Source organism: Rhinoderma darwinii, chromosome 3, assembly GCF_050947455.1.
Source record: "Rhinoderma darwinii isolate aRhiDar2 chromosome 3, aRhiDar2.hap1, whole genome shotgun sequence".
Lineage (NCBI taxonomy): Eukaryota > Metazoa > Chordata > Amphibia > Anura > Rhinodermatidae > Rhinoderma > Rhinoderma darwinii.
Window position 1 is genome coordinate 338,205,342 of NC_134689.1, and position 121,896 is coordinate 338,327,237.

The 121,896-nt window shown below is 43.5% G+C and overlaps 3 protein-coding genes across 10 annotated transcripts; 1 reads left to right on the plus strand and 2 right to left on the minus strand.

Moving 5' to 3' along the window:
• Window positions 1-26,319: 26,319 nt before the first annotated feature.
• Window positions 26,320-83,172, minus strand: LOC142749873 (uncharacterized). 8 transcript variants are annotated; one of them, XM_075858406.1, is made up of 9 exons: window positions 73,749-74,152; window positions 61,574-61,662; window positions 60,747-60,849; window positions 58,818-58,903; window positions 38,230-40,852; window positions 35,600-35,728; window positions 32,571-32,776; window positions 27,337-27,490; window positions 26,320-27,221 (listed from the first exon to the last, which is right to left on the minus strand). In XM_075858406.1, exons 7-9 carry the CDS (start codon window positions 32,626-32,628, stop codon window positions 26,450-26,452), a joined length of 984 nt encoding a protein of 327 aa, XP_075714521.1. In that variant the 5' UTR covers window positions 32,629-32,776; window positions 35,600-35,728; window positions 38,230-40,852; window positions 58,818-58,903; window positions 60,747-60,849; window positions 61,574-61,662; window positions 73,749-74,152; the 3' UTR covers window positions 26,320-26,449. The 8 variants fall into 8 exon arrangements, 6 of the variants coding, with proteins under 6 accessions (XP_075714521.1, XP_075714520.1, XP_075714524.1 ...); XM_075858405.1 differs by lacking the exon at window positions 38,230-40,852 and adding an exon at window positions 71,079-71,203; XM_075858409.1 differs by lacking the exons at window positions 38,230-40,852; window positions 73,749-74,152 and adding an exon at window positions 83,058-83,172.
• LOC142749874 (AN1-type zinc finger protein 6-like) lies at window positions 56,982-61,718 on the plus strand. Its single transcript, XM_075858410.1, has 6 exons — window positions 56,982-57,071; window positions 58,268-58,438; window positions 58,535-58,637; window positions 58,856-59,013; window positions 59,104-59,220; window positions 60,529-61,718. Exons 2-6 carry the CDS (start codon window positions 58,285-58,287, stop codon window positions 60,675-60,677), a joined length of 681 nt encoding a protein of 226 aa, XP_075714525.1. The 5' UTR covers window positions 56,982-57,071; window positions 58,268-58,284; the 3' UTR covers window positions 60,678-61,718.
• Window positions 83,173-85,122: 1,950 nt separating the features above from the next.
• On the minus strand, window positions 85,123-101,533 carry LOC142748196 (protein kinase C delta type-like). Its single transcript, XM_075855318.1, has 6 exons — window positions 101,482-101,533; window positions 100,448-100,539; window positions 96,780-96,842; window positions 94,935-95,217; window positions 87,109-87,237; window positions 85,123-86,151 (listed from the first exon to the last, which is right to left on the minus strand). Exons 2-6 carry the CDS (start codon window positions 100,519-100,521, stop codon window positions 85,990-85,992), a joined length of 711 nt encoding a protein of 236 aa, XP_075711433.1. The 5' UTR covers window positions 100,522-100,539; window positions 101,482-101,533; the 3' UTR covers window positions 85,123-85,989.
• Between the last annotated feature and the right edge of the window lie 20,363 nt (window positions 101,534-121,896).

The window sequence follows — 121,896 nt, forward strand, 5'->3', positions numbered from 1 at the left end:
ATAATGCCCCCATATCTTCCCCCACACAGTAGAATGCCCCAATAGCTGACCCTTACAGTATATTGCCCCATTGCTGCCATCACACAGTAGTATGCCCCTATAGCTGCCCCATACAGTATATTGCCCCTTAGCTCCCCCACACAGTGCAATACTTCTACAGCTGCCACATTCAGTATATTGCCCCATTGCTGCCCCCACACAATATAATGCCCCGATTCAGTATATTTCCTCATAGCAGTCCCCCCATACCCGGTATAATGCCCCCATATTGCCTAGTAAAAAAAAAGAAAATAATAATTACTTACATATCCCCGTTTCCACAACGAGTGGAGAAGATCCCTCAGTCCGCCGGTCTGTGCAGTGTGTGGCTTGGCACAGACAGGTACTGTGACGTCACTACAATGAGTCTGTCTGTGCTGAGCCACTCACGGCATTGTGAATTCTGGTGCAAGGAGCCGTCAGCTCCTTGCTCCAGCATTGGATTCAACTGTATCTGTGTCCTGAGGACACAGATACAGTAGAAACCGGGACATTGGTGCGTATCTCACGACCCACAGTTTGGGAAACACTGGTATAGGGTATATTCACACATGCCGGTATCTACCAGTAGTGTGCCATGCAGACAAGTTGCAGTCTATAGGAATATACTGATCTGAGTCATGCCATGTAAAAGGAGTAGAGAGGGTAGGAAACAAAGGGGTTAAAAAATCTATAACAAAACAGACTATGCGCACAGTCTAGGCAATCCAATCCTCTGTGAGCTTAATACATCAACAGCAGCAAAAATATAGTTTACTACAATGTATCAGTTTGGAGACCAGGCTGTTTAGCTCACGATGCATTGCCTAGATTGGATACAATTGTATACAGTTCTTATTTCAAAGCAGGATTAGGTAAATACAACCTGTGAATGTTAACAAGAGTGTTCTCATTCACTGACAGCAAACAAATATCTTAAATATTTTGAATAATTCAAGAATAAAGTATATTAGAAAGCTGTAGAACTTTTTATTTACGTAGTGATTAAGCTTTATTTATATAAACCACAAGGGTCCCTTCTTAGAGCAGTGCTGGTTGTACTGCCCTGATGAGGCCCCTGAGCATATTTACCATACAAGTAGACCACACCACTGCTGTGGGGCCTGTGATACTCAACTTCCCTTCACTTCTCTTCTGTTAAATGATAAAATGTTGCTTACCTGCTGGCACCACTAGAGGGAGCTCAATGCATACAGTTGGGGTTAAAATAAATAAATAAATAATTTTTGTGTGGGGTGAGCTGTAGTTTCTATTGGTACCACCATTTTGGAGTACTTGAGGCTTTTTATTCTATTTTTTGTGGGAGATGAAGTGGCCAAAAAACAGCCATTCTGGCATCTTATGATGTATTTACTTTTTACGGCATACACTGTACTGGTTAAATAATATTATATTGTAATAGTTTGGACGTTTACAGACACGGCTATTCCAGTTATAATTTTTTTTTACATTGCGCTTGCGGAAAATGAGAAATGATGTGTTTTTAAAATGTAACATTTTTTATTTATATATTAAAAAAAACTTTATTTAACTTTTTTAGTAGAAACCCTAGGGGACTGGAACCAGTAATCCAAGGAGTACAAAGATGGCATATTTGGGGCCTTCATTAGGCCCCCAAGCTGACATGCCAACCATGCCACCCCGTGATCGCGTCACATGGGGGCTGATGCAGTGTTACAGGGGGCCGTCCTTCTTTTTTATAACCGCTTAGATTCCACGGTCGCTTTTGACCATGGCATCAAAGGGGTTAATCGAGCAGGATTCTGCTTGTTACATTGAAATGTCGGCTGTTACAGCCAACACGCTCACTCTATGGAGCGGGCTCAGACCGTGAGCTTGCTCTATACTCCCCCACCCGACCTCTGCCAAGCTTGGTGGTTGTCAGGAAGGGGATATATAAATATATATAAATTTATGTTTATATATATATATATATGAAGTGAGCTCCCTCTAGTGGTGCCTGCAGGTAAAAATTTTATCGTTTATGTATATTATGTTGTACACATTATTTTTTAACTGGTTCCCGACCACCGGCTGTATATAAACATCTGGCAGTTGGGGTCCTTATAATCCGCGCCATAGTGTATTTACGGCGCGGGTTTTAGCTGGATGCCCGAGTGATCGGCAAAAACCGTCTCGCGGTAAAAAGAAGCATCATGCCCTATCTTTGGGCGTTTACGCCTCTGACCTCCCATTGACATCGTAATTTGCAGCATTTTTTAGCACTCAATGCCGCGAAAAACGCCTTGAAAATCGTGGCAAACGGCGTGCAGGCAGGTCAAAATCTGCTCAAAATCCCAAAAGGGATTTTGAAGCAGAATTTTTCTCCTGCGTAAAACTCTGTGTGAACAGGGCCCAAGAGGACTGGTTTCCCCTGTAACTGGGGCTGTACAGCAGCCCCAGTTACAGTGGAAAAACATGGTGTAAAGAGAAAAAAAAGTCCCCCAAAGGTCTTTTTTGATCTTTGAGGGACAGACCATGATAATAAAAAATAAAGGTAAAATATAGTGCAAAACAAATTAATAATAAATACATATAAAATACCCACCCAAACCCCCCCTGCAAATCATTTTCGTAACACCAGCCCTTACCCAATTACCCTAAAATAGACATGTAAAATATCAAAATTTACAGTAGACAATGATGATCATAAATAAAAGTTATATTTTTAGTGTAAAACTATATTATTACTAATAAAAATTTGCTGAAATGTAAAAAAGCATATTTTTTTTCACTATAATTTTCAAACTTTAAGCCTAGAAATTCTAAAATAGCAAAAAGGACATGTATATAAATGATAACAAAAACAGTCCGCATTGTCTACGAAAGAAAACATCGCAAAAATCACGTCGCTAGCACAACAAATAAAAAAGTTATAGCCGTTTAACTAACGCATGCCAAAAATTGCTAAACGATGCCTGGTCCTGAAGGCTCAAAATAGCCCGGTCCTGAACCGGTTAAAGAATGGGACCCTATGGGATATGTATGCCACTGTAGGCCTGTGGCGTTCTGTTGAAGGTATATATTGGGAAATATCCCTGAAGTCCAGCTCCAATAGAAGGCTCAAACGCAGTGTGAATAGAACCAAACTGATGTACTCTGGAGATTTCTGAAATAGCTGCTTTTTAGCATAGTACAAAAAAGCGGAAGTGACTTCAGAAGTAAACATCTGAAATGGGGATAGAAATAACTCATCAAAACATAGGGCTGCAATGGAAATGTAGCTTTATATGCTGGACATATAAATGAATGGTCATCCATGTAAAGCATGTATCGTCTGGATCCAGGGGAAACGCACTTTGGGAATGTTCAGATGTGGGGGACTTAATGTGGATTTTCGTTGCGGATTCGGCACCGAAAATCTTCAGCAAGTTTACAGTAGAATGTTAATAAATGGAGTTTTACAAAACACCATTCACACGTAGCAGGTTTTCATGCTGCAGATTTTGAGGGCATGCTGTGAATTTTCAAATCTGCAGCATGTCTATTATTTAGCAGATTTGCAGTGGTATTAATTGCGACAAAACAATCTGCAGATTATGCCGTAAATTTGCGTCTACATTCAGCCTTACAGAGTGGCTCTCTGGCTCATAGAGGAGACTGCTGACAGGGGGGCTATGATGTCCCTATGCTCTAAAAAGCCTATAAACAGGTCTTGTTTTATTACATCAGATACATTTATTGATAGGTCATAACATAAATGTCTGGGGGGGGGGGGTCACAGTGACCAGACACCTTTGGCTCCAGTTGGCTGTATTTGGCTTCACTTAGGAGACACAAGGTTGGCTTATTACAGTCCATGGGCTGACCTTGTCTTGTCTCCCGCAGTATGCCCAATAGGGGCTAAGGGCATTAAGCTTAGAAGGTTTTAGCGGAGGTCCCACCAAATATTTCTGGTGTAAAATGAACACATTTAATGTATACTGTAAGTCCCACACAGCCTTGGCGCTATTGTTTTATCAATAATTGAAATGCTTTTCATGACAATCAATAATAAGTTAACACAATTGCAAGAAGCAAGAAAATATTGATACGCATTTACTATATCCACTTAGCTAGGCATAACTCAGGATAAGTCAAATGCATTTATTCATACCAAGCCATGACACTTTTAATGTATCTCTTTTATATAACCGTCAATACTTAGGACCCAACTACTGACACCAAGGCTACATTCAGACGAGCGTAGCTAACCTCAGACGTGAAAAACTACAATTTTTCACATCTGAGGTGCACCCGTGCTGGACGCGTTGTCACGGATCCCCCATAGACTATAGTCTATAGGGGGATGCGTGACATGCAGGAAAATAGGACTTGTCCTATTTTTTCACGGACCCTTCACACGCTCCATTGAAACAACGGTGGTGTGGTTGGCCCCATTGAAATACATGACTCCGTGTGACGGCCGTTGTTTTACACCGACAAGATACACGCTCGTCTGAATGAGCCCTAAGTGAGCAATAACTACAGATAATTCTGAGTGCTGGGTACTCACCGTCTCCCAGGACAGCCTAGACGCATGCCTTAGATCTAGACCCCCCTGATGATGTCGTTCTGTGCCATAACATCCTGTATTAGATCCTGAAGGTTCAGTAGCAGAAATATCTCTGGTCTATCTGCAAATATCTGTGTTTGTCTGTTGTGACACTTCACCATTCCAGGATCATAAATAATAAATCTTTTGAAATGCCACGGAGAGATGACACCTAAAAGTTGTAGCAATCCCCCAGCTCATATTGACCATGACCATTGACAGGTCGGGTTACCAGATTACATGAAGGATTATATCACTTCAAAAGGAAATGCTGTCTTGTGGAATTGCAGTACTAGTCCGGGTTAGTAATGGTAACATTTCAAAAAAATGATAATGTTCCTTTTGGAGTAGCTCACTTGACAAGCAAGAAAAATCCAAGATTTAGATTAGGAAACTCTGATTGGGAACGTTTATTTCCCAATATGTTCTGCCAGAGAAGTACTTTAATTTTGTCAGTTTAGTGATGGGCATCAAGGCAGCCTCTATCAGCATTTCATTGACATCAGTGTTCTAATTGTGATAAATAGAGGTCAGCAACACAGTAAATTCCATGGTTAATTATCAGATTATTCCTACTTTGTAAAGGGAACGATTCTGATAATAACATTATGCTATGGAATAGCGGGTTAGAGTGATCCCCTTAGGGCAATTCCTACTTGTTAGAAGGGTCTCTTGACAATAATCAGATTACAAAGTGTCCGCCTGCTGGGATCTCATGTGTGCAGAAACCTGGCAGTAATTGTTCAATCTTCCTGCAGCGCTCTCACAGGTGAAATGAAGCATTACACAATGTCTATTCATATCAATGGGCTGTCTGTGTAATACAGGACAGGTCCTCCAGAGCGAGGGACACTTTTTGTAACTGCTCTCCACTCTGGCCAAGAGATGAGGATCCTATTAAGTCAGAATTCCCCAATAGAGTATATGAAAATGGGTTTTTCTAAACTGAAAAACTTCTTTAGGCCCTGTTCACATGGAGTTTTTTTGCAGGCAGAAAAAATCTGCCTCAGGATTCCTTCAGGAATTTTGAGGCAGATTTTTAACTGCCTGCGCTTTTTTCTGCAGTTTTCGCCCGTGGCCATTGAAACTAATGCAAGCACCGCGGGCAAGAAACGCCACGAAAAAAGCTCGGACATTAGCGCAGTGGATTTTTTTTACCTCCTACTGATTCAATGGGAGGTCAGAATTGGAAACCGTGGCAAAAAAGGACATGCCACTTTCTTTCCCCGCGAGCGGCCACCAGGTGGCCGTGAGAAAAAACGCCTCTGCCTCTCATTGAAATCAATAGGAGGCAATTTTGGCCATTTTTGGCGCTGATTCTGACGCGGTTTCTGCTTTAAACTCAGCGCCAAAAAACTCTGTGAACAGGGCATTAAGCTTTCAAATATTTCCAAGTTGGAGCTTCACTTTCACAAAATAATCAAAAACTAAACGACAGATGTCAGTCTACTGTACAAATTTACAGTAGCAAAATGTACTTAAAAAGGCTCTGTCACAGATTATAAGTGCCCTATCTCCTACATAATCTGATCGGCGCTGTAATGTAGATAACAACAGTGGTTTTTATTTTGAAAAACGATAATTTTTTAGCAAGTTATGAGCAATTTTTGATTTATGCTAATTAGTTTCTTAATAGACAACTGGGCGTGTTTTTACTTTTTACCAACTGGACGTTGTACAGAGGAGTGTCTGACGCTGACCAATCAGTGACTAATCAGCGTCATACACTTCTTTCATTGCACAATCACACCGTAACAATGGGCTGGAGCAATGAGAGTGTATGATGCTGATTGGTCACTGATTGGTCAGCGTCATACACTCCTCTGTACAATGCCCAGTTGGTAAAAAGTAAAAACACGCCCAGTTGTCTATAAAGAAACCAATTAGCATAAATCTAAAATTGCTCATCACTTGCTCAAAAATGACAGTTTTTCAAAATAAAAACCACTGCTGTCATCTACATTACAGCGCCAATCACATTATGTAGGAGATAGGGCACTTATAATCTGGTGACAGAGCCTCTATAATTACTGTAAGAAACTGAAAAACTTGGTCGTCTACCTAATTCGTTGTAACTTTATTCCTGAGTCTCTCGCAGACACATCAAGTGGTTTTGTCGCAAATATGTATCAGCGTATCATTTCATTTTCTTAATAGACACTATTCTGATTTGAATGTTCAGAATTATATGCAATTGATGATGTATGACGTATACAATGCTATGTTAAATTGCACAGATTTGGGGTAAATTTTATCAAATGTTTATTTAAAAAAAAAATAAAAGGCCTTGTCTGTGATGAGACACTGGTTTTCCTGAAACATGGTAAAATAGTTGGTGTACCACATGGAAAGCAAAGAAGATAATCCGGACCTGATAGTAGCGTGAATACGCCACAGGACTGGAGCTTTGACCATCCAATGAGACATCGCATTTACTAGAGTATACACCTTAACTATTGATCTTCTATTATGTACGTCATTCACCGCTCAGGACACAATAAAAACCTCAGATCCCTTCATACACTCCTCAGTTCATGAGTAGGATGGAAACTAGAACGCTATAGCTAATCCTCATATGGTTACACAATAGTGTTGTAGCAACAAGCAGATCAATTGTGTTAACAAATCTCGAATTACCGACTAGTTAATTAGAATTGAGGGAGAAGTAGTGGAGTGGAGCGTTCTTTGTAATACAAGACTACAAGTTAGACTTCATGAAAAATGATTCATCCAGGCGGTTACTTGTACCAATTACTTACATCGTTTAGTTATAGAACTTTTAGGCTGGATTCACACGAGCGTGGCGTTTTTGCGCACACAAAAACGTGGCGTTTTGCCTGTGCAAAAGGCACTTGACAGCTCCGTGTGGCAGCATCATATGATGCGCGGCTGCGTGGTTCTCGCGCAGCCGCCATCATTATGACACTCCGTTTGGATGTTTGTAAACAGAAAAGCACATGGGGCTTTTCTGTTTTCATTCATCCTTTTGACAGCTGTTGCGCGAATCACGCTGTTCGCACGGAAGTGCTTCCGTGTGACATGCGTGGTTTTCACGCACCCATTGACTTCAATGGGTGCATGATGCGCGAAAAATGCCCAAAGAACGGACATGTCGTGACTTTTTTTCACGCGCATGGCACGAAAGTATTTCCCGTTCGTCTGAATAAGCCCTTAGGGTTATGGGGCTGCATGACACTGAGCATTATACACAATGCATGTAGAGCCTGAATGACGAAAATGTAATTCTTTATTTTTGATTGACATGAAGACATTTTCTGTTTTTATGTAAATAAAGCTTAGTCATTCTATAATAAAAAGCTGCGCCATCTTCTACTATACTTCAATATGTCAAGTCTTCACTATTTTCAAGATCTTTGTTTGCTGTCAGTAAATAGGATTAGTATTGTTCTTACATGCAGAAACCTATATCAGGTGAGACTTTTCTTTCAATTTTTTTTTATAATAAAATCTTTATTTTTATTTTCTCTTTCTTTTTGTTAATCTATCATTAAAGGCTATGGACGCCTTTGAGGGTATTTTATTTAAATAAATAAATAGATTAGTCCGTGTGCTTAGTGTAACTTTATAATTAGTCTTTATTAAAAAATAACTTTACATTTGGAGATACAGCTGTATTGCTTGACAGGTTCAGTGTCGGCGGGTCCTGCATGGCTGGGACACGCAGGATCCACATGTAATCAATCACATCTAAGTTCATAATTTAGATGTGATCGATTACAGGTGGATCCTGCGTGACCCGCTGACACTGAACCCGTCAGGTCCACAGGAATGACGGATTCAGTGTAAAACGAGAGATACAGCTGTTCTGTATAGAGAAAAATAAATTTCAATAATATACATAAAGACTTTATTATTCTATAGAAATTGCATGAAAATCAGTCCAGCATTTCCATGTCTCTTTATAATGCGCCATAGAAGACTTTTAGCCAAAAAAGTAAGGTTTCTAACAGGTCTAGCCATGTATTTTCTTTGCAGTTTCAACAGAGAAAGATCACACAACAGACATAATAATATCGTACGGAATGCTATAAACTTTTGATATATAATCGATCACTGCCGACCAATACTTAACACATTTTGGACACCTCCACTTCATGAGGATTCAGTTTGCAACTCCTTTACGGCATCTGTTCACAGGTTGTTTTTTGCATGGGGATACTTTGACATGGAAACTGTACCTGTTCGTCATGCAGGCTGGATTTCATTGGGGCAATATGGTTTTGGGTATATTATGGCTGGTAATGATGTTTGATCTTTAGTTGTCACTGTTTTAGAGGCACTGTGTTTGTCACTGTTATGGGTAAACTGTGGTGGCAACATTTATATGGGTGTTGCACCTGTCATTGTATTGAGGGTGTTGTGCCTGTCATTGTATTGAGGGTGTTGTGCCTGTCATTGTATTGAGGGTGTTGTGCCTGTCATTGTATTGAGGGCATTGTGGCTGTCATTATATTGAGGGTATTGTGGCTGTCTTTGTTGTGGGACACGGTAGATGTCACTGTTATTGAGGCACTGTAGCTGTCACAGTTGTGAGGGACACTGTGGTTGTCATGGTATGGGGGAGCTGTGGTGGCTATTGTTATGACAGTATTGTGGCGGTCACAGCTATAAATGTCATGTGTTTGTCACTGTTATGTGGACATTGTGGCTGTCACTGTTAAGGGGATGTAACTTTTAGTTGCAGCCCTGACGCTGTCTTTGTTGCACTATAGCTGACCGTATGGAAACCATATGAGAAGGGGGTACAATAAACAGACTCTTATTGGTTCTGCATTATATGGATTTAAAAAGTTCAAGTTGATGAAGGGGAAACAAAGCCGAGTATTTCTAGGTAGAGAGAGTTTATTACAACCCATCACATCCTCTCTTCCTCATAAACAGTTCTGCACAGTATGGAAATCTCTGGAGAAAATGTAAAGATTTTACAGTTTTTTCTAATTTAGTTTTATCATAACTTAATTTACTAAGGATTCAGCAAAGTGGGAAAAAAGAAAAGGAGTAAAAAAGGAAGACAAAAAAGAAGGAGTGTATCCCTGGATGTAGAGTCAGGATGATGAAGGTGGGTTGTATGACTTATTACCACACCACTGTCCACACCACAATGCTGGTGTCACATTCTCTCTTCCTTATAAACAGTGGTGCACAGTATGGAAAACCCTGGGGACTGTTTAACCCCTTCCTGCTGCGACCAGTTTTGGCCTTCTGGACAGAGCCTATTTTTCAAATCTGAAATACATTATCTCACTTTATGTGGTAATAACTTTAGAATGCTTTTACTTATCCAAGCGATTCTGAGATTGTTTTCTCGTGACTAGAGATGAGCGAACTTATGAAAAGTTCGGTTCGGCAGGTTCGCCGAATTTCATGAAAAAGTTCGATTCGGACCGAACTAGTTCTGACCGAACCTGTAATACAAGAAAGCCCCTAAAAATCGTGTATAACACTGTTTAAAAGCCCTAGAAGCCCTGTATAACACTCTTAGGTCACCCATGAGTGTATCCAAGTACTTTTGAGCTGTCTTTAAGGCAAAGTTAGTGTCAAAGTTACGCCAACATGTATGGCTATAGGAAAACGGATGGGACACGGTGATAACTAACAGAAACCACTGCACTTGTGCATGTTGTATGCTTAATGCATTGTTAAAAAAGGTACAAAAATTAACCATTTTTGGCGACAGATGCCTGCCAGGTTTCATACATATAAGGTGGTAAAAGAAGAAGCAATGGATTTTGACAAGCCCTCAAAAAATTTACCCTTTATGGTGGCAGATGCCTGCTGGGGTTCATCCATACATGGATGTAAAAGCAACAAGCAATGGCTTTACACAAACCCTCCAAAAATTGACCCTTTTTATTGGCAGATGCCTGCCGGGGTTCTACCATACATGGATGTAAAAAGCAACAAGCAATGGCTTTTCACAAGCCCTCCAAAAATTGACCCTTTTTATTGGCAGATGCCTGCCGGGGTTCTTCCATACATGGATGTAAAAGCAACAAGCAATGGCTTTTCACAAGCCCTCCAAAAATTGACCCTTTTTATTGGCAGATGCCTGCCGGGGTTCTACCATACATGGATGTAAAAAGCAACAAGCAATGGCTTTTCACAAGCCCTCCAAAAATTGACCCTTTTTATTGGCAGATGCCTGCCGGGGTTCTTCCATACATGGATGTAAAAGCAACAAGCAATGGCTTTTCACAAGCCCTCCAAAAATTGACCCTTTTTATTGGCAGATGCCTGCCGGGGTTCTACCATACATGGATGTAAAAGCAACAAGCAATGGCTTTTCACAAGCCCTCCAAAAATTGACCCTTTTTTTTGGCAGATGCCTGCCGGGGTTCTTCCAAACATGGATGTAAAAGCAACAAGCAATGGCTTTTCACAAGCCCTCCAAAAATGTATCCTTTTTTTTGGCAGATGCCTGCCGGGGTTCTTCCATACATGGATGTAAAAGCAACAAGCAATGGCTTTTCACAAGCCCTCCAAAAATTGACCCTTTTTTTTGGCAGATGCCTGCCGGGGTTCTTCCATACATGGATGTAAAAGCAACAAGCAATGGCTTTTCACAAGCCCTCCAAAAATTGACACTTTTTATTGGCAGATGCCTGCCGGGGTTCTTCCATACATGGATGTAAAAGCAACAAGCAATGGCTTTTCACAAGCCCTCCAAAAATTGACACTTTTTATTGGCAGATGCCTGCCGGGGTTCTTCCATACATGGATGTAAAAAGCAACAAGCAATGGCTTTTCACAAGCCCTCCAAAAATTGACCCTTTTTATTGGCAGATGCCTGCCGGGGTTCTTCCATACATGGATGTAAAAGCAACAAGCAATGGCTTTTGACAAGCCCTCCAAAAATTGACCCTTTTTATTGGCAGATGCCTGCCGGGGTTCTTCCATACATGGATGTAAAAGCAACAAGCAATGGCTTTTCACAAGCCCTCCAAAAATTGACCCTTTTTATTGGCAGATGCCTGCCGGGGTTCTACCATACATGGATGTAAAAAGCAACAAGCAATGGCTTTTCACAAGCCCTCCAAAAATTGATCCTTTTTTTTGGCAGATGCCTGCCGGGGTTCTTCCATACATGGATGTAAAAGCAACAAGCAATGGCTTTTCACAAGCCCTCCAAAAATTGACCCTTTTTATTGGCAGATGCCTGCCGGGGTTCTACCATACATGGATGTAAAAAGCAACAAGCAATGGCTTTTCACAAGCCCTCCAAAAATTGACCCTTTTTATTGGCAGATGCCTGCCGGGGTTCTTCCATACATGGATGTAAAAGCAACAAGCAATGGCTTTTCACAAGCCCTCCAAAAATTGACCCTTTTTATTGGCAGATGCCTGCCGGGGTTCTTCCATACATGGATGTAAAAGCAACAAGCAATGGCTTTTCACAAGCCCTCCAAAAATTGACCCTTTTTTTTGGCAGATGCCTGCCGGGGTTCTTCCAAACATGGATGTAAAAGCAACAAGCAATGGCTTTTCACAAGCCCTCCAAAAATTGACCCTTTTTATTGGCAGATGCCTGCCGGGGTTCTTCAATACATGGATGTAAAAGCAACAAGCAATGGCTTTTGACAAGCCCTCCAAAAATTTACCCTTTTTATTGGCAGATGCCTGCCGGGGTTCTTCCATACATGGATGTAAAAGCAACAAGCAATGGCTTTTCACAAGCCCTCCAAAAATTGACCCTTTTTATTGGCAGATGCCTGCCGGGGTTCTACCATACATGGATGTAAAAGCAACAAGCAATGGCTTTTCACAAGCCCTCCAAAAATTTACCCTTTTTTTTGGCAGATGCCTGCCGGGGTTCTTCCATACATGGATGTAAAAGCAACAAGCAATGGCTTTTGACAAGCCCTCCAAAAATTGACCCTTTTTATTGGCAGATGCCTGCCGGGGTTCTTCCATACATGGATGTAAAAGCAACAAGCAATGGCTTTTCACAAGCCCTCCAAAAATTGACCCTTTTTATTGGCAGATGCCTGCCAGGGTTCTTCCATACATGGATGTAAAAGCAACAAGCAATGGCTTTTCACAAGCCCTCCAAAAATTTACCCTTTTTATTGGCAGATGCCTGCCGGGGTTCTACCATACATGGATGTAAAAGCAACAAGCAATGGCTTTTCACAAGCCCTCCAAAAATTGACCCTTTTTATTGACAAGGGTGAGTAGTAGCAGCACATTAAAAGACACTGGACGACAGTCACAGGACAAAGCCCTGTGGTGGGGCAGGCCTGCTTGTAGCAGACGGGCGGCAGTGGAGGTGTATTGGTGGTAGTAGAGGTAGCCAACACAGACAGCAAGGGTGGTAGACTGGTAGTAGCAGCAGAACATTAAAAAAAGAGACTGGACGACAGTCACAGGACAAAGCCCTGTGGTGGGGCAGGCCTGCTTGTAGCAGACGGGTGGCAGTGGAGGTGTATTGGTGGTAGTAGAGGTAGACTAGCCAACACAGACAGCAAGGGTGGTAGACTGGTAGTAGCAGCAGCACATTAAAAAAAGAGACTGGACGACAGTTACAGGACAAAGCCCTCTGGTGGGGCAGGCCTCAGGCCTGCTTGTAGCAGATGGCAGTGGAGGTGTATTGGTGGTAGTAGAGGTAGCCAACGGACAGCAAGGGTGGTAGTAGTTGTAGCAGTAGCAGCACATAAAAAAAAGAGACTGGACAGTCACAGGACAAAGCCCTCTGGTGGGGCAGGCCTCAGGCCTGCTTGTAGCAGACGGCAGTGGAGGTGTATTGGTGGTAGTAGAGGTTGCCAATGGACAGCAAGGGTGGTAGTCGTAGTAGCAGCACATTAAAAAAAGAGACTGGACAATCACAGGACAAAGCCCTGTGGTGGGGCAGGCCTGCTTGTAGCAGACGGCACTGGGGTGGATTGGTGGTAGAAGTAGTAGCAGCACCAACAGCGGCACATTAAAAAAAGAGTGGACAGGACAGAATCCCGTAGTAGCAGGCGGCAGTAGCAGGCGGCAGTAGCAGGTGGCAGCGGCAGCAGCAGCAGCAATGTCAGATCTAATCAGTGGCATCAGGCACAGGGGTTTTAAAATCCTCACCGATCCACGCTTGATTCATTTTCAGAAACGTGAGATTTTCCAAGCTGTTGGCGGACAATCTTGTTCGCTTAGGGGTTACGAAGCCCCCTGCCGCGCTGAATACCCTCTCTGACGCTACACTGGAGGGTGGACAAGACAGTACACCCATGGCAAACTGGGCCAGTTCTTGCCAATGATCCAATCTGCTGACCCAGAAGTCCATGGGGTCTGGGATCAGCATTTCTGACGGAGAAAGGGCACAGTCCAGGTACGAGTGAACCTGGTTGTTTAGGTGCTGCACCTGGTGATGGTGAACATCCCTTTGGTGACTACGATGTGTGTCAGGTCGGGATATTTTGATGTAAAAATGTTGTCATCATATTTTCCAAACTGAATTGACTGCTGCCACTGCTGCCGCGGCTGCCGCCTATTGAAGAGGTAGCTCTACAAGAGGCGGTGGAACGATGAGAGCCGTGACAAGCTGGCTGCATAGCTTCTCTCGATAATAAGGCAATTTTGCCTCCCTTTCGGAAGGCACAAAAAACTCCCCCATTCTGGCTTTATACCGAGGGTCTAAAAGTGTGGCTATCCAGTACTCATCTCTTTGCTTCATGCTAACAATACGACAGTCAGCGCGCAAGTAACGAAGCATACAGCTCGCCATCCTGGCCAGCGTTTCAGCGGGCCCGGTTGGTTCCATCTCCGCCCCATACTGCCATGGTTGTCCATCATCAAGGTCGTCGTCAGACTCGTCATCACCACCATCACTGTCATGTTGTGCGGCTGCCTCGTCCCCTATCCCTTCCTGTGATTCCATCTCCAAATCCAGCTCCTCTTCAGGTCCTGTTTCCTCATCCTCATCCTCCTCCTCCTCCTCAACATCCATAGCCAGATGTGATCCTTCCTCCATCCTTTGCTGAATCATCGCTGTGAGCGTTTGCTCCATAATGAATATCAGCGGCATAACATCGTTCATTCCGCTAGCGTCACGGCTCACAAATCGTGTGGCCTCTTCAAAGGGCCTCAAAACGCGACATGCGTCTCTAACCAGCTGCCAGTGCCTGAGCTCAAAATTACACTGGCTCCAAACGCTGCCCGTCTGCTGCATCAGGAAATCATTCACGGCTTTCTGCTGTTCGTACAGACGGTCCAACATGTGCAGGGTGGAATTCCAGCATGTTGGAACGTCGCAAATCAGGCTGTGTTCTGGGAGATTGTTTTGACGCTGCAAGTCCAGGAGGGCGTGCTTAAATGCATACGAACGTCTAAAGCGAACGCAAACCCTCCTGGACATGGCCAGCACACCCTTCAAACCAACATATGACTTTAAGAAGCGTGTTATGACCAGATTGATCACGTGCCATGCAAGGAGCGTGTGTCAGGTGACCTAGACGCAGTGCAGCCACAACGTTCTTGCCGTTATCAGAGACAACATTGCCCAGTGTGAGTTTCAGAGGAGACAGCCAGTGTGCGATTTCCTCCTTGATGCACAGCAGCAGCTCCTGCCCTGTGTGGCTTTTCTCGCCCAGGCTCAGCAGGTATAAGACAGCGTTGTGGCGCTTTACCTTGCACCTATGAAAAGAGGAGGGAGGAGGAGTGGAAGATACGCTGTGTCCTGTCAGGGACGGGAAGACCTCCAAGGAGGAAGGCGAGGAGGAGTAGGAGGAGGAGGATGGTAGGCGCCTGGTGTCCGGAGTTGAACCAGAAAGATACAAGAGTGGAGGTGGTAATGCCTGGCATTGCTGCGGTGGTGCATCGGACTGCAAAATATTGACCCAGTGGGCCGTGAAAGACATGTACTGTCCCTGCCCATAGTTGCTGCTCCACGTGTCGACGGTGGCATGTACCCTGCTGCACACGGATAATTGCAAGGACTGGCACACCTTTTCCTCCACATGCTTGTGCAAGGCAGGGACAGCTGTTTTGGAGAAGTAATGTCGGCTAGGTATTCGCCACCTAGGCTGAGCGCACGCCATCAATTGCTTGAAGCCGGCGGAGTCGACCAGGTGGTACGGCAGCGACTGCACCACCAACAACTTAGCCAGGTGTGAATTAAGCTGCACGACAAGTGGATGACTGGGTATATATTGTTGCTTATTGGACAACGATTCCGTAATGGATAACTGACGGGACGTAGGAGGAGCACTAGATGACAGTGATGATGATGATGACAACGACATGGTGGATAAGGCCTGGCTACTACTTAGATGACAGGGACTCGGAGTAGCAGCAGCAGCGGAAGAGGGGTCTTCATTAGATGTACATGATGGTGGGGCATGTTGATTGTCCCACATGGCCTTGTGATGCCGTTCCATGTGTTTACGTAGAGCAGTAGTTCCTACATTGCTGCCCTGCCCACGCCTTACTTTCTGCTTGCAGATACGGCACTGTGCCATGTTTTCGTCCTCCGGGAAGGTACAGAAAAATTGCCACACGGCAGAGTACTGTAAAGAGGTAGTACCACGTCCACCACCACCACCACCACAACCACCCGAGCTTGCCCCTTGTCTGGCAGGCTTTTTTCGGGAGCCTACACCAGCATCTGTGTCGCCGTCACCGGCTCCTGAGCTGACCCTACCGCTGCAACGTTTTGCAGATTGACTTCTGCCCCTACCTCGGCTTGGCTGTTTATCGCGTCCAGTGCCGCCACTACTACCCTCCTCCTCTGACGCCGTCATCACCTCGTCACCTGGTTCCCACGTCCTGTCTAAAACAACATCATCATCATAGCCTTCCTCATCATCCCCACCACTTCGGTCACTGTGTTGTGAATGTGATGTGACATCATGGCGGGCTCCATGCCCCCCCTCATTACTGCGTCTGCCACCACAGCTACCACCACCAACACCCCCACTACCGCAGCTATGCGTCTCGGTCACCGCTTCCACCTCCACCACCGCCGCAACACACTCCGTTGGCTGACTCGCGGAAAACAAATCATCATCATCATCATCATCATCATCACTATGTTGTTCAGTATCTTCCTTCGCACCCGAGGAGATGTCTCTTAGGACTCTCAGGAAAGATGGCTTCCCGCTAGGAAGGGGGAGCGAAGACATAGATGATGGAATGGAAACGCTAGAAATACCCATATTACTACTGTCACTGTGCCAAGGAACTGTAGAGGATCTGGAATTCAACGAAACCCGGCTTGAAGCCAGATCGTCAGAGTCTTCCTGCTGAGATGACCGCGAGCCAGCCAACCAGTCCACAATGGCCGTATTGTCTAAAGTAACCCGCCCACCGGAGGAGATGGACAAGTCTGGCTTGCTGATACTACTACCAGCAGGCACATGGCAGCTGCTACTAGTGGAACTGGGCACATGTGCCACAAATGCTGGTACTGGGTGTGGCACCAACAGATCCAACATTTGGACTGGAAGAGGAGACGGCATGGGTGTTTTTTCCTCTACCCCGTCCTTTCACAACCTTTTTTTTCCCAGACATTTCAGAGCCCCTTCTAAAAGCGTATTCACACACTGACACTGGCTTGACAAATGGCAATGAATGAGAATTTCAATCAGCCTCGCTGCAGTGCACTCAGGGAATGCTGGGCCTTGTAGTACTACTAGGCTGCCTGTATCGCAAGTTGGATTGTTATTCCTGTTAACGGCCGGGGATGAGCCCCTTCTAAAAGCGTATTCACACACTGACACTGGCTTGGCAAATGGCAATGAATGAGAATTTCAATCAGCCTCGCTGCAGTGCACTCAGGGAATGCTGGGCCTTGTAGTACTACTAGGCTGCCTGTATCGCAAGTTGGATTGTTATTCCTGTTAACGGCCAGGGATGAGCCCCTTCTAAAAGCGTATTCACACACTGACACTGGCTTGGCAAATGGCAATGAATGAGAATTTCAATCAGCCTCGCTGCAGTGCACTCAGGGAATGCTGGGCCTTGTAGTACTACTAGGCTGCCTGTATCGCAAGTTGGATTGTTTGTTATGTTAACGGCCGGGGATGAGCCCCTTCTAAAAGCGTATTCACACACTGACACTGGCTTGGCAAATGGCAATGAATGAGAATTTCAATCAGCCTCGCTGCAGTGCACTCAGGGAATGCTGGGCCTTGTAGTACTACTAGGCTGCCTGTATCGCAAGTTGGATTGTTTGTTATGTTAACGGCCGGGGATGAGCCCCTTCTAAAAGCGTATTCACACACTGACACTGGCTTGGCAAATGGCAATGAATGAGAATTTCAATCAGCCTCGCTGCAGTGCACTCAGGGAATGCTGGGCCTTGTAGTACTACTACTACCACTACTACAAAGGCTGCCTGTATTGCAAGTTGGATGCAACGGGGATGAGCCCCTTATAAAAGCGTATTCACACACTGGCTGAGTAGTGAGTAGTGGATGATCCCCTTCGATTTCTGGATTCCTGCCTTTTAGATTCCTAAAGCTTTCCCTTACTGCACAGAGATGCTATCCCTACAGCTCCTGTGCATAGACTTTTATTGCAGGCTTGAGCCCGCCCCTATGCTGCCTCCCGATTGGCTGGGAGAGCCGTTTGCAAGGCATTATGGGGTAGCCTGATGTCAGGTGATCTTGTGAAATCCTCCATTTTAGATGTAACATGTGGCAGGCGCCAAAAATGTAGCCGGGTTTGGTCAAAACGGGTTCGGCCGAACCCGGTGAAGTTCGGATTCGCTGCGAACCGAACTTTTCCTGAAGTTCGGACCGAAACCGGGTTCGGTTGTCCCGGTTCGCTAATCTCTACTCGTGACACATTGGACTTTATGTTACTGGTAAAATTTGGTTGCTACATTCAGTATTTAATTCTGAATAACACCAAAATTTAGCGAAAAATAGCAAAAATTTGCATTTTATACATTTATATGTATCTGCTTGTAAGACAGATAGTAATACCACGCAAAATAGTTACTAGTTCACATTTCCCATATGTCTACTTTAAATTGGCATTGTTTTTTGAACATTATTATTTGAACTTTTATTTTTCTAGGATGTTACAAGCTTTATAACTATAGCAGCAATTTGTCAAATTTTCAAGAACATTTCAAAAGGCTATTTTTACAGGGACCAGTTCAGTTTTGAAGTGGCTTTGAGGGCCTTATATATTGGAAACCCCCCATAAATCACCCCATTTTAAAAACTGCACCCATCAAAGTATTCAAAACAGCATTTACAAAGTTTCTTAACCCTTTAGGCGTTTCACAATAATTAAAGCAAAGTAGAAGTGAAATTTACAAATTTCTTTTTTTTTGCAGAAATTGATTTGTAATAAAAAAAAAATCTGGAACACAGAAGGTTTTACCAGAGTAACGCAACTCAATATTTAATATTCAATGTTTGAATATGTCTGATACGTCTAATATGTCTGATATGTCTGTCACCATATCCTATCTCTGATATACTCTCACTTGTCTACACCACTACAAAAACTTCCATACATGGAGGTTTGGGAGAGAGATATATCAAAGACCTTGCAAAAATTGAGAGAACTGCAAAAATATCAATTAACACTTCTTTGGTTGAAGCTAACTATAAGGAGTTGTTAACGCTGGTATTTAGTCCCATTGAGATTAGCAGCAATGTTTCCAACCTCATCATAAATGTTATTAGAAAGTTTTTTAATTTTCATTTTTCACTCCCCGCCTTCCAAGAGCCATATCTTTTGTATTTTTCCGTCAATAGAGTGGTGTGAGGGCTTATTTTTTTGTCTGAGGAGTTGTAGTTTCTATTAACACCATTTAAAGTACCATATAATGTACTGGGAAACTGAAATTGGAAAAAAACTGTGATTCCTCCATTGTTTGTGGGCTTTTGTTTTTACGTCTGTCACCTTGCGGTAAAAATGACAAATTAGTTTTATTCTGCGTCTCAATACGACTACGGTGATACCAAATGAATATAGTTTTTTTTATATTTTACTACTTTTACAAAGAAAAGACTATTTGTTTAAAAATAAAATGTTTTTTATCATCGCATTCTGGGTGCCATAACTTTTTTATTTTTTGGTCGATTGAGCGTTGTGAGTGCTTATTTTTGGCGGGACAAGCTGTAGCTTTTTTTGTTACCATTTTATGGTACATACAACATCTTGATCACTTTTTATTACATTTTTTTAGAGCTAAGGTGACCAAAAACAGCGTCCCTGCCTCTCCGTGGAACTACTGTCCCGTACTGAAAACATGATTACAGTACGGGACAGTTGTCCTGCAGAGAGGCAGGGACTCCTATCATCGTACATAACTATGATGCTAGGAGCCCGGCTCCCTGCACTGAGTTCGGTCCGGGACTTCCGGCCGAAATACGTCCGTCCATTACGGACGTTAATGTGCTCGTGTGAACCCAGCCTTAGCCTATGAAGACCAGCCATGGTCCTCATAGGCTTCTATATATGGCAGACCTGGAGGCCGTTGTTTAACGTGTTAATTGCTGAAATCAGCGGCGATACTTCCTGTCACTCTGATAGGCTTCCGTCCATGGCAGACACGGAGGCCATTGTTTGAGCTCAGGTTGCCAAGCCAACCATCGTCAAATCACGCGATTTCAGAGCGGGGTCTGCTGATGTGCTATAAACCCCTAAAATGCGCATTAATGGGGTAAATTGCCAAAATTAGCGGCAAAGGACCACTGCCCAGCAAGAGTGGAGTGACCACACTGTCGCCGACTCGGTAACCATACGTCCTCGTGCGGGAAGTAACCTCCCGCGACGACATAAAGTTACTGAGTGGTGCAGCTAGGGGTTAATATTCATATACCACTTTATTAGAGAGACTGATGTATGTAACCTGTGATACTCCTCCCTCTCTTTTAGGCCTTATTCACATGAACGTGTCAGTTTTGCACGCGCAAAAAACTCTGCGTTTTGCATGTGCAAAAGTTCAGTGTGGCATCTGTATATAGTGTGTGGCTGCGTGATTTTCACTCAACCGGCATCATTATGACACTCTGTTTTTATGTTCCGAAACAGTAAAGAAGGATGGGCTTTTATGTTTCCCTTCACTTCTTTAACAACTGTAGCGCGAATTACGCGCGTCACCCGGAAATACTTCCGTGTGTCATGCGCGACTTGCACGCACCCATAGACTTCAATGGGTGCAAGCTGCTCGAAACACGGGCAAGTATAGGACATGTCGTGAGTTTTACGCAGCGGACACACACTGTGTGAAAATCACTGGCAGTCTGAACGTTCCCATAGCCTAACATGGTCCGTGCAACGGGCGTGATTTATTAACGCGCGTATTACGGACGTAATACACGTTTGTGTGAATAAGGCCTTAATTTTTTATTTTTGTATGTCTCCTTCCCCTTCCCTCCCACCATTATCTGTATCATTATTCTAACAGTACCTAGGCCCTATATTGTTTGGACCTTGGAAATTGTTAAATAACGACATTTATTTGATTGAATGTATTGTTTATTGCTACAATTGACATGCTTAAACATTTTGTTGTAAAATTCAATAAAAATATTGTGAAACAAAGGAAACACCCCAAAAAAGACCCCATTTTGGAAACTACACCACACAAGGAATTAATCTAGATGTGTAATGAGAATTTTGACCCCACAGGTGTTTCATAGATTTTATTAGAATTGAAACGTGAAAATGAAAAATGTCTTTTTTTTCCAATAAGATGTCGTTTTAGCTAAAAAAAAACACCATATCCACAAGGTGTAAAGAAGAAAAAGCCCCCCAACATTTGTAAAGCAACTTCTGCAGAGTACCAAAATACTCCATATGTGGTCATAAACTGCTGTTTGCGTGTCACAATCTGTGGGAGTGTGGACCCACTGGGCCGCACCGCCGAAGCGGGATGGCAGCTGGCCAAACTACAGTGTACCAAGTTAATATATATATAATAGTCCAAGCCCAAGGGTACCTGTGATAGTCCAGACAGTAGCTATTTGAGAAGTTTGAGGAAAAAACATTTGTATTTTACCTCACTAAGAGGCCGATCCTTGAAACGCATAGTAAATAAAACAATATCTGATATTACATTTGCTCGTTTTAAATCCTCACTACTCAAGAAGGGTTTTTACCAGTTAGCAGCGCCAGGGAAAATCAGTTTTTTCCTCAAACTTCTCAAATTACCATTTACCACTGGACCCTTTGGATCTGGATCAGAAACCCTGGCGGCAGCAATACTTTAAAACACGCTCTCAAGGATGCTGTGCTCCTAGCACAACTAACCAGGTCAACAGAACTGATCACCTATCTGTGTTTTTTTTTTACTATATCATTTGATGCACTATGTGCGCTTTGTGTTTTTTTTTTCTCCTCTACTGTTTAGTAGCAATGGCTATGCACAGATGGGATCTTGACGGCAGGTGATGCAGACGAGACAGATGACACCAGACGTGGTATAACACAGCAGACGTGGCAGAACTCGACTTCAACCCTATAGCGGGCATAGGAACAACTGCAACGCGGGATACAGGATACAGGTAGCAGGGCACAGGAACAAGGGGAACAGGATAACACTAAGGGACCATTTGCAAGACTAACAGAGGAATACGAACAATGCTCAGGCAATGAGCTAAGGGGCAGGGCCCTTCTTATAGTACAGGGTGATCATGGGCTAATTAATGATGTTTTACATGTGTGTGCACTGGTACTTTAAGGCCGGGTGCGAGTGTGCGCATGCACCCTATGGGACACAGCAGAGTGGAGCGGAAGTGAGAGCTTGGCATCTCCTGCGGAGGACATGCCGGCCAGCGCTCACCAGACCATGGCTGTGGCCGTCGAGGGGTGAGTAATCCCGACGGTCTGCGGCCATGGACGTTACATTAAGCACATGGCAGGACTCAGAAGAGAAGGAGCGCCATTTGGCTTTTGGAGCACAGATTTTGCTGGATTGGTTTCTTAGCAACATGTCGCTTTTGCAAAGTCCCTGTAGAACCAAAACAGTGAAAACCCCCCAGAAGTGACTCTATTTGGGAAACTACACCCCTTGAGGAATTCATCTAGGTGTGTAGTGAGCATTTTGACCCCACAGGTGTTTTATAGATTTTATTAGAATAGGGGAGTGGAAAAAAAACATTTGTTTTTCATTTCCTCAACAAGTAAAGAGAGAAAAATAAATTTGTAAACCAATTTCTCCCGAGTACAGCAATACCACATATATGGTAAGAAACTGCTGTTTGGACACACGGTAGGGCTCAGAGGGAAAGGAGCGCCATTTGGCTTTTGGAGTGCAGATTTTGCTGGATTGGTTTCTGGGCGCTATGTCGCATTTACACAGCCCCTGTGGGACCAAAACAGTGGAAAGCGACCACATTTTGGAAACTACACCCCTCAAGGTATTCACCTAGGGGAGTAGTGAGCATGTTAACCCCGCAGGTGTTTTTTGGAAATTAGTGTGCACTCGATGTTGCAGAGTGAAAATGGCAATTTTTCCATAGATATGCCAATATGTGGTGCCCAGCTTGTGCCACCATGAAAAGACAGCTATCTAATTATTATGCCGTGTTTCCCGGTTTTAGAAACACCCTACATGTGTCCCTAATCTTTTGCCTGGACATTCGACAGAGCTCAGAAGTAAAAGAGCACCATGTAAAATTGAGGCCTAATTTGGCGACTTACAAAGTATTGGTTCACAACTGCAGAGGCTCTGATGTGAAACAATAAAAGAAACCCCTGACAAGTGACCTCATTTTGGAAACTACACCCCTCAAGGAATTTATTAAGGGGTGTAGTGGGCACAGGCCTTTTCCATAAATGATTGTGCTTAAGATGGTGCAAAGTAAAAATTGCAATTTTCCCCTATAGATGCCATTTCCGTGGCAAATGTGTCATAACACAGCTTGTGCCAGTGGAGACACACACCCCAAAAATTGTTATGGTGATGCCATATATGTAGCAGTGAACTGCTGTTTGGGCACAGTGTAGGGCTCAGAAGGGAGGCAGCGCCATTTGGATTTTGAAACGCGGATTTTGTTTGGTAGTAGTTTTGTTTGAAGTTTTTCTGGTATTTCAGTTTATAATGTGTGGGTACATGTAATCTGAGCAGAGTACATCAGGGCATAATATAAGGATATAATAATGGGGTAAAAAAAAACTTGTGGTAACTTAATGTCCATCAATGAAATAAATGAATCTGTGGATTCTCTGTAATACAGGCCCTTCAGTCTTCCAAACAGTTTTCTATAAATCCATCTACAAAACCCAATCCCTTATATGTCACAGAATATAACTAATATATATAGACCCAGATAACTTTTATAATATAAGTTATGTCAATGGAAATTTCCTATTGATATGTTTGTAAATAATATTTGTCTAAACGTCACCTTCTATAGTCAGGACCGGATGATTATAGAGAGATAAGTGGTGCTACATAGGTACTATTTATCTTTCAGAGTCACATTGTTAACATTCAATGTGGGTCTGTCAGTCACAGTTCAGATGAGTCAAACAACGGATTCGGCAGTGTCACTGCTTTCATTATAAACGGAGACCATGACACCAGTGTGAACAGAGCTGTGCCCCAGCTGCTGCAAAACACAACAATACACAGTCAGATGCTGACAACTTTTTTTTATTTTGCAGATTAAAGAATTTCATATCAAGTAATTATGGACAGGATGCTCCTCAAACTCTTTAAAAAGAGGCTCTGCAGCAGCTAAGATATCATAAGTGTATCATAAGGGATAATATTCTCCCTACTATGAATTAGGCTGGATTCACACGAGCGTGGCGTTTTTGCGCGCGTAAAAAACGCGGCATTTTGGTTGCGTTGTAGTTGCGTGTGGCATCCGTTAGGGCTGCGTTAGTTTTTACGCGCGTATGGCATGCGTTTATTACGCGCGTCAAAACAACGGAGGGTGGAGTAATGGAGAGCAGCAGCCTACAAAAAGACACCTTCTCCAACACCTGCTTGATGTGAACGCATGTTCTCATCCTTTTTGCACCTTGCAAACTACTTTTGGTCATGTAGGCTGTTTCTTGGCTTGTTTGCAGGTATAAAATCAACATTATGCCCTTGACTCCGCTGGGCCGTGTGCTGATATCCTGGATGGTTTCTCTGAGATTTGGTGAGCGCCGACCCATGCTTCAGGAGGGAACCCGGAGAAGAGGGAGGATTTGGGTTCATCCTCTTGTGGCCCAGCGCACCTCCAAAGGCCATTTTCATACTCTATATGATGACCTTCGCAGCCACCCCGAGAAATTTCGGTCGTTTTGCCGCATGTCTGTGTCGACATTTGATATTCTGCTGGACCTGATTCGCCCAGGAATCACCTACCAGGACACAAATATGCGGCGCTGCATTTCCCCCGAGGAGCGACTCCTTGTGACGTTGAGGTATGTGTGTTTTAGACAATTGCAGCTTACAGGATGGTGTGTGGGTGTCATGTCCTACATCACGTTTATTTGTGTGTTGTGTTTTTGCATCTCGCCCATGTAGATTTCTTGCTACAGGAAACAGCTATCATTCGTTACATTTCGAATTCCTTCTTGGAGTGAGCACAATTTCGTGCATTGTGACCGGCACCTGTGTTGTGATGTGGCAGCGATTGAAGGCCACAGTGATGCCTCAGCCCACGACAGAGCACTGGCTTACGATTTCTGAGGATTTTCTCACCACCACCAAATTTCCAAATTGTATTGGGGCCCTAGACGGCAAGCATATTTGTGTCAAGAAGCCCCCCCCACTCTGGATCCCGATTCTATAACTACAAACAGTTTTTTTCCATCGTCTTGTTGGCCTTGGCCGACAGCAATTATTGTTTTACCATTGTACACATAGGGTCCTATGGAAGCTCTGCTGATGCCCGCATCTTTCGCACATCCAGAATGGGCCATCGTCTGATGGGCAATCAACTTTCCGTGCCGGCACCGAGCCTCCTGCCTGGCTCGCAAGGACCACCAGTCCCTTATGTAATCGTGGCAGATGAGGGTTTTGGCCTCACCATCCAAGTAATGCGCACATTTGCTCGTAGAGGCTTGGATGACCGTCGGCCCATATTCAATTACCGGCTTAGCAGAGCACGCAGATGTGTGGAATGTGCATTTGGCATAATGTCAACCAAATGGCGTGTTTTTCTCACCACTATGCAACTGACGCTGCAAAATGTCACCCGTGTCATACAAGCGTGTGTCGTGCTTCATAATTTTTGTCGCATACATGACGCCGGTTGTGATGCAGAATATATTAGCGGAAATGTTTCTACATCAACCCTTCCGCACCAAATTCCACTCGGAAGGGCTCAAACATCTGGGATTCGAGTACGCGACATATTTGCCCAATATTTTGACAGCCCCGATGGAGCACTGCCATGGCAGGAGAATGTTCTGTGAAGGGTGTCCTAGTGGAGCTTAGTGGCCCAATGTAGCATTTGTTCTTTTAATTTTGCCTAATTTGGGGTGGGGATTTTTTTATTACGGACTCGCAAGACATGAGGACCCTTGACATGGGTTGCGAGCTTATATCTTTGGTGGTTTTTCTGTTTTGTTTTCATGTCCTAAACGAAATAGCATGTGAGGCGCATTGGCTTCGGCAATGTTCACAAATCCAAAGCCAAAAGTCATTTGGCCGGAATTTCTCACACCACTGCAATGCAGCAGAGCACAGTATGAGGAATTGAGCAAAACCACAAAAGATACACTAATACCTCAATAATGGCATGCAACTATCTCGGGACGTGGCCATAATGTTCCAATGTTACCTAAAAGGACCTGTTGGGGAACCTGGGTTCCAGCACATAGATGGAGGCAAACACAACAAATTTTACTGCCAACCAAAAACACACTTTATTGTTAAATGTGCAAAATTCACTTTAAACATAAACCAGGTGGCAAAAAAAACACAAAAACGCACCAACATGATGCAAAATTAACCTACTCTTTCTTCACGGTTTAGCTCACAACAACGAGCACACCATAATCTGCCGACACAGCGCTACAAATCATGAAATCTGTGTGCTGGCGACTGATAGCTTTGCATTTCAGCACCACTATGCTGTCCCTGGGCCTGCTGAGGATGTTTCTCAACAGCATAGTGGTGCTGATACAGAGGGTTGAACCCTGCCGGGGGGCCCTGGGCAAAGGGTTGCTGGGGTCTGGCGTAGGGAGCGAAAGCCGGTCCCGAAGCACCACATGACCAGGTGACATTATGCTCACCATTGACCGCTGGTACTGTGGCCGTGGAAAGGGGTTGGCAGGCTGGGAAGGGAGAGGTGCAGTGGAGGGCACCGATTCCTCAGGCAATCCACGCCATTGCTCTATTACCTGGAAGCACTGGCGTGGATTGTTAGGAGGAGTGGCGGAGTCAATTATGGCAAGGATGGAGCCTTGGACGCGCGCCATCCGGTAGTCAGGTACTCGCCGGAGTAACGGCGCTCGGCCAAACGCGTCACAGGCATCCTCCTCAGAACAGCGGTGGAGGTACTCCAGGACTCGGGAGTCCACGTTGGCACCTGTTGTGGCAACCTGGCTGCGCCGGCGCCTGGCTGGTGGCGTCCGGGGATTGTCGACGTCCCGTGGCAGCTGGGGTTGGCTGCTTGACTGGGTGGCTGCTTGGGGTTCCGTCGGCTCGGGGGTCAAGGGCAGCACGAGATGTTGTTCCAGGACCGGCTGCGACTCCTCATGGCCAGCCTCCTCCTCGGTGTTGAGAAGATTATCACTGCATCTGCCAGAAACATTTTGCGTTACTCCTTTTAACATGGGCACCAGGGACAAACAACTATTTTTGGCAGATTTTAAAGTGACCACACACATGTCATCAAGGTACAGTCAGTACTTACGGCCGCATCTCCATAATGTCCTTCAGGAACATTAGTTGTTTGGTGTAGATGTATTGGCGCTTTTTGGGCGCGCCGTCCCAACTTCGCCCTCTGCTTCCCAATTCCATCCGGAACTGATCCCGACAGCTCCTCCACCGGGTTTTAACATCATCAACTGGACATAGGAACAGCAATAAATAAAAAAAGGTCACCAGGTGACATCACTGAAAACGGCACTTGTCCGAAACGTCGCCATTCCTTAAACACCACTAAACATTATACACCTGCCTAATGATGCTGTAACACACCCGCAACCAAGCACAGTAGGAAAATGTGAAACATAAGGATATACACTACAGCATGGGCGATTGCATTAGCATAAATACAGATCTGCACTTACCTATGCTCTTGCGGTCTCTTGTGGTGCTTTTAGCCCACTCCTGTCCGAATAGGCTCTGCGCGACCTCATCCCAGCCAACCTCCTTGCCCGTGCGGTCGTGGTAGGCCTCTGCGTTTGTGTTCCACAACTGTGGCCTCTCATGGACCAAGCAGATGAGCTTTTCCACATCGCACGCACGTGGCATTGCAGCAGATGTCGTTTTGAACTGTGCGCATGTGCCCAGCAAGTGAAAAGCCACTTCCTGATTTGTGCTTGTTTTGTCTAGTTTGGTCAACTCATTTACATAGGCTTAACAAGTGTTGCGTGAAAAACGCTGTGCGTACGGAGGTGCTTCCGTGTGCCGTGCGTTGTTTTCACGCACCCATTGACTTCAATGGGTGCGTGATGCGTGGAAAATGCAGAAAGAACGGTCATGTCGTGACTTTTTCGCAACGGACCAACTCTGCGTAAAAATCACGCACATGTCTGCACAGCCCCATAGACTAATATAGGTCCGTGCGACGCACGTGAAAATCACGCGCGTTGCACGGACGTGATTCCCGTTCGTCTGAATAAAGCCTTATAGGGAGTATTAGAAGTACCACAGAGCTGCTGAGCAGAATTCACTACACACAACATGACTTACAAAAGCTTGTGTGTAGATATTGCTGTACCGCATAGGGAGAGCGCCAGGGACTGCAGGGAAGTGAAGTAGGTGGTTAAAAAAGTTGAAAAAATGCCCAGAAGCGTGATTGGGTCAATGTGCTAAAGGAGGAGTGGCATAATGGATATAGGGTAGCAGGGGCGTAACTAGGAAAGACTGGGCCCCATAGCAAACTTTTGACTGGGGCCGCCCCTCCCCTGGGTGTCACACAACCCCCCCTTGTAGATAGTGCCTTTTTTAAAGACCCCCGTAGATAACACCATACAGCCCCCCCTGTAGGTAACGTTATACAGCCCCCCCTGTAGGTAACGCTATACAGCCCCCCTGTAGATAGCGCCATACAGACCCCCCCTGTAGGTAACGCCAAACAGCCCCCTTGTAGGTAACACTATACAGCCCCCTGTAGGTAAAGCCATACAGCCCCCCTGTAGGTAACGCTATACAGCCCCCCTGTAGGTAACGCTAAAATCTGACCTATAGGGTGTCCTACAAAAGACATGTATCCCCTATCCACAGGATAGGGGATACATGTGTGATCGCTGGCAGCGATAAGGAGAACGGGGGACCGAAAGTCCCCTGAAGTTCTCCATCACAAACCTCTGACTTCCGGAGTTTGCACAGCTCAATAAAAATGAAAGGACCGCTGGTCGCGCATGCACACAAGAGCGACCGGCGCTCCATTAATTTCTACGGAGCTGCCGACACAGACCCCGGAAGTCCGAGGTTTGTGATGGAGAACTTCAGGGGACTTTCGGTCCCTCGTTCTCCTTATCGCTGCCAGTGATCACACATGTATCCCCTCTCCTGTGGATAGGGGATACATGTCTTTTGTTTAATGGCAGAGCGGGGAGATACCTCCCTGCTCTGCCGTAGTGTTCAGTGGCGTCGCGCTGTAGTAGCCATAGCGGCAGCTAGCGGAGCCTCGTAGCGGCCCCGTAGCAGCCGCTATGGCTGCTACAGCGGTAGTTACGCCACTGATGTCTGATATGACTGATATGTCTAATATGACTGATATGTCTGCTATGACTGATATGTTTGATATGACTGATATGTCTGCTATGACTAATATGACTGATATGTCTGATGTGTCTGATATGACTGATATGTCTGATGTGACTGATATGACTGATATGTCTGATATGACTGATATGACTGATATGTCTACTATGACTGATATGTCTGATATGTTTGATATGACTGATATGTCGGATGTGTCTGATATGACTGATATGTCTGATATGACTGATATGTCTGATATGTTTGATATGACTGATATGTCTGCTATGACTGATATGTCTGATATGACTGAAACGTCTTATATGTTTGATATGAAGGATATGACTGATATGTCTGATTTGACTGATATGCCTGATATGTCTAATATGACTGAAATGTCTTATATGAAGGATATGACTTGTATGTGTGATATGATTTATATGACATATGTCTGCTATTACTGCTATGACTGATATGTCTGATATGACTGATGAGACTGCTGTGACTGATATGACTGATGTGTCTGCTATTACTGATATGTCTGATATGACTGATATGTCTCATATGACTGATATGACTGATATGTCTGATATGTCTGATATGACTGATATGTCTGCTATGACTGATATGTCTGCTATTACTGATATGTCTGATATGACTGATATGTTTGATATGACTGATATGTCTGCTATGACTGATATGTCTGATATGAAGGATATGAAGGATATGTCTGATATGACTGGCATGTCTGATATGTCTAATATGACTGATATGACCTATATGTTTGATATGACTGATATGATATGTCTGATATTAATGATATGTCTGATATGACATATGTCTGATATGTTTGATATGTCTGAGCCTTCTCCATCATGATGTGACTGCAGGGAAGGCACCTGGGTTATAATCCATAATACGAGGAATGATCAGAGGACAAGATCTAGAATTAAGAGGAGCATTTATACCCCGGGACATGGAGACAAATAGGCTGCGTTCCCATTACAACACCCAGCCCTCCTGCAGATGCATAGAAGAAGCCTGTGGTTATCAGTCCGGTTCAGATGAACTGCGGGGGTCCGGTTGTTGCTCCCCTTTTACATCCCTGTGACAGTGTCCTCATATTGGGGAGATCGCCCCCTGCATGGTTCAGACTCAGGATGAACTTGTTCACTGTCATTTCTGCAAATAACTCGGACGCATTTCACCTGGAGAGTTGTCTGTAGTAATGGCGACCACTTCACGGCCTGATTGTCGCCTCTCGCTGTGTAATTCTCCCGGACGTATAACCTGTAATCTTCCCGGACACAGAGTAACAACCAGAGTAACAACCAGACATGAACTATCGCTCCATGACTAACCTCTGACTTCTGGCGTCTGCGCAGCTCAATAAAAATTAAAGGAGCGCTGGTCACGCATGCGCACAAGAGAGACCGGCGCTCCATTCATTTCTACGGAGCTGCCGACACAGACCCCGGAAGTCCGAGGTCTGTGATGGAGAACTTCTGGGGACTTTCGGTCCCCCGTTCTCCCTATCAGTGCCAGCGATCATATATGTATCCCCTATCCTGTGGATAGGGGATAAATGTCTTTTGTTTAATGGCAGAGCGGGGAGATAACACTACGGCAGAGCAGGGAGGTAAGTGGCGTCGGGCTGTAGCAGCCATAGCGGCTGCTAGCGGAGCCTCCGGCCATGGTGGGGGCACGTGCCGGCGGGTGACACGGGCCCCCTCATGCTGCGGGCCCCGTAGTAGCCGCTACTGCTGCTACGGCGGTAGTTACGCCACTGTAGGGTAGAGTTCAAGGACGGAGCCCCGTCTTTACCTTCTGCTGCAGCATGAAGTAACACCTTGTAGTTACACTCCGTGTGGTGAGGAGATTTTTCTTTCCCTTTCTTAATTTCTGTCTGTTTCCTTTTCTTTACAGCATGGCTGATGAGCTGTTACAGCAGGTGGCACGGCGGGTGGTAGTCGAAGGCACCACCTGGCTGGAGGACCTGTTAAAGAAGAAAGTGAGGATGCTGCAACGGCCCCTAGACTCGGACCCACGGCTGGAGAGACTAGAGGTAGGCCGCAGTGAATCACCCACCCTCCCATTAGGCTAAGCCCAAGTCCCCTTCCGAGAGCTGCCCGCTCAGCAGGGGCTGCTCTCCCCGCTAGCGTAGGGAGGCACAGATGCCGGGTCCGGCCTGTTTCGCCTTCAACATCTTCGGGGGAGGTGGTTCCCCCTTCCCCTATCCCTCTTAAATTGTCCGGCAACCCTCCCCATGCTGCACGCCTCCTTCCTACTCACCCGGATAACAGCCGGATTGTAGTGCCGCCAGTTGTCAGCCTGGCGGCATATGGCGCCTCTGCTGCCCGCCCGCTGTGCTCCGATGGGGGCGGGACAGCTCCGGAGGACATGGCTGCCATGGTGGCTTACCATGAGGCCTGCGCAGCGGAGATGGGCCGCGCAGGCGCACTGCGTGCGGCCTACACCGATGATCTGGGAACCTTCACGGCTGCACCTCCGCTTCAGCTGGAATCAGGTGAGGAAGAGGGGTCAGCAGGTAGGGTGCCGGGGATTCTGGGGGAGGGAGGGCAGGCCAGAGTAGATGATGCAGGGGTGCTGCAGCTGGGTTTCGCATGGCCCAACCCCCTATCAGATGGCAAGAACTGGAGAAGAAGTCGTCCAGTCTCAGCCAGGGCTGCGGTCTCCTGCACAACTGTATCCTTTATTGAATATACCGTCCGGTTCTGGCCCACAGCAGGGGGGGGGGGGTCGAGCAGAGATGTGGTGCATGCTGTTTGTGCCAAGGGGGATCGAGGTGATGTTGGTCACGCTTCTGCCTTGCCCCTTTTTTCTTTTTCAGGTTTGGCAAAGGAATCAAGGAGAGGTAGGAATTCTTGTTTTGTGGGGTGGCTCCTCTCGGCACTCATCTATCTCCCGAGAACAAGGAAAAAATTTGGAAAAATTAGTTTGTAAATATTTGGTCCTTGATCTCGGTAGAACAGGTGACGGTGGACAAGGAGCACACTTTCAAGAAAGATTCTGATAAAAAGTTAAAGGATTGTAGAACGTTCAATAATTGGGTCCAGGGTTTCGCTACCCTGGCGCATATAGTCTGCCAACGTCATTCCGAAAAGGGTGTAGAGCTGTTTGTGTACTTCCACACCATTTTTAGTGCCCGAAGGCTGCATGGAGGTGCGGCTTGGTGGTGCTAACGCGGGTACTCACGCGGCACTTCGATGCTTCCGCAGGGGCAAACATCCTGGTAAAGGTTCCCCTCCGGCATGGCAAAGAACGCTGGTGAGCATCCGCGCAATGGTATTGTGGTTAGATTGGTACCACAGGAGGCAGGAGGCAGAGGCTCTCGTTAATGGCTTTGGCGAGGGTTTCTTCATTCCTTTTGAAGCGTCGTCGGTATTGATGTAGCACACAACCTAAAATCAGTTAGAGATAACATCAACATGGTTAGGGAGAAGTTGTCAAAATAAATTGCGTTAGGTAGAATGGCTGGCCCCTTTCAAAACTTGAGGGTCTCCCCTCTTGGCTTGGGCCCTAAGAAAGGTAGCGGGAAGTTTAGGATGATACACCACCTATCCTTTCCTCGAGGGGGCTCGGTAAATTACGGGATTTCCAAAGACGAGGCGGCGGTGTCGTACACTTCGTTTGATGTAGCGGTGCAATTAGTTCGGAGTGCAGGTCCTGGGGCGTTATTGGCGAAATCTGACATTGAATCTGCATTTCGTTTACTTCCTGTCCATCCGGATTGTTTTCAATTACTGGGTTGTCACCTTGATGGGCTGTTTTATGTGGACATGTGTCTGCCGGGTTGCTCTATTTTATGTTGCTATTTTGAGATGTTTGCTTCTTTTCTGGAATGGGTAGTGTATTTTGAGACTGGCATGTCTTTACCTTTTTGTTGGTCCGAGGGATTCGGGTGTTTGTGCAATGTTGTTAGGTGTAAGACCAAAAGAAGAAAAAGATGCTGGGAAACCAAAGGGTAATAGAAAAATACAAAAGTTCTTTATTAACATATATGCGTCATACAATAAAATAGTAAAAGAATCCATAGGCCAACAGTAAAAACAAGGATACTCAGCTGGAGATTTTCCAAATGGTCACTGATAATGCATGCAATATGTGTGAATGCCCTAATGAAGCCGGTGCAAGCGATAAGAATGTCTAATGTATGTAATTTAAGTAGCCAAAACAGATGTACATGCATGCATGTTTGCATGCAGTTGAAATCAAACAATGCATTAATCCTAGCAATCAGTGGTTGATATTTTAGTCAGGGTGAAATATATGCTAAGACACCCTACATATATTGTACATGCAGAAAGAATGAACATGCACAGACAAAATTAAAGCAAGAGAAGGGTATGTTATATCAGTCAATAAACCATAGTATGGAAGTCTGACATACCCATAGTGTAGAGACCGGACAGTCACAGCTGGGATCCACGCCTATGCGCGTTTCGGCGCTAATGCCTTCGTCTGGGGGTGGTGTTAGGTTGGAGTCATAGACCCTTTATATGGGAGCTAGCCAATAGGCTAGGTTTAATGCACCTGATGTGTATGTTGAATGATGAAGCTATATACCCTGTATAGTTACAGGTCGCTGTTTCCTGGAGGCTAGAGAGGCCGCGCCCACGTCGCGCCAGCAGCGACGAGCTGGAGTCCGATGCACGTGACCGCGTCAGTAGTCCGGTCCGGTCTCTACACTATGGATATGTCAGACTGGCTTCATTAGGGCATTCACACATATTGCATGTATTATCAGTGACCATTTGGACAATCTCCAGCTGAATATCCTTGTTTTTACTGTTGGCCTATGGATTCTTTTACTATTGTATGAGGCATATATGTTACTAAAGAACTTTTGTATTTTTCTATTACCCTTTGGTTTCCCAGCATCTTTTTCTTCTTTTGGTTTTATATATTTCGTCGTGATGCTGTTTGGGTATAACACCCTTGAATCAACCCATCAAATTTGATATGTATTCTACTTATTGCAATATTGGGGTATATTGATTCATGTTGCTTTCTCGGTTTTGTTAATGTTGTTAGGTGTGTTTAAGAAGTTGATGTTGCGTTTTGGCGTTCCGGTGTCCGAGGAATAGAGGGAGGGCCCCGTGATGATTTTGTCTTTCCTGGGCATTGAAATAGACACACAAGAAATGTTTTTAGGCTACCTGACGAGAAGCTAGTGAACTTGGTGTCTCAGGCGGGGCAAGTATCTCAGTCTAAGAAGGTGACTTAAACAATTGCAGTCTCTTTTGGGTCTCTGGGTTTTTGCATGTCGCATTATTCCCATGGGTAGGGTTTTCTCTCGGAGAATGTCATTATCTACGAGGGGCATGCAGAAACCTGATCATTTCATTAGAGTGTCTACAAGCATGTGGGAAGACCTTATAGTGTGGTGGTATTTTCTGTATTCGTTCAATGGTTGTGCAGTTTGTCAAGAAAGTGAGGTTTCCAATTTAGATCTTCAATTGTTTACAGATGCTTCAAGTAGTCTTGGTTTCGGGGGAATTTTAGGTAAGCGCTGGTGCAGGGTGCCCTGGCCAGCTGCCTGGCAGCCCCTCGGGTTTAACTAAAAACATCACTATGTTAGAACTTTTTCCTATTGTAGTTGCTTTGGAAATATGGGGTGGGTTTATGGCTAACAGACGTATTTGTTTTTGGACGGATAATACTGCAGTAGTCCAGGCAGTAAATACTTTGTCGTCCGGCTCGTTGCCTGTGCTGGCACTGCAACATCATTTAATACTGAAATGTTTGTGCTTGAATGTGTGGTTCCGGGCTAGACATGCAGAGGGGTAGGTAGGTACTCCAGCACCCGGGGCAAAGATTCAGTTTGGCGCCCCCCCCCCCCCCAACCTCTTTCCCGACATCTCCTTCCCCCTCACCGTGTTTGTTTTCTCTACCAATCGACGTGTCATTGCTTTTTATGTAACACATTTGTACATCTTACAAGCAATATGGTTCTATACACAACACCAGAACCAAGCTCAGTACATAAATACAACACCAGCACAAATACAGCTCAATTTAGTGCAACCCCTGCCATATAGGTGTGTACGGCGTAAAACTACAGCTCCCAGCATGGCCCGAACAATGGTAAGGATATGCTGGGAGATGCTGTTTCACAAAAATAAATCATATCATAATCATACCACCCATCATCTCGCTGCAGATCATACAGTGACTACAGTGCTGATTAGAGGCAGAATAAACATTTACATTAAGTGACTCACCGGTGACAACTCAGATTCTAGATATTTTTCTCCATCCGGTCCAGACCTCTATGATGAATTCTCCCGGTCCATTTCTGCAGTTTGCCGCTCACATGTCTTCAGCTTCTCACTTTACCAACATTTCTGCACCTATAAATAAATATAAAGTTATCATTATACCATACACTACGCCCCTAAATATAATAACGCCATACACTACACCTCTAATTATAATAGCACCATACACCATGTCCCACACACACACTGTGCCCCCTGTAGATAGTGCCTGCCATAGAGCCCCCTGTAGATAGTGCCCCCCATAGATAGTGCCCTCATATAACCCACCCCTGTATATAGTGTCCCATAAATAACTCCCCCTATAGTGCTCTACAGATAGCCCACCCCTGTATATAGCTTCCTGTAGATATAGCCCACCCCTGTATATAGTGCTCTACAGATAGCTCACCCCTGTATATAGTCCCCCTGTAGATATAGCCCACCCCTGTATATAGTGCTCCACAGATAGCCCACCCCTATATATAGTGCTCCACATATAGTCCACCCCTGTATCTAGCCCCCCTGTAGATATAGTCCACCCCTGTATATAGTGCTCCATAGATCGCCCACCCCTGTATATAGCCCCCTGTAGATATAGCCCACCCCTGTATATAGCCCCCCTGTAGATATATCCCACCCCTGTAGATATAGCCCACCCCTGTATATAGTGCTCCACATATAGTCCACCCCTGTATATAGTGTTTCACAGATAGCCCACCCCTGTATATAATGCTCCACATATAGCCCACCCCTGTATATAGCCCCCCTGTACATATAGTCCACCCCTGTATATAGTGCTCCATTAGATAGTCCACCCCTGTATATAGTGCTCCACAGATAGCCCACCCCTGTATATAGTATATACAGGGGTGGGCTATCTGTGGAGCACTATATACAGGGGTGGACTATATGTACAAGGGGGCTATATACACGGGTGGGCTTTCTGTGGAGCACTATAGGGGGAGATATTTGTGGGATACTATATACAGGGGTGGGCTATATCTACACGGGGACTATATCTACAGGGGGACTATATCTACAGGGGGACTATATCTACAGGGGTGGGCTATATACAGGGGGACTATATCTACAGGGGGACTATATCTACAGGGGGGCTATATCTACAGGGGGGCTATATCTACAGGGGTGGGCTATATACTATATAGCCTCCCCTGTAGCTATAGCCCACCCCTGTATATGGTGCTCCATAGATAGTCCACCCCAGTATATAGCCCCCCCTGTAGATAGACACCCCCCATAGATAAAGCCCCCCCATAGATAAAGTCCCCCTTGTAGATGAAGGCCCCCCCGTGAAGAAAAAGTCCCCCCCCGTAGATAAAGTCATCCCCCCCTGTAGATACAGCCGCACACTTTTATTACAATTAAAAAAAAAACAAAAAAAAAACCAATTCAAACTCGCCTTATTCCCGCTCCCACGCCGTCGGCAGCCATGGAGACCTGCTCTCTTCTGCGCAGGTCTCCTGGGGGTTGAACGCAGCGTCTATGAAAGGCGCTGATTGGCTGGGCAGGATGACTTTCCCTGTCAGTCAGTCAGCACCTTTCATCGACGGAAGCGTCACTGGTACAAAAGGTACCAGTCGCTTCATTCGTGGAAAGGCGCTGAATGGCCGGGCACGGAACGTGCCCAGTCATTCATTGCTTCTAATTATACCTGTGTCCTTGCGACACAGGTACAATTATAGTGCAGGAGGTGGCGCTGGCACCCCCTCTAAACTGCGCCAGGGCACATGCCCCGCCAGCCCCCCCCCCCTAGCTACGCCTCTGTAGACATGTACCAGGTGTGAGCAATGAATTAGCGGATGCTTTATCTCATTCACAGATGTTGGTTTTTCGGGAGTTGCATCCACAGGCGGAGGGCGCCGGGGGTTTTTCCCCCCCGCACTTGTGAGCCCTGGTCGAGAACAACTTGTGAGCTTGCTGGAAGGTTCGGTGGTTGAGTCTACATGGAAGAGTCATTGCAGGGACTGGTTCAAATAGTAAGGGTATGTGCACACGACAATGCCAAATACGTCTGAAATTACGGAGCTGTTTTCAGGAGAAAACAGATCCTGAATTTCAAAAGTTTTTACAAGTGCACACGTTTTTCGCGGCATCTTTTACAGACGTAATTGGAGCTGGTTTTCATTGGAGTCAATGAAAAACGGCTCCAATTAAGTCCCAAGAAGTGTCCTGCACTTCTTTGCCGCGGGCATAATTTTACGAGCCGTCTTTTGACAGCGACGCGTAAAATGACAGCTCGTCTGCACAGAACATCGTAAGACCCATTGCAAGCAATGGGCAGATGTTTGCCGACGTATTGGAGCCGTCTTTTCAGGCGTAATTCGAGGCGTAAAACGCCTCCATTACGTCTGAAAAGAGGTCATGTGCACATACCCTTAGAGTTCGCTTGCGGTGTTTTCCCGAGTAACGCGGGTAGGCATGTCGACATCATGTTGGACTTACTGGTCCACTTGCCGCAGGTGGGTAGTAGTGCTGTCACAGCGCGGGGTGTGGACCCACTGGGCCATACCGTGTAGCGGGATAGCAGCTGGCCAAACAGGTACAATGCAATGTCTATAGTTCAGAAAGGGTACCTGAGGCAATGTAGACAGTAGCGGTAGATTCAGGCTAAGATGAGGCTCCGACAGTAGACAGACACCCGGCGGGGTGCGACACAGTCGATGCAGCGGAGGGCACAACACAGCTCCAACTCTTGAAGGCACAGAGGCACGGTAGCACGGGATACAAGGTACAGGCAGCAGGAACGGGTAACACTGGGAACTGGAAAACACTAGGAGACCATTTGCAAGGACAAACTTAAGGTAACAAAACAGCACTCAGGCAAGGATCGAGTGGGCAGAGCCCCTTTTATAGTCCCGAAGCATTCTGGGCTAATTACAGTATTCTGCAACTGTGTGGATACTGGCCCTTTAAGGCCATGCATGCGCGGGCGCGCGCCCTACGGTATATAGTGTCCGGACCAGGAAGTGAGTGCCGGCGTCTCCCAGGAGGGAGATGCCACAGGGAACTCGCTCGTCCATGGCCGCGGCCGTCAGAGGGTGTCAGGACGATGGTCCACAGCCATAGACGTTATAGTATCCCCCCTCTTATGCCCCCTCTTCTTGAGACCAGAGCGGGAGAGAAACTTCTTCACGAGGGCAGGAGCATTGATGTTCTCCTTTCTTGATGTTCTGTACTCTGTACCAAATCCCCTCCAATCCACCAAATAAAACGTTCTTCCTCCTACTCTCTTGGTGTCCAGGATCTACCTCACCTCGAATGTCCCTGACAGGCCGCCAGGAGCCAATGCAGAACTAGGAGTCCTGGAGTAGCGGTTCAGGACCACAGGCTTCAGCAGGGAGACATGGAAGTAGTTTGGGACCCCGAAGCTTGTAAGAGACAGGATTTATCTGCAGCAGAATCTCGAAGGGTCCGAGGAACCTGGGGGCAAACTTGCAAGATGAAACCCTCAGCCGGATATTCTTGGAAGACAGCCAGACCTTAGTACCTGGAAGAAACTGGGGAGGTTCTCATATTCTAGTGTCTGCCTTTTTCTTCATGCGGTCGACCGCCAGCAGAATAGAAGATCGGGTCTGCTGCCATATCTGCAGAAAGTCCCTGAAGGTAGAGTCAGCTGCAAGCACCTGGGACATAGTGGAAACAGGAAGAGGTATTCGTGGATGTTGGCCGTAGACAATGAAGAACGAACTGGAGGAGGTGGACTCACTAGTATGGTTGCTATAAGAGAAGTCAGCCCAAGGAAGCAGTTGCACCCAGTCATCATGCTGCCTGGAGATGAAGTGCCGCAGATAGTTCTCCATAATCTGATTAACCCTCTCGACTTGTCCATTGGACTGGGGATGGTAGGCCGAGGAGAAGTCCAACTTTACACCGAGGAGACCACAGAGTGCTCTCCAGAACTTTGAGGTGAACTGAACCCCTCGATCTGAGACAATATGCAGAGGCAAGCCGTGCAGACGGAAGAGGTGCTGGATGAAGAGGCCGGCCAGTCAGTGGAACAAAATGAGCCATCTTGGAAAATCGATCCACCACCATCCAGCAGAGAGAGGCAAATCTGTTACAAAGTCCATTGCAATATGTCGCCAGGGGGCATCGGACACAGGCAGTGGCTGAAGCAGACCAGCTGATCTGGAGTGGGCAACTTTATTTGCTGCGCACACCGTACAGGAGGAGACAAAATCCATGACGTCTTTGGGCAGCATGGGCCACCAGAACTGAAGGGCAATTAGGTCTCGGGTCTTACGGGCACCCACATGACCTGCCAGCTTGGAACTGTGTCCCCAGCGAAGGATTCTTCCTCTGTCTGCCAGACGTACAAAGGTCCTTCCCAGAGGAATGTCTCTAACTTGCAGAGGGTTGACAGAGATGATGCAGGAAGGGTCAATGATATTCTGTGGGGACTCCACAGTGTCCTCTGTCTCGATTGACCTAGACAAGGCATCGGCCCTCACATTCTTGTCGGCAGGGTGGTAGTGGAGCTCAAACTGAAACCGAGCGAAGGACAGCGACCACCTGGCCTGACGAGGGTTCAGCCGTTGGGCCGTCTGGAGATTTGTGAGGTTCTTGTGGTCCGTGAAGACCAGGATTGGATGAGCTGCGCCATCTAGTAGGTGTCTTCACTCCTGCAGAGCCAGCTTGATGGCCAGTAACTCCCGATCCCCAATTGAGTAGTTGCGCTCTGCGGGACAAAAAAGCTTAGAGTAGTAGCCACATACCACAGTCTTGCATTTGTAATCTCTCTGGAACAGAAGTGCGCCAGCACCAACAGAGGAGGGGTCCACTTCCAACTAAAACTGTAGGGATACATAAGGATGATGAAGGATTGAGGCTGATGTGAAGGCCTTCTTTAAGCTCTTGAACGTGGCCTCTGCTTCTGGAGTCCACACCTTGCCATTCATGCCATTTTTGGTGAGGGTAGAGATGGGGCTGTCAGTGAGGAGAAGTTGGGAATGAACAGACGGTAGAAGTTGGTGAATCCCAGGAAGCGCTGTATGGCCCTTAAGCCTTGAGGCCGTGGCCATTCCAAGACAGCCTTTACCTTCTCAGGATCCATTTTGAGGCCCTGATCAGAGATGATATAGCCCAGGAAGTGCAGAGACTTTCTCTCGAACACGCACTTCTCCAGCTTGGCATATAGGTGATTCTCCCTTAATTGAAGCAAAATTTTGCGGACATGTCTCTGATGAGTTACTGGATCTGGGGAAAAAATGAAAATGTCATCGAGATACACCATAACACAGACATAGAGGAGATCACGGAAAATGTAATTGACGAATTCTTTAAAAACCGTGGGGGCGTTACACAGGCCGAAGAACATAACCAGGTATTCGTAGTGCCCATCACGGTTATTAAATGCCGTCTTCCACTCGTCACCCTGATGAATCCGGATTAGATTGTAGGCCCCCCGCAGGTCTAGTTTGGAGAAAAATGTTGCCCTCCGTATGCGTTCAAAAAGTTCAGAGATTAAAGGCAATGGGTATCTTTTCTTTACCTTGATCTGGTTGAGGTCCCAGTAGTCAATGCAGGGTTGGAGGGATCCGTCTTTCTTTTTGACAAACAAAAACCCGGCCTCCTTAAAGAGGCTCTGTCACCAGATTATAAGTGCCCTATCTCCTACATAATCTGATCTGCGCTGCAATGTAGATAACAACAGTGGTTTTTATTTTGAAAAACGATCATTTTTTAGCAAGCATTTTGAGCAACCAAACTTTGTGGGTGGAGCTAGAAAGGGAGGTAAACACTGAAAAATAAATTTTGGTGTAATCTATAGACCCCCCCAATATAACTGAGGAGGTGGAAGGTCAGCTATAGAAACAGATGGAGCAGGCTGCACAGGCTGGTACTGTAGTGATAATGGGAGATTTTAATTACCAGGATATTAATTGGTGTCATGGATCGGCTTCAACTGCAAAGGGGAGGCATTTCCTCAACCTGTTTGTAAAGGATCTGCCAGACACAGCTTCTGTGTCGACGCCCGTGGGTAATCAGTCTGCACCTGCTCCTAAGTCTGAGAGAGTGACACGATCTTCTACCAGTCAGGCTGGGAGGCTGAGGAGTGGGAGAGCCTATCACAGCCTGGCCAGACGGAGCTAGCTCCCGCCCTCTGTCTATTTATACCTGCATTTCCTGCTCCTCCTTTGCCTGTGATTCTTTTCTGTTTCCTGGCTCTGCTGCTCCTGCTATGATTATTGACCTTGCTTCATTTTTGACCCTGGCTTTACTGACTATGCTCCTGATCTGCGATTTGTACCTCGTGCACTCCTGGTTTGACTTTGCTCGTTCACTACTCTTGTTGCTCACTGTGTTGCCGTGGGCAACTGCCCCATTTCCCTTATCTTCTGTGTACCCTTGTCGTTTTGTCTGTTGTGCACTTATTGAGCGTAGAGACCGTCGCCCAGTTGTACGCCGTCGCCTAGGACGGGCCGTTGCAAGTAGGCAGGGACTGAGTGGCGGGTAGATTAGGGCTCACCTTCTGTCTCCCTACCCCGTCATTACATAATCACAGGCCCATATACCTTTTCTACCCTGGTCCCTGACACAACTATGGACCCCCTTGCGACCCTGGCTCAGCAAATGCAGGGCCTCTTCCTACAGGTCCAAGCCCTGGTTCAGAAGGGCAACCAGCATGATGCTACCCTGGTAGTGCCCCCCACCTCACCTCTTAAACCCCACCTCAAGTTGCCTGACCGGTTCTCAGGGGACCGGAAGACTTTTTTCTCCTTTCGGGAGAGTTGTAGGCTCTATTTCCGTTTAAAGCCCCACTCCTCAGGTTCTGAGAGCCAGCGAGTGGGTATAATTATGTCCTGGCTCCAGGACGGGCCCCAAGAATGGGCCTTCTCCTTGGCTCCTGACGCCCCTGAACTTTCCTCTGTTGATCTTTTTTTTCCGCTCTCGGGCTCATATATGACGAGACTGACAAGACTGCCTTTGCCGAGAGTCAGCTGGTGACCTTACGTCAGGGTAAGAGACCCGTTGAGGAGTACTGTTCTGACTTTAGGAAGTGGTGTGTAGCTTCTCGGTGGAATGACCCTGCCTTGAGGTGCCAGTTTAGATTGGGTCTGTCGAACGCCCTGAAAGATCTGTTAGTTAGCTATCCCTCTTCTGACTCCCTAGATCAGGTTATGGCTTTAGCGGTACGTCTTGACCGACGTCTCAGGGAACGACAACTTGAACGTTTTTGTGCCTTCCCCTCTGACCCCCCCATGATGGCTCCCGAGGTTCCGTTGCTTCATTCTTCCACGGAAAACTCGGATGAACCTATGAAACTCGGGGCCTCCGACTCTCCCCAACAACGTAGAGAGTTTCGCAGGAAGAATGGTCTCTGCTTCTACTGTGGGGATGACAAGCATCAAGTGAACAACTGTCCTAGGTGTAAGAATAAGCAGCCGGAAGAACTTCCGCGCCTAAGTGACCATCAGCGAGGTCATTTGGGCGCACAGGTATTTCCCGTATATATGAAACCTAATAAGATCTTGCTTCCCTTTCAGGTCTCTTTTGAGGGTAGGTCTGCCACCGGCAGTGCCTTCGTGGATTCAGGGTCTTCTGCTAATATTATGTCTGTGGAATTTGCTATGTCTCTAGCTATGCCAATGATTGACTTGCCTAAACCTGTCCCGGTAGTGGGTATCGACTCCACTCCTCTTGCTAATGGTTATTTTACACAGCATACCCCTGTTTTTGAACTCCTTGTTGGCTCCATGCATTTGGAGCAGTGCTCTGTACTGGTGATGCAGGGATTATCGTCCGATTTGGTTTTAGGCCTTCCCTGGTTGCAGATGCATAATCCCACGTTTAACTGGAATACTGGGGATCTTACCAAATGGGGTAATGAATGCATGATGTCATGTTTTTCTGTTAATTTTATTTCTCTCCCTGAGGAGGTGAACACTCTACCTGAGTTTATTCAGGACTTCGCTGATGTTTTTTCTTAAAAGGCCTCCGAAGTGTTACCTCCTCATAGAGAATTCGATTGCACAATCGATTTGGTACCAGGAGCTAAGCTCCCAAGGGTAGGATATTTAATCTCTCTTGTCCCGAACGTGAAGCCATGAGAGAGTATATCCAGGAATGCCTGGCCAAGGGTTACAGTCGCCCCTCTACTTCTCCGGTAGGTGCTGGCTTCTTCTTCGTAGGGAAGAAGGATGGTGGTCTTAGGCTGTGCATTGACTACCGAAACTTGAATAAGGTCACTGTAAGGAACCAGTATCCCCTTCCTTTGATTCCTGATCTCTTCAATCAGGTTCAGGGGGCCCAATGGTTCTCTAAGTTTGATCTACGGGGGGCTTATAACCTTATCCGCATCAAAGAGGGGGATGAGTGGAAGACTGCGTTTATAACGCCCGAAGGTCATTTCGAATACCTCGTCATGCCCTTTGGGTTGTGTAATGCTCCCGCGGTCTTCCAGAATTTCATAAATTAGATCTTAAGAGACTACCTGGGGGTATTTCTTGTAGTGTACCTTGATGACATACTTGTGTTTTCCAAGGACTGGTTCTCCCACATTGAGCATGTCAGGAAGTTGTCAGAAACTGTTTGCTAAAACCGAAAAATATGTGTTTGGGGTGCAGGAGATACCATTTTTGGGTCAAATCCTCACTCCTCATGAATTCCGCATGGACCCTGCCAAGGCTCAGGCTGTGGCTGAATGGGTCCAACCTGCCTCCCTGAAGGAGTTACAGTACGCTGGGGTATTGCTCAGGAGGATCCATCTTCGCTTCCCCAATAAGCCAGGTCCACCTAGAAAGGGTCCAGTGGCCCCTCTTAAAAGGGGGGGGGTACTGTAAAGGATCTGCCAGACACAGCTTCTGTGTCGACGCCCTTGGCTAATCAGTCTGCACCTGCTCTTAAGTCTGAGAGAGTGACACGATCTTCTACCAGTCAGGCTGGGAGGCTGAGGAGTGGGAGAGCCTATCACAGCCTGGCCAGACGGAGCTAGTTCCCGCCCTCTGTCTATTTATACCTGCATTTCCTGCTCCTCCTTTGCCTGTGATTCTTTTCTGTTTCCTGGCTCTGCTGCTCCTGCTATGATTATTGACCTTGCTTCGTTTTTTACCCTGGCTTTACTGACTACGCTCCTGCTCTGCGATTTGTACCTCATGCACTCCTGGTTTGACTCGGCTCGTTCACTACTCTTGTTGCTCACTGTGTTGCCATGGGCAACTGCCCCATTTCCCTTAGCTTCTGTGTACCCTTGTCGTTTTGTCTGTCGTGCACTTATTGAGCGTAGGGACCGTCGCCCAGTTGTACGTCGTCGCCTAGGACGGGCCATTGCAAGTAGACAGGGACTGAGTGGTGGGTAGATTAGGGCTCACCTTCTGTCTCCCTACCCCGTCATTACACTGTTGCAGGAAAATTTTATGGGCCAGTTTGTGGAAGACCCGACTAGTGGTGAAGCCCTGTTGGATCTGGTCATTTCTAACAATGCAGAGCTTGTTAGGAATGTCAACGTTAATATTCGTGAAAACCTCGGTAACAGTGATCACAATATAGTTACATTTTATCTATACTGTAAAAAAGCAAACACAGGCTGGGAGGGCAAAAATACTTAATTTTAAGAAAGACAATTTCCCCAGGACGAGGGCTGCAATTCAGGATATAGACTGGGAAGAACTAATGTAAAAAAATGGTACAAATGATAAATGGGAGATTTTTAAATCTACTTTGGGTAATTATAGTGCAAAATTTATTCCTATAGGTAACAAGTATAAACGACTAAAATGAAACCCCACATGGCTTACACCTTCTGTAAAAAGGTCAATACAGGACAAAAAAACGGGCATTTAAAAAATACAAATCTGAGGGCACATCTGTAGGCTTTTTAAATTATAAAGAGCGTAATAAAATCTGTAAAAATTGAATAAAATTAGCAAAAATACAAAATGAAAGGCAGGTGGCCAAGGATAGTAAAACACATCCCCAAAAATTCTTCAAGTATATAAATGCAAAAAAGCCAAGGTCTGAACATGTAGGACCCTTAGATAGTGGTAATGGGGAGTTGGTCACAGGGGAACAAGAGAAGGCTGAGTTACTAAATGGGTTCCAAAGTATTACTAGGGAAAGGTATTAGATTTAGCCTTCAATATTAGGCGAAACTCAGTTTTTCTCACAATGACAAGGCTTGGTTATTTGAGGATCTATGGCGGGCCTTGGATCTTGTTCCTTCAGCCACTCAAGCCTCACCACCTGCATCTCCTTCTTAACATGAATGGTATCACGATATTCCATGATTGATTACTGATGGCCCCTCGGTGGCCTATAGTTTGTTTTTCTGTTATGATTAAGTACTTATTGCTGATATGGTTTAGCTTATTAGCTAGATTATGCTATACAGTTCTACATGTGGGCGGGGGTGGAATTTACAGTGTGCATCTTCTATAGGGATATATATCAGATTGTGGAGAGGCGGACCTGCTCGCTGGGATGGGTTTCTGTCTCTTGTTCATGCTCATTCACTTAGTTCCTTGTTCCCCCTTCTCGGGATAGGTTAATGAGTACTAACGCTGATCTGCCACCCTCTGTCCTGAGGACCTTGAAGTTGTGTTCATGGAACGTAGATGGCTTAAATTCCCCAATTAAATGTAAAAACATTGTCAACCATATTCACAGATTGAACCTTCATATGGTCTTTGTCTAGGAGAATCATTAGCTCAAGAATAAGAATCCCTTACTTCGTAGTAGAAAGTACCCTTCTTGTATTGAAGCCTCTTATTGAAGCCAAAAAGGTTAGAGCAGTAGCTATTTTATTTAGTTCACAGGTAAACCATGAAATTATTGACACTCTGGCAGACCTAGCGAACAGGTACCTTACGGTAAAGGCTAAAATTGAATACCAATTGTTTGGTTTGATTAACATTTATGCACCTGCAGACCCTAATCTTGCTTTCTTTAGAAATTTATTGGAGGTAATGGCAACCTGGGACATTTGGGTGGCGATTTCAATGGGGTTCAACAGTTGATAGGTTGTGCTCGTGGGGATCCTGCACATCTGGTTGAACCACTCCAATCCAATTTCTGATGGAACATTTGGATCTGATGGATCCCTGGCATTTGCAGCATCCCGATCATCACAATTTCATCATTTTTATCATGCTCATAATTCACATGCACGTATTGATTACTGGTTGGTTTCCTCATCGCATTGCTGATACCTGTATTCATAATATTCATATCTCTAATAATGCGCCCATTGTCATGGAAACTCTTCTGTTTAACACATTTTTGGCGCTGGAGATTTCCATCAAATTGGTACCATTCTAATGACTTTCACCAAATTCTCAGGAGATTTTGGGAGTCTTATCTCGATGACAATATCGAGCACTTACATGACATACACCTTTTCTGGTCCACTTCTAACCCTGATAGATTTTAAATAAAATATTTTTTTATTTTTTTTTGCAAAAAAAACAAAAACATTTCTGATACAACACAACATCCCAAAGACACAATCCCCCATCCCCCCATCTTCCAGAGCAAATATGACCATGAGTACATAGTATTCTGACATATTAAAATATCAAAAATATTGCATAGTATGGACAATTCCATAATACATAAATATAATGATTACCAAAATCCCACATAGGCCACTCAAGCTGCATTAAGCAGCACATATATACTAGAAAGCTATTGCGGTCCAGAACGCATCTCAGCTACAGCATCAGGCAAGGAATTCAGGCCCTGTCTCAAAACCCAGGGAGACCTTATTTTATCAAACTTGTGTTTAGCATCCCTAGATGTATAAATATGTTATTCCATACACATTAGCCAATTCATTTTATTACAAAATTCTGACAAAGTAGGAGGTCTATCATCCAGCCAGTGTTGTGCAATAAGCTTCCTAGCTACATATAACATACGGGCAACAGTCAAGGTGACATGCTCAGAGACAGAAATATCCTCCACATACCCCAAAACACAAACAAATGGAGTGAAATCTACCGATACCTCGTACACCGAAGAAATAAGGTCCACTACCTCAGACCAAAACTGCCGCAGCTGTATACATTGCCACATAATGTGTATTAACGTGCCCGGTTCCCCACCACATCTAGGACAAGCTGAGGAATCCCGAAACTCAATTTCAGTCAGAAAAACTGGTGTTCTATAAACCCATGTATCAGAAATAAATGAGAGATATGATGCGCCTCATTCATGGACAATCTAGGAATCCGCAACAAAATATCATCCCACTGACTTTCTTCTATGGGCCCAAGATCTCTTTCCCATTTACTTCTCAACACAGAAGGAAATCCATCTATCAATCTCATTAAAAGACCTCTGTATAGATGAGATATAAGGCCAGAAGTATGACTAGCTGTGCCGATAACTCTGATCAGGTCATTGTCCATTACCGTGATATCAGTAGTCCTACTCTCAATGCCGTACGCGTGACGAAGCTGAAGATATTTATAAAATTGAGTATGAGGAAGACCAAATTCTGACTGCAAACATGAGAATAACTTGAGGTCTTGATTCTCCAACAGCTGGTCTATTCTACGGAGCCCTTTGTTCTTCCACTAAACAAAATAAGTTAGTGTATTCATATGAGGCATCCACGGTGTATCCCAAATAGCTGAATACAGTGTACATCCCGTAATACCTTGCATATTCCTAACACAAAACCAGAACAAGAAACAAGTCACGACCAGGTGTTTGAAAAAATACAAATAATCTTTATTAAAGTCAATTAGACACATGGAGACAACGTATAACACTTAGACATAATAAAATGCCATGGACCCTCGAACACAAACGGAATCCGAACGTAAAAGCAGAGTAGCCCCCCAGATGTAAAAATGGTCTGACACAACCTATATATGGCTAAAGTGCATAAGTACATATTAATGAGCAGGTACTAGGCATGGTACGCTTTGCACAGATGAACACATAAATAAGTATAGAGAATATATATAAGGTACAATCTAAGTAAAAACGACATGTAAAGTAGTATACCTACACCTGCGTATAAGAAGATAAATAGGAGATCAAGACCAGGAGGGGGACCTCTGCTTAACCCAACGCGCGTTTCGCTGGTGCTTCGTCAGGGGTTCATCAACCCCTGACGAAGCACCAGCGAAACGCGCGTTGGGTTAAGCAGAGGTCCCCCTCCTGGTCTTGATCTCCTATTTATCTTCTTATACGCAGGTGTAGGTATACTACTTTACATGTCGTTTTTACTTAGATTGTACCTTATATATATTCTCTATACTTATTTATGTGTTCATCTGTGCAAAGCGTACCATGCCTAGTACCTGCTCATTAATATGTACTTATGCACTTTAGCCATATATAGGTTGTGTCAGACCATTTTTACATCTGGGGGGCTACTCTGCTTTTACGTTCGGATTCCGTTTGTGTTCGAGGGTCCATGGCATTTTATTATGTCTAAGTGTTATACGTTGTCTCCATGTGTCTAATTGACTTTAATAAAGATTATTTGTATTTTTTCAAACACCTGGTCGTGACTTGTTTCTTGTTCTGGTTTAGTTTTAATTAGTCACTAGGACCACTAGTATCATTCGGGGTATTATTCGGTTTGCTATATTCCTAACACACCACCAGATTTTGTGCATCAAATATAATGTTGGATATTTTTTAGTATGCTGTTTACATTTATGTGCCTCCAATGCCTCGTACAATGAATCCGTATATAAGAATTGTTGTAACATCAGCTTGATGGAATCAACTGAGTCATCAATATCCCAACCTCTGGGATGCTGCAGCTGAGAAGCCAAATAGTATAATCTAGGATTAGGTACCGCCAGACCTCCATCCGTCTTATTTCTTTGCAGAGTTTCCAACTTTATGCGTGCATGCCCCGTATTCCAAATAAGAGATCGTAATAATACGTTGACCTTATAAAAAAAACCTTGTGGTAACCAAATAGGAGCATTGTGTAAGAGATATAACAACTGAGGCATCCATATCATTTTGATTAAATTGCACCTGCCGATGACTGAGAGATATAATTTACGCCACACCTCTAACTTAAGTTTAAACCTGGCCAGTAAGGGAGTCAAATTAAATTTTTAAAAAACCTCCATTTTCATGGATATTTACACCCCTAGATACTTAAAGGAAGTAACACACTTCATAGGGAGATCTTCATATGTCTCCTGCACGGGTGCATCATCCACCCGCATCAGAACAGACTTTGACCAATTAATGGTCAATCCCGAGAATTGACCAAGCTCTCCAATTACAGACATGGTGGCATCCAAGGAGGCAATATCATCTTCCAAAAAGAGTAGCATGTCATCAGCGTGCAACGCTAATTTATCCTCCTATTCCCCATGACGAAACCCAACAATATCTACCGAACCCCGAATCAAAACTGCTAACGGCTCATTAGCTATGGCAAAGAGCAGTGGAGAAAGCGGGCAGCCCTGCCGTGTACCTCTACCTAATGGAAATGTATCAGTCAGAAAGTTATTCACCCGAAGTCTAGCCACAGGTCTATCATACAGCATCCTAATCCATGAGATAAACGAGTCCCCAAAGCCCATCTTCCTAAGCACTGCCCATAAATATGCCCATTCCACACTGTCAAAGGCTTTTGCTGAGTCTAAGGAGCAAAGCACCCATTTACCTGAGTTATCAGCTGGAAGTTGTAAATTCAAAAATAACCTTCTAAGATTGGTAGCTGTAGACTTTTGAGGCATAAAGCCAGTTTGATCAGGATGTATTACCGTCGTGATGATCTTAGAGAGGCGAACGGCTATGGCCTTAGCAATGATTTTAAGATTTACTGGTAAGAGAGATATGGGTCTATACGATTCAGCAAGCAATGTATCTTTACCAGGTTTCAAAAGAATCACTATCACTGCCTCTCTCATAGTGTCAGGCAAACCCTGATCTCTAACAGCTGATGTAAAAACATCCAAGAGGTGTGGCAAAAGTATATCACAACATTTTTTTAAATTTTCACCGGAAGACCATCCGACCCCGGAGCCTTATTATTAGCTAGAGATGCTACCGCGTCCTGCAACTCCTCCAACTGCAATGGGGTCTCCAAAAATTCTCTATCAACAAAGGACAAGAGTGGTAATGAGATAGCAGATAAGTATGTCTCTAGTTATACCTCAGACACCTGTACATGCGAACTATATAAAGAAGCATAATAAGATTTAAACACATCTGCTATCTCTTCATCCCGGAGATCAGTATCCCATCAGTATTTCGTATTGTTGCAATATAAGTTTGGCCATACTGTGCTCTCGCAACCATAGCAAGCATATGTCCCGCTTTCTCCCCCTCAGCAAAAGAACGGTGTTTCTGAAACATCCTCTTATTTGCAACTACTTCCAATAAATGAGTTTTCAGTAGTTCTTGAGCCTCCCGCCAATTAGCCAAAGATGTAGTAGAGTTATCCATAATATGAGATGCCTCAGTCTGTCGCACCCTATCTCTAAGGGTATCACCCAACCTTCTTGTTTGCCATTTGACCCTGCTAATTAACTGAATCAAACACCCTCTCAGCGTAGCTTTCATAACATTCCATACCAATTCTGTATTTGCCGTGCCCACATTTTGCGAAAAATAATCCGTCAAGACCTTAAGCACATCAGATACATTTATAACAGTTAAGCAGAAGGCATTCAACCTCCACAATGTCCTATTATTTTGAGGACCTCGAGACAAAGATATGACCAATACCAAGGGAGAGTGATCAGAAAGTGCCCTAGGTAAATATTCAGCTGTTACAACCGCTCTGGCTACAATGTCAGGACCCAATCCGAGATCTATACGGGACAAGCTATTGTGCGAACTAGAGAAGCAAGAATAATGCCTATCATGCATATGCTTCAGTCTCCATAAATCCAGCAGCATCACCTCATAAAGAAAGGAGCCAAACGCAGTTATGGGTCCATCCACACTAGCTCCATCCGTATTGAATTTGTCCCAGTAAGGATGAATATAATTATTAAAATCTCCTAGTATAATAAATGGTACACCTGGCCTAGTGGCGGTAAAATTCAAAACCTTTCGAAGTACATCATAACTAAAGGGTGGCGGAATATAAACTCCAATAATTATATATTGTATAGAGTATATAATGCAATGCAGACAGACATATCTCCTCTCATCATCAATATCAATCTGAAGACACTTGAAGGGTATCAAACAATGTACCACCAAACTGACACCCCTCGAGTAACTGGTGTGAACAGAGTGATATTCATGGCTCATCCATGCACGATGTATAGTGGCAATTCTATCCATAGAAAGATGTGTTTCTTGCAAGCATAAGATAGCAGGAAAATGGGACTTAACATATTCAAAGATAGCCGTACGCTTAATTGGGTCTCCAAGGCCCCTGACATTCCATGATATAGCCGTGACATTATGAGCCATAAAAGTTTCAGAAACAATTCACACAGGAGCAAAACAGCATTATCAGACAGGTACAGTAGAAAACTACATTGTAATCAAAGCAAGTATGTTATGAGCTGGCGTCCCCCTTGGGTTGCTGTATTGGGCAGTCACGCACACGGAAACAGGGTAAAACCGACACAGCGGGTACTTTTTATTTACACCAAACACACAGATCCTTTTTGTACAGAGTTTGCGTCCACTGGGTAAAGCAACAAACAAAACAATATAACTTTGTTGAAAAACAATCTTTAAAGTTCTCACCCTGTAGCAGCCACCACCAGAGTGTGCAAATCCCCTTTGTTAGGTGCTTCGGTCATAGCAGTCTCCCTGGAGGAATAACAACCTCCTTCCTCCTCACTCTCTCTCTTCACACTGTCAGCTTCCCTTTTAATCAGGGCCAGCTGAGACTCAGAACCTCTAGAAATCAAAACCTGGAGTGGAGGTATGGGAATGGCCATCCCACCCAGAATCTCTACAGCCATTCCTAAATCCCGGACCCTGAAATCGAGCCTAAAAAAACTCCTGCTCACCAACTAAACTTGCTGAGCAACGAACTTCCCAGAGATTTACACCACTGAGATAAGAAATCTCAGTGACACATACCTACGCTCTACCAGTCTTCCTACTGACTGTTTACAATGTATACTCTGGAAGAACAGCATTATCAAACAGGTACAGTAGGAACCTACAGGGTAATCAAAGCAAGTATGTATACTCTGGAAGAACCTCAATAAAATTCCCCAAACCAAAATAACCCACATACACCAAAAGACTTGCTTTAACCAAAACAAGTTAGGGCACCAGTCCTCCTTGAACCTGGACGACATGTTTCAAAAAGAACAAACTACAGCGTCCTGCAACCACTCCTGGAATCAATGGAAGTCTGTCAAATCAGCATCAAAAGAGCACATATGTTTTGGAGCAACCGGCTCCCTAGAAAAACATTAGCAAATATATTGAAGCCTGGACCACCATCTATCCATCTGAATCACGAATACAACGCTCACTGCGGTCAAGCCATCTCACAGCGTCTTTAGAGTTCTCAAAAAAATGCGTTTCTCCCAAGGCAACCACTCGAAGCATCGCAGGATATAACATCGCATATGGGATTTGCAGAGTACGCAAGCGCTTCTTTACCTCCTTAAATAGAAGACATTTCTTTTGGATATCTGCCAAGAAGTCCGGAAAAAATGCTATACGATGGCCATCAAAAGTGACATCTTTCATATCTCTGGCCGCTTTCAGAATGGCATCCCTGTCTCGGTAATGCAGGAGCTTGACAAGCATAGTTCGGGCTTGTGACCCTGGCGGAAGTTGTCGCATGGGAACCCTGTGAGCACGTTCCACAGCATGCATGGGTGACAAAATTGTAGCACCAAAAAAAGATTTCAGCCACGTCTAAATATATTCAGTCGGGGTATTACCCTCCGTGCGTTCAGGCAAGCCCACCAATCGGATATTATTCCATCGGAGTCTATTCTCCAAATCATCGGCCTTAGGGCTTACTCAGACGAACGTAAAATACCTCCGTGCAACGCGCGTGATTTTGACGCGCCTCGCACGGACCTATGTTAGTCTATGGGGCCGTGCAGACAGTCAGTGATTTTTGCGCAGTGTGAGTCCGCTGCGTAAAACTCACAACATGTCCGTTCTTTGTGCGTATTTCGCGCATCATGAACCCATTGAAGTCAATGGGTGCGTGAAAACCACGCATGGCACACGGAAGCACTTCCGTGGGACGCGCGTGATTCGCGCAACAGCAGTGAAAAGTATGAATGAAAATAGAAAAGCACCACGTGCTTTTCTGTTTACAAACATACAAACAGAGTGTCATAATATGGCGGTTGCGCGAAAAGCACGCAGCCGCGCACCATATGATCATGACACACGGAGCTGTTAAGTGCCTTTTGCGCACGCAAAACGCCACGTTTTTTGCGTGCGCAAAACGCACACGCTCGTGTGAATCCGGCCTCAGCCTGTAAACTCAAAATGGCGTGGTCATGCTTCAAAAGATCCCTTTGCATGGGTAAAATGACGTCTTCAGTCGCGCTAACGCCGCCCTCCACCGCCGATATCCGTTCTGAGACCTTTTGAAAATCATGGCAAATAAGCCCCACATCCTCACTCACACCTCCCAAATGCAGCGACAAGGAAGACATCGAGGTATTACATTTAGTGATGGCCAGAAAGACATCAATCATAGAGGGTACACCCTTCCCCAGCACAGGCAATGCAGGAGGAGGTAGTGACAGAGAAGATCCCACCTCAGGCTGAGTACATAGTTCCAGGAAATGGCCGTCACAAGTCTCATCAGCGCTCACTTCGGTGTGCACCTCCAACGTGGGAACGGAGGTATGTTTAGGAGTCTCCGCGGACAGTGCAGGCTTACTTGGCGTGACAGAAGTGTGTGTCAAATAGCCCGCCAGCTTAGAGGCCGCCGCACATGCGACTGCAGGGGAGGCGCCAGCGCCAACTTGGCTCTCCCGCTCCACCGCCACATCTTGTTTCCGACGGGTCATGGCCGCGATGTCGACAGAACAGGGCTGCAAACCAGGCAGGAATGATCACCCAGGTAAGTAGCACCAGGCTGTTCAAATTGTTTCCTGTAAAGAGCTCCGAAACAGGATAAAAGCAGGATCTCTAGCAGGAGCTAACACGCTATGCGTCCTCTCACATCCCCAGTAAGGCCACGCCCCTTTAACCCTGATGGGTTTAATGAAGCTTGTATTATGGTTATACTCAAACCTGGTAAAGAACCTCTTCTCACAAACTCTCTCCCCATCTCCCTCTTAAACTCAAATATGAAATTGTTCAATAAAATTTTGACCAATAGATTACATCCGTTCTCCCAGATATTATCACGCTTTCCCAAACAGGATTTACCCATGGCAGATACTTAACCTACAAAATCAGAACTGCGATTAGTGCTATCACTCACTCTCGACTTGTCAAATTAAAAATATTAACATAGATGCCAACAAGGACTTTGACAGGGTGTCCTGGGCTCCTAATTTCAGGCATTTAAAGTTCCGGAATTTTTGTGAAAGATTTTATATATGCAGTACAACCTATATATTCTGGTCCACAGTCCGCTGTGTGAGTCCGTATCCCTTCTCCCATATTTAACATGGGTAAGGGAACAAGACAAGGATGCCCGCTTTCCCCTCTATTATTTAATTTATCTCTTGATCCTCTCCTTTGGACTATGAACGACTTACCCTCATTTTGAGGTATACAAATTGGCAGTGTAAAAACTACGTTTCCGGCTTTCGCTGATGACATTCTTCTGCTCATTGCTAAGCCTAAAAAGGCAATTCCGGATATTAAGGCTAAAATCTACAGCTTTGTCAAAGTCTCTGTATTTCTGGTTAATTTTAATAAGTCAGAGGCACTACCTAAATTTAGATCAGCAAAGAAACGTTGGGGCCAGAGCTTTCCGTTTCAATGGAGCCAGTGCTGCTATGGAGCCCGCTGCATTTGGGGGCCAGTGCCGCCCGATGTCACAGGTCATGGGGTATGACCAGTGGTGCCGCTAGCAGCCACTATGGCTGCTACAGCAGTAGCGACGCCACGTTCAGTAGTATCTGTGTCCTTAGGACGCAGATACTATTGAACACTACGGCAGAGAAGGAGGTATCTCCCTGCTCCACCATTGAAGGGGTTGTCCCAAAAAACACATGTATCCCATATTCACAGGATAGGGGACACATGTGTGATCGCTGGGGTTTCGACCGTTGGGACCCCCAGCGATAAGGAGAACGCGGAATCAAAAGTCCACCGAAATGCTCCATGGGAAGCATGGGACTTCCGGGCTCTGTGTCCGGCTTGTATGTCCGGAAGCTCCATAGAAATGAATAAGGTGCCAATCACGCACGTGCAGAAGCGCGACCGGTGCACCATTCATTTCTATGGAGCTTACGGACACACAAACTGGACACAGACCCCAGAAGTCCCATGCTTCTCATGGAGCACTTCGGGGGACTTTCGGTTCCCCATTCTCCTTATCACTGGGGGTCCCAACAGTCGGACCCCCAGCGATCCCACAGGTATACCTTATCCTGTGGATAGGGAATACTTGTGTTTTGTGGGATAACCCCTTTAAAAAAGGCTACAGGCCATATTTTTTGTTTTTTGAGGGGTTGGGGCTGTATGGTGCTATCTACATGGGGGGCTGTATGGAGCTATCTACCGGGGGACGGCTGTATGGCACTATCTACAGGGAGGGAAACAGAGACCCAGGCTGATGGGTAATTCCCATAAGGAGACATTATCCGGCAGTCAGTGGCTCTTAAGCTTAAAACAGCATGGGGGAGATGTAATGAACTGGAATTATGTCACCTATTAAAAATTGTAAAGGAAAACTTTCCATTCATTGAGACTTCAATTCTGTCACCTGTTACTGAGCAAGACTGTAAAGTGTCCCTGTATCAGCCTGTCCTGTTACTGACAAAGCTGCGGTATGTAGCACGTTGTTCTGGAGCTTCTGACAGAATTTACAATGTCCAGAGCAAATCTCACCACAAGGAAAGTTCCCCTGTAAACTGTCCATACATAGTGACATTTCTGATCCCGCACCACAATAGGCTACAGATCAGACCCTGCATGGGGAGATTTAGAGCGCTACCCATCAGAAGCTTTAGATATTGCAGAGGTCTGAGGGTCTGCTGAGGGGACAATGTCCAACTATGAGACATCTCCCCCCCCCCCCCCGTGTATGGTCCTCATTACACTGGTGATCACACTGGATTGGAAAAACTGCCAACAAATGAACTAGGAAATCTGCCAGCAGTTGAAACATCTGACATCTATGGATGCCATTTGGCAGACATGTTGTATATAACCAACGTGCCACCGAGCAGCCACAGTAACCATGGAAACAATAGAATCCAGTTCATTATTAACATTCTGTTTCCATGACAGGAGACTAGAAAGTGTCAGTTCTATGGGACACAGCGGCCGGCTGGCAGCTACTCGATATTTCTGACGTTTTGAAAGAGAATTTCAATGTGATTTCCTGATTTACGTTTTAGGAATTAATCCAGTAAGTGGTAATAATGTGAATAATGGTTGTCACTTAGCAAAATCATCGTCTTACAGCAGTTTATATATAATATACAATGTCACTTACTATCCCCCCCTCCCCCTCTAAGAACAGATATTATTCTATAACTCCTACTATATTGGTGGGAACAGATACAATTTACATTTAAGTAGCTTATAAATTCTCAATCTTATCATAAAACACAATGTGAACATTGACTTATTCTTGTAAGATCTTGTGAGTAACAGCAGATTTGTCTGTTCTCAGATCATTTTATCCGGATACTTTCATGTCATAATTGATTAAAGTGTTCATGAAGTAGTTACATAGTTTACAGCTAGTGGCTGACATCACTCATAAACCCAAGAAACACCACATTTTCATATTTACACACCAATGGATCCAATAAACGCCCTTGAAAGAAATAATTGAATATGTCCTGGAGGTAAAAATTCCTTCCTGAAGCCTCCAGACGACTGGACAGATCCCGGGATCAGCGTTGTACTTTGTAGATCCCAGGAACACTGTATATTGTGTTTCGAAAGGAAAATGATCAACACTTCCTTCAATCCTTTCCACCTTGGACAATTCCTGGGGTGACATATCATGTCCATACAGCTTACCCATTATATAAACAATCAGCCACAATATGTTTTTTTATTTTGTTTCACTTTATCAGCTTTACCAGTTTAAGTTATTTGACAGAATAGTTCAGCATTTTTAGGGTTTGGGTTCGGTCACTGTATTTACTATTTTTCCTTAGAATTCTATTGCAATAATTACCTAACACACAGATTAGATAGATAGATAGATAGATAGATAGATAGATAGATAGATAGATAGATAGATAGATAGATAGATAGATAGATAGATAGATAGATAGATAGATAGATAGATAGATAGATAGATAGATAGATAGAAAGATAGATAGATAGATACATAGATAGATACATAGATAGATAGATACATAGATAGATACATAGATACATAGATAGATACATAGATAGATACATAGATAGATACATAGATAGATACATAGATAGATACATAGATAGATACATAGATAGATAGAAGACTGAAGGGCCTGTATTACAGAGAATCCACAGATTCATTTATTTCATTGCTGGACATTGCGTTACCACAAGTTTATGACATTTATTAGTTAATCTAACAGGAGCTTCTGGTCACTTTTTCAGCTGCATGGTGGATAAACATGGCGCAAGAGAACCACAACCAAGTTCCTGCACTTTGTACTAATGGTTGTGGCTTCTATGGTAGCCCACGTACCAATGGACTCTGCTCCGTCTGCTACACAGAATGGCTACGGAGACAGAACAGCAGCAGCAATGGGAGGAATAGTCCCCCAGGTAACACTGTGTGATAGTGACTTGTGGAATAGTTTGGTGGCCTGAATACAGAAGATCTATCGGAGAACTGATGATAACTTTTGTCTTTTCCTGCAGTGATGTCAGTGAGAAGTGAGGTGGAGGCTTCTACCTCACAGATTGTAGACTATGCAGAGCTTGATAAACCTGCAGAATCTATAGATTCACAAGGACAAGTCAGGTAAGTTATTCATCATTTCTGGGGCAGTATATGTGAGAAGTGATTCTACCTGTTGTAAGAGTACAGGGTATATGTGGAAACAGAATATTATAGTGAAGGCCTTTCCAGGGGTCCACAATGATGTTTGGTATGAGTGCCCTAAGACTGACGCCAGTGAAGAGCCTTCCTGTCTTTTTTTACCTCTGTTCGTTCTTGATCAGTATTTTTCTGTCTTGCAGTTTTCTTCCTCAGACAGATTCAGGCTCCTCTTCACCAGATGGAAATACCTTAGAGAGAAGAATTGAGGTGTATATTCGGAACATACGTTTGGGGGTAGAATTACAGCGAGGAAAGAGAAAGTATAATGATACAGAACAGACATTGGACAGTGCTGAGGGTAGGTGATTATTTGCTTCGGTGGGATTTATCCTCTTACGGGGTCATAATGAGGAGTCATTTTATGTCATTATTATGTATTTTTCTATAGCTTCAGCATCAGATAATGCACAGAAATCTTCTGAAGATCAAGAACTCTCCCCACCAAAGGCCAAAGTCAAGAAAGTTAACCGTTGCCACGTGTGCCGCAAAAGAGTTGGGCTCACCGGTCTGTATACATATAAGACATTACTTTTTATGTTCTGTGTAGAGTATAAAGAGATGGTGCTCATGTGTTTGGTAGCTGGAGTTACAGATAAAGTCCAGCATACAGAACCTGAGTAAAATTATATATACTTTATATAAACTTCTATGGGGAGAAGTTCTAGAAACAAATATTGAGGTCCTACTTCTGATCAAACTCTACAAGTAAATGTGGACAAAAGGGGTTGTTCCAAGAATAACATTTATCACCCATCCACAGTATAGGTGATAAATGTGTGATCTCTGGGGTACCCATAACTGGGACACCCACTGACTACTAAAATGGGGATCTTGAAACCCCCACTCACAGAGATAGCCGAGCGCTGTATTCGTCTATCTCCGTCAGTTCTATAGTTTTTAAATGGAACAGCAAAGCGCATCCTCGTCCTGCTCTCCGGTCGAGCTCCTCTTCACTGTGGTCGTGCAGTGAGGAGGAACGGGGAGTTCTGACCCCCGTTCTAGTGGTCTGTGGGTTCGCAGTGTGAATAGGTGATAAAAGTTAATATTGGGATGACCCTTTTAAGTTTGAACTAAATGTTTCACCTATACCCAGAGGAGGCTGCAATTGTGGCTGGTTGATCCACATGGCAGTTCTAACACTTAAAGTCTATGTAAACCCTTGAAAGTAATTTTTTATTTTATTCTAATAAAGATGTCAGTCAGTGTGTTTGGTGCAAGTTTCAAATTAGTTTTATGAAATTTTTTTTTTACTTTTTGAGATACAGCTGCTTTGTATACTATATCCTTCGCTGAACCCTGTACCTGTCAGGTCTGCGGGACTGATGGGTTCAGTGACAGTGGGTCATGCTTGTCTCTGACATGCAAGATCTGCCTGTTATCCATCACATCATTGTTCATAACTTAGATGTGATAGATTACAGGTGGATCCTACGTGTCAGAGACACGCAGGACCCACTGACACTAAACACGTTACGGATTTAGGACTTAGCGCACGATACAACTGCTCTGTATAGAGAATACAGAGCAGCTTTACCTCAAAAAGTAAAAATAATTTTTAATAAAAACAAATTTGAAAGTTGCACCAAACACACTGACTGACATTTTTAATAAAAAAAAGCCTTTAATTATAAGTCAATATTCATTAATGTTAGTAATATCTGAAAATGTGGCTTAATATTTGGCTACGTATAAGTATAGCAGAGATTCCATTATTATATACAAGCAAGATGGTGGTTGCCATATTGGTTTTTAACTATGGAGATGTATTACAAAGTCACTTTCAGCTGCTGTTAATATGTCCATTTTTTGCCAGGCTTTGACTGTCGATGTGGGAATATATTCTGTGGGATACATCGTTACTCTGACAGGCACAGTTGCTCCTATGACTATAAAGCTGAAGGAGCTAAGAAGATCAGAAAGGAAAACCCTGTTGTGGTTGCGGAGAAGATCCGTAAAATTTGAAAGCAAAATTCCATCCTGTGTGACACCAACATTGTGGACTGTGGTGTGGTAATAAGTCATACAACCCACCTTCATCATCCTGACTCTACATCCAGGGATACAGCTCCTTCTCTTTTATCTTCCTTATTACTCCTTTTCTTCTTCTCCTTTGATTATAGCTTTTCCCCAATTCCTACAATTGCAATAAGAATGAAACAAAAGATAAAAAAAAGTCAAATATCCTTTAAGGGGTTTTTCCAGTTTAGAAGAAATTGATGGCATATCCTCAAAATAGCCTATCATATCATGCGAGCGCAGCCTCCCCTATTTCTTACCTGCTCTGAACTGTGAATCGCCGACACACTTGTGGCAGTGGATCACAATATTACAGCCTTCTCACATACGAATGAATGGGAGATTTGCCGCTACAAGTGTGTTGGTGATTCACAGTACGAGCAGTGACAGGAATGGAAGGAAAGCAGCGCTCGCATGAACGTCGAGGCTCCTTAAAAACTACAAGTCAGACCCCCACCGATCAGATATTGATCGCCTATCTTTAGGCCATCAATTTCCTGTAATATCATCCTGACTAAACATCCGGGGATACAGCTTTATTTTTATCTTTACTTTCTTCTGTTCTTTATCTCTTGTTTGATTGTAACTTTCCCCAAATCAATATACATGAGATAAGAAAAAAAACAAAAATGATACAAAAAAAACAGAAGAGAAAAAAATAGTAAATCTTTCCTAAACTGTCCCCAGGCTTTTCCATACTGTGCACAACTGTTTATATTGGAGAGGGGATGTGATGGAGTGTAATGTAATCTCTACACCGGTGTCTACAATATCTCCGCTCTCATCTCCCCTATCCCTTATATAAGTATTATCCAGCATTGTGGTGTGGTAATAAGTCATACAACCAAACTTTATCATCTTGACTTCACATCCAGGGACACGGCTCCTTCCCATTCATTTTCCTTGTTTCTCCTTTTTTTCCTACTTGAATCTATAAATGAAATAAAGATAAATCACAATAAATAAAAAAATTGTAAAATCTTTAAACTGTCTCCAGGGATTTTTATACTGCACATAACTATTTATAAGACTAAGTTCAATCTTTGTGTTGTGATGTAGTTTAGTAAAGTTCATAGTTTCACCATAATCGTGAGTAAAAACCGTGGCAAAAATAAAAGCAGGAAAACCACATGTTAGTATTTACAGGATTGTCGCAGTTCTGCCACGAACGCGGTTACTGCTTTTGTTATAGAAATAATTCAAGGAAATTTTGCTATACCTTCTCCCGTGAATTTTTTTTTTCATTACTTGAATTTCACATTAAAGTCAATTGGGAAAAGACACAAACACATAGAAATAGGGCATGGTATATATTTTAAAAAAGCAGCAAACCCTGAGTAACGTGATTTACAAATACAAAATGTGAATATGTTCTCTAAAAATCTCTGTGCAGGCCATTTGAGGTCCCTTCACGCCAAATTTGTCAAATCTTGTCTTTATGGACCTGGTTTGACAATCATCTCGGAACAGGAAAGAGCCTTCCACAAACTGTTGCCACAAAGTTGGAAGCATATAATTGTCTAGAATACATAGGTAGGTAGTGTTCCCCTCGCATCCACCAAACCCAGATTTGTCCATCAGACGGCCAGATAGTGAAACGTCATTCATCACTCCAGAGAACAGGTTTCCAGTGCTCCAGAGTCAAGTGACGGCCCATGAACATCCACCTCTTATAACTAAAGAGGCAGGCGGCTTATTATGAATAAAACATCTCATGATGACAGAGATGGTCAGGAAGATGAGGAGGAGAAAGTGGCTGAGACGCACAGCGATGGTGAGTGACCAGGAAATGGACGGGCAGCAGCCGTCGGCGGGAGGTACAGCGGGAAGAGCTTTAGGAGCTAATGAACTTCCGCTTGCGCATCAAGTAGTCTAGCAACCAGCAAGGGAACAATGCTAGGCACTAGGGAGAGCATGTTTATAAAAAAAAAATTTTCTGGTGCGGTGCGTACCCCCTGAGGCTGTGGCGCATACCCTCTGTGGTACATGTACCATGTCCGGAGAACCAGTGCTCTAGACCAGCAGGGAAAAATCCATTTACCCCTCCTCTACTCTAGACTACCAGGAAAACAGGTAATAAGATTTTTCTTACAGAAAGCATGACATAAATCTTCTATGTGCCTCAATATGATCATACAGAGAGACATGGAGGTACAGCAGGGACAGGATAGTAAAAGCTGTGTATTCATGATCTGTGCAACTCGAATCCTGAATACGGTCATACACATGTCCTCACTTGTAAAAATCAGTTCCCAATGCTTAGTAGTGAGGTTGTGGTAGATTTAGGATTACATTAAGCTGACAATTTGAACAGGCAGAGCTGCAGTATAAAGCATGGAAGAAGACAGATCCTGAGCCACAGATGAAACAAGGAGCAGTGTTTCAAGCTACATCAGAATTCCTTTACAGCTTAAACTACCATGTACTAATACTGCAGGTCTAATCATAGATGTGCTGTAATGAAGAAGGTGCTAAACACATAGAAATATAGGGGGGAATTTATCAATAGGTTTATGCCTAGTTTTTTGGCATAATAAGTCACAAATCATGGCATTTGTAGATGTATTTGTGGCTTTGCCAGTTTTGTAAAATGGTAAGAAAAGTGGGCGAGATTTACTGGGAGTGAGCGAAGTATCCACCTTTTCGACAGATTTATTAATAGTAAAGCCAGAATTTTGTCACAAATCTACATCTCGTTGTCATTTTCTGACTGTAGGAGGGTAATGGAATAATTTGGGATTGGTAGAAATGTTATAGATATGGTGAAGATGATGTACAACTCCCCCACTGCTAGAGTCATTGTAGGGGGGACTTGTCCCATACTTTCGTGCTCTTCAGAGGAACATGGCAGGGATGACCCCTCTCCTCGCTCCTATTCGCCATATTTATTGAACTCTTGGCAATATTTTTTAAATCAATCCAAGTTTATTAACAGTACATATTACATGAAATCCAGCATAATAAAGCGTTTTCATTAAACACATCACATTACATGCACATATGATGTCCACAAACAAAAGATTTGAACCCCCCTCAACCTTCCCCCACCCCCACCCACACAGCCCCATACCAACTAGACATAGTCAGTTCCCAAGCATTACACGAAAAGTAACAGGACATCCCCAGCACATTTCAATATACAGCCATATTTGTCCACTTATACAGCAGTCCCGTGCCCAAGTAGATCAACCATCATATCGGCACTATTCCCCCCACCCAGTGGCGTAACTACCGCCGTAGGAGCCGTAGCGGCTGCTACGGGGCCCGCGGCATGAGGGGGCCCGTGTCGCCCGCCGGCACGGGCCCCCACCATGGCCGGAGGCTCCGCTAGCAGCCGCTATGGCTGCTACAGCGGGACGCCACTGAACACTACGGCAGAGCGGGGAGGTATCACACCGCTCTGCCATTAAACAAAAGACATGTATCCCCTATCCACAGAATAGGGGATACATGTGTGATCGCTGGCATTGATAGGGAGAACGGGGGACTGAAAGTCCCCTGAAGTTCTCCATCACAAACCTCGGACTTCCAGGGTCTGTGTCGGCAGCTCCGGAGAAATGAATGGAGCGCCGGTCCCGCTTGTGTGCATGCGTGACCAGCGCTCCTTTCATTTTTAGTGAGCTGCGCAGACGCCGAAAGTCAGAGGTTAGTCATGGAGAACTTCAGGGGACTTTCAGTCCCCCGTTCTCCCTATCGCTGCCAGCGATCACACATGTATCCCCTATCCTGTGGATAGGGGATACATGTCTTTTATTAGGACACACTGTAGGTCGCATTTTTTTGGGAGGGAGGACGCTGTATGGCGTTCCCTACAGGGGGACGACGCTGTATGGCGTTCCCTACAGGAGGGGGGACGCTGTATGGCGTTCCCTACAGGAGGGGGGACGCTGTATGGCGTTCCCTACAGGGGGGGACGCTGTATGGCGTTCCCTACAGGAGGGGACGCTGTATGGCGTTCCCTACAGGGGGGGGCTGTATGGTGTTACCTACAGGGGGGGCTGTATGGCGTTCCCTACAGGGTGGGGGGGTGTATGGCGTCCCTACATGGGGGGGCTGTATGGCGTTCCCTACAGACCCCCCTGTAGGTAACGCTATACAGCCCCCCTGTAGATAACGCCATACAGTCCCCCCCGTAGATAACGCCATACAGCCCCCTCTGTAGATAGCGCCATACAGCCCCCCTGTAGATAGCGCCATACAGCCCCCGCTGTAGATAGTGCCATACAGCCCCCCCTGTAGGGAACGCCATACAGTCCCCCCCTGTAGGGAACGCCATACAGTCCCCACCTGTAGGGAACGCCATACAGTCCCCACCTGTAGGGAACGCCATACAGTGCCCCCCTGTAGGGAACGCCATACACCCCCCTGTAGGGAACGCCATACAGTCCCCCCGTAGATAACGCCATACATCCCCCTCTGTAGATAGCGCCATACAGCCCCCTCTGTAGATATCTACAAAGGGGGCTGTATGGCGTTATCTACAGGGGGGCTGTATGGCGTTATCAAAAGGGGGGGTTTGTAAAAAAGGCACTATCTACAAGCGGGGGGTTGTGTGACACCCAGGGGAGGGGGGCCCCAGTCAAAAGTTTGCTATGGGGCCCAGTCTTTCCTAGTTACGCCCCTGCCCCCATCCCCGTAACCATACCCACATCCACAGTCCCACTGTTTAAAAACCTTTCCAGTGTGAACATGACATATCACGTTGCTGTCAACTTGCCATATATCAGGGTTTTCCCACCCCCTGCACTCCCCCAGACATTCGGAGTCTGAGAAGGGTGGTTGATGCCAACCCCGAGTGATCGATCCATTTGTCCCATTGCTTTCCAAATTTCTTGAGAGTTCCCCTTTTCTTGTGTATATTATATTCCATCAGAATGGTACGATTAATAGTCCCAAGAATTTCCCCCACGGATGGAGGGTCTGCATCCAACCAGTGTTTAGCTATACCTTTTCGGACCTGGTACAGAATCTTGGCAATGGCCAAACCTTCCTGCCGGTCCCCTTCCAGATCACCAACATACCCAAGAAGCAGCACCTTTGGATCATCTGGAAGCCCCACCTCATAGACCCGCCATATCAAATCCGTCACTTCCCCCCAAAGGGTCCTGAGAGCACCACAGGCCCAGAACATATGAAAAATATCCGCTTTTTCCACTGGGCACCTACGGTACTTAGCATCCGTTCTGACTCCCATTCTTTTCAGAACCCACGGCGTCCTATACACCCTGTGTATTAAAAAGATCTGAGACCTCCTCTGTGCTATATTCATGGACAGATTTCCATGTGAAAAAAGGAAAAGGATCTCCCATTATTTTATTAGAATTGTCAGTTCTTGCCCAGGTGTACACCACCAATATAAGTCATAGAAATTATGGGTATGGGAAAAGAAGAAAAAGGGGCAAGAAAATTTTAGAGGAATTAGCCAATGCAGGGGAAACTCAAAATTATCTAGGCAACTCACAATTGGTGGCTACCAACGTGGAGGAAGGGGGCGTGAAACATAGGCTAAAATTAAAATCTAAGAACATGCCCTCTTTGGGTTTATGCTCACAGGTAAAGATTTTTGTAGATCTGGTCACACAAGATATTAATATATTAAGCGAAACCTCGCTCTCCAGTAACATCACTATTAAAGAAAATAAAGCGTTGGAAGAATTCAAGACCTGGACTGATGGGGTTTTTAAACAATCAGACAAGGGTGAGAATGTGGTAATCTGGCCCAAAGAACTCTATATTAGAGAAGCAAAAAAACAGCTCAACAATAGAGATTGTTACAAATTTTTATGGGGGGATCCCACTTTACAGTTCCAACAAGAGTATGAGAGACTCATCAGTTCAGGTCTTTAAGAGAGAGCCATCTCACAAAATGAGGCTAAGTATCTTTTAGTCAGACATCCTAAGGTGGCAACCTTCTATATGTTGCCTAAAATACACACAAATGTGGAACAGCCACCTGGCAGACCTATAGTATCTGGCTGGGATGTCTGACTGAGAAATGCGTAGCTTTGTATATAGGCTTCCCTCTTACACTCGGGACACGATGCAGATACTCCAGGAGTTCAATAATCCCAATCTTGAGGAGGGTAAATTTTTGGTAACTCTAGATGTAGAGAGTCTCTACACCAATATCAAACATGATCTGGTGTGTAGAGCTGTCAATTTCTTCCTAGGTTGTGAGCATAACTATAGTCCCAGTAGGATGACCTTTGTCAATAGAGCACTAAAATTCATATTAAAAAGAAATGACTTTATTTTTGATTCTTCCTACAAACCCAACGAACAGCAATGGCACCCACTTTTTCCAACCTGTTCCTTGGGTGGTGGGAGGAGGAAATCGTTTTTTGGGAACCTCTTGAAGCACATGTTGAAAAAATATCAATATGGCGCAGATATATTGATGATATCATATTCATCTGGAGGGGATCCGAAGACGACCTGCTAAAATTTATAGATGTTCTCAATACAAATGAATGAAATCTAAAATTTACCCTAAATTATAGCAGAAGGGAAGTAACTTTTTTGGATGTTAAAATTGGTATTGACTATAATCGTGAAATTATTACCAATTTATACAGAAAGGAGACAGCCACCAACAGCCTCCTAGATGCACAAAGTGCCCATTTAAATAGAACTATTAGAGGAATCCCGATGGGAGAATTCCTGAGACTAAGGAGAATTTTAAGATGGGAGCTAGGGATCTCAGAAATAGACTGAAGGAAAGACATTACACAGGGCGTCAAATTAAACAAGCATACATCTTAGCCCTCCGGACGGATAGAGATGCACTGTTGGTGGTAAAAGATAAAACAGAGAGTGATGATAAAGTGATTTTTATCACCACACTGTACGACAAGTGGCAAGAAATGAACGATATTATGAAAGAACACGAGCAGGTATTGCTATTGGATGAAGACCTAAAAAAACATCTGGGTACGACTATTTCTGTAGGATATAAAAAAACAAATATTATAGGACAACATATTGTTAAAAATCACTTTACTAGGGACTGCATAAAAAATAAATCAGAAAAATGTCCAGGTTTGTGTAAAAAAAATAAAAAATATTAAAAGTAAAAAAAAACAACCCTTTTCTCATTTTCCCCCTAGAGCATAGTAAAAAATTAAATAAATAAACATAATTGGTATCGCCGCGTCCGTAAAAGTCTGAACTATTACAATATATCATCATTTAACCCGCACGGTGAACACTGTAAAAAAAAATTGTAAACGCCAGAATCTCTATTTTTTGGTCACCTAATCTCCCACAAAAAATGAAATAAAAAGTGATCAAACCGTCGCATGTACACCAAAATGGTATTATTAAAAACTACAGCTTATCCCGCAAAAAGTGTGCCCTCATACCACTTAATCGACAGAAAAATAAAAAAGTTATGGCTCTCGGAATTTGGTGACACAAAATAAATTTTCTTTTTTCACTTAGGTTTTTACTTGTAAAAGTAGTAAAATATAGAAAAAAAACTACATATATTTGGTATCGGCGTAATTGTATTGACCCATAGAATAAAATTAACATGTTGTTTTAATTGCACAGTGAATTCCATAAAAGCGGCGCGCAAAAAACTATGGAGGAATCGCTGTTTTCTTCATTTTCTACCCCACAAATAATTTTTTTCCCGTTTCCTAGTACATTATATGGCAAAGTAAATGGTGCTACGAAAAACTACAACTCGTCCTGCTAAAATAAAGCCCTCATAGTACTATATAGATGGAAAAATAAAGGCGTTATGGCTTTTGGAAGGTGGGGAGGAAAAAACAAAAATGAAAATATGAAAAAGGTCTGCGGCGGGAAGGGGTTAAACGTCACCATAATCTCAATTTAAAGGAATTATCAGGATGGGCAATTTGTCATCTGACCACAGGGATAAGAGGGGGCGATATAGATTCCATGTTGCTAAAAGAGGAAAGCAAGTGGATATACAAGATGAACTCAGTGAGCCCTAATGGACTCTATGAGTCCTTTAATTTTGGCTGCTTCCTTTGAAAGTATGGTCCTTTATTTGATCTTTGAATGTCCCATCGGTAAATGGGAATTTTTATGGACTAATTGAGGGAGGAATTATTTGACAACAATGTTTTCCCTTTTTCCCTGCCCATGAGACATGATGGTTCATCTGCTCCTCTTTACAACTACCACTTTTTGGGATGATGCAAAAATACTAGAAATTCAGAATGGCAATAGCCACAATTTATGCAATAATCCATCATATTTCCCATAACTAAATAATAATAACAATAAAAAACGAAACAAAAGAAAAAATTAAAGTTCATAAAATTGCACTGAATACAGACCATGATATCAATACTTTAATTTAAAATCTAAGGATAAAAATTGTTCCTTATAGTTCACATCCTTAGGACGGATTTTCACGAACCTATGCTAGTCTATAGGGTAGTGCAGACTGTAAGTGATTTTTGCGCAGAGTGAGTCCGCTGCGTAAAACTCACGACAGGTCCTATATTTCTGCATTTTTCGTGCATCACGCACCCATTGAAGTCAGTGGGTGCGTGAAAATCACGCGCACCACACGGAAGCACTTCCGTGGGACGCGCGTTATTCGCGCAACAGCAGTCAAAAGTATGTTTGTAAACAAAAAAAAACACCACGTGCTTTTTGTGTTTACAAACATCCAAACAAAATGTCATAATGATGGCGGCTGCGCGAAAATCACGCAGCTGCGCATCCTATGTGATGACTCACGGAGCTGTTAAGTGTCTTTTGCGCACGCAAAACGCCGCATTTTTTGCGTGCGCAAAACGCACACGCTCGTGTAAATCCGCCCTTAGGGTGTTCTATATGTGATTGATGAAAGATCAAATAACATACTTTATGACTTGTCTATATGTCAAAATATAAGACATTACTTTGATAGTAATGTCTGGATATCATTAATAAGTAAATTCACACCGCTATGTTTTGACGAAAATGTAAAGGAAATTATTTTACCTGTATTATGCTGACTGGCTAAATTTGCTGTCAGTCAACTGTTGACCTATACAAAGGGCCATAAACAAAAGGTTCCCGCTCCCGGAAGAAGCTGACTTTGATCATTGAAACGTACGTCGGGTAACATACCGACTTTGTAAATAGGGAAAGGAATAATAGAGGGAGAGAATAATGTAAAATAAACCATCCTTACCTTGTTTGAATGCATTAGCTGCAGCAAGTGCGAGCTTTGATGACGTCATAGTCACCTACGTCTAATACACTAGCCGCCAGTAGCCTCGGACCTAGCTGTGGCTCTGGTTTCGGTTTCGTTGCAGGGAATATCCTTAGTGCAGCGATGCTGTGGGATACTACTGCAGCTACTCAGCTATACTTAGTCCTAGGCTCTAGTCTCAGTCTCACTGCCGGGGAGACAATACCAGTGCAGCGATCCTGTGAGACGCTTTTGCAGCTATCTAGCCACATTCAGTTCTGGGCTCCAGTCCCAGTCTTGCTGCCGAGGGAGACAATCTCAGGGCAGCGACGCTGTGAGGCATTATTGCAGAGCCATACTTGGTTTATCATTTGAGCTGCCTGCTATTGATAATAGATATGCCCACAAAACCTTATGGATTAAGGTCAATTAGGTGATCTTGATGTGAGAACGGTGAACATCAAAATGACACTTTCTAGCTTTAAGAGCACTTCCTCTCTAGTCCTGGTGATACGGACACAACCATTCATACAGGATGGTGTCTCAACTCAACGGGAATTGACTAACAGAATATAGTAACACTAACATAAATAATAAAGAATAAAAATAAAAAACAATAAAGGTTTTTTTGCCAGTGCAATTGAAAGGGGACATTGCATTGGATAATCCTTCCCTATAAATTGTCGGTATCAATCGTTATAATAATTGAAGGCGATCTAATATATATTTTTTCTTGCCCCTTTTTCTTCTTTTCCCATACCCAGATTTCCAGGTGATGCCAAGATTTCCTCCCAATGATCCTTAGGTATAGGGCCTATATCCTGTTCCCATATCACCCTTATGGGTTCCATAAGATCCCCTAAATACTTAGATAACATAAGCCTATATACTAAAGAAATCAACCCCTTAGTAGCAGGCGCTTTAGCAACATACTCCAACACTCCCAAGGCATGAATAGTCAAATCTACTGGATCACTCTGGGATTGGAGGGCATGGCGAATCTGCAGATACTGATAAAACATAGCCTGTTCCAAGTGAAATTCGTCCACCCGTGGCGATTTTAAAAAGAGAGGATGTGTCTATATGTGGATTTAACCTAAAACAGGAGAGAAAAAGAGACACGGCGCCACATAGTGCAAAATAAAAGCTGGATTAGGCGAGGGAGCAAACTTTGTTAGATGTAAGCTCACCTTGGCCAATGGACACTGTTAGGTGTCAAACGAGCATTGTGGCTGCTGCCAGGTCCAAAACACAGCAAACAGAGTTTGTTGTCCAGAATTGAAATTTGAAAAATAAAAAATTGGGACCAACGGCGCTGCAATAATGAACAGGAAAATAAGAAGCTTTAAACGGACATCACGGCAAAAGTTTAATGTCAGAGGCTACGCGTTTCAACACCGGACTGGTGTCTTCATCAGGCCAATACAAAATGTGTAGTTCAAGCACATTTATATACATACAGGAAAAGAGAAAAACCGCCAAGATAGCAGGTCAAAGGTCAGACACATTATAAGTCAGCACATAACATGTCTAAATGTGAATACATAAACGCTGACTCTACAGTGATGTTTAAAAAACACATATGACATAATCGTTCACAAAATTACATTAAAAGAAGAGAGATAGAAACGAAACGAAATATGACTAAACATGCCGTTTTTACACACATACAAAAATAAACAGTTTATATCATTAGTAGCCACAGTAATAACCGTGGCAATGTGTATAAATTCTGAGTGTTTGTCTGAGACTAAAAACAAACATAATTAAATGAATATAGCGACTATAATCCTGAGACGCTGAATTAGCGTCCCCGGTTGCTAGGTAACCTAGAAAGTACGGTGGCCGGGACATAAGCGCTGGAGCGCATAATGGAACGTACAAAGCTAAACTACGGAGAAAGAGACGAGTGGTGAACAGAGACCACCAATTCATCAATCAGGGTAAGTAAAACTCATTGTAAGCAATATGATATGCTAAAATAACATAAAAATTATATAAAAAATAATTATAATCTGGGTAATCTTATAAAAACCAGACATTTATCAAGATGTTTTTCTGACAGGGGAAAAAAACAATACCACATAGCCCCCTCTCTCACATACTGCTCCACATAGCCCCCTCTCACATACTCCTCCACATAGCCCCCTCTATCACATACTCCTCCACATAGCCCCCTCTATCACATACTCCTCCACATAGCCCCCTCTCTCTCACATACTCCTCCACATAGCCCCCTCTCTCACACATACTGCTCCACATAGCCCCCTCTATCACATACTCCTCCACATAGCCCCCTCTATCACATACTCCTCCACATAGCCCCCTCTCTCACATACTCCTCCACATAGCCCCCTCTCTCACATACTCCTCCACATAGCCCCCTCTCTCACATACTCCTCCACATAGCCCCCTCTCTCACACACTCCTCTACATAGCCCCCTCTCTCACATACTCCTCCACATAGCCCCCTCTATCACATACTCCTCCACATAGCCCCCTCTCTCACATACTCCTCCACATAGCCCCCTCTCTCACATACTCCTCCACATAGCCCCCTCTCTCACATACTCCTCCACATAGCCCCCTCTCTCACATACTCCTCCACATAGCCCCCTCTCTCTCACATACTCCTCCACATAGCCCCCTCTCTCACACATACTGCTCCACATAGCCCCCTCTATCACATACTCCTCCACATAGCCCCCTCTATCACATACTCCTCCACATAGCCCCCTCTCTCACACACTCCTCTACATAGCCCCCTCTCTCACATACTCCTCCACATAGCCCCCTCTATCACATACTCCTCCACATAGCCCCCTCTCTCACATACTCCTCCACATAGCCCCCTCTCTCACATACTCCTCCACATAGCCCCCTCTCTCACATACTCCTCCACATAGCCTCCTCTCTCACACACTCCTCTACATAGCCCCCTCTCTCACATACTCCTCTACATAGCCCCCTCTATCACATACTCCTCCACATAGCCCCGTCTATCACACACTGCTCCACATAGCCCCATCTATCACATACTGCTCCACATAGCCCCCTCTCTCACATACTCCTCTACATAGCCCCCTCTCTCACATACTCCTCCACATAGCCCCCTCTCTCTCACATACTGCTCCACATAGCCCCCTCTATCACACACTGCTCCACATAGCCCCATCTATCACATACTGCTCCACATAGCCCCCTCTCTCTCTCACATACTCCTCCACATAGCCCCCTCTCTCACATACTCCTCCACATAGCCCCCTCTATCACATACTCCTCCACATAGCCCCCTCTCTCACATACTCCTCCACACAGCCCCCTCTCTCTCACATACTCCTCCACATAGCCCCCTCTATCACATACTCCTCCACATAGCCCCCTCTATCACATACTCCTCCACATAGCCCCCTCTCTCACATACTCCTCCACATAGCCCCCTCTATCACACATACTCCTCCACATAGCCCCCTCTATCACATACTGCTCCACATAGCCCCCTCTCTCACATACTCCTCCACATAGCCCCCTCTCTCACATACTCCTCTACATAGCCCCCTCTCTCACATACTCCTCCACATAGCCCCCTCTCTCACATACTCCTCTACATAGTCCCCTCTATCACACACTGCTCCACATAGCCCCATCTATCAGATACTCCTCCACATAGCCCCCTCTCTCACATACTGCTCCACATAGCCCCCTCTATCACATACTGCTCCACATAGCCCCCTCTATCACATACTGCTCCACATAGCCCCCTCTCTCACATACTCCTCCACATAGCCCCCTCTATCACATACTCCTCCACATAGCCCCCTCTATCACATACTGCTCCCCCTCCTTCACAGTCTCATTACCTTCCACCACAGTGTTATGTCAGGGCAGCATCCTCTTCCTCTATCTTCTCTTTCCTGCATTGAGCTGCATTAGGAGTAAGCCCCTCCCCTTCCTGTCTGATCACATGACCTCCTCCTCTCCACTCTGGCATCTACTTTGTGAGCAGGGCCCCAGCAGTAGTTACATTGGAGAAAGGAGAGAGAGATGATAGATTTATACTTTGTCTGTTATGCTAAACAGTCAGCGCCGGGGTGTGACACCTCAGCATGACAGACGTACACACAATGAAGGGGTTAATAGCTGCATTACTAGTAGCTACTTACTTAGGGTAGGGGTCAGAGAGTAACAGGAGTCAGATTTCCTGAGCTGAGTAACAGCGGGACACTGCGGGCGGTACTGCCGGGGAGGAGCAGGCTTGCACACCATGAGTTCCTCCAGCTGTAGCCATTCCTTTCCCTCTACACAGGTCACGAGGAAGAGGGAAAATGCTAGAAGAGGGCTGATTGGGTGGGCGGCCCTGGGTCTGGGTCTCGTAAGTAAAATAGGTGGATACATCTGCAATGTCTGTTTGACAGCCGAGCTGCCACCAAGGCTTTAAACTACATTACTGGGTATTTTGTTCCCCAAACATAAGTGACCCAGCAATGTAGAGGATCCATTGTAGTGCTACTGCGCCAGTGTGGTGAGGGGGGCCCGCGGGCCAGTAAGACCAGCTCTACAGTGTGACCCACCAAGCATCACCTCATATCTCAGATTCTAGACCTGCAGCTGTCTCAAACAGGCACCTAAAAACACACCTGCCCTATAAGCAGCTGTAAGGGAGCTCGTACACGCAGCGGTTGTGCTGTAAAGATTTGTAGCCAATTGCAGTGCCTTTGTGATGCAGCTTTTGGTCACGCAGCTTTTTGGTGACTCAGTACACGCGGTGCACTACCGCAGCAAGGCCGCTCTGTATATGGGCATCTTAGGTAAGCGAATCGGGAGAAAATTTCTATTGATTTAAAGAGGTTGTCTGTTTTAGAAAACCCATTTTCACATACTTTAATAAGACATCCTAAATTAATAGCGGGGGTCCATTCCTGATCCTCATCTATTAGCTTGAGAGGACATCAGCTGCAAAGAGAGTCTTGCTCTGGAGGACTCGGCTTGTGCGTGCACTGCACAGACAGCCGATTGATTTTAATAGGAAATTATTCATCTTTCATTTCCACTGTGGTGGTTCTGCTGGGAAATTGAGCGCTTGCTGTCCGGTTCCCTCACAGATTAGAGCTGGTTGCTGGTGGTACCAGGACACCTTGTGAACAGCTTATTATTGACTAAATCCGACAACACTTTTAATATGCCTGAACACGTTTGCGCAAAATGGCGTACCATTACATTCTAATTGGGGTCTTGCGCACGCAATAGCACGTAATGCTCTGCCCAGTGGATGGCATGGGCCGCACTATAAAGCCGACATCCCGCTGCATCGGCCGGTATCAGAGATAACTCCAATTCTAGCCGTTTAGCCCCTTAAATGTCGTGGTCAATGGCGACCGATGCATCTAGGTGGCTACAGAGATAGGGGTTCCCTCTGTTACCCCTTTGGAGTCCTGTGATGTGATTGCGGGGTACAGTTGGGTTGCCATGGCAAGCTAGGACGTAAAAAAGGACAAGCCCCATTGATAAGGAGAATGGTAACAACCAATTTTTAAATCATTCATATATTTCCAAGAGGAATAACAGAGGAATTGCACAACTAGAGTGCTAAGAAAAGATGATCCAGTGTTGTCATTTTATGGGAATACAATCATTTACTAAAACAGGGAGCAGACAGGAGAATTGACATGTCCTCTTTATTAATGAATATAGAGAGGTGGTCTCCAAAGAGGACCCCTTTAAATGAACTTGTGATGGATCATTTTTAGGAAAAGTTAACAATGGCTTCACAGGTAGTACTGTAGCTTGAGGCAAAACTAGGCCTCTTTTCAGATGCATTTATGGTCTCTATGATATATCCACGAATAATAATAATCTCCTTCCCTTCAGGACAATAATGCACCAGTAAAGTACAGTGATGAGCCCAGTACAGTCCCGATAGAAAATAAAATGGAAAAGCTCATTCCAAGCAAAACTCAAAATATGAGTTTTGCCTAGACCACTGGTGCGCCATCTCCGCAATCGTCCCTCTCTTCTTATGTTGCCCTTTTTTTAAATTTCCTGCTGGATTACTGCTTCACTTCACCTGAACCGGACGTTAATTACAGCGGCCTTATCTAGCGTGTAAATTGTCAACACAACCCATGCCCCAGTGAAGAAGGATACCAGAGGGAGATTAAGAAACTGGCAATCCTAGAGAGGTTAGACAGAGGAGTTCAGGACAACTGGGATATTGAGGTAATATAAATAGGGAATAATAGTGTCACAAAGCACCCATATAAATATCACATATTAGTGGCCTTATAAACTATGCCATACAGTGGTCATGAATAGTATCAAATAAAAGTCCAGATGAGGCGCCATTCAGTACAGGGCAAAGACAAGTGAGGGCCCCTGTACAAATACAGCGTGTGGGACTGCTTTTACCAGCATTCCTGCAGCATACATAGTTACATAGTTAGTACGGTTGAAAAAAGACACATGTCCATCAAGTTCAACCAAGGGATGGGAAAAAAAAAAGGGATACATTTATAGACATAGGAGCTAATACTTTTTTGTTCTAGGAAATGATCTAAGCCTTTTTTAAAGCCTTTTTTTCTGCCATTTGTGAACATACACTTTAACTTGCCTTTCAGTTTTTCACTTTCACTATCAGAAATGTGATTATTTGGGCATTATTATTTGCATTGCTGTTTCGTAACAAAAGTCTCTCCTTATCCTATTGTCTAGTCCTCTCCCCACAGTCTGTTTCTCCCCCACCAATATAGTCTGACCCCTCTCTAACCTAAATACCCCTTTATTTTCTAAATTGACCTCCCACCTCAGCCCTAGTTTAAATACTCCTCCATCCCAGGTAGAATTCTCTCCCCCAGCACAGCAGACCGACCCCCTTCCATTTAGGTGCAAATCATCTGCAGAATACAGTTTGTACCCCAATGAGAAGTCAGCCCAGTGCTCTAGGAACCCAAAGCCTTCTCCTCTACACCAAGACTTCAGCCATGCATTTAACTCCCTGAGCTCCCGCTGTCTTTCCTGTGATCTGCATGGCACAGGCAGTATTCCTGAGAATACTACCTTGGAGGTCCTTCCCTTCAGTTTATAGCCTAGTTCTTTAAAATGATTCTTAAAGAGGCTCTGTCACCAGATTTTGCAACCCCTATCTGCTATTGCAGCAGCTCGGCGCTGCAATGTAGATTACAGTAACGTTTTTATTTTTAAAAAACGAGCATTTTTGGCCAAGTTATGACCATTTTTGTAGTTATGCAAATGAGGCTTGCAAAAGTCCAAGTGGGTGTGTTTAAAAGTAAAAGTCCAAGTGGGCGTGTATTATGTGCGTACATCGGGGCGTTTTTAATACTTTTACTAGCTGGGCGCTCTGACGAGAAGTATCATCCACTTCTCTTCAGAACGCCCAGCTTCTGCCAGATCATGCTGTGACGTCACTCACAGGTCCTGCATCGTGTCAGACGAGCGAGGACACATCGGCACCAGAGGCTACAGATGTTTCTGCAGCAGCATCGGCGTTTGCAGGTAAGTCGACGTAGCTACTTACCTGCAAACGCTGATGCTGCTGCAGAATCAACTGTAGCCTCTGGTGCCGATGTGTCCGACACGATGCAGGACCTGTGAGTGACGTCACAGATCTGCACTGCCAGAAGCTGGGCGTTCTGAAGAGAAGTGGATGATACTTCTCATCAGAACGCCCAGCTAGTAAAAGTATTAAAAACGCCCCGATGTACGCACATAATACACGCCCACTTGGACTTTTACTTTTAAACACACCCACTTGGACTTTTGCAAGCCTCATTTGCATAACTACAAAAATGGTCATAACTTGGCCAAAAATGCTCGTTTTTTAAAAATAAAAACGTTACTGTAATCTACATTGCAGCGCCTATCTGCTGCAATAGCAGATAGGGGTTGCAAAATCTGGTGACAGAGCCTCTTTAAGTCTCCTCCACCTACCATGTATTCTATCGTTGGTACCCACATGGACCACAACAGCTGGATCATCACCAGCCCCTCCCAATAATTTATCCACCCATTCCACCACATGCCAAACCCTGGCACCAGGGAGACAGTAAACCATTCTGTTGAGGCGGTCTCGGTGACAAATTATTCTATCCGTCTTCCTGATTATAGAATCCCCTACAACTACTAATTTTCTTAAGGAATAGAGAGGATCCTCCAGCTCACCTGAACATAGCAGTCCCACTGTCAGTAGCGCTCGGGTCCTTGTGTCGGCACACGCAGTAAATGGACGAGAAGGAGAAAGGAATGGATCCAGCGCTGAGACCAGGTAGGTTAGTTTAAAAACTGAAACTTCTTCCAAGATTTATTATTGCGAATAACAAAGGGAGTGAGTTAAAAGGTAGACAAGCAGTGTTCCTTCTGGATATGGTGGCTAGTTGAAGGGAATAGGCGGGTGCCTACGCGTTTCAGACGCGATCTGCGTCCTTAGTCATGGCTTCCTTGTTATTGTTATTCGCAATAATAAATCTTGGACGAAGTTTCCGTTTTTAAACTAACCTACCTGGTCTCAGCGCTGGATCCATTCCTTTCTCCTTCTTACCAATTTTCTTGCTTTACCTGCATTGCCATCCCACCGACTACTAGCTGGGCTGTTCTCCCGGCTGTTAGGGAGATCAGTTTCCACTAGGGCTGCCATTTCTGAGACCGACACCCTCGCATCATCACCCAACTTGGCAATTTTGCTTGGAATATCAGAAACAGGATTGACCTTCCTTTTCTTGGACCCCTTTCTACTTCCACTAACTACATTAACCCAGATGCTTGCCTGATCCTGCTGACCCATGTCTTCAACCTCCAGGTCTACCCCACTAACTGCCTGCTCAGTGAGCAGCATGCTCTGCTCAAGATTGTCTATCGCCCTCAGTGTTGCATTTTGCTCCTCAAAGATCTCTAATGCGAGCTTCCAGGTGAACAACATACTCACATCTGCCACAGAGGTATTCACCCTGGAACAAACATATGGCAAACGGTGCACTGAAGAAAACCTCCAATCTTGCTATCCATTATCTCAGTTACAAAGAAAACAGTGAACAATTGAAAAAGTAAAAGAAAAGAAGAGTACTTACAGGGACTTTAGCTCCTCTTTTTAACTCCGGTTTGATAACTCCACTTAACATGATCTTCTCATATTTAAAAACATTCCTTGTGATCTAGGGCAGTGAAGGGATTAATGGTAACATTTATGGTGGTCTAAAACAGTAAAGTTGATAGAGTGAAAAAAGGACCACCGGCGCTGCTAGTATGAACAATGTGGAGGCTTAGACATCGGCCTGATGAAGACACCGGTTCGGTGTTGAAACGCGTAGCCTCTGACTATTAAATACCTTTCCTTTGATGCCTGTCTAAGCCTCCACGTTGTTCATACTAGCAGCGCCGGTGGTCCTTTTTTCACTCTATCAAGTTTAATTCGACAACAAATTTTGTTTGCTTTGTGCATGGACCTGGCAGCAGCTTCATTACTTTTGTGACACCTACCATTGTCTACAATCCAAGGTGAGCATACTCTTATCACCAAGTTTGCTCTCATGTTGTACCTCGCTTTTATTTTCACTATGTGGCGCCGTGTCTCTTTTATTCTATTTTAGTTAAAACAGTAAAGGGGTTAATAATAAAATCCCTGGTGGTCTAGGGCTGTGAAGGAGTTAATGATAGCATCCCCTGTAGTCCAGGGCAGTGAAGTGATTTAATGGGTTGTCCAAGAGTTAAAGAAATTAAGCATGACCGGTATGCTCATCAAAATGCGTCTACTGCTTGCCACTCATGACAAACGTACTCATTATTAGTCGTCAAGTGGTTAAAATACACATAGAGGTGAGTTTTGGTAAAGGGCCCACTGTATCTTGGATCCAGAGGTGTAACATAAAGCTCCTGGGCCCCAATGCAAAATCTATAACAGGACTCCATCTTTCATATATCATTTATAATACCGGTGTCTTCGTATGCGGCTGAGGGGCATTTTGGCCCCCTCAGGCTCCAGGTGCGACTGCTACCTCTGCACCCCCTATAGCTACGCCCCTGCATGGATCCTTGTGTCTTATCTCTCTTTTTACCTCCTCTTGGTCCCTCCCTCACCTCTGATCCTCCTTTAAATGATTCTACCCTTACTCTGGAGTGTAATATATAAAAACATTTTAAAAGAAAACTATCAGATCCCAGCAAGTCAGATCCTCCATTATCCTTTTTACTACGTTACATACAGGGTACTGTTTGTAGGGAAGTTTTAATGCTTCAGCATACCAAGACATTTTAGAAAATTGGAGCTTCCAACTTTGTGGGAACAGTTTGGGGAAGGTCATTTTCTGTTCCAGCATGACTGTGCCCCAATGCACCCAGCACTTGTCAGTCTGTTGACTGAATATACTTTTTGCACATTTAGGAAGTATGTTTTGGTTCGTTATTTTGCTGCAGTGTGAATCCACAACTTATAAGATGGGTGCCAGGATGTTGTTGTAGCACCTAGAGTTGATGATTCCTTCAGCTTTTAGTAAGTCACCAACCTCACCACTTCTGAAACATTCCCAGATCATAATGGAACCTCCCCCATGCTTGACTGTGGGCTGAATGCAAGCCCAAAGCATGCTCTCACCTGTCATACGACCAACAAACTTTCGCCCCTTCGACCCAAACACCTCAAATTTTTATTCATCTATGACAAGAACCTTCTTCCACTGACTAATGGTCTAGCTCCTGTGCTTTTAAGCCCACAATATCCTTTTCTTTTTATTAACGGTTTTCAGGTGGCAACACATCCCTTCAAGCCACTGGATACAAGGCGGCATTTGACAGTCCCGATTGACACACTTTTTTGCCTCGTTTCCATCAGAGTAGCACGGATCTGACGAGCTGTTTTGAATCTGTCCCATTTGGAACACACTCTGAGAAATTTGTCCTCATGTGCTGTGGTCACTGGAGGTTGTCCAAGCCGTGGTTGATTGCGTACATGTTTTCAGCTCATGTCTTTTAGGGTAAATTGCACGTCACCAAGGGAAACCTTCTCCAGGTGAGCAATTTCCTGTTGACTATGCCCTGCATTTCGTAAAGTGACTATGGCATGTTGCTGTTCGATTGAACGTCACATCCCAAGCCTGGGGTGGCATCTAGCGTCAACACAAACTGTCAGAACGCGTTTGCACAACATTTGGCTACGAGCCAGACGTCCAGCTGCAGGTGTTCTATTGACCACAGCAAGACGGCAATGAAGGCTGGAATGGAGGTCTATCCTCTTCTGCGATGAGTCACGCATTTGTCTAAGGTGCAATGATAGCCAGAGATTGGTGTGGAGACCATGAGGGGTGACATAATGAACAGCAGCCGGACCCCTCCTTTCAGGTACACTAACAGTTCAGTGTTACATTGATTTGGTATTGGAACCAATGGTACATCCATTTCTCCAAAGTGTCCCAGAAGCCGTTTTTCAACAGGGCAATGCATGTTGCTTGTGCTACTGTGAGCAGCCTGCCGGGCCTAAACATGCTACCACGTCCGAAATAAAAGCGAGACTCATCGCTGAAGAGGATAGGCCTGAATTCTAACCTACATTACGGTCTTGCTGTACACCACGATAGCCTTTAAGAGCAGTGGCTTGGAGTAAATGGAACACCTGTAACTGGACGTCTGGCTCGTAGCCCAATATCGGGCAAATGCCTACTGATGGTTTGCACGACACTGGTTGCTACCCTAGGCTTGGGATGTGACGTCCAATTGCATTTGCAGTACAGAATGGATTACTACGCACCATTCTTCCAAACAGACGATCTGTCCGTGCAGATTCTCGCCTCCCCGAACCTCTCTCTGTCATTAATGTTCATTGTTGGTCTCCCAACCTCCGGGACAAGGAATGTGGAACAGTGCTTACATCTAAACCTTGGCAGGTAGCGATCTGCTGGAGTAATAAAGCAAGGTCTCTCAGTTCAAGGATTTTGTCCCTCACAGTTTGCGACAAGTGGTGATAACTGCCACGTCGAGGAACAGGAGGCATCGCACAATCATCCCACAGCACTTGATCTGATTTTTGAGGTTTCACGTAGCTAAAAAACTTTGCTTTCAATCTGGTTTTTATGTCCCTCCCACATGCCACAGATTGGAGCTAGGTGCTTAAAAATTTGATAATTTGCAGATGTTAGCGACACCTGCTACTGCCTTGATTTGCATAACCTTACGGCTTACGCTTCTTTGTGTTGCAATTTCAATGTTGGGGAGTGTAGTATTATAATATCCTTTTCTAGGCATGTGGTGCGCATGATATGATCATGCATAACCTAATGCCAGACATAGAAATTTTTATGTAAAAATGCTTACCTTCTTACATGGGCATGGGACATTTTATGAATGCATTCTCCATGTAAAAAAATAAAAATAAAATCCACCCTCCTCCACCCTTTATTAGCCAGCCATCACTCACCTTATTTCCCCATCCGCCGATTACGATTAAAAAAAAGCGGGGGAAAAACAAAATTACAATCACTGGAAATGCTTCCATGGAGGAAGTGAAACGTTGCTTTGCTGGGTAAATAAATTCATATTTTTTGCTATTTGAGTGCTGCTTCTGGTCTCTATTTTTTGGGTAGTCACCGGTAGATGTAATTTGTAGTATTTTCTATTTCTATTGAAGTATGTATAGTATAGTGTAACACCATATATATAGTATCATAATATTCTTCTATTCTAGGCATGTGGTGCGCATGATATGATCAGGCATAACCTAATCCCAAACATAGACATTTTTATGTAAAGGTGCTTACCGCCTCACCTAGGCATGAGGTGTGTCTGTGGCCAGACACATCCTAATGCCACATATTGAAAATGTTATTATTACATTCCGCATGTAAAAAAAAGAAAAAAATATGCCCTCCTTCACCCCTTAACAGCAGGCCATCACACCTTTTTCCCCATCACCGATGACAATAAATTAAGATGTCATAGAAGAGGGGGAAAAATAAAATACAATAACCGGTAGTCACAGGTAAATGTAATTTGTAATATTTTGAAATTATAATGAAGTATATATATATATATAGTGTATGTAACACTATATATATATATATAGTATCATAATTGTCAAAATCGGTTTGTGGACCCACTGGGTCATACCACCATAGCGGGATAGCAGATGGCCAAACAGGATACCAAGGCAAAGCCAATAGTTCAAATAAGGGTACCTGTGGCAATACAGACCGTAGCGATGGCAGGCTCGGATGGGACCTTGGCAGCAGGCAGACACCAGGCGTGGTGAAATACAGCAGGCGTAGCATACGACACAACACGACTCCAACTCTCTACGGCATAGGAACAAGGTAGCAAGGGATACAGGGTACAGGTAGCAGGAACGGGAATACTGGGAACTGGAAAACACTAAGGGACCATTTGTAAAGACTAACACGGTTAACACAACAAAGCTCAGGCAATGAAGGAAGGGGCAGGGCCCTACTTATAGTCCAGGGTGATGATGGGAGCAATCAGTCAATCTAAAACATGTGTGTGCTCTGGCCCATTAAGGCCAGGAATGAGCTAGAGTGCGCACCCTAGTGGTCACTGCAGGACAGGATGGCTGCATGTGCTGGCATCTCTGGCGAGGGAGACGTCTGTAGGATTATAGGAGTCTGCGGTCTGTGACCGCGGTTGTTATAATAATGTTCTTCTACTAGAGGCAAGAATATATATATATATATATATATATATATATATATATATATATATATATATATATATAGTGTAACAGTATATATATATATAAAGAATCATAATATTCTTCTCATCTAAGCATGAGGTGTGCCTGGTAGGGCCAGGCATATCCTAATGCCACATATCAGAATTTTTAAAAATACATTTTGTATGTAAATGAAAAAAGAAAAAATCCGGCCTCCTCCACCCCTTAATAGCCGGCCATCACTCTCCTTATTTCCCCAATCGTCGATGACAATAAAATAAATGTCATAGAAGAGGGGGAAAATAAAATTACAGTCACCGGTCTTAACCGGTAAATAGAATTTTGACATTTTAATGAAGTACATATATATATATAGTGTAAAACTATATATATAGTATCATAATATTCTCCTATTCTAGGCATGTGGTGCGCATGATATGATCAGGCACATCCTAATGCCAAACATAGACATTTTTATGTAAAGGTGCTTACCTTCTTACCTGGGCATGGGGTGTGTCTGGTACAGTCAGACACATCCTAATGCAACACATAGGAAATGTTATGAATACATTCTGTATGAAAAAAAAATAAAAAATACGGCCTCCTCCACCCCTTAATAGCCGGTCATCACTCACCTTATTTCCCCATTTCCGATGACAATAAAATGAAATGTCATAGAAAAGGGGGAAAAATAAAATTACAGTCACCGGTAGTCACAGGTAAATGTAATTTGTAATATTTTGAAATTATAATGAAGTATATATATAGTGTATGTAACACTATATATATAGTATCATAATTGTCAAAATCGGTTTGTGGACCCAATGGGCCGTACCGCCATAGTGGGATAGCAGATGGCCAAACAGGATACCAAGGCAAAGCCAATAGTTCAAATAATGGTACCTGTGGCAATACAGACCGTAGCGATGGCAGGCTCGGATGGGACCTTGGCAGCAGGCAGACACCAGGCGTGGTGAAATACAGCAGGCGTAGCATACGACACAATACGACTCCAACTCTCTACGGCACAGGAACAAGGTAGCAAGGGATACAGGGTACAGGTAGCAGGAACGGGAACACTGGGAACTGGAAAACACTAAGGGACCATTTGTAAAGACTAACACGGTTAACACAACAAAGCTCAGGCAATGAAGGAAGGGGCAGGTCCCTACTTATAGTCCAGGGTGATCATGGGAGCAATCAGTCAATCTAAAACATGTGTGTGCTCTGGCCCATTAAGGCCGGGAATGAGCTAGAGTGCGCACCCTAGTGGTCACTGCAGAACAGGATGGCCGCATGTGCTGGCATCTCTGGGGAGGAAGACGTCTGTAGGATTATAGGAGTCTGCGGTCTGTGACCGCGGACGTTACAATAATGTTCTTCTACTCTAGGCAAGAATATATATATAGTGTAACAGTATATATATAAAGAATCATAATATTCTTCTCATCTAAGCATGAGGTGTGCCTGGTAGGGCCAGGCATATCCTAATGCCACATATCAGAATTTTTAAAAATACATTTTGTATGTAAATGAAAAAAGAAAAAATCTGGCCTCCTCCACCCCTTAATAGCCGGCCATCACTCTCCTTATTTCCCCAATCGTCGATGACAATAAAATAAAATGTCATAGAAGAGGGGGAAAATAAAATTACAGTCACCGGTAGTAACCGGTAAATAGAATTTTGACATTTTAATGAAGTACATATATATAGTGTAAAACTATATATATAGTATCATAATATTCTCCTATTCTAGGCATGTGGTGCGCATGATATGATCAGGCACATCCTAATGCCAAACATAGACATTTTTTATGTAAAGCTGCTTACCTCCTTACCTGGGAATGTGGTGTGTCTGGTACGGTCAGACACATCCTAATGCAACACATAGGTAATGTTATGAATACATTCTGTATGAAAAAAAAAAAAATCCGGCCTCCTCCACCCCTTAATAGCCGGCCATCACTCACCTTATTTCCCCATTTCCGATGACAATAAAATGAAATGTCATAGAAAAGGGGGAAAAATAAAATTACAGTCACCGGTAGTCACCGGTAAGTGTAATTTGTAGTATTTCAAAATTCTTATGAAGTATATATATGGTGTAACACTATATATATAGTATCATAATATTCTTCTTTTCTAGGCATGTGGTGTGCATGATATGATCAGGCACATCCTAATGCCAAACATAGACATTAAGGTACTTACCTTCTTTATAACAGATTTAAGCAATCTGGAAGCTATTGGTGTCGTCATCATCATCCAGCTTGACCTGTTGAAGAATATGCTACCTTGATCCTCTGAACTTGATGGTCTTCTGCATTTGATGGTCTTTTTCATCTGGATGGTCTTCTGCATTTGATGGTCTTCTTCCGCTGGATGGTCTTCTTCCTCTTGAAGTTCTTCTTGGGGATTAGGAGGACAGCTTGCTCTGATGATGTTAAAGAGCTGGTGCACTGTCCAGGGTTTTCCAGTTAGCGTTGACAAATGAAAACCCTGTGAATATGGCCTGGTGGTTTGCTGATATGGCCATGTTGTTATCCTCTGCTGCCTCCATTCTGATGATATCAAATGGTCTGGAGCTGCGCCGGATGTTGTTTGACTAAAAGATAAGGAAGCAGAAGGATTTGGTGATTATTATTATGGTAACTTCTCATCACAGCCCTGAATAAAGCTCATGAAAACTAACTGTGTAATTCTAATGCAAAATGTTTACACTTAAAAGGGTTATCCACTTTGGACAATCCCTATTTGTTAAAAGGTTCTCTTACCAAATAGCTGATCACAAAGTGTCCTCCTGCTGGGACCTTTAGCGATCAGCTTAAATCTGTGGGGAAACCTGGCTGTATGTGTTCAATTTCCCTGCAGCGCTACCACAGGGGAAATGAAGCATTACACAATGTCTATTTATATCAATGGGTTGTCTGTGTAATATGGGACAGGTCCTCCAGAGATGCTCTTTGTCACTTCTCTACACATTGGCCAAAAGATGAGGATCATGAACAGATGATCTCCATCTATTAACTGAGAATTCCCTAATAAAATATATAGAAAATTGATTATCTAAACTGGACCACTCTTTTGATAAGGATATTGTAATTATCATGGTTATGTAGACCCAAATGCTCTCCTTCTTAAAGAAACCAGTATGATAATGTAAACAAATATAAATTAAGGACCATTCATTCTCATTCTCAAGTCCCAGTTCACACAGTGTTTTTTGGCGCTGGTTTAGACATAGAAACCGTGTCGGAATCAGGGTTAAATAAACGCCCCAAATCTAGCCCCATTGATTTGCATGGGAGACAGAGGGTTTGTTTTTTCTGGTTGGTTTTTGAAGGCTCCAGGGAAAAAAAGCAGCGTTCCCTCTTTTGGAGCTGTTTCCTTCTCTGAACCTCCATTGAAATCAATGGGAGGCAGAAGAAAAAATGCTTGTTTGAAGGTTTTTGATGCGCATTTTGACCAGCAAAGGTCTGTGGATTTTTCATTTAATTGATTTAAAAAGACGCCTAAAAAAAAAAGTGGAAAAAAAGGCTTCAACATGTGATCTTATACTTACTGGTACAGGCGTGTGTGGTGGTCGCATTCTAAGAGCTTGTACCGAGTCCCAGTCAATATGCTGGAAAAACCTATGGGCTCTGATGTTACCATTGACCCCTAGACGCTTGGCAGGATCTTCCCGGAGGAGCTGAAAATGAAACAACTATAATTGATCTGGCTCGTTCTCAATACAGAAATCTACAACCTTTTATATTCCATCAATGATCTTACAACTACGGATTATATCTCAATGAAGGGTGAGTGACTGTCTAATAATGAACGGACCGTTGTCAGGAAATAAGAGGAGCCAGCTATGAGGTGGTGGGGTGCACATAACTGCTGGGGGACCAGGGAGAATATTATAGCAGATGGTTATTCCAGGATTTCATGATTTGTTGTGGGAATATTTCTTCATTGTTAATAAACATCAAACAGGCTTTATGCCGTTATATCGACTTCTATTAACTCAAGAAAATTGTCTGAACATCTTCAGGCCCAGCATGGCTCTTCTGGGGCAGTGCTGTCAATCGAAGCTACAAAAGCTATTAACCCCTTCCCGACATTTGACATATCCATACATCACAGTCGGGTAGGAGAAGTATGGAACGGGCTCACGGAGTGAATCCGCTCCATACGATGCGGGTGTCGGCTGTATGTTAGTAACACGTTAAATGCCGCGGTCAATCGAGACTGCAGCATTTAAATCATTAGGAAGAGGGGGACGACCCCCTCTAGCAGCTCATCGCGCCCCCTGCAATGCAATCACGGGGTGGCGATGGTTGCTATGGCTGCCTGGGGGCCTAATGAAGGTCCCCCGATCTGCCATCTTTATGCCCCTACTAAGACCTGCCTCTGGCAGGGCTTAATAGAAGCCTGTCAGAAAGACGATATACTGCAATACATCAGTATTGCAGTATATAGTGCAAGTGATCCAACGATCGCTGGTTGAAGTCCCCTTGGGGAACTAATAGAAAAAGTAGAAATTTGTAAAACGCAGTTGTTTTTTCTTATGTAAAAATAAATAAATATTAAAAGTTAAAAAAAATAACTTTTCCCATTTTCCCTCTAAAGCATAGTAAAAAAAAAATAAACATAATTGGTATTGCTGCATCCGTAAAAGTCTGAACTATTACAAGATATCATTATTTAACCTGCACGATGTACGCCATAAAAGAAAAAAAATTCTAAACGCCAGAATCACAATTTTTTGGTCACCTCATCTCCCACAAAAAATGGAATAAAAAGTGATAAAAACGTTGCATGTACACCAAAATGGTATCATTAAAAACTTCAGCTTATCCTGCAAAATAACCCCTCATACCACTTAATCGACGCAAAAATAAAAAAGTTATGGATCTCAGAATTTGGCGACACAAAATAAATTTAATTTCTTACACTTAGTTTTTTACTTGTAAAAGTAGTAAAATATAGAAGAAACGATATATATTTGGTATCACCGTAATCGTATTGACCCGAAGAATAAAGTTAACATGTTGTTTTAATTGCACAGTGAATTCCGTAAAAACAAAGCTAAAAAAACAATTGAGGAATCGCTGTTTTTAAAATTTTCTACTCCACAAATACTCCCGTTTTCTAGTACATTATATGGCACAATAAATGGCAATACAAGAAACTACAACTCGTCCCGCAAAAATCAAGCCCTCATAGGACTATATCGACGGAAAAATTAAAAAGTTATGGCTTTTGGAAGGTGGGGGAGGAAAAAATTTAATTGAAAATCTGAAAAATGGCTGCGGCGGGAAGGGGTTAACAGCGTCGCGTGGCAGTACATTTGGACAGTTTTAGAGGCCTTTGGGTTTGGAGATAATTTTATAACATGGCTGAAGATCTTATATAAGAAGCCGTGTGCAAGACTCAAAATCAATAATAAATGATCATCCCAGTTCAACCTAGAAAGGTACACGTCAGGGACATCCTTCATCTCCTCTATTATTTTCAGTGGTTATGGAGCCTTTAGCGATATATATTCGTGAAGATAGTAAAATTGTTGGATTCAGGAGTGGGAAATACGAGGATGTTATATCTGTCTATGCGGATTATATATGACTATATCTGAGCTCTCCTCGCGTCTCTATACACATTATTAACTATAAACTTGCTGAATTTGCTACATTTTCTAATCTTTGATTAATTGGGAAAAATTAATGTTATTACCCTTAGACGACAATGCTGAGGATTTAGGGACCGTGATCCCAGTTAGTAACCAAATTAAATATTTGGGTATTTATATATGGAGGGACATAGGGGACTTTATGAAACTTAATTTGTGTCACCTTATTGTTGAACTTAGACAAAAAGTTAAATTCAGGACCAAACTGAACTTTTCGTTTATGGCGAAACTTCCTATGATTAAAATGTTTATTCTCCCAATGATTTTATACATGCTGAGAAACGCGCCTATCTGGATTGACATTTCATTTTTTAAAACTATAGATGGTATCTTGAATGATCTTCTCTGTGGTTATGGCAGGAAGATTAGAATTACACAGGTATATTTGCAGTATCCTCCGGATGATAGAGGTGTAAACCCTCCAGATTTTAGGATGTGTTATTTTGCTGCCAATTACTGTTCCTGATAAATGGTGACATCCGTCTTTTCCATAACACTTTGGTTGATATGAAAACTTACAGATATAAATATTTTTTTCAGTTACTGGACTATGGACGGCTCTCCGGATCTATATATTCTAAATCTACAGCTTGTCTGATGATGGAAAATGTGGGTATATTGCAAAAAAATGTTTCATGTTTTTTTCTTCATTAGTTATTTCTTCATTATAGAGTAATTTAGACCTTCAGCCCCTAAGTTTGCTAGGTTGTGCTAAGGCCATGAAAAAATTGGAGTAATATTAGTAAATGATCTCTGTATAGATGGTAAAATAAAATAACTAGTCATTTTGGCTCTGGAATTTGATGTTCCGAAGGATATGGCTTTCAAATATATTCAGATCAACTCTGCTTGTCGGGCCATTAAAAATAAAAATAAATTAAAAACCCGTAATATTCCTGTTTTAAAACTTGTTACTGATAGTATACACTCGACCTTGCTTTTGCAGGCGTGATTTATCTGCATTTTTGCAGGTAAATTGCAAACCCATTCTTTTCTATGGCCCCATGCACACTACCACGGTTTCTTAACCCTTTAGACGTTTCACAGGAATTAAACCAAAGTAGAGGTGAATTGTACAAATTAAATATTTTGTTGTTGCAGAAATTCATTTTTAATCCATTTTTTTTTTGTAACACAAAGTTTTACCAGATAAACGCAACTCAATATTTATTGCCCAGGTTCTGAAGTTTTAGGAAATATCCCACACGTGGCCCTAGAGTGCTACTGGACTGAAGCACAGGCCTCAGAAGTAAAGGAGTACCTATTGGATTTTGGGCCTCCTTTTTATTAGAATATATTTTAGGCACCATGTTGGGTTTGAAGGGCTCTTGCGGTGCAAAAACAGTGGAAATCCCCCAAAAGTGACCCCGTTTTGGAAACTACACACCTTAAGGAAATTATCTAGGGGTATAGTGAGCATTTTTACCCTACAGGTTTATTGCAGAAAATATTAGAAGTAGGCCGTGAAAATGGAAATCTACATTCTTTCAAAGAAAATGTAAGTTTAGCTAATTTTTTCTCATTTCCACAAGGACTAAAGGAGAAAAAGCACAGCAAAATTTGTAAATCAATTTCTCCCGAGTAAAACAGTACCCCATATGTGGTAATAAACGGATGTTTGGTCACACGGCAGGGCTTAGGAGGGAAAGAGCACCATTTGACTTTTGGAGCTCAAATTTAGCAGCAATGGTTTGCGGAGGCCATGTCACATTTGCAGAGCCCCTGAGGGGACAAAACAAGGAAAACACCCAAAAAGTGACTCCATTTAGGTAACTACACCCCTTGAGGAATTCATTTTGGGGTGTAGTGATCATTTTGACCCCACAGGTGTTTCATAGAATTTATTAGAATTGGCCAGTGAAAATAAAAACAATCCTTTTTCTTCAAAAAGACGTAGATTTAGCTCAAAATTTTTCATTTTCTCAACAAATAAAGGAAAAAAAGAACCCCAACATTTGTAAAGCAACTTCTCTGGAGTGCGGAAATACCTCATATGTGGTCATAAACTGCTGTTTGGGCACATGGCAAGGAATAGAAGAGAAGGAGCGGCATTTGGCTTTTAGAGTACAGATTTTGCTGGATTGGTTTCTTGAAACCATGTCACTTTTGCAAAGCTCCTAAGGTACCAGTACAGTGGAAACTACCCAAAAGGGACTCCAGTTGTGATACTACACCCCTTGAGGAATTAATCTAGGGGTGTAGTGAGCATTTTGACCCCACAGCTGTTTCATAGATTTTATTTGAATTGGGCAGTGAAAATAAAAATTAAATTTTTCTCCAATAAGACGTAGTTTTAGCTGAAAATGTTTCATATTCTCAACAAATAAGTTTTTCATTTTCTCAAGCAGAAAAAGAACCCCAACATTTGTTAAGTAATTTCTCCCGAGTACGGCAATAGCCCATATGTGGTTATAAACTCCTTTTTGGGCACACTGCAGGGCTCAGAAGGGAAGGAGTGCCATTTGGCTTTCGGAGTACAGATTTTGCTAGATTGGTTTCTGATCGCTATGTAGCATTTGCAAAACCCCTGTGGGACCAAAACAGTGGAAACTCCCCATAAGTGACCCCCATTTTGTAAACTACACCCCTCAAGGTATTGAGCATGTTAACCCTGCAGCTGTTTTTCAGAAATTAGTGTGCACTCGATATTGCAGAGTGAAAATGGGATTTTTCCATAGATATGCCAATATGTGGTGCCCAGCTTGTGCCACCATAACAAGACAGCTCCCCAATCATTATGCTGTGTTTTCCGGTTTTAGAATCACCCTACATGGGGCCCTAATCTTTTGCCTGGACATTTGACAGGGCTCAGGAGTGAGAGAATACCATGCAAACTTGAGGCCTAATTTGGCGATTTACACAGAATTGGTTCACAATTGCAGAGGCTCAGATGGGAAATAATAAAAGAAACCCCCAGAAGTGACCCCATTTTAGAAACTACACCCCTCAAGGCATTTATTAAGGGTGTAGTGAGCATTTTCACCCCACAGGTCTTTTCCACAAATAAATGCGCTGCGTATGGTGCAAAGTAAAAATAAAATTTTTTCCCCAGAATTGGCAATTGAGTGGCAATTATGTCGTGCCCAGCTTATGCCACTGTAGACACACACCCGAAAAATTGTTAAAAGGGTTCTCCCGGGTATTGCGTATATGTGGAAGTAAACTGCTGTTTGGGCACGCTGTAGGGCTCAGATGAGTGGGAGCGCCATTTGGCTTTTGAAGTGTAGATTTTGCTTGGTAGTAGTTTTGTTTGAGTATTGCTGGTGCTTCCATTTATAGTGTAGGGGATATGTAAGCTGGGCAGAGTACATCAGGGGCATAGTCAGGGGGTATAATAATGGGGTAAACAATAAAATAATCCATAGATGTGTGTTACGCTGTGAAGCAATCATTTCTGCACAGGCCCCCTTTTGGTCCACACTCCGCACCTTTGCAGTTTGGGGAAGTTTGCTGGGAAGTGTTGTCCTGGTATAATACGGGCACCCTCGCTTCTAGCAGTTGTTTGGGCCTCCCCTTCCTGGTTCCCTAATTTTAGGGCCCCCGATAAATCTCCTCTTGAAACAGTAGAAATGTTCACCTCTGATCTGCATAACTGCATATTTTTTATTTCCTGAACTATAGAAGCCTTAACTAATGTTATTTTTTCATAAACGTAGTGGTATGAGGGCTGTTTTTTTTGCGGGACGAGCTGTAGTTATTATTGGTACCATTTTGGGGTACATGCGACTTATTGATCACTTTTTATCCTATTTTTTGAGAGGCAAGGTGACCAAAAAACAGCAATTCTGGCACAGTTTTTTAGGGTTTTTTTTATACAGCGTTCACCATGCATTATAAATTACATGTTAACTTTATTCTGCGGGTCAATACGATTTCGGCGATACCTAATTTATAGCACTTTTTTATGTTTTACAACTTTTTGCACAATAAAATTACTTTTGTAAAAAGAATGTATTTTTTCTGTCGCCAAGTTGTGAGAACCATAACTTTTAAATTTTTTCGTCGACGGAGCTGTGTTTTTTGCAAGACGAGCTATACTTTTTATAGGCACAATTTTTGGATACATACGACTTTTTAATCACTTTTTATTTCAATTTTTGTAGGGCAAAGTGACCGAAAAACAGAAACTCTGGCATTATTTTTTACGTTTTTTTACGCCGTTCACCGCATGGAATAAATATTATAAAATTTTTATAGTTTAGGCAGTTACGGTCACGGCGATACCAAATATATATGGTTTATTTATTTTTTTCAATAATAAAGGACTTGATAAGGGAAAAAGGGCGATTGTGTTTTATTTTATTACTTAAAACGTTTATTATATTTTTGACAACTTTTTTTTTCACATTTTTTTCACACTTTACTTTAGTCCCACTAAGGGACTTGAAGGTCCAACTGTCAGATTTTTTTTTCTAATACTACGTAGTGCAATGTATTCGTTCTGTCATTCATTCACTGACAGCAAGCCGATTAGGCTTCGCCTACGAGCGGGGCATAATCGAATTCCGTAATGGCCAACAGGAGGACATTGTTAGGTTTCCTGGTGTCATAATAGCAGTTGGCAGTCGTGCGATTGGAGGGCACAGCTGGCGATCTGCTAGCAACCACAAAGATGCAGCGATCACATCCGATCGCTGTATCTGAGGGGTTAATGGCAGGTATCGGTGCTAGCTCCGGTTCCTGAAGTTACAAGTGGATGTCAGCTGTAACATACAGCTGATATCCACCGATAATGACGCCGGCTCATCTCCAGAGCAGGCGCCATTTTGCTGGTGGCTACGGAAGCCTTTCAGGCCCCGCCTCCGGGCAGGGGCTGGAATTTTCCATGCTAGGCACACCGGGAGACCAGTATTAGGCCTCCGATTGCCATTGCAGCCACCGACACCCCGGCGATTTCATTGCTGGGGTGTCGATGAGCTGCAAACACCTTAAATGTAGCGATCGCTTTTGACGGCTGCATGTAAGGGGTTAATGGCGGGGATCGAAGCTAACTTCGGTCCCCGCCGTTACAGCAGGATGTCAGCTGTAAGATACAGCTGACATCCGGGGATGACGGCACCGACTCTGAGCCGGTGCCAAGCATTTGGCGTAATTATACAACATTTTGCAGGAAGCACTGGCTTTCCATGTCGTATACTTACCATAAATGTCGGGAAGGGGTTAATATAATCTTCAATTGTAAATTATTTCCTGAATGTACATTATGTATTCTGGGTGTTTCAGATTTTATAATTTTACTGCTAAAAGACTCACTTGTCATAAAAAAAAACTGCTTAATGTGGCCATATCATTAAGGAATGACTATGTAATTTCTAAACTGGTATTCAAAAAGATGGATGTTGTATAGAGGGGTTTATTTATGTGGTTTTTGGAAAAGTTTGAACCTTGGAGCGACTCTTTCCCTAATAACAAGTAAACTATTGTTATAGCATGATTCTATTTTTTGTTGTTGTTTTTATGTGGCAGGGAGTGGGTTGTGCAGGGTTGGGAGAAAATTCTAAAGCTTTGTGGATATCTGGTGTAAATGATCTGTACAAGATAATGTAATGGTATTGGTATGTATTGCATAAGGAAAAATACAATAAATATTAATGAATATTTCTTAATGGGGTTTTTGCTTCTGCACTTATACTCGGTGAAGGACCTCTACTGCCATTGAGTAACCCACTGTTCTAGGTCAGCATAAAATATATCCCATAGAGTAAAATACTCACCCTTTTAATGATGTTCTTCGCTTCCATGCTGGAAGCATTGAATAGTCCTCGGTGGTATTTGGACTTGCTGGTAATCATGATGTTCAAGATGATGCCAAATGCATACCAGTCGACTCCAGCATTGTACTCCTCCTCAGCCAGCATCTCAGGGGCCATGAAGCCTGGTGTTCCAGCATATTCGGTGGCTGACCGGTCTCCACAGATGTTCTCGAGTGCCAGACCGAAGTCGGCAATCTTTATATGGCCCGTTGCAGCCACCAAGATGTTAGAGGGCTTGAGATCTCTATGTAGAAGAAAATAACAATTGGGGTCAAATCAGTGTTCATGCCACAACAAGTCATCTGTGTATAATAGTATTTATTCTTGGATCATTGCGCTGTTTACACTCTACTGTTTGTTAGCAGATATCAATTCAGGAAGAAACTGTTGCACGTAGCTTTCTGTCAGATAAGAATGGAATATACTTATAAGGCCTCATTCATATTGAGTTTATACCTTGCGTTTAGCGTGTATGTCGGGAAAGGTCCCAATACAGATGCTAAACATGTTCATAGGGCTTTATTAGCCCGATGGAGGCCAAAAGCGTGCCCTTTTAGCATACGTCGGCCTGGTATAACTCAGTATACCTTTTTTTAAAGGATGGAATAGCGTAGTAAACAACGCATGTCCATCTAGTCGGATCCCACTTGAAACCGTATACTGTGTGGTATACGTTGTTTTTTAAATGGTCAATGAGTGAAGGATGCCACATAGGTTCCCAGGCCAAAATAGAAACCAGGGACTCCGCCTTCCGTAATGGTAGAGGACACCTGGCTGCTGATGTGTAGGACTCTTTATTTCAATAGCATCTTCACTAGATATTTGTGGATGGAAGCTGTCCCCTGAATCACTATCTGCTCATGCACAGTTTTACCCGATGTATTATACAATGAAAATTGGCGAACACCCTGAGCAGGCCCGGGGAAGACTCTGGCTGCTTTAAAAGCCGTTGAAGACTCAGGATGCTTAAAAATTTCCTTAGGGCCACGGTGCGGGTGGAGGGTTCCCTGTATCGATCCCCGGGGGATCCCACACAGTTAACCTATGGAGGCCTCTGCTGCATAGAGAACCACCAGTGATTCTGTCCATATATGGACAGCTACGTCAGTGGAGCTTTTCGACTTATCCATTAAACGGAGGCAAGTGATGGATGCCTAACAGTGGCATCAGTCAAAAAACGTGATGTGAACATAGCCTAGCAGGTTGCTATCATTAATGATATAACTTACTATTATCCACCTGGGACTGGGCACAATCCTTTGGATTATCAGAAGCTGCAGTTTATAGTAAATAATCACTAGGGTCAGGAGGTGTAAAGTGTTGGTTTCACCACAAACAACCCCTTTCACATGGGAGCCGCCAGATCTGGTTCCCAACACTCCTGGCAATCAGCTGAGTTTGCCTAGATAGCCGTAGCTAGTTATTTGTATTACATGGCGGCCATTCAGCTCTCTGTTGTGGATCATAGAGGGGAACCCCAAGTGGTGGAGCACCCCAATTAATTCCATCTCCTCCTATAGACAACACCTTAAACATCACTAGGAGAGAATTCATAGGACACTGCATCATCATCAGGTCACTACTTACGAGACGGTTTCCCAGTAGGCTACTACCAAAGTAGACATACTGTAGACATTGACCTAGGAGCTAGAAACTTCATCAATTAGAGAAACTATAACTTAACACTTTTGACATTGCAAAGAAATATTGCAACTGTAGAAATTTTAGAAATTTTTCTCTGGAATTAGAAACCAGGCCTGAGTTTGAACTCATTACACCAAAAAAAGACAATAAGAATGTATTTACCGGTGGACAATGCCCTTAGAATGCAGGTGTTGAATTCCACACACGAGTTCTGCGGCGTAGAATCTGGCACAAAGGAAAGAGAAGACAATAGTATCTAGAGGAGGACAGAAAGCTCTCACAAATATATACTACATAACAGAGCAGACAGGCAGAATATCTGACCATGTTATCCTATTACTGTGGACAATCACACCTATCTTATTCTTTATACTACATGTGCTCCCAGACCTGTGTTATTATATCTGCGAGAAGCAAGGGGTTAAGTCATTATTTAATGGACACCTTCATCTGATCATTTACTAACATGTGCCCATTGCTATGTTTTACTTTACATGTTGCAGATCATATGGAGGGTAATAATTCTAATATTTTATAAAAGGCTTTTCATGAAGCGTTTCAGTAATAACATTTCTATGAATGGGACCTTATATGTGGGAAGGTGGGCTAACACTCTATCCTATGTACTGTCCTCTTATAAATGGACGCTATCATTGGATCTTGTATTCGGGCATAGGGGCTAACACTCTATCCTATGTACTGTCCTCTTATATATGGAAGCTATCAATGGACATTGTATTCGGGCAGAGGGGCTAACACTCTATCCTATGTACTGTCCCCTTATAAATGGAAGCTATCATTGGATCTTGTATTCGGGCAGAGGGGCTAACACTCTATCCTATGTACTGTCCTCTTATAAATGGACGCTATCATTGGATCTTGTATTCAGGCAGAGGGGCTAACACTCTATCCTATGTACTGTCCTCTTATAAATGGAAGCTATCATTGGATCTTGTATACGGGCAGAGGGGCTAACACTCTATCCTATGTACTGACCTCTTATAAATGGAAGCTATCATTGGATCTTGTATTCAGGCAGAGGGGCTAACACTCTATCCTATGTACTGTCCTCTTATAAATGGAAGCTATCATTGGATCTTGTATTCGGGCAGAGGGGCTAACACTCTATCCTATGTACTGTCCTCTTATAAATGGAAGCTATCATTGGATCTTGTATTCGAGCAGAGGGGCTAACACTCTATCCTATGTACTGTCCTCTTATAAATGGAAGCTATCATTGGACCTTGTATTCGGGCAGAGGGGCTAATACTCTAACCTATGTACTGTCCTCTTATAAATAGAAGCTATCATTGGATCTTGTATTCGGGCAGAGGGGCTAACACTCTATCCTATGTACTGGACCTCTTATAAATGGAAGCTATCATTGGATCTTGTATTCAGGCAGAGGGGCTAACACTCTATCCTATGTACTGTCCTCTTATAAATGGAAGCTATCATTGGATCTTGTATTCGGGCAGGGTGGCTAACACTCTATCCTATGTACTGTCCTCTTATAAATGGAAGCTATCATTGGATCTTGTATTCAGGCAGAGGGGCTAACACTCTATCCTATGTACTGTCCTCTTATAAATAGGAGCTATCATTGGACCTTGTATTGGGGCAGGGTGGCTAACACTCTATCCTATGTACTGTCCTCTTATAAATGGAAGCTATCATTGGATCTTGTATTCAGGCAGAGGGGCTAACACTCTATCCTATGTACTGTCCTCTTATAAATGGAAGCTATCATTGGATCTTGTATTCGGGCAGAGGGGCTAACACTCTATCCTTTGTACTGTCCTCTTATAAATGGAAACTATCATTGGACCTTGTATTCGGGCAGGGGGGCTAACACTCTATCCTATGTACTGTCCTCTTATAAATGGAAGCTATCATTGGATCTTGTATTCGGGGAAGGGGGGGCTAACACTCTATCTTATGTATTGTCCTCTTATAAATGGACGCTATCATTGGATCTTGTATACGGGCAGAGGGGCTAACACTCTATCCTATGTACTGACCTCTTATAAATGGAAGCTATCATTGGATCTTGTATTCAGGCAGAGGGGCTAACACTCTATCCTATGTACTGTCCTCTTATAAATGGAAGCTATCATTGGATCTTGTATTCGAGCAGAGGGGCTAACACTCTATCCTATGTACTGTCCTCTTATAAATGGAAGCTATCATTGAACCTTGTATTCGGGCAGAGGGGCTAATACTCTATCCTATGTACTGTCCTCTTATAAATGGAAGCTATCATTGGATCTTGTATTCGGGCAGAGGGGCTAACACTCTATCCTATGTACTGTCCTCTTATAAATGGACGCTATCATTGGATCTTGTATACGGGCAGAGTGGCTAACACTCTATCCTATGTACTGTCCTCTTATAAATGGAAGCTATCATTGGATCTTGTATTCAGGCAGAGGGGCTAACACTCTATCCTATGTACTGTCCTCTTATAAATGGAAGCTATCATTGGATCTTGTATTCGGGGAAGGGGGGGCTAACACTCTATCCTATGTACTGTCCTCTTATAAATGGAAGCTATCATTGGATCTTGTATTCAGGCAGAGGGGCTAACACTCTATCCTATGTACTGTCCTCTTATAAATAGGAGCTATCATTGGACCTTGTATTGGGGCAGGGGGGCTAACACTCTATCCTATGTACTGTCCTCTTATAAATGGAAGCTATCATTGGATCTTGTATTCAGGCAGAGGGGCTAACACTCTATCCTATGTACTGTCCTCTTATAAATGGAAGCTATCATTGGATCTTGTATTCAGGCAGAGGGGCTAACACTCTATCCTATGTACTGTCCTCTTATAAATGGAAGCTATCATTGGATCTTGTATTCGGGCAGAGGGGCTAACACTCTATCCTTTGTACTGTCCTCTTATAAATGGAAACTATCATTGGACATTGTATTCGGGCAGGGGGGCTAACACTCTATCCTATGTACTGTCCTCTTATAAATGGAAGTTATCATTGGATCTTGTATTCGGGGAAGGGGGGGCTAACACTCTATCTTATGTATTGTCCTCTTATAAATGGAAGCTATCATTGGATCTTGTATTCGGGCAGGGGGGCTAACACTCTATCTTATGTACTGTCCTCTTATAAATGGAAGCTATCATTGGATCTTGTATTCAGGCAGAGGGGCTAACACTATATCCTATGTACTGTCCTCTTATAAATGGAAGCTATCATTGGATCTTGTATTCAGGCAGAGGGGCTAACACTATATCCTATGTACTGTCCTCTTATAAATGGAAGCTATCATTGGATCTTGAATTTGGGCAGAGGGGCTAACACTCTATCCTATGTACTGTCCTCTTATAAATGGAAGCTATCATTGGATCTTATATTCGGGCAGGGGGGCTAACACTCTATCCTATGTACTGTCCTCTTAGAAATGGAAGCTATCATTGAATCTTGTATTCGGGCAGGGGGGCTAACACTCTATCCTATGTACTGTCCTCTTATAAATGGAAGCTATCATTGGATCTTGTATTCGGGGAGGGGGGCTAACACACTATTCTATGTACTGTCCTCTTATAAATGGAAGCTATCATTGAATCTTGTATTCGGGCAGGGTGGCTAACACTCTATCCTATGTACTGTCCTCTTATAAATGTAAGCTATCATTGGATCTTGTATTCGGGCAGAGGGGCTAACACTCTATCCTATGTACTGTCCTCTTATAAATGGAAGCTATTATTGGACCTTGTATTCGGGCAGAGGGGCTAACACTCTATCCTATGTACTGTCCCCTTGATGTATAAACATTAGAGGTTTTTCTTATTAGCCTACGACTACGTTACCGTGCACTGGGGATGTCAAGTCGCCCCTTCCGCTGCAGGAATTGATGGAAATCTCCGCAGTTGACGTACTCCATTCCAAGAAGCACAAGCCCCTAATACACAGAACAGAGACAGAAGAATGATAATGTAGATGATAAAGTTACCAAATGATTGGAGCTTCTACACTCCTACTATACAGAACCCATCATCAGTTATCTCCTCATCACCATAGACATAGACTACATGAAGACGGGAGGATAGGACAGGTATATTCTGTATGATGGATCAGTAACCCCTTACTGGTGATAATATAGATACAGCTGGACACCGGACGCAGGAGAAGTGTGACTTATTATGTGCTCTCTATGTGTAGAATATTCTCTCTATACTAGTGCAATGTATATACTGGGATACATGACATCACACATTGCTTTCCATGTCCCAACATTATAAGATGTAAATAACAGTGACATCCATAGAGTGACAGCTCCCCCTATTGGTAGCTGCGCTGCATGTAGACAGAATTATATCCTGTATTATGTCAGGAGAACAGAGTTCCCCTATAAAGATATATTAATAAATTGTCCAGCCTGGAATTATGGAGCTGAACACAGATTATTTTTCAGCCCATAATAAAAGCATCATCCAGTAGTAAGAGTAGAAGGTATTCTGTCCTCCTTATGTGTCAGAGGGGCTGACGTTGACAGGCAGCTAAACTCTTTCCCAGCAATTCATTGACTCAGGAGCGATGTCCAAACTTGAACTTTTATTGCAAGGATAGTGTGAAAGTAAGAAACAGAGAGATAATGCGCTTACTGTAGTACAGCAGCAGGTAACAACACACTACTATACAAAGCTTTGTAATCATGTGCATTATATACAAGAACATGAGCACAGAGATGATGAGTGGAGATAGACAGACACATAGGAAAATGCTGTCCTATGTGTAACAGGCATGGCCTCTCACTGGTGTCTATAATAGCCGGAGACATGCAAAACACCATCATGTGCATCAACATAGAAACCTACAACGCTAGATGGTCATTTGTACAGACCAGCCATGCTACCGTAGGCTCGGATGAAGACGATGTCTTTACATACTGCTTGTGTAACAGTACAATCTGAAAATGGCTGCTACAGAGCGGACTTGGTGATGTCAGCAAGTTCATAGGTGATAGATACGGTGGCTCTCATGGGACATACAATGGATTGTAGGCTAGCTTACTTAAACTACTGCAGAAAACAGCCACTAGAGGGAGCTATCACAACATTAACACAGAATACAGTAACTATATAGATGAAAGACTGCCTATGGTATGACAGAAGGAATAATAAATGTACCTTGGTCTGGAAAGCAAATTCTCCATGGAGAAGGAAGGGGCTGCCAGATGCAAGTTGTAACACCCGCCGCTCCACCGTCGCGCGCTCCTCTCCTTCGGCAAGCAGGTCTCTCTTGGCGATGACTTTGACAGCAAATTGGTGGCGAGTGTAGATGTCTTCCGCCAGCACCACCTAGAAAAACATTATTAATGAGGGATCTGCATGAAATGTGTTGGGGACAAGAAATAATCCATAAGTAACAGTAATGTTACTACACATTTACATGTAACTGTTAGTCTACCCTCCACGGCTCCAATCCATGTTACAGACTCAAACTGGGGATTTGTATTTTTAAGGTGGTATTCCCAATATGGAAACGTCTTCTTATCCTGTAATACACATCCAGCAACAACAGGCTCAGCAGATTCTGTTCTTATATTTGCCTATTTTGCATAGAAATCATGACTGGCCTAAGTAGAGTCATGCCATGTTTTCCTAATGAACCTGTTCCCCTTTTTTCCTGCCCATCTCCCAATAACGACACGTGACAACCGAGGTTGGATATGAAATTGGCCACAGCAGCCGTTTATTTATTTACATTATTTAAATGCAATTTAATCCGAAACATTCGGCTAACTCCACTTCCAATTCACATGACCCAACATGGGTCAGAATCAGAATTAACCATAAACATATTTTAATACTTTAACAGAGCAGGGGAAGTCCTTGAAGCCATTTTAAAACCGAATCTTTTTCCTTTTTAAATTAGCCATCTGCAAACCACCACCAAACTCTTTACCTCCAGCCGTAAACCAGTTCGGAAGCACCGCTCACCTCTGCAGATGGCTCCAACCACCAGAAGACCACTTCAAAGGGATAACACCCGATGAAGTCTTCAAATGATATACTTTCCACCAGAAGACCACTTCAAAGGGGTAACACCCTATGAAGTCTTCAAATGAACCGTTTTGGGGGACGCATACCCCCGATGCGACCCCCCCACCATTTTGTACTGACCAACCTCAAGGACTCCCCCCGCCAGCTGCCATGACATCCGAACCTGCTCAAAAGAAAATGAGAAACACAAGTTATGAAATTATACAGCATAAATCAATAACAAAACATAACACCCCGATCCCCAGGCCAACCCCTACTTAAGGGCGGGAGGGTGGGAGCTCAGCTAACTACCTGTTGTTCCTCCCGCTGCTTCCGGCTCAATGCCGAAACAGCGGGAAGAACAGACAACTCCCCCCCGTCCCCTCCCCTCTCCCAACTACCTCATCCCCTATTGGTTCTCTTCCCTCCTATGGCAGTCATGGAGGCTTCCCCTTAAGCCCTCCGTGCTGCCGTCCAGCCTCTTCTTTAGTTGGCAATGATTATTGTGACTTAATAGATTTTCTAGGACTTGCCAGGTCCTCATAGATAAATTCACCGTAAGGCCGGGATCACACAGTTTTTAGATCCTTTTTTTTAGCTCAGCCCAGAAGTGGACACAAAAGAAATAAGATGCATCAGTATTGTCTTTATACCTTTTGGATTCACTCCTGGCTTTGGCTCAAAACACTGAGCCAAAAACTGCATCAACATTGTCTGTGTGATCCTGGACTAATGTTAAAATTTGTTTGTAGATAATGAAGGGATTTTATAACATATATTTATTGTAAAACACCTTCTTTTCTCCTGTCATATATTTTGGCTTGTGACTGAGGTCGTTACAACAAAAATATTCTGTATTTCAGTGCAGGGACTGACAGAATGATCCAAATGTTTGTAGTAAGTTCCCATTTAAGTTAACTAGCAACTAGCAAATGATTGTCATAAGGATGGGCAAAGATGGCAGAATGCGCCAGGGCAGGAAAAGCAAGGGCTCTCACTTGGTTGTGGCCTGTGGATAGGCAATAAAGGTTGCAAGTAGGAAAACCCCTTTAACCCCTTAAGAACACAGCCTGTTTTGGCCTTATAGTCACAGCCCATTTTCAAATCTGACATGTGTCAGTTTAGGTGGTAAAAACTTTGAGGGAGAGCATGTGACCGGATGTAGCCTCCATGGCCGCAAGTCGTCAGGTTTACTTACCTCCTGACGCCCGCAGCCATGGATCTGTGAGCGCAGGTCCCCATCTCCTTCCTAGGAGACGCCAGCGCTCACTTCCGCTCCGGTCTGCTGTGTCCAGTAGGGTGCGCGCGCACGCTCGTGCCCGCTCTTAAAGGGCCAGCGCGCACATGTAAACAATCACTATCATCAACTCACATGATTTCCTGGACTATAAGTGGGCCACCGCCCTTCTGATCCTTGCCTGAGCGTTGTTTATCATATCCTAGTTTGTCTAAGCAAATGGTCTACTAGTGTTTTCCAGTTCCAGTGTTCCCTCTTCCTGTATCCCGTATCCTGTTCTAGTGCCGTGCTGTGCTGTAGTCATGCTGTGCTGTATCCGCGCCTGTCCTGCTGCTCCACACCTGACATCTACCCGCTGCCTAGTCCCAGCCGAGCCTGCCTTGCTACTGTCTGAGCTGCCACAGATACCTTATACGAACTGTGACCTGCACCCTGTTGGCCAGCTGCCATATCGCCAAGGCGGTATGGCCCAGTAGTTCCACGAACCCAATGTGACACCGGATGTGACGGTCGACAGGCTCCTCCTCTGCAATGCCCTGGCTCCTCCTCTGCTCCCCCGCTGCACTACATTGATGCTTGGTATCTAGCACTAAACCCAAGCCTCTTCCTGTGTGATGTGGCCGGTACGCTGCCTTTGACAGGCTCTGACAGCGTCGGCGCTCAAGCTTTGGTTCCCGGTCCTCCTGCTTGATGTCTGGGGCAGTTGTTATGGTCGGCTGTAATAATTAAATGCACCCTGGTGCCTGGTTCTGGATCTCTTGCCGCTAATGAGTTCTGGCTCCCCTGTCTGTCCTGTCTCTACTGCCGCTTTGGATTCAGCATTACTGCATTATTGCCTTGATCACCTGCTATCTGGCAAGTGTTAGCACGCCGCACTAAAGCCTTGTACAAGTCCAAGAACAGGTCCAGGAATTCAGGACCGGGAGGGGGTTAGAATGTTCCTGTTAGTAACCACTGTATTGTCTATCAAATATTATACATGTTGTACCTGTCTTGAGAACGGTTTGAGGGCTATTATTTGCAGTTTTTGAATTAATATCACATAAAAGGATTTCTGCTTGAGAAAGCAGTATAGAAATCGTTGAGTCAAGTGGTTAAAAATGACTGATACTGCTGATTATCTTTCTCCAAGAGGGACTGTGTTCAGTTATTTTTTCATTACGTATTATGCATTGGCGAGTGTTCTAGTCTTTCTCCTGGCTAGATTATACACCGGGTATTTGATATGTCTCCAAAAGAAACAGGACAAGGATGGCGCTCCAGCGAGCAAAATATAGGGGGCGATCTGGGGGTAAAGCTGCATCCTCTAGGATGGACAAGTTCCTATCTTCTCCCGCTCCTGTGACCTCTAGAGGGAAACAAGGCAATTTGGAAAAGCATTTTAGCCCAACAGGAGAGGAGTCAGGGAGTGTGCATGGAGAGGACGATGCTTGTCTGAGACTCCAACTATGAAGGCAATATTGCAGACTCTCAAAAATCTAGAGGGATCCATGGTGGATTTAACCCCTTCCCGACATCTGTCGTATATATACGGCACACATCACATCGGGTGGGGGAGTATGGAGCGGGCTCACGGGCTGAGCCCGCTCGTAGGACAGGTGTGTTACAGCCGACACTTCTGGGTAACCAGTACAATCCCACTCGAGCATGATCCCACTAGCTTAACCTGTTAAATGCTAAGGTCAATATCGACCGTGTCATTTAAATCACTGAAAACAGGGGGGGTGACCCACTGTAACGTTCCAATGGCCCCCCCGGCAGAGAGATTGTGGGTGCCATTGGTTTGCATGGCAGCCTGGGGGCCTGATGAAGGCCCCCAAGTCTGCCATCTTTGTACTACTATGAAGTATTGCAGTATATCGTGCAAGCGATCCAACAATTGGTAGTTCAAGTTCCCTATGGGGGACAAGTAAAAAAACAGTAAAATAAAAATTTTTAATAAATAAAAAAATTCAACTAATTAAAAGTAAAAAAAAAACCTTTTCCCATTTCCCTCAAGCACAATGTAAAAAAAATAAAAATGAACATAACTGGTATCGACTGTAAATGTTTGAACTATTACAATATGTCATTATTTAGGCCACAAGGCGAACGCCGCAAAACATTAAAACCTCCTAAAAACTTCCTTTATCCCCATATGGGGCAATGAATTACTTAACCAGTTTGTAAAAGTAGAGGACAGTAGATTTTGGGTGAAGTGGGGTATTACGCAATTATCACTTTTTTTGTCAACGGGGTAATAAGAACCCCGGACACCTTACAAAGGGAGTTCGGTATTTTATCCGTATCCCTGTATTTGCACTATTTTCAAATAGTTCACGAGTGGGAAGTGACACGTGATAAAGAATGTTTTGAGATTGGTTCAGAGGAATTATTTATAAACCTGTATAATAGGGGAAAAGAAAAGGGGTCACTTCTTTGGTGTATCATGAGCTAAGTAGGTTTATGAATTGAGATAGCCCAGTAGGGGCAAATTTAAATGGAAAATGGGGAAAAGATTTGGAGAAGGATTATGTAGTCACATGGAGGGTGGCATTCAAAGGAGTTAATAGTGTGTCACTAAATTATTCACATAAATTCTCCCAGGTTTACACCGTTTGTACTTCACTCCTAAACGTCTGTATAGCATGGGTTGTAGAGAGAATGATACCTGTCCTAGGTGTAATATAGATCAGGCTGATCTCATACATTTGATGTGGTGATGCCCAAAACTGCATGGATACTGCTTCTTTGTAATTGAAACCATTGAATCTATCTTAGGCATGGTTTTGGAGAACTCCGAAGGCTTAATGGTTTTGGGAGACCCCTCACAAGTACCAGGGCTGAAGCAGAGCAATGACTGATCTTATTATTCAGTTGTTTGTTTTTGGCAAGATTACAGATTTTGAGGAAATGGATTGTAAAGAATCCTCCGGTAGTGACTGAATGGCTAAAGGCAGTATTTAGAGTGCTGCTCTATGAAAGATCGCACTATCTCACAAAAGGGAGGTCTAAATATTTTTATAATAGATGGAGAAGTTGGATTGACCGACTGTATATAAGGGACAAAGTTATTGCACTAAGGCCTCATGTTTGATTTTTTTTTTCTCTCTACTCATCTGCCTTGGCATCAGGAAAGGGATGGGTGTGTGGGGAGGGGGGTTGGGTATTGTATTTTCTTTTGTTTCTTGTTTATGATTGAATTATCCCAATAAAAAATAACCTGCAGAATGGAATAATCAAATCAAAAATATTATTTAAAAAAAAATACATTTGGAATGCTTTTATTTATCCACGCCGTACTGAGATTGTTTTCCCGTGACACATTGTACTCTGTTAGTGGTAAAATTTGGTCTATACATTCAGTGTTTATTTGTGAAAAACACCGAAATTTGGATAAAATCTGCAAAAATTAGTATTTTTCTACATTTATATGTATCTGCTTGTAAGACACATAGTAATACCACGCAAAATGGTTACTAGTTAACATTTACCATATCGCTATTCTATGATGGCATTGTTTTTTGAACGTCCTTTTATTTTTCTAGGAAGTTACAAGGCATATAACTTTAGCAGCAATTTCTCAAATTTTCAAGAAAACTTACAAAACCTATTTCCTTAGGGACCAGTTCAGTTCTGAAGTGGCTTTGAGGGCCCTATATAATAGAAACCTCCCATAAATCACCCCATTTTAAAAACTGCACCACTCAAAGTTTCCAAAACAGAATTTAGAAAGTTTATTAACCCTTTAGGCGTTTCACAGAAATTAAAGCAAAGTGGAAGTGAAATGTACAAATTTCATTTTTTTGCAGGAAAATCATATAAACTCCATTTTTTTCTGTAACACAGAAGGTTTTACCAGAGAAACGCAACTCAATATTTATTGCCCAGATTCTTCCGTTTTTAGAAATATCCCACGTGTGGCCCTAGTGTGGTAATGGACTGAAACACCAGCCTCAGAAGCGAGAAATAGAGAAATAGCACCCCAACATTTGAAAAGCAATTTCTCCTGATTATGGCAATACCCCATATGTGGTAATAAACTGCTGTTCGAACACACTGCAGGGCTCAGAAGGGAAGGAGTGGCATTTGGCTTTTGGAGCTCAAGTTTTGCTGGAATGGTTTTTAGGCTCCATGTTACATTTGCAAAGCCCCTGAGGGACCGAAACAATGGAAATCCACTGAAAGTGACCCCATTCAGAAAACTACAACCCTCATGAAATTCATCTAGGGGTATAGTGAGCATTTTGACCCCACAGGCTTTTTGCTGAATTTATTGGAATTAGGCCGTGAAAATGAAAAAGCACCCTATATTTGTACTTTATTTCTTGTGAGTAGAGAAACATCTCATACGTATATGGTCATAAACTGCTGTTTGGACACACGGCAGGGCTCAGAAAGGCAGGAGTGCTATTTGACATGCAGATTTTTCTGGATTTGTTATTGGGCGCCATGTCGCATTTGCAGAGCCCCTGAGGTACCAGTACAGGGGAAACCCCTTAAAAGTGACTCCATTTTGGAAAGTACACACTATCCAGGACATTGATCTAGGGATGTAGAGAGCATTTTGACCCCACAGGTGCTTCATAAATTTTATTAGAATTAGAAAATGAAAAATGACATTTTTTTCAAAAAATATGCAGTTTTAGTTCCCGATTTTTTATTTTCACAAGGGGGTAATAGGAGAAAAAACACCACACAATTTGTTAATCAATTTCTTCCGAGTGTGTCAATACCCCATATATGACCCTAAACTGCTGCTTTGGCACTTCGCAGGGCTCAAATTGGAAGGAGCGCCATTTGGCTATTGGAGTGAAGATTTTGCTGGATTGGTGTTTGGGCACTATGTCGCATTTGCAGGGCCCCTGAGGTACTAGAGTACAGTGGAAAGCCCCAAGAGGTGACCCTATTTTGGAAACTACTCCCCTCAAGCAGGGCCGCACTGGGACTGAAATTCAGCCCTGGCATTTGAAAGCACACATGCCCACTTGCTGCGTGGTGAATGTGAAATATATTTGTGCACTTGTAGGTTATGAGAAGGTGGTGAGTGCAGCATGATATAGTATATATCATATAGTCATGGCTGTACCTGGTATTACAACTCAGTCCATCAAAGGCGTTATCCAGTTTCAGCAAATTAATGTTATTTTTTGTATAATTAAAAGTTATAAAATTTTCCAATAGAATTCCTCATGTTTTACGAGATCTCTGCTTATTGTTATTAAGAAAATGACAGTAATGCGTAAATGTATTTGCTTGAATTACCTAGTAGTGGCGGGGCACTGGGCAAACATTATTTTCAGACCCCCCTGTCTGGCCCTTGCCGTAGGTCTTACTATTTCTGACTGTCCTTAGCTGTGTCAGCCGACCCCACGCTGTTACTGAGTACGAAGGTGTGGGCAGGCGTACACAGAAATCACAAGGCCCACCAAGAAGGAAAAATGTTTACATGCACACTGCTAAATTACACCGCCGAAATAATAGCGTGTACTATGCCCAAATAATGCCATAGTGTACAGAATATACTGGGGGAATATTTTCTGGTGTAAAAAAGTCACAAATTTTGCAGCACACCATAGTTGTGCTAAAATGTGTGACTCTTTACTTTTCTCACTACTTTTGAAAAGGGGAGCGAATTTTAGCCAAAGGGGCGGGGCCTCCATCGGAATGACAGATTTATTATAATTTACGCAAGAAACTTGCTTAAATTATGCAACAAATCTAGACCGTCTAGTAGCAGGCCTAGATTTGCATTTTTGTTGCACGGACAGCCAAAGATGTGCCAAATATTTTAGGTGGTATGCACCTCTTAACCCCTTCCTGCTCCTGGATGTACTATTAGTTCATGATGAGCGCATCGTTTGCGCTCTATGACCTAATAGTACGTCACGGGAGGAAAGGCCAATCTGGCCCCCTCTCGGCACATACAGGAGCTGTGACAACTGCTGTCTCGTACAGCAGTTGTCACAGCTCCTTCAGCAGGGACCGATGGCGGTGGTCCCCGCTGAATAAGCCCTTAGAAGCCGCGTTCAATAACATTAGAGGCTTCATAGGAGTTAAAGACCCATCGACGTCCCGCAACATGATCGCGGGCGCCTATGCTTGCTATGGCAACCAGAGGAATAACAATGGCCTATGCCATCTACGGAAGCCTTGTGGGTCCTGACAAAGTCAAGACCCACTATGCTTGCTGTCAGCGAGTAGCTGACAGCTCTAATACACTGCACTACACATGTAGTACAGTGTGCTAGAATAGCGATCAGGGCCTCCTGCCCTCAAGTCCCCTAGCGGGACATAAAAAAAAGTTCAAAAAAAATTGTGTAACAATAAAAGATAAAAGTTTAAAAGTAATTAAAGTAAAAATACCCCTTTTTTCCCTATCAGTCCTATATTATTAAAAAAATAAAAAAATAAACTATACATAATTGGTATCGCCGTGTCCGTAACGGCCTGAACTACAAAAGTATTTTGTTATATAGCTTGCACGGGGAACGTTAATAAAAAGTAATCAAAAAGGCGCATGTACCCAAAAATGGTACTGATCGAAACTACAGTTCGTTTCGAAAAAACAAGCCGTCACGCGGCTTTCTTGATTGAAAAATAAAAAAGTTATGGCTCTTAGAATATGGCAACACAAAAAGTAAATACGTTTTTATAAAAAGCATTTTATTGTGCAAACGCCATAAGACATAAAAATACTATAAACATATGGTATTGCCGTAATCATATCGCTCCGCAGAATAAAGTGAATATGTCATTTATAGCGCACGGTGAAAGCTTTAAAAAAAAGAAGTAAAAAACAATTGTAGAATTGCTGTCTTTTAGTCGCCACACCTCACAAGAAATAAAATAAAAACTGATCAAAAAGTCCAATGCACCACAAAACCTCTCCAAACCTGACATGGTGCCTAAAATATATTTTAATAAAAAGGAGGCTCCAAAATCCTCTAGGTGCTCCTTTGCTTCTGAAGCCTGTGCTTCAGTCCATTAGCACGCTAGGGCCAGAATAACTGCAGAGTCTGGGAAATAAATATTGAGTTGTGTTTCTCTGGTAAAACCTTGTGTTATACAGAAAAAAAAATCATAAAAAGGATTTTCTGCATAAAAAATTAAGTTTCACCTCTGCTTTACATTTCTGTAAAACGCCTATAGGGTTAAGAAACTTTATAAATGCTGTTTTGAATAGTTTGAGGGGGTCTAGTTTTTAAAATGGGATGATTTATGGGGGGTTTCTAACATATAGGCCCCTCAAAGCCACTTCAGAACTGAACTGGTACCTAAAAAGAAAGGCTTTTGAAATTTACTTCAAAATATGAGAAATTCCTGCTTATGTTCTATGACTTTTAACATCCTAGAAAAATAATAGAATGTTCAAAAAATGATTTCAACATAAAGTAGACATATGGGATATGTGAACTAGTAACTGTTTTGTGTGGAATTACTATCTGTCTTTCAAGCAGATACATTTAAAATCAGAAAAATGTTATTTTTTCCAATCTTTCTATTCAATTTTGCTATTTTTCACAAATAAACACTAAATATATCGACCAAATTTTACCACTAACATAAAGTCCAATGTGTCATGAGAAAACAATTCGGAATCGCTTTGATGGGGGATTTTAATAAAATACTATCAACTCTAATGAAATGTAATTTAGCATTTCTCCCAAGCATCCCAGTTTTTTTATTGCTTTTTTTGTAGGATTGCATTGCGAAAGGAGTATTAGGCCAGGATCACACACTCAGTTTTGATACAGTATTTGGTTCAGTAGTAATGGACACAAAAAAAGTATTTTCTCTATACCTTTCCTTCCTTTTAGAGCCACTTCTGGTTTTGGCTCAAAAAAACGGAGCAAAAAACTGCATCTAAATTTTGTGTGTGAGCCAGACATTATACAAGTGTATCCTGCAATGTTAGTATCTGGGAGGGTTTGTGGGCATTCCTTAACGGATTGGGCAGGGCTTAAAATGTTGCGTGGGTGGGGAGGTATGCTGTAGTTGTAAAAAAAAACATGCAATGTGTGAAAATACCTTTACCCCCACAAACACCACAAAAAAGGCTCTGTGATCCCCCTCTTACAGTACACAGGGCCCATAAACCCCCACATACAACTCCTATCTCCATAAAGTACACAAACCTAAATAGCCCCCAGCACACAGTATCCTCTCATCCTTTCCCCACCAACATCACACAGAATCCTAACCCCCCCCCCCCCCCCCCGCCCCGCCCCATAAAGCACAGAGTATGTGAAACAATGTCTCCCCTACATAACATAACAACACGTGACCCTGCATAAGCCACTCACCAGCCCAGATATCTACAGAAGACTGTTCCAGTGTCTCCAGGTTGCAGATGGTTCTGCATCCTCCTCCTGCTGGTGTTCTTTCACTCAATGACAGGAAGCAGTGGATGTTATCAGGAAGCCTCCCCCTCCACATATGCCTGTGCAGCCAGAGAGCCCTCCCCTTCCATGTCCTGCTCCGGATTGTGTGCAGTCAGAGCTTCTCTCTTGGTAATTGGTGGGGCACCTGTCAGATGACAGGCTTTCTACCAATCAGAGCTTCTGCTCAGTAAAAGGGTAACTCTTATCTGCCGGCTGAAGCAGCAGCTTGAAGCATGACACAATGTCAGAGCAGCCTCCGAGCAGCAGCATAAACATATTATCCCTGTCTCTCCCTTATGTAGTTCAAAGAGTGCACTGTGATGTTGGGGAAAGAGGAGAGCGGCCCATTGGGACACCAGCCCATCTGGCATTTGCCAGAATTGCCAGATGGGCAGTCCGGCTCTACCCTCAAGGCATTTATCATTTACCTGTACATATGACAGGGCTTAGGAGTGAAAGAGCACAATGCGCATTTGAGGCCTATTTTGGTGATTTTCCTAGCACTGGCCCACAATTGCAGGGCTCTAAGGTCAAAAAGTAAAACAAGCCCCCAAATAATGATTCCCATTTTGGAAACTACACCCCTTCTTAGTGAGCATTTTGACCCCGCATGTGTTTTTTTCACTAGAAATGGTGCAAAATGAAATGTGCAATTTTCCACTGATATGCCATTTTAGTGCACAATATATTATGCCCAGTTTGTGCCTCTGCTGACAAATACCTCATAAACTGTTAAGCGGGTTCTCCTGGGTATGGGAATGCCATTTATGTGGAAATAAACTGCAGTTTGGGCACACTGTAGGGTTCAGAAGGAAGGGAGTGTCATTTGGCTTTTGGAGAACGGATTTTGCTTGGTAGAACTTTTCTTTGGGGCAATACCAAATATGTATACTTTTTATTTTTTTTTAATTCCTATAATAAAATATTTATTATGGGAAAAAAGGTGGTTATTGTTTTTTTAAGTTTGAACTTTTATTTTTATTTTTGTATACAACATATTTATTTACTTTTTTAAAACTTTTTTTTTTTTGTCCAACTAGGAGAATTGAAGGCTACATCACTGATCTCGATTCTAATACATTGCACTACCTACGTAGTGCAATGCATTCGAGCTGTCAGTGTCACTCTGACAGCAAGCCTCTTAGGTCAGGGCCTAATAGGCTTCTGTACTTGGCAGACCAGGAGGCCATTGTTAGGCCTCAGGTTGCCATAGCAGGGGTGCCGATTGGCTAGAAACAACCTAGAAGCCACGGTCGCTGTTAACTGTGGAATCTAATGGGCTAATGGTGGGGATCGGGGCTAGCTCTGGTCCCTGCCATTATAGCAGGTAGTCAGTTGTAACATACAGCTGATGCCCACGACTAGTGGCGCGGCTCAGCTTCTGAGCCAGTGCCATCTTCTCGGCGCTGACAGCAATCCTCTTAGGCCCCGCTTCTGGCAGGGCCTACTAAAATTCTGTACTTAGCAGACCAAGAGACTATTGTTAGGCCTCCGGTTGCCATAGCAACCATCGGCACCCCCGTGATTGCGTAATGGGGGTGCCGCTGGGTTAGAAAACACCACCTAGATGCCGCGGTCGCTTTTGACCGCGGCATCTAAGGGATTAATCTGCAGGATCAGATGCTAACTCCGGTCTTGGCCGTTACAGCAGGGTGTCAGCAGTTATGTACAGCTGACACCTGCTGGTGATGGTGCAGGCTCAGATTATGAGCCTGCTCCACCATTGTCACATACAGTTACATGATGTTCTACTAAGTCATTAGCTGCAACGATGTAACTATACGTGACATGGGAACACTATGATATATAATTTCTATTGCTATATTTAAGGTTGCCTCCACACCTCATCGTTGGACCTGACAGGGTCTGCAGAAAACACACTGGCAAGTTTCCATTCCCCCAACCGTCCTGTTAACCGGTAGATAACCTGTAAATTTGTTATTGCCATAATCATAACGACCCACATAAAAAGATATTATGTTATTTATGGCCTCAAGGCTAAATATTGCTACGTCCTCAAGGGATTAAAGCGCCCCTGAAGTTATGTCAGCCCCATTTACTGAAAGGCTATGTAAACCTTTAAAAGTGATTTTTTTTTTTTTTTTTTTTTAAATAATAAAAATGTCAGTCAATCTGTTTTGTGCAACTTTCAAATTCTTTTTTTTATGAAAAAATATTTTTACTTTTTGATAGACCCCTGTTCTATATCCTGTATACAGAGCAGCTGTATCTTGCACTAAATCCTGTACCCGTCAGGTCCGCAGGACTGACGGGTTCAGTGAAAGCGGGGATCCACCTGTTATCCATCACATCTAAGTTCATAACTTAGATGTGATAGATTACAGATGGATCCTGCATGCCGACCCACTGACACTGAACCAGTCAGAGAATACAGAGCAGCTGTATCTCAAAAAGTAAAAATAATTTTTAATAAAAACTAATTTGAAAGTTGCATCAAACACACTGACATTCTCAAAAAAAAATAAAAAATCACTTTCAAATTCCGTATGGAATTTTGAGGTAGATTTTGATCTGCCTGCACACCGTTTGCCGTGGTTTTCGCGGCGGGTTTTGCCCGCGGTCATTGAGACTGCGGGCAAAAAACGCTGTGAAAAACGCTTTGTCTGCCTCCCATTGATGTCAATTGGAGGTCAGAGATGTAAACGCCCGAAGATAGGGCATGACGCTTCTTTTTTCCGCGAGACGGTTTTTCCGCTCGCGGGAAAAAAACGCCTCCGCCTCCCATTGAAATCAATGGGAGGCATTTTCGGCCGCTTACTGGCGCGTTTTCCGACTTGGTTTCCGCGTCAAAAAAATTGTCAAAAGACTCTGTGTGAACTGGTCCTAGCTCTGCAGAAAAAATGCTGGAGAGACTGCAGTCCCTTCATTCTATAGATCCTGGGGGTCCAAACTGTTTAGCCCCCACAGTAACCTCGAGTGATTCTGATAAAAACTCTACAATCTTTTGTACATCCATCTTTAGTTTTCTTCCAAGCCACCTGCAGCATATGAGGAGTAGTCTGCCAGTTTACCCCCGCTGACTTCTAGCACACTGAGTGACTACATTTCCTAGGATTCTAAGGCTCTGTTCACATCACCTTTGTGATGTATTATATATACAAAATAACTCCTATAGCAATTCAAATAAGGGGCTAGATGCTATTGAAGTAAAGCATACTCCTTAAAGAGGCTCTGTCACCAGATTTTGCAACCCCTATCTGCTATTGCAGCAGATAGGCGCTGCAATGTAGATTACAGTAACGTTTTTATTTTTAAAAAACGAGCATTTTTGGCCAAGTTATAACCATTTTCGTATTTATGCAAATGAGGCTTGCAAAAGTACAACTGGGCGTGTTGAAAAGTAAAAGTACAACTGGGCGTGTATTATGTGCGTACATCGGGGCGTGTTTACTACTTTTACTAGCTGGCCGTTCTGATGAGAAGTATCATCCACTTCTCTTCAGAACGCCCAGCTTCTGGCAGTGCAGATCTGTGACGTCACTCACAGGTCCTGCATTGTGTCGGCACCAGAGGCTACAGTTGATTCTGCAGCAGCATCAGCATTTGCAGGTAAGTAGCTACATCGACTTACCTGCAAACGCTGATGCTGCTGCAGAATCATCTGTAGCTTCTGGTGCCGGTGTCCTCGCTCGTCTGACACGATGCAGGACCTGTGAGTGACGTCACAGCGTGATCTCTCGAGAACACGCTGTGTCTGCACTGCCAGAAGCTGGGCGTTCTGAAGAGAAGTGGATGATACTTCTCATCAGAACGCCCAGCTAGTAAAAGTAGTAAAAACGCCCCGATGTACGCACATAATACACGCCCAGTTGTACTTTTACTTTTCAACACGCCCAGTTGTACTTTTGCAAGCCTCATTTGCATAAATACGAAAATGGTCATAACTTGGCCAAAAATGCTCGTTTTTTAAAAATAAAAACGTTACTGTAATCTACATTGCAGCGCCTATCTGCTGCAATAGCAGATAGGGGTTGCAAAATCTGGTGACAGAGCCTCTTTAAGTAACAGGAAAGGCAACTCCCATATATATATTTATACAATGGAGGGGAAAAAGGAGCATGGAAGCCATATAGTAAAAATAAACAGCTTTAAATACCTCACAGTCATCTCTTGGACTGTCCAATACTCTCCCCATATGTTATAGGTAGTCTGCCATATCGTGTTCACACCGGAACTGTATAGAGTCCTCCTGTCCTTTTTGTACCTTTTAAACACTTTGTATGTATGTCAATATGTGTTAATAAAGCTGTTTATTTTTACTATATGGCTTCCATGCTCCTTTTTCCCCTCCATTGTATAAACTTTTGTGATGTATGTTTGGGTTGTCCCATCAGAGGTAGCGCCTTTTAGATTGGAGTTGCCACGCCGATCAGCTGATCATAGCTGCTCTGGCTCCTGGCCACTTTGACAAACAGCTGATTTTGCCAGGGAAGCCGCAGCCAGCCAGACATTACATCTAGCAGCTATCATAAACGGACGGCTCAAATCCGCCAGAGCGTCTCTGTGTTCTGGCTCATAGAGGAGGATCCGGAGCGAGGGGACCGCCCTCGAAGATGTCAATATGCCCTGATATAGCATTTGGATAGGGGTCGTCTTCAAAAGACAACTACTTTAACAGGAAAGCTGAGCCGAGGAAGGGGCTAGGGGAGGGGTGGTGGGTGTTCTCTGCAGTGCAATAAGCAGAAGGGGCGACCTGGCTCCATTATTTCAGCTATAATGCAGAACTCCATAAATACCAACACCCTAATATAATATATTATCTTCACACCACACAAGTATTCTGATAATATCATGCAGGTCTATGGAAAGTGTACGACCCCTGATCTTACCACTAGAACTTCAGTGGATGACAAGCTGCCAACTATGGCCTCCTGCACTGCTTCAAAGGGATGAAGACCCAGGACATAAAACATCCAATGTCTACCTACAGATCTACAGGGCAAGCACAGGGGATACAGAACATGGCAGACTCAATGCTATTATATATTACATGGTCACATGTCACTATACGGTCCGCAATTGCGGTCTGGGCTCATTGAAATCAATGCCCATCTTGAGTGCACAGTCCGTGGCTGCGGACGGACTTCGGATGACACTTCGCGGCTCGTCTGTGCCGTAATAACGGATTGTGCACACCTCTACGGTTGTGTGCATGAGGCCTTAGTAGGAGTTGTTCAGATGGATGTTGATTTAGGTTGTAGTGTATTAGGAGAAGTAATTGTAACAATAGGTTTACATTATTCTGAATTCTTACCTTTCCAAAACTACCCCGGCCGAGCACTTGATGGAACGTTAATCTCTTGATGTTATCAGAGATTGTGCTGCCGGGGTAGGACCGCCCAGCACCGCTGTCTCCTAGAAAAAAGAGAAAATGGAGACATTAAGAATAAAGGAAAATTAACTTCACATTATTCACAATGAATAGGATTTTATTTATCTAAGCAGAGATTTATGATTTGGACAGGTTGGGGACATGCAGATACCTAGAATTATATTATTACTGATATAGAAGCATTGAGGATCTCTGTAAAATAACCAGATTGTGTTTTTAGGACAATACTGAGAAATGGAGGATAAATAATACACAAGGACAGTAACAAAAAAATATAATACCTTCTAATGATGAGGGCGCATTCTTTATATCACAGCTCTTTTACTTTACATTAAAATTTAAAGTGGTTGTCTCATGAAGACAACCCTATCCATATGCCCTATTAGAGTATATGGACGTCATAGAGGGGTGTCTCATGAAGACAACCCTATCCATATGCCCTATTAGAGTATATGGACGTCATAGAGGGGTGTCTCATGAAGACAACCCTATCCATATGCCCTATTAGAGTATATGGACGTCATAGAGGGGTGTCTCATGAAGACAACCCTATCCATATGCCCTATTAGAGTATATGGACATCATAGAGGGGTGTCTCATGAAGACAACCCTATCCATATGCCCTATTAGAGTATATGGACGTCATAGAGGGGTGTTCTCTGCTTGGGACCCCCTCTTTAAACTGAAGTGGCTCCTGCGCTGGCAGACTCGAAAACATCCATGTATTACATAGACAGATATTCATCTGAAGAGCTGCCATGTGATACTACGTTTCCCCTGCGGCTAACGCTGTAGAAGAAATGCTCGGATGGCTGTGGTCTAACCTACAAAAATCAGCTGATTGCCAGGGGTGCCGGGAGCCAGACCGATCACCTAATCCAAAATTAAAGGGGTTGTCTGTGGTGAGACAACCGTTTTAACTTCACATGCAGTGGATTTGCGGTGGGTTATCACTGCAGATTCCCCGCTAAAAGTTTTACAAACCGCCATCCTCAGGCTGCATGGACAAATATGCAACATGCAGTTTAACCCTTTCCCGTGGCTAACCTGTAGATTTACGTCGGGAAAGGGTAATTAAACATGGCACCTGCTTAGAAGTCGAGCGGGCGCAATAACAATTGCTCTCTGCTGTGTTACACAGCAGGGACCCAGCGGCAATGCTTGCGATCAGAGACATCTCTGATCGCAAGCATTTAACCCCTCAGATGCCAATGTCAGATGTGACCACTGGCATCTGAGGGGTTTTCACTTTCAGTTTCACTTTACCGGCGGTCACCGGCTCCTGCACGGCAAGATCGCGTGAGCCGGTGTATTCCTCTAGCAGCTGAGAGCCTTCTGAACGCTCCCAGCCCTTCTATAGGAAGATTGCTATTAAGACCTGCCTGTGGTAGGTCTCAATAGCAATGTACTGATTTTCCCGTAGACTGCATCCCAATACTGTGATATTGCAGTCTATGGCATAAACAATCTACTGATTGCAGGTTCAAGCCCCCTAGAGGGGCTAAAAAATAGTAATAAAAAGTTTTTCAAAATAGTTAAAAAAAATTATAAAAATTCACCCCCCTTTCCCTAGATCACATATAAAAATAAATAAACAATAATAAACATAAACACATTAGGAATCCGAATCTGAAAATGCCTGATCTATAAAAATATAAAAATGTTTATCCAATACGGTGAACATCGTAGCTGGAAATAAGATCAAAATGGCCGAATCACGTTTTTTTTTGCCACTTCAACACCCAAAAATAATTGAATAAAAAGTTATCTAAATGCCAGACCTTCACCAAAATTATATCAATAAAAACTACATATTTACCTGTAGAAAAAAATGTCCTACACAGCTCTATACACAGAAATGTAAAAAGTTACGTAGATCACAAATGCAAAACATTTTTTCTTTCTTTCAAACTTTAGATTTTTTTAAAGGTATTAAAACATAATAAAAACTATTTAAATTTGGTATCACCGTGATCGTACTGACCCGCAGAATAAAGGTAACATGACAATTTCACCATACAGTGAACACTATAAAGACGAAATCCATAAGAAAATGGCAGGACTGCTGTTTTTTTTCCAATTCCACAATTCTGAATTTTTTTCCAGTTTCCCAGTACATCACACATAATATTAAAAAGTGCCATTAGAAAGTACATTTTGTCCCGTAAAAATTAAGCCCTCATATGACTGTGTCAACGAAACAATAAAAAAGTTATGACTTTTTGAAGGCGGAGAAAAAAAAAAAAGCATAAAAATGAAAATTTGTCTGGTCTTAAAAGTGTTAAAATGGTTTTCCAAGGCTAGAAAGACTGGTTAGCCGTGACTTTTTTTTTATGCCATGGCTTAATCTGAATAGAGATTTTATTAGGGAATGCTGCCATGTGTGGATGATCCCTATACACCTATAATATCTAGTGGCTTCACTATTGGTGAAAACCACCAGAAGATTTTGTGTCTTTTCTTCTGAATACCCTTGTGAGTTTTCTATTTAATACATTTAGCAGTTACAGATTTTGTTACATAGTGTAACTATACACTGAAGATGTAACTGTCTACAATATAAGGACATGGACTGGGACAATAGGTGGAGAATCCTCTGCTGCCAGATTATTGTCCATTTTATAAACCACATCCACCAAATATAAGATATAAAAGGTTTTTGGTTCTTCCCATTGTACAGTGGGAACGTTTTGCATTGATTTGGAATAATGTTGTGTCGCTTTTGGCTATGAGTAAAAGTGCAGTAAAATAGCTTTATGTTGGAGTTAGAGATACTTGTATATGTGAATCTATAGGTCTTCATGTTGTCCGTGTGACCCTAATCTATATTTCTCTACCTGTTCCCCTGGTGTCCTCTTTCCTTTCCTCTTCTTTCTTGATTGCAGAGTTCTCTTCTTCACTTGAGTCCAAGATTAGGATCTTCTCCTCTTCTCCATGCCCTTCTTCTTCCTGGTCTTGAAGATCTATCTTCTTCTGCCAGATGATCTTCTGTCCTGAGCCAATTCTCCTCTTCCTCCCCTGGCTCTTCTTCATTGATGTCTTCTCATCTTCCAATGAGTCAACGACATCTCTTCTCCTCTTCCCTCCTCGTCTTCCAATCTCCTCTTTCTCCATTTTTGATTGCTGCTCCATAAAGCTGCTCCACATCCACAGTCTGCGCCAACTGTCACCTGTTCTGCCAACAGCCGTTCAAATCTCAAGATTCAAATTGCCCGCATGCCACTGGTCATGTGATTAATAATTGACCAAACATATATTCTATATAGATACATATACAGCACCATCACTTCTTCTCTATGAGAATTATAATCATTCCTCATTTATTACTATAAACTCCAATGGCTTTAATTTCATATATTTTATCCATTCTGTCTTCACTTTTATTTCATTACTGACAGGCTAAAGTAAGTTGCAGGGACAGGGCATGTTGTTTGGGTGCCCAAGGCAGAGATCATAAATTGGGCTTTCCTTCTTGATACATATAGCTTAGTAGCTTGTTATTATCATTACTGTTATTGCATGAAACAATAGCAGTAATTCCTGATGTCCAATCATACTGATGTTTATAACATATGATTTATAATTTTCTACTGGAGAATCATTCAGATTTGAACAAATTATTTGTGTGTACATGTATGTTTTCCACTTATAAAACATGTATCAATGACACACTCTGGAGTGCCCAAATAAAGGCCACATTAAACGCTATTCAGCACCTGTATAAGATTGCCATACAGTGCCCAAATAATGGCACTTTATACCACTAGTGATATTCAGAGCATTCAGTGCTCACATAATAGTTCTATACTGCCCCAAAATAATAACAATACCATATTGTAAATTGTAAAAAAAAAAGTACTGCCATTGTATGCCCAAAACCGCTCCATACTATGCCATAAACCATAAAGGCATGAATATTAGTGTTATATAGGCCACATCTTATTTCCAAATAAATTACAAGTCATAATCCAGACTTCGCTGAAGTTAAATATGCCACATTTATTAAAAGTCACATGCATCTTTGGCTGCCCGTGCGCAAGGAGTTAAAGTCTACGCCAGCTATGAGTAGGCATACATTTGCGCTAAGAGTTACGCAAATTTCTAGCGTTAATTATTGTTAATCTATCGTGCCCCCTTCTGACTAACTCCGCCCACTTCTTTCACCACTTTTGAAAAGTATCGAGAGAGGTAAAGTGTGGAAAAAGTGGCGTTAAGCCATTAATAGGCACCCACCATAGTTTCTAGCCCTCTGCAGGAGTTTGGTAGAACTCATACTTTATTGGCAGTAGGTGAATTCCATAACATCATAAGCTTTCTGACG

Excerpts from the sequence above, each read along its gene's own strand:
- LOC142749873 (XM_075858409.1), bottom strand. The coding sequence starts at position 32,628 with ATGCCGGAGGGGAACCTTTACCAGGATGTTTGCCCCTGCGGAAGCATC. Across the intron at positions 27,491-32,570 it reads CGGAAGCATCGAAGTGCCGC|TTGATGATGTTAAAACCCGG; the intron begins GTGAGTACCCGC and ends TCCTATGTCCAG. Across the intron at positions 27,222-27,336 it reads GACATTATGGAGATGCGGCC|ATGCAGTGATAATCTTCTCA; the intron begins GTAAGTACTGAC and ends TGTTTCTGGCAG.
- LOC142748196 (XM_075855318.1), bottom strand. The coding sequence starts at position 100,521 with ATGGAGTACGTCAACTGCGGAGATTTCCATCAATTCCTGCAGCGGAAG. Across the intron at positions 96,843-100,447 it reads CTTGACATCCCCAGTGCACG|ATTCTACGCCGCAGAACTCG; the intron begins GTAACGTAGTCG and ends CCTTTGTGCCAG. Across the intron at positions 87,238-94,934 it reads CGAAGAACATCATTAAAAGG|CTCCTCCGGGAAGATCCTGC; the intron begins GTGAGTATTTTA and ends TTTCATTTTCAG.
- LOC142749874 (XM_075858410.1), top strand. The coding sequence starts at position 58,285 with ATGGCGCAAGAGAACCACAACCAAGTTCCTGCACTTTGTACTAATGGT. Across the intron at positions 58,439-58,534 it reads TGGGAGGAATAGTCCCCCAG|TGATGTCAGTGAGAAGTGAG; the intron begins GTAACACTGTGT and ends CTTTTCCTGCAG. Across the intron at positions 59,221-60,528 it reads CAAAAGAGTTGGGCTCACCG|GCTTTGACTGTCGATGTGGG; the intron begins GTCTGTATACAT and ends ATTTTTTGCCAG.